At 38.1% G+C, this 123,256-nt stretch overlaps 3 protein-coding genes across 6 annotated transcripts; all 3 read right to left on the bottom strand.

Moving 5' to 3' along the window:
• Positions 1–14,489: 14,489 nt before the first annotated feature.
• On the bottom strand, positions 14,490–35,620 carry GK5 (glycerol kinase 5). Its single transcript, XM_062499139.1, has 16 exons — positions 35,489–35,620; positions 34,335–34,428; positions 31,305–31,380; positions 30,793–30,886; positions 29,718–29,849; positions 28,616–28,691; positions 27,941–28,002; positions 27,779–27,852; positions 27,400–27,460; positions 26,158–26,284; positions 23,480–23,584; positions 21,141–21,226; positions 19,798–19,901; positions 18,422–18,481; positions 16,015–16,148; positions 14,490–15,480 (listed from the first exon to the last, which is right to left on the bottom strand). Exons 1-16 carry the CDS (start codon positions 35,618–35,620, stop codon positions 15,344–15,346), a joined length of 1,554 nt encoding a protein of 517 aa, XP_062355123.1. The 3' UTR covers positions 14,490–15,343.
• A 5,375-nt stretch (positions 35,621–40,995) lies between these two features.
• On the bottom strand, positions 40,996–75,779 carry XRN1 (5'-3' exoribonuclease 1). 3 transcript variants are annotated; one of them, XM_062499572.1, is made up of 43 exons: positions 75,681–75,779; positions 72,888–73,120; positions 71,545–71,642; positions 71,089–71,198; positions 70,884–70,994; positions 70,568–70,650; positions 68,256–68,343; positions 67,964–68,132; positions 67,679–67,746; positions 66,421–66,555; positions 65,434–65,497; positions 64,586–64,691; positions 63,836–63,925; positions 63,531–63,687; positions 63,072–63,191; positions 62,207–62,376; positions 61,291–61,411; positions 61,097–61,195; positions 59,902–60,005; positions 59,262–59,393; positions 57,815–57,977; positions 57,556–57,669; positions 56,983–57,081; positions 56,706–56,821; positions 55,706–55,852; positions 55,302–55,391; positions 54,218–54,353; positions 53,447–53,503; positions 52,644–52,776; positions 51,572–51,641; positions 50,316–50,541; positions 49,552–49,653; positions 48,844–48,939; positions 48,515–48,629; positions 47,951–48,015; positions 47,455–47,565; positions 46,992–47,117; positions 46,520–46,676; positions 45,958–46,133; positions 45,633–45,746; positions 45,439–45,550; positions 44,302–44,453; positions 40,996–44,103 (listed from the first exon to the last, which is right to left on the bottom strand). In XM_062499572.1, the coding sequence occupies exons 1-43, from the start codon at positions 75,753–75,755 to the stop codon at positions 43,813–43,815; spliced, it is 5,301 nt and encodes a 1,766-aa protein (XP_062355556.1). In that variant the 5' UTR covers positions 75,756–75,779; the 3' UTR covers positions 40,996–43,812. The 3 variants fall into 3 exon arrangements, with proteins under 3 accessions (XP_062355556.1, XP_062355558.1, XP_062355559.1); XM_062499574.1 differs by having other exon boundaries at positions 46,992–47,114; XM_062499575.1 differs by lacking the exons at positions 47,455–47,565; positions 49,552–49,653 and having other exon boundaries at positions 66,415–66,555.
• A 1,645-nt stretch (positions 75,780–77,424) lies between these two features.
• On the bottom strand, positions 77,425–116,059 carry ATR (ATR serine/threonine kinase). 2 transcript variants are annotated; one of them, XM_062499046.1, is made up of 47 exons: positions 116,001–116,059; positions 115,216–115,307; positions 114,156–114,299; positions 112,711–113,600; positions 111,502–111,689; positions 110,125–110,299; positions 109,664–109,844; positions 108,705–108,854; positions 108,376–108,568; positions 107,525–107,784; positions 106,944–107,134; positions 106,737–106,837; positions 106,250–106,421; positions 105,432–105,599; positions 104,436–104,630; positions 103,907–104,092; positions 103,403–103,495; positions 102,005–102,135; positions 101,668–101,811; positions 100,733–100,826; positions 99,899–100,024; positions 98,431–98,637; positions 98,111–98,224; positions 97,090–97,205; positions 96,074–96,194; positions 95,086–95,223; positions 93,707–93,914; positions 93,039–93,217; positions 91,950–92,114; positions 91,497–91,588; positions 90,828–90,919; positions 90,275–90,452; positions 88,908–89,084; positions 88,425–88,584; positions 87,711–87,890; positions 86,290–86,432; positions 85,795–85,892; positions 84,490–84,722; positions 83,650–83,784; positions 82,827–83,027; positions 82,372–82,515; positions 81,466–81,616; positions 80,643–80,799; positions 80,362–80,515; positions 79,293–79,444; positions 78,919–79,024; positions 77,425–77,598 (listed from the first exon to the last, which is right to left on the bottom strand). In XM_062499046.1, exons 1-47 carry the CDS (start codon positions 116,057–116,059, stop codon positions 77,425–77,427), a joined length of 7,908 nt encoding a protein of 2,635 aa, XP_062355030.1. The 2 variants fall into 2 exon arrangements, with proteins under 2 accessions (XP_062355030.1, XP_062355031.1); XM_062499047.1 differs by lacking the exon at positions 110,125–110,299 and having other exon boundaries at positions 109,664–109,883; positions 111,513–111,689.
• Positions 116,060–123,256: the final 7,197 nt, after the last annotated feature.

Raw genomic sequence — 123,256 nt, 5'->3', positions numbered from 1 at the left:
TCTGAACTATTTGTCCCTTCATAAGCTAAGCCTTGGTTTATAACCCACTCCCACAAATTTGCCTTTTGGTCATACATTGTACAGTACAAGGAGCCAAACAAACTGTCTGACTTTGCAAACTCTGAGTTGTAGCTTCTTCTAAAATGTATTTTCTAATCACTTATACCACTGACATTAAAAAGCCAGTTTGAGCATTAAATTTACAAAAGCCCTAGTTACAGCAAATAAACCAAGCTCTAGTTACAGCAAAACAGTCCAGGAGTTTTATCTCTACCTATTCTCACTACAAGTTAAAAGCCAGATCAGTACAGAAGTTTTGGTGAATCTGAAGCTGAATCCCAGTGCAACAAACAGTGAAAAACAGAAAACAGTTATCTGCAGAATAACATTGCATTCCTTCTTATGTTTATTTTCTATTGTCCAAAGTTTCATTTTAAAATTACCCCTATAAGACAACATAACAGTCTGTTCTCTGCTTTTCCAAACTTACCTTGGTTTCTCTTCTAAGATTTTATCAGTACTTTAAGGTACCTCAAGTCACACCCTCGCCTAGACCAGCACCATGCAAAGATCCTCCTCAGTGCCAGAGGCCAGTTCACAACAGAAAATGATATTTATGTAATATGTCAGTACTAAACATCTACAAATGAAGACAACTATTGTACAATCATCTAAACTGTTAGGATGAAAAGTCTTTACAGAACATATTTTTTTAAAAAAAGAGATATTTTAGTATACCAGAATGACTTTTATCACCACCAAGGAACCCCTTTCTTCCTTTACTTGATAAACAGTTGCAAAGTGAAAATTATTCCAGGTAACTGAGTCAGCCAAGAGGAAAGTGTGATGAGTTTCAAGAAAGAAACCTGTATAACACCAGCCTTTCCACAAGAAAGTAATTTATATTCTTCATATCCCTCTTTATAGTACTAACTTTCAACAATTACAAGACTGATTTCAGAATACATCAGTAACAAAAAGACTCCTTATTAATCAGCACAGGCTCAGTTTTAAACAACTAATTTATGCACAGCATCTACATGGTTTAGACCACCTGTTACACATATGCTGCTTCAGTGTGTCTCAGTTTCCAGATCAGTAAAATTTCAGAATTATTAAGTGCTTATCAGAAATCCACCTGCTCCCAGAAAGTGTTTCTTCAGCGTGTTCCCAAAAAATATTTCAATATCTAACTCCTTTTTGAAAAAAAAACCAAAAAACAAAAAAATGAAATTAAAAAAACAAACAAGACAGGAATGCCATATAACATCCAGCTTGTCACTCAATGAAGATCTTAAAAAAAAGCCAACCAAGGTATTTATTCAACAAATCACATACACAGGATGGGAAGTAAGTCACCACTTTCAGCAGTCACACCGTAGTTTTTATATTGTAAATAATGTTAGAAAATAACTCTAAGGAAGCATTTGAAAGGAACTCCAACCATGATGTGTATGATAAAGGTCTGGCAGGTGTCACAACTTATTTTTCCAGCTTTTACTGTAAACAACTGTATGCCTTCTAAAAAGTCCAAATAGATAACAGACAAGCTGATTAGAGAAACTGAACAAAGGAAATTTATGTGACTTGATCACTGAATATTACAAGTTTTTAACAAAATAAAATAATTTAAGAGTATTCAGTGCAAAAGTGCCATTGTTTAATCACCTTTACTTGACTTAAAAGGCTGCAGCCTATGAATCCAAAGTGCAGAAGTTCTCCCAACTATATGACACAAAAAGGGAAATGAGGATTACTGCTTTAAACCAAGGTGCAAATGAAAGATAAAACTACCTGAACCTAATTTGAAAGTGAAGATTTCATCATGTAGTTAAGATCGAGCAAAATGCCAATGGATCATCAGAAAAAATTAACTGACACCTCCTGGCAACAGCAGTAATTATGACTCAAGTTTACACAGCACAAAACACCTGGGAAAACAGACAGGCATTTGTGCAAGTTCAATGAGTATAAACTGTAGCACTTCAGCTCCATGAGGGAGAACCACCAACCTGTGTGGTTTGCTAAAAGCAAATGTCCTGTCAAGGACTTTGTATAGCAAATACTGAGGCAACAAATGAATTGGATCCCATTCAGTACTCTCAGACTCGATCCCAAATGCTACATCCCAACTACTCCCACTGTTTGCTGTATTTAGTCACTATTGTACCTAGGACATTACTACCAATGTACATATTACATGACTGTAATGCACACATGACTAGAAAAAGCACTATTTGATGGAGGCTACTGAATATTCTGAATCCCAGGGATGAAGACAGGTCTGAGTGAGAAGAACACGTAACACAGGAAGAAAATCCAAAGCTGGATTCAAATTCTCTCCTAGCTGAAAGTACTCAAAGTCTCCATTCACTTAACCGCACTGCTGACCCTCAAGTTCTGCTGCTTGTCCAGTCCTGACAGTGCTGAGTGCCCAGTTCCAGCCTGGAACTGGATGCTCCTTCCCTCAAGGGACTTGGTTTCTTAGGCATATTCCTGGACAAGCTCAATGCCAGTACCTGCAGTAAACTACATGTCTAAGAACAGGGGCAGCACTCATGGCTTCTTTCAAAATCAGTGAGATGAAACATGTCCAGATAAGGAGAACTCTACATTTAACATGTGGAATAATTCCCAAGCACTTGAACCTTTGAAGGCTCTTTTAATTCCCCAAACCAGCTTTCTGTCATTCAAGACAGAGTACATAGGGCCTGACATCAGAACAGTGGGTAACATTCATGCAGCACTTAGAGCATCATCTAAAATGTCTTTCTGAGTTTTAAAGACAACTTTTATCACTACCAAGATAAATCTGGAATTAACAGAAATTCAGCTGCAGGGTTTTTTTAAGCTGGCAATCTATTCTATAAGCTCACTTTTTCTAGCTCATAGCTGACTACTGTACAGGCACAACATTTGGGAGTCTGCTGCTTCAGTGCTAAGAGGCAGGTACCAACTGCCTTTCAGAGTACACAGCACACTGTATTTTCACAAATACATTTTTGCCTTAAGAAATTTCATTTTCACAATGGATTGATATTTGAAAAATATTCAGTGATCTATGTGATGGCTGTAAAATACCTTGGTAAGATGGTCTTTGTGCACTGCCAAGAACACACTGGCTCCTTTTTCAATCAAGCTCAGCTGAAAACTGCATCTTTTTGACTACTGAGACTTCACACCAGCTTTTTGCTAACACCAGCTCACACACTGTATGATACATCAGAGAATGCCCTAGATATTAATCTGATTTTATAAGTTTGAATTTTGAGATTTATACATCTCCAGAATTATCAATGTATTGACAAATATATGGAAAAGTTTAACCACACTGTTGAGATAATACTTTTTGCTACATTTCACAGCTGGAAAGATCTTAACAAGCAATGAACTGAAGATAATTTTACATTTGCATTTAATTAAAGATCACCAAGTTATATGGCAACAAAAAACTTGATGATGAAGGCTTGGTAGCTATTTCTTCCATTTTCCATATAGTTTGCTAGAAGCTTTGCTCAAGCTTAAAGCCATTATTTAACTCTACTCTTGCATGGGTTGAAGATTATGACAGTATTCACCAAAGGCTAAAGGTTACCAAAAATTTTCATATCTCTCTAATTAGAATTTGGTACAAAGGCAAAAATTTTTCTGGTGATGCACAAGCTCACAAATACTGACTACAGCACACAAACTTACCTGAAGGGCACAGATCCATGAAATTATTGCACTGCTCTGAGATCCACCCCTGCTAGGATTGTTAAAAGGGATCTTCCACTTTTACCCATTTTTTCCACTTTCCACTTCTTCCCAATGCTGCACACTCCCATCCCTACCTTATCCCCTCAGTGAGCCAGCTCAGTTCTACTATAGTCAGAATTCCAACAGCGGGGCTGAAATGGGGTAGAAGAAAGTTTTCCATATGCTGTGACTCCTGACAGCTCCAAGGGCCACCCCAGCCTGAGCACAGGGCTAACCTTCAGATTTGACCACTGCCCAACCAGCTCAGTCTGGTTTTCAGAACCACACCATGATTCCATTTCTGAAAAAAAACATTCATGATCCTCAAAATTTACTTGGATTGAAATATGACAAAAGGTTGGATATAGTTTGTTCAGATGAAGACTACTGCTTGCTTTTGAAGGGTCCCCGGGGTGTGTGCACACTTCAAAAATCCTTTAGGAAGGGGGATATTTTTGTCTCCAGATCACAGCTTCCTCAATTTCTTATACACCAAAGAAGCAGGATGAATAATTTGCTTTTGATGGAGAGCAGAAGTCTGCTGTTATACCAAATCAATACACAGCTTGAAACTGTATCAGTTGTATGTATGAAATTGTTGATCTAAAAAGATGTTTGAATGTATCTCCAATTGTAAGATGAATTTTAAATAAACTGAAGTTGACAATAACCTGATTGCACCTTTAAGAGAACAGAAATGTATTTCTCACATTTCTCAAATCTCAAGGTCAAGTTTATAACAAAAGGAAGTTACCTAACTCCTTCCTTCCCAGAAATGGAGAGCCCATGCACACACAGGTTTCTTATTTCACTCTGAGGACATAAGATCACTTTCACTTGCAGTTTCTAATCTCATCCATAATTACTGGTCGTGTTACCATCATATATTCTTGGACAAGCATTACAGCTCACAAGTCACTTCTAGCTTTGGCATTCACAAGCCTTAATGAGCAACTACTGATATATACTGATAGATTGGCTTTAATTCCCACAAATACCATTATAATAGCTGCTACCAAGTTGAATAATTCCTCTATACAACTGAAAGTTCACAGCCTTAAAGACAGTGGGTACCTGTTGCAACCTGCTAATTTCTTTCTGACCTTATTTTTCCCTTTTTTTGCCCCCTGAAAGTTGCAGTAAGAAAACAGTGAATGAAAATGGTCTCTTATTCACACAGAACACATTTGCTTACATCACCCATGGGTGATGGATTATGAATTCCTATCAAATTAACTTTCCCATACACCCAGCCAGATGTTATATTCACCCAACAAGGTCAGTGAGGGACTCTGTTGAACAAAAGTACTAAAGAGTTTGTAAGCCACAACTGAATCATTTGCTATTCCCACCCAAACCAACACAAATCTGGCAGCAACAGGAACCTGATGGAACAGGTGAAACCTGCCTTACCAAACAGAGGAGCATACTCTAAGCTCCACAGGAAAAAATAAGTTAAGCTGCAAGACCAGAATTACACTCACAAATGGATTTTGTCTATAGAGGTTTACAAAAATTCCGTATTTTGGACATAGGCACTCACTCCATTCACTGTTAGCAAAGAACTGAGGAACAGAAGTAGAGTCTCAGCTACCATCACTGCTTTCTCTGACCACTGTTTGTGTAAAACCTGGTGGTCAGAGCACATCCCACTGACTGAAATAACACAAAATCAGTCAAAACAACATCACCTTTATAAAGTGGATTACTTCCACATGAAGGTTATGTTAACTAAGAGCAGGTTTAGAAGTTCTGTGAAAAACCTGGCTGTTCATGTCAGACTGTAAACCAGGAAGATCCCAGTGACAATTCTGCAGAATGCCTTCAAAGATACCTCTAAAGAAACCCCTTCTAGAATCTGTGCTTAAATGATTTGGGAAGTTTCCAAAAATCAAGTTATCTTCTCTTTTAAACATTATCAAGGCAGAAAGAATGAAACTGCCAACACCTGAATTGCTGCAGTTCACAACCAAGCACACTAACAAAATCAAACACTCATCTTTTCCCAGCTTGGTTCCAGGCTCCACAATGACAGCCAGCACTGGTTGTGAGCTGGTTAAAACATTATTTTTCACCGAGTCAGTGAAAAAAATCTGTACAAAAATCTAGAAGTTACTTCAGGTTTCACTAACGACAAATACCCTAAAAAATGACTTCACAGTAGGCTGTAGATTTTGCAAACCATGTTCTGAAAGGCAAAGAGTTTCTTCAACAGTACTAAGTGAATAAGCTGGACCTCAAATTATTTTCAAACATGATCCCTTTTCATTTAATTACTCTTCTGTATTTCACAAGAAGTATGATATTCTAAAAAGCTGTGCTTTTGTTACAGTTCCATTAATGTATATGACAATATATTAACATATATAATGGTGCTGCTAACTGAACTATATCGCAGGCCTGCAGTTTGATTTGCTTAGATTGACTTTTATGCTATATAGAAAAGCATGAAAGTAAAGTTGAACAGTCTGTAAAACCCTTCATTGGAAACTATCACTGCACACAGGACATCAGACCAAGGAGCAAAGGATTTATTTTAATGAAACTATGAAAGTAAGACCATTTACTACTGTCTCAGATTCTTGCAGAAGAGTCATAGTCTACAAATCAAATAACGGGAGGGAAAAAAATAATTTCATTCTATTACTGGATGTCACAAAACACCCATGAAGAATCAGTCCAGGAAGTTGCTACAAAACTGTCACTCCTTACCACACCTGCACCTTTTACAATATTTCCTTGCATATCCCTGTTTTCTCAAATCCTGCCACAGGTGTTTGTGCTCTCAGCTCCACCATTGGTATGTGCACTATTACCACACCAAGACATTGGGATTGTTTTTCACCTAATATCTAAAGTTTTGTGATAAACCCATCTGATTCCAGTGGTTTCTTGGCTTTATGCACAAAAAAAATCACAAGTGCATTTCCTTGCAGCAGACCAGACAGCTGATTTTCCTTATTTTAAGATTCACTGTTGGTTCATTAAGAGTCATGTATGGTGAATGTAAGTGGAAAGGTACTGGAGAAAGTCTAATACCATTACACTCAAAAAATAAAAAAGCAAATAATTTAAGAAATTATCACTTATTAGAGACAGCCCTGAGAACATTATTTTAACATAGCACACTAGAAGAAATGCAATTCCAGTAACTGAATTAGACTGGCTATAACTAGAAGTCATTCTGCTCCACATTAGGATGCAGAAATAAATATTTCTGTCTACGTATGATGGGCTGCAGCAGCTTCCCCCCCTACCATGCAAGTCACTACTCTTATATTGCATTTAGAGATTCACGATCAGCTTTCAAAGATACAGTGACAACGTCTGCACATCTAAACCAAGTAACATCACACACCTTGAAGAGGATGTAATACTGGAATTTTGGTCCCTGTTTCTTCACTAAACCTGTAACAATTTTAGCCAAAGCTACTGAAAGGTCTTCACTGGGAGGGTGCTCAAAACTGTTCAGGAAGTGTGTCCAGATGCACCAGAAGTCTCTACAGCACTGTGCAACACAGACAAGAGTAGACAGAGATAAGGAATTCCCTTGTAGTACTGACATCCCCTGCAAAACAGCACTGCCCAGCTGGGTTGCTTGGCCTCTGCCTCTTACACTGGAGAGCTGCTGCCAAGATGCTGTTTTGAAAACTGTACTTCCCTCACTTTGTAAAGTGAGGCCGCCAGTCAGAACCCTCAGCAGCAATTAAGAGCATTCCTCTCACTGGTGTGTTTTCTGTAAAATTATTTACATTAAGATGGTACAAGTCAAATGGTTTCTTTTTGCTATGCCGTAGTAGTGATTTTTTGTTGAAAGAGGAAGTGGTTAAAAAAAAAGCTAAATAATTTGACAGTAATATCAGTCTTAAATTCATCCATGAGACAATCTTATTAATAATTTTCATTTCTTCCCCTACTATAGATTTGCTTCACAGTAAGAAACTTCTCAAAGAACTTGATTTTTATTTTCTCTTTACCACCTCTCCCGCAAAGTCCTTTCTTTTCTATAATGAAAACTTCTCCTTAGTCCTCCATGTTTTTTTTCAAAGTGCTATATTTAACACCCTACATGTTACTTTGAACAGAAGTTCCTGAAATTCAATACTTCACTGCATAAAAAACACCGGTGAGTATACAGAGCATTGGCATAAGTACGGGCTGTGAAATACAGTTCTGCATTTGCCCTGTAACACTGGTCCTCTCAGTCTTTGCCCCATTTACACAGATCCCTTCTTGTGTATGACAGGACATAACAATCTAAAGAATGGAAGTTAATTTGGGAAGGGTAAAGGAATAGAGAACACTTATTTATTTTTTAACAGAATCCATTTTTACCAGCATAACATTATTTTTGAATCAAAGATTGTATCAAGTTGGAATTTGTTACAGCACCACACAACCTCCAACATTTTATCTTCTGTCAACATAATTAAGCTACACCAGTGACAGTAGTTGAAAAAAAAAAAGTCACTGAGCCATATTAATGGAAGAGTCAAAAACATAACTGAAGTGCTTTCAGAATTATGAAAGTCAACCAAGAAAAAATTTGTAAGACATTTTTACCCAGCATACTATATCACATCAATTAAAACTATTCATTTTCTCTGTCAAATCAGGAATTTACAGAGAAAATGAAACCCCAAGTCCTTTCTCCATAGGACAGCATAAGCTGTGATACACAGCTCGGCATCCCCCCTTCAACTCAATGAGGGAGCACGCTCTCATTTGCGGTTTTCTTCCACATTTCAAGGAAGTTTGCTTATTCCGTATTTTCCTCCTATTGTTTGTATTCTCAGCTCCAACAGACGGTGTTTACACTGGCTTCACCTCTGCCGCTGAGCCCTTTACAGTTGGAAGCCCGGGCAGGCCTGTAACTCCCAGGAAGAGGCAGGCAGGGAAGTTTTGTTGTTGTGCCGGGCTGACCCTCTCCCGGTAAGAGCCGCGGGTGAGAACCGCCCCGACACGAAGTTCACGCACCACTGAGCAGGGCCGGGAGCTCGGCGGGTGCCTTCCCGCGCCGGGGCCGGAGCCGGGGCCGGGCCGCCGCTCCCTCCACAGCCTGCACAGCCCCGGCGCGGCCCAGCCCCGCCGCGCCAGCGCTCCCCACAATGGAGGAGGCGCCCCGGCTGTCACCGCCGCCCGGGCCCGCCCGCAGGTGTCGGGCACCGGCTCCCACCCTCCCGGGGCACCGGGGGGAACGAGGTGGGGCGAGACCGCGCTGCCGGGCGGCACCGGGGAGGGGGCGGCAGGGCCGGCGGGACCGCGCTGCCCGGGGCACGGGGTGTGGGGGGGCGGCGGCCGCCGATCGCTTCAGAAAGGCGCTGCCCTTCCTCCCCCCAGCCCCTCACACCCGCCCCCCGCTCCCAGCTCACCCGCAGGCCCGGCCGGGGACGAAAGGTAAGGCGGGCGGCGGCGCGGGCTGGGCCCAGACAGCAGCGCTGAGGCGACGAGACGGCGACGGTCCCTCGGCAGCCGCCGCGGCAAGGAGCGATCCGGCCGCGTCGCGCCGACGACGCTTCTCGGCCGAGCCGACGCCGCGCACTCGCCGCTGGCGAGGAGGCCCCGGAGCCGGGACCCCCCGGCGGCCCCCGGTACGTGGCGGCAGCAGCGCCCCCGGCCCGGCCCCGCCGCCCCCCCGCGCCCGCCCCGCGCCGAGCGCTGCCCGGTCCTGCTCCCCCGCACAAGCTTGGCGGCGTCTGCCGGCCGGGAGCGCCCATTGGCCGCCGCGACGCGTGACGCCAGGCGCCCTCCCCGCGCCATTGGCCGGGGGCCGTGTGTGTACACACACCGCCCGCCAATCCGCGGGGCCGGGCCCGGGGGGGGCGGGGCGGAAGGGCGTGGCCTGGCGGGACCCGCGGCCGCCGCCTCTCCCTCGCGGCGCGCGCCGGCCGCTGTCAGGGCTCGGGGCCGCGGGTTCGATGCCCGCGACGGCTCCAGGCGGCCGCACCTGTCCCAGCGGCGCCCAGGTGCTGCGGGCGGTACGGAGTGTATAAATACACAAATGTATAAATACATAGAGGCCTGTATTTACACACGGCGCCGCGCTGGCTGCGGCCGCCCGTCGTGCTGCTTACCTGCGAGGCGCAGGCGGGGCCGCGTCCCGGGATGCAGAGTTCAGCCCCGCCGCGGGCCCGGCCCCGCGGGCGCTGCGGGAACGTCCGGCCCCGGCGCGGGGGCCGGCGGCAGAACGAGCCCAAGGCCGCCTCTGCACCGCGCCCGTGCCCGGGCCCAGCTCCGCGTTCCCCCTGCGAAGAACAAAGGCTCCCGGGCCAACAAAGCGGCGGCGGGGTCCCGGAGCAGCGGCCGCGCCCTCGCACCTCCGGCCCCGGCTGCGAGCCCCGGGACCCTCCCTCCCCGCGCCCGCAAAAAACACAGGCCCAGCTCGGCGCCTTAGAAAAGCGCGAAGAGGTGACTGATTTCAAGATTTCCTTACCGCTTTAAAAAACTGTTTCAACAAAGCAGGGTTACGTATTCTTACAGAGACTATATAAATAGAAAGCGCTCCTGGGAGCAAAAAAATAAATTCGGCACTAGTTCCATTCAAAGCAACGATGCAATATTTGTTAACTCGAGTGCAGCCAGGCGCACATCCAAGGCATGCAGTTATCCATTTTGCACATTTTTCTAACAAAATTCAGCTTAATGCCACTGAGCAAAACAAGTTTGATGGGGACACAAACACTATTTATGTGCTTTATATCTCTGCAGATCATCCATATACTAGATCAAACATGGTAAACTTTTGTTTTTCTTGCATTACAGACAATATTAAATGTTCCAGAAAGACATATTTTTGATCCTGTCCACTAAAAAGGGAAAGAACATCAAGAAAACAGGTGTTTAGCCTATAAAATCGAGTTCCTAAATGTCAGTGTAAGGAAATACTAGCAAACAAAACCTTTATTTACTTTAGTGAGGCAGTTTACAACTGAGAATCTTGCATGTGCCTAGGCATTTGCAGATTGTGGTTTTAGTTTCTTTTCATCTTTTATAAAACACTTCCATAACACGGAACAAGACCTTTTATCAATACTGCCTGTGTTAGGCAAGATACAGTCACATAAGGAGTAGAAATATGCAAAGAATTGTGTATTCTCTTGGAGCCCCCTCTAAGAGGTACAACCACAACCACGACACGCCCTGACAAGTGCAGAAGGCACACACTTACCTTAAGAAAGGAAGCAAACCAGAAGTGACCAGGTTGGCTGCTTTACTGCACTATTATTAGTTACCACAGCTAAATAAATACTTGAACTCAGCCTCAATAAAGACACTTGGGCTTCACAGATCTCTTTTTGGTTCATTGGTTTATTTACTTTTTTGTAAATAAAAAGTAAATTGGAACTGATTTATGAGCATGGAACTGATTATGAGCATGAAAAATAGCCATTTTAACCCCCCGAGGAGAGAAACAGAAAAAGGAAGGTCACTGCTGTAGTTTGCACTTGCTTTCAACAGCAGATTGCAGACTACATATACACATACATATATACACACGCTATTGGATTTGGAGGTGGTGAAACAATGTCCAATTTGCACCAGTGTAAGGCTACTGATGTAACATTCTAAACCAATACACAATCTTTCACAACTTTAACAAATCCCAACTTCTACCCCAGAATGAAGGCTGCATTGAAAAAACCTTAGAATTGGGTTTTTTAGACATGCTAAGGTGTGGGTTGAGCAGCTACGCCTGCCCTGCAGGAAGCTCTTGTGTGTCCCTCCAGAATCCCTCTGGTGCCCCAGCCTGGGAACACCACCTTGCTCCACCTGGACAGTCAGATCGAGTCAGATCCCTCCTAGATGCCCCCTTTTCCCCTTCACAATACATCACTTTTCAATATTTGCTAGTTTTACTGCTTTCCTGCCAGCCCACAGCCTTTGCTGTAATAACCTGCACAAACATTAACCCAAAACACCACCACCCCTTTTCTCCTGCTGAACCTGCCCTGACTCCCAATAAAGCCTTAAGCTAACACAGTGCCCAACTTCTGGGTCAGAGCACTGCCATATTCCCCGACTCACCTGCAGGACTTTCACACCTCTTTGTTTCAAGAGGAGCTCACACCTCTGTACTCTGGCTCAGACCAGTTACACAACCCCACTGACTGGCAGGAAACGGTTCTTACCTCTTTCCACAAGGCTTCTCTTCAACTGATGAGCCTCTTGTGCTGTGCCCTGATCCTGGAAATAGTGGGACTAGTTGAAGGATCTTGCTACAGAAATTATGCCAGTAGAAGGTAGCAGGCTTTAAGCAACTCAGTATTTTGCTTTTTTTTTTTTTTTACTTTCTGCTGACAGGAAAGCAAGTCTAAATGCTCTTGTTAAAAACAAATGAGAGCAACTGAATTCATTTTACATAAAATCAGCTGTTCAAATAGAGCAGAAAATACTGCTTAAAAGAAAACAGTACTCAAAAAGCTTGGTCAAGTTCATTACTGTAAGATTTTAAGCATAGCTGACTTGATCTTTTTTTTTTAGCTATGTAACAAAATTCATACAGCTGCTCAGTATTTTCAACTATCTGAAGACTCTTTCATCTGCCCTTTCTTTTGATATACAATAATTAATCAAATAGTAGCAAGATTTCTTCAACAATAAAGGGATTATTATGAGGCATTATTTTTCATGCCACACAGTCCCCGTATAGGGCTGTATGCTATGAATGATACAACTGCCAAACTGATATGATGTTATCTACTATCAGCACTGTGTGACCTGTGAAGGCAGAATGCCCAGAGATCATTAACACATCTCAACTGAATTGCCAGTTTGCACATGCCAATGAGCTGCATTAGTGTTCAATCCCAAGCAAAACATTAAATCTCAACCGAGTATCTTAAAACAACAAAGCTGCAAACTAGTTAACATTTGCAATTTTGTACTGTTACATTTACCATCAAACTCGGCTGATAGAAAATGTAAAATTGCATACACTTTCCAAACTGATGAAAACAACATGGAAACAAAAAAAAAATAAATACAAGTAAAAAAAGACAGCAGTAAAAGCTGTCATATTTTAAATAAAAGTTAGTATGAGTGAGGTTCTAAAATGGTTTTAATGCCCTTCTGTGTAGCAAAAATTAAGACAGCACACCACCTGTAAAAATGTATCTAAAGCTTGTAAAAATGTATCTAAAGCTTATTTCAAATCCATTTAAAATTAACAGGTACCACTTTTAGATATCATCACATTAAAGACTTCCTGGGAAAATAAAATCAGTTTTTCTTGTAAAAGACAAGCAAAAGAGGCTTTGGTCAGTAACCAAATTTCTTCAAAATGTCAGTCTGCTCAGTCCTTGGGCAACTTCATGGCACAAACTGTGACATGATCTCAAAAGGCTGCTCCATCCTGGGACACTTGCAGATGCCCCTCTTTGTTTGCACCCTACTTTGAACCTCTCCACAACAGAATTCACAACTCTGCAGGCCATTTGAAAGGTTCAGCTGGTAAATATACCAAGGCCTTTTCACATCCTTAATTTGTAGTGAAGTTTCTCTCCTGTAGATTTGAAGCTAGTGAAAGGAAAACAGCTTAAATTCCTGCTTCAAGTTGAACAGTGACAGTGGTAAAATGGTTATCCAGAGTGTGTCCTCTACAATACCCCTGGAGCAAGAGGACTATATAATGTCTTGGGTATCTTCTCTCTCTCTAGCTGTGCCATTGCCAGGGTGAAAACCACCACATAAAGGTGCAGTATCAGGCACACGGTGCAGAGTTGCCTTCAGCAGAGTGATTTGAACAAAAATGGGTTCAAATCCCATGAGGGCTCTGCTTGGGAGCACTGCAACACTGCCTGCTCAGCCCAGCAAAAAACCTCCAGGCTAGAAAGAGAATCTAAGTCAAGGAGCCTTAAACAAAAGGGCAAGAGGTGGACATTATATCCAGGCAGATGCTGATGAAATTAAACTCCCTCAGTGAGAACAAAGCATAGAATACCAGTGACTGAGGCACAGACTTCTGCCCAGAGTGACAGACTTAAAGCCCTTCTGCTTGGCCTTGGAGAGAGAACCCTCTTGCTAATGAGCATTTTCTTTAGCAGTGACCTTGTGATGACAGAGGAAAATCCCAAGCTGAATACAGGTGTTCAAGCAAAGCAATTGTTTCACATATCCTGTAACTGCAGAATCTTACCTTGCAGCAGAAGGAGTGGCAGGAATCTCATTGAGGAGCTTTATATTGGAGTCTTGGCACTACAGCCTGGCTTGTTACTAGAGATCAGCAGCCACACTTGCTTCTGCACTTCATTTAAGGATTCACATTAAAGAAGGTTAAGGAGAATTGGAAAGATACCCAGAGAAATGAAAATTGCCAAGATGTAGCACAGGTTGAAGGGCAGAATTTAATAGAACAAGAAAAATGGCATGTTAAGCTAGGGCTGACAAGTAAATGAGATGGAGTCTGAACACAGCTAGAGGAGATGCTCCAACTCAGGGTACATGATTGAAGGAAACTGAAGAAATGGTGTAAGATTTGACCTTCTGTGTAACAGCACAAGAAAATCAATTACAGTTCTTCAGCCCTCTTTCAATGATGTTAAATCTATAAACATTTCTTATCTCCAGGGCCTGTGGAATACAAATTACCCACAGCTTGAACTTGATGATAATACAAAATTCAAATGTTTAATCATTTTGCATTTTGGAAGCTGATTTACACATAATCCTGAGAAATTACAATAATTTATTATTAGAAATAAGCAAATATATAAGAACAATTAACTACACATTTCTTTAATTATATTTTATTTGTTTAAAAATACAAAAGTAATTTATAGCTTCAAAAATAGACTTTTTACTCCCTTTTAGCTAATAATAAGAGGATTTAAAAATAGCCTTGAAGATACTAACAGTACAGATTTTTACAAGTTAGATAGCATACCTGGAACTAGTTTTAATGCATCTGTGCTGGCCATCCCAGGTAAGATTGCTTTTAGTCTTTACAAAATTTTAAAAAATTGAGCTACAAGCTAGCTATAAAGTATCAGCTACAAAAATCCTGGAATTTTTTAATGGAGTGTTGAAAGCCTTTGCTTTTGTATTTCATTTTACATTTCATCTCGATCTAGCGTACAAATAACGTGATCACAGTGCCTAGTGTCAGCCAAAAGGTGGTAACAGGCTACCACCAAAACAACATCTTTGTATGCAACTGAATTCCTCACAAGCCAGCCCCAACAATCATTTTGTTTCTTAGCAATGCCTAGGGGAGTAAATGTGCCTTTTACCCTTCCTTGATGATTAACATCCCCAAGATTTTAAAGAGCCGAAGGGAGGCGAGTTGCTCAGGAGAAAACCCACCACAGTGAAAACAGCCCATGTGCAGTACATGGTTGGACTTGAGCAGCTGGGCCACCCAAAGGAGGTCACTGAAGGGACACAAATGCTGCAGCTGGACCACAGCTGCCACAGGGATGATGGGAAGGCTCATTACAGTATGGTAAGTAATCCAGCAGCAGGATGAGAACTGAAATACCACACAAGTTATAATACACCATCACAAATTTCAGTTACGGTTTTTTACTGTCCTGTTAATGTCAAGATGTTATAAAATAGGAATTAAACCGTCTTAATTCTTCTGAAATTAAAATTAAAATGCCAATTTCTACCAGTGTGGTGAGTGTTTCATTGCTTGCAGCCATGCATCCATAGCAGGTCTGTATTCCTCTGAATCCTTTTGGGGCTCAAACACTGCTTCTACTCGCCTTAGCTTCTTTAGTTGTTTCCTGTCTGTCCAAAATCCTAGAAACAGAGAATTCATTCTCCAGCTCAATTGCAAATACATTACTTTTCAGTTGTTTTAAGATATTTCCAAGAGATCCAAAGCAGAAATACAGTAAGACATAAGGAAAGCTTTTCTGTACTCTACCAACAACTCTCTCAGAGGGAAGCATATTTTTAATATTGTGAAAATCCTTTCCAATAGGATCCACTTGTTTGGAATCCTGACAACAGCGCATCTGCTTAACTGGGACAGTTTCCAGGGAACAGCTCTGGTACACTGAGGTCCCTTAGGTTTCATCCACAAAGTGCTTTTGGTTGCAGGTCCTTCTCAACAAAGAAGGGCCACAGAAACCAAGACTTAGCTGCTGTCCTAGTGTCTTATAAATTTGTATAAATGGCAAGAAACAGCTGGTGTTACAGATTCCTATTAATTTATGTTATTAACTCATTCTTGTCTGTCAAGGGTCTCAGCTTTCTTGTACTTTTCTCTTTTCTATTGTATTTACAACATGCATTATAAAGGGGAAAAAAGCCTTTTTAATGTCTACGTACCTGAAGCAAGGCCTGCTAGAAAAGCTGCACCAAGACTAGACATGTCCACATTTGCAGGTTTTTCTATTTTCTTATTAATTAAATCTGATGTCATCTGCATGACAAAACTATTATTACTGACACCTCCATCAGCTCTACAGGGAGAAGGGAAGAAGTAGTTAAAAAAATATGTGTTAAGTGCTTATTGCCAGCATTTCAGAAAACAACGTTTGGTAGTTCACACATGCATAAATCTTCCTGTCACTCATGCACAAATGCATTTTCACTTAATGGGTAAATTTAGAGGACAGAACAAGGTGCCAAGAAAAAAAAAAAGAAGGAAAAAAGAGTTTATAAACTCTGAGAGGAATGGTAGACAGGGACACAGGACACTATCAAAAGCTCTGAAAGTCCTATCTTTTAAAACTATACATCATCTTGGCTGAAACGTTAGGGGATATAATAGAACCTTTACATAGTTACCACCACAGTATGACAACAGTTAAAACCATTGCACCAAAGAAACCTTTTCATGTGTTCTCAGATGTGGAAAAGTACCTTTTTCCTTACTACCAAATCTTTGTATTAGCTAGCTAAAATGCTTTCACAGTTGCTTCTTTTTAAGAGGAAGTTCAGAATGATGCTTCCATCTCTTTTCTTAATTTGAGACCAATTTAATGGAGAAAACTATAACTTATGAGTGCTGATCTTTAATCATCTGAGATTTTAAAGTAATTACTCTTGCAAACAAAATAACTATAACAAAAAGCAATCTTTGAAATGTTCTAGATAGGTTCATTATGCTTGTGTACTCCAATACCAGCCACGTGTGGAGCTGTTGCTCTCTCAAATGCGGTGCAGAGAAGACATCTAGTGTTTATTGCTATAGAAAGTGTTGGGTAATAAAACTTATTAATTATAGGACATGTGGGCTAAAGCTGAGGGCTCTTTCTCTGTGCTTTCCTTGATGGTGCTGAGACAAGTAAAGAGAAGTAATAGGAATCTCTAGAAGACTAATGAAAATAATGCCCAAAGAGCAGGAAGGAACAAGGAATACAGGACAACAGCTAAAGAAGGAATTAATGAATTTATGGGATAAAAACAACAAAAAATCAAAGGTAACTGACAGATGCAAAAGCTGTGTGGACGTAAGGATGGTAGAGCAGTTTGTAACCTTACTGAGAACCCCACTGAGTTTGTCTCATGTTAATTCACAAGCTGAATTATCAACATTTAATTCAACTAAACAAAAATTAACAAAAATCAACATTTAATTCACAAGCTGAATGGCTATTGCTTTTAGTTACGTAACACAAACACTAGACAACACTTCAATTTTATATCCATGAAAATAACATAATCACACAATTTAAAGTTTACATTGCAATGTAAATGGAATCAGAATTCTAATGCTCCCTAGCCTGTATTTCCACACTTCCCATATTTTAAGAGATTTTAAGAGTTTGCACTTTTAACATGACTTTTCAAATTTTGGATGCAACTTTCTATGTTAAAAAGCTTCCTAAATAATCAAAGTTCTGGTACTTCTCATCTTTTAATTAAACCCCTAACCCTGGCTGTTTCCTTCACCTTTGACTGCTCTCTCCCAATATATGATGGAAAGGACAAACTTCTACCTCCTACCACTACTGTACTCTCTTTTTTCCCATGGAGTCTGATTCCTGTCTAGCCTGCCAGTCCATTCTTCCTTTACAGAGGCACAGGAGGGATGAAACGCTGGCCTTTGCTCCTGACTGCAGAGCCATGCTGACCCCTGGCTGCCTGAGGGAGCAATTTTGTTGCAGAGCTTTCTGAGCCTTAGAGTGCTGGAACTTCTGACAATTGGTGTGCTCAAAGGAAGTCCCTACCAAAATGTGATGTTGTCTTCCAGCAATGTTTAATTCAGCTAAATGCTGTGCAAGCATATTCTAGGGATTACAGTCACCTTACCAGATCTGATATGGTTCTTCAAAGATTAAAGCAAAACCAGTGTCTTAACAATTGAATTGTAAAACTAATCTCCCTCTTTCCCTCACAAATAGAACCAGTTTTAACTGAATTCAAAAAATGGTTTGTGAAAGACCCAGCACAGAAAATGGCAGTATGAAAGAATGATGACAAAGGACAGAATGACCTTTGTAGTAGTCATTGCTATACATGCTCTAGTGCTACCTGAAAACATGCATATGCCTTCTTTTTAATTTTTGTTTAATAATTAGAGCAGTTCATTACTCCCCTATTAACAATCACCAACGCCAATAGCTGTGGGTAGAGTCTACTGCTGCTTAAGTTACATGAACATTTGACTTGGAAATCATCTACTTCTAAACAGAAGAATTTTTACAGTAAGATAAAATGCATAAGAAAGCTCAAACCTGTTTAAAATCAACCTCTCGTATATCAAATTTTAAAGTTACAGGGAACTTACCGAATAGTTTGAAGAGGAATGTGCACCTTCTTCACAATGATATCATAAAGCAATTTGTTTCTTTAAAAGAAATTAGTAGAATTAAGCATTATATATTCCATAAAGCGTTTTCAGTATCTACATAGTCAGAAAATAAATGCAAGGCAAGAAAAGCCTCAGTTTTCTTAGAACTGCTGCCACAGCTGAAAAGTTTCTAGAATGCGTAAATGAAAAACCCAGACCCACTGAAACTGGTGTTTGGTCTTTGTCACTGTTGCAAAGGCATAGTATGGCTAAATCATGGTCCATTCTATAGCAAGTCACTGTAGCAGGTTCATTTTTCCCACTATCCTACTGATACGTTTCTAGAGATGCAACTGTTGATGTAACAAGTGGCTTAGAGTGAGGAAAGTAGGCTAACACTGCTAATTGGAGTTTATCCAGTTATTCTGCAACGGGAATATCTGAAGCCTTCAAGTTTGACTTTTTCCTGAAACCATTTCACTTAATGGGAGAAAATCTCAACACAAAGGATCTCTACTTTTTTCTAGTTATTTGTATGCAGTATTTGAATGAGATTGATGAATTCTTAACATCCTCTTCAAGACACCCATATGTCAGTTCAGAAATTACTGCATCTCATGTTCAGGCTCACAGTGCATTACAGAAACCATTATTAGAATGTATTATAAATTAGTTGCAGCAATTCAGGATGCTGCCCTCCTCCAGACATCTTTTCTGAACTCTTTGCAGGCGATTTTGATGCCCAAAGCAAAGCTGTTGGCTACATGGAAGGAATCACATCAGTGCTCCCTAACTGGCCACAGTGCAGTGTGAGCCAGGCTCAATCCATACTTGGCTCCAGTCTGAGGCATGTTGGGGGGTGGCAAAGCAGTGAAATACTGATGTATCAGCAGTGACATCTTAGCCTTCACAGATCTGAAAGCTGCTGTCCATTCACATCTCTTAAGATGTTTAAGAGGCCTGTTACTTGTTTATATAAAACACCAAAATTTCAAACAAAAGCTAATATAAAGCTTCCAGGCTCAGAGATACTTTAGACACAGCTGGAGAGGAGTACAGCTTCTGAGAAAACTGTCAGGAGAGGAAGGACAAAACTTAAACAGAAAATACTTCTAAAAAATGCAGAAAACAACATTCTTTAAGAATCTTTATATGGTTACTTAATGACAAAAACTCTGAACTAACAAATATTTACAAATTTATTTGTCAAGTGTTAAAAAAGGGAAGCAGCTAAAACTCCTGTCCAGTGTAAAAGTAGTGTATTGTACAAACTGCGAAAGTCCATGTATCCATTTAATACTGCTGATCTAAATAAAAGCAAACGTAAGAAAATATAAGCCAGATAATTTGACTTGCAATTTAGCAAGCAGTACCTGAAAGCTACAGATTCCAATATAGCTCGAACAAGATGGTTTCTGTTAGTGGAAGGTTTCAGCCCCATGAAAGAGGCACATAAATATGGGTCATCCCCAGAAACCTGCAGAAAAGATGTCACCATGAGTTCAGTGAATTGTATTTGTAGGCTTTTGTGAAAGAAGTTTAAGAGTAAGAAAAAATAACTTACGACAATTACAGGCAGCATAGTGAAAGAAGAAAATTGAAAACAATATGTAAGAGGTTTATAATGCTATTTTCAGCTTACTCAGTGAACAGTTTAAATTGCTTCTTTCAACAGCAAAATGTTTAAGTGACTTCTTCCAAATTACACAAACTAAAAAAGACTAATCCACATAACTTCCCTTTAAAATACATTTAAAGTTGCCTAGGACAGGGCACACTCATATTACTGATATTGCTACTCTCTAACAATATTTGACACATGCCCCCTCCTGAACTCCTGAAAAGATGATGAATTGACTTTCAAAAGTAATAGTGAAGAAGACAATAACACTTTTTATTGATATACTACAGCCTGTTATCAGTGACACTGAAGGAAGCTGGGAGAAGAAATTAAATTCTTCTTGGCTTTGTTCCATTAGCATACAGAACTTAAAGAAAGGTAAGGTAAAGATGTTAAGTTTCTTCATAAAAAAACCCACTAGTCCTGGGAATGATCAAACTGAGTATGGTTAACTCAAACTTTTAGCAACACACCAGAAAATTAACTCATATCACTGAAGCCAAACAACTACTAAGAATTCTGAGAGAAGTCTATTATACTGAGTTTGATCATTCCCAGGAGAAATGCTTAAGTATTATCTTTGTATTTCATAACACCAGGACTTGAAATCTTGCTCATATTTAGCTACTTTTAAATATTCTGATGAATTACACCCTGCACCTTGAAAAATAGCAAAATGAAATTAATTATTTTAGAATGGTGATTAGAAGTATTGTCTCAAGGAAATTAATTATTTTAGAATGGTGATTAGAAGTATTGTCTCAATGAAAGCTCTGCACTTCATAACAGAAAAGCTGCAACACTGCTTTGTGTCTCTGCAGGCATTGCCTGTGTTACTGGGGGCAAATAATTTAGTTTATCTGCCCATCACTAATTTTCCTATTTGGCAGGCTTTATCTCAAGGGGAGGAGTGGCATTTAACCATTCTGATATGACAATGGCCTTCATGTAACGTGATGAGCAACAGACAATAAGAACCTCAACAGTACAGAATAAGTATGTGACAAGATGCAAATTATTACCTTTAAAAAGTAAAAATTAATTTTTAATTTGGTTATTGACTTATATTCTTGTTTGCATTATTAATAGTTTTACCTGTAAACCTGGAATGAAACAAACACCTTGAGAATCAGAAACACTCTGTGCCATTTCTGCTGTTTCATCTACATTGGTGAAAAGTTCTGTAAAGATACATAGGTTGTATGATGTTATTTCTTTCAATTTCTTCACTTTGTCTCACTAAGAGAAAAAAAATCTAGAGTCAGACTACTCCTTTTGTAAAATTTTCAAGTTACATGTTCTAAGGGAAACAATCTCTTCTCCTCTATCTCATGTCCATCAGTCACATTAATAATCCCAAACTATTCAGATGAAGGCTAAACTCAAAAGGATCTGTGCTGTAGCCTTTTAATCTTCAATACATAATGGGAATTAAGAATGCTAATGGCACCCTAACAGTGCTAAAACCTTAGATTCATAGAACATATTTTCCCCCTCATGTTGTTACTGTCAGTGCAACCACCTAACAACTACAGGGAAGTCCCTAATACCCATATTTTATCAGCACCTTAGTGTCTTTACAAGTGACACATAAGGCAACAGATCACCTCTTATCACAATAATGCTTCTTGGATAGACACTGCTTTATTCTCTGTCCAGACAGATGATTCCTTTCATAATTCTACAGACATTGCTCTTTAGCTTGTTCTTCATCCACATGCAACTCTTGTGCTAACATCCCTCTTCCACAGTTTTAACTAAAGATGTCCTCATGTGGCCACATAAAATGATTCTACAGAAGACTAGAGATCTCCTGTACATGAGAGCTATTGCTTTTTCTTGTGTGAAAAAGTGAAATTTCCTATTAAAGGTAAATTAGTTTAATCTATCTTGACTTACCTTTGAAATGCCCATCTTGGTGACTTATCAAGAGCTTCAACCTTTGTAACCTTTATGAATTTGTGGGAGAACTATGGATTCTACTGTGTTCAGACACAAAAACCTAAATGACATTTTTTCCTTCTTGTTGTCTTTGCTATTACTAAATATACATATAGCACCTCTATGCCAGGACAAAAAAATCAAAAATCAAGTAAGATTGACCTCATGCTGAAATTCCATTCCACTTCTTTAAAATTCTTAGAAGCTACATGATTCCACTAAAAGAAGTCCACTAAACTAAGTTTGCCTTGCTGCAGAAATTTCCAAACCTTTACCACTACTGCGTCTCATCTTCACACATGTAGAGCCTCACCACTCTTACTGAGGCCATTACCTTACCTTGTGTTTTGGCCCAATTCCTTCTATAGAGCTAAAGTTTTTCCATTCTCTGAAGCTGACAAAAGTTTCTGAATTCTGCTTCTCTGCAACAATATTTTCAGAAAAAATAAGGTCTTACTTGTTACAGAGTTTTAGCAGCCTGTCTTTTATTTATCTCATCTCTAAAACATCCCCCCCTTTTCTTTTTCTATAGTAGCAACTGTAGGTCATGAACATTTTTCTACTGACCAGCTAAAAATCTTCTTATTTGCATATACCAAGGATATCCATTTTAAGTACAGATAAGTTCTATATGGATAATGACCCATTTTAATTATGGAATCTGAAGTAGCAAGCTTATACATGTAGCACTGACACTTGAGTCTGCAGCACTGAACTGTGTATTGAACTGAGTCACTTCCTCCAAAGTCTTGTGGCTGTTACTCTCTAGGCTTAGTCAAATGTGGGATGAAGATCTGAGGACCAATCTGAGTCACACTTAACCCTTAGGGGCACATACCAGAGCACATACATGTACACAGCTGGCAGCTTCAAGAAATGAAATTTCTTGAATGGAATTTCAAGAAATGGAATTTGTAGTGAGTTACACTTGAGGAAAACCCTTCCCAGACAGTCCAAAGTTTGAGACATGAATCACTTTTTTTCACATCCTAGTAAAAATATACTAAATTTCTAAGTAAGTCAAGTAAATTTTTTCTAATCATTCACTAATTGGAATGCAAAACCTTTCATTACAAAATAATAACATTAGCTAAAAGGCACATTACTTCCACGTGAAGCAACATATTGTTACCTGCAAAGTTCATGTTATTTTCATATAAATCAAACCTGTTACTAGTTATGAGACGTACAGCTCAAGACCTCTTGAAAGCAAGTGAGGAGTAAAATGTTTCAGGAAAATAAAAGCCTAGTTAGACAGGACAGTGTGAGGCAGAGACTGAAGAGGAAATGATTGTGCAAACCAAACTCCCTGCAGCAAACACCCTCAGTAGAGTATCTACTAAAAAGACTGTACATTTCTGCAGTCTAAAACATATAGACTACTTCCTTCAATTATGAATAATAACATCAAATCCAGTAACATAACTATGAACCCATAAAACAGCTTCTTAAGCAGTTATATATTTCATCCTCTATAAAATGAAAGAGCTTACCCATATCCAGAGCCCATTTTATGGCAGTGCCAATGTCTGATATAGAGCCTTCAGTTAAGTAAACAACTTCTTCCCCAATCTTCCAACCGATCAGGGGATAAAGACCTTAATTATTTTCCATGAAACAAAACACTCAGTTAAATTAATATTTCCAGAAAAACATACACATTCCTCACAATAAACCCACCTAAAAAATATAAATTCCTTTGTAGAATTCAAGCTGAAGAAGTCATTGATAAAGGTTAAATCTGTTGTTTAAAACTTTAGTGATGGGATTACGAAAGAACTGAGCAACAGGTTGTCAGACCAAAGTTGACCTAAAAAATTGCTATCAAATTACAAAAAAAACACCTTTACACTGAAGATCTATCTGTGCCTACTTTTATTTTTATAAAAGAGATTGCACATACCTAAAAAATTATCAATGTTTTTCTATTTAAGTCCAACTTTCCCCAAGGGTTTCTAAAAAGCAAGAGTGTTTTTCCCCAAAACATAAAGCATGAAAACTTGGCTTTTAGATGGGAAACACAAAACTGAAACAGACATATACATGCAAAAGAAGTGACACAAACTTAGAGCACAGATCTTACTCACAGAAAAGGATGAAAGTGATGTACTTTTTAATTCCCTGTTTAATATGCAATGCGTCTTCACAAAGAAAGCAAAAAAATAAAGCAAGTTTCACCTGCACTGCAGCTAGAGAAATGGTTTTTCAGGTCACTAGATGAGAACCCAAGTGGTCAGTGGTCACTGCAACAACTTCACCCAGTCAAGCACAGTAGCTACTGGCGTGAAGAAAGCACCCAGACTTTATGGAGCCCTGCTGAGGACTCAGAGATATGGGTAATGGAACAAAGGTAAATGAGCCCCAGTGTACTCTTACAAGGACCAGAAAAAACAACAGAAGTATCTAGGCGTTCTCTCTGCTTTCTCAAAGTGACTTTGCTGATGTATATGTTCCTCATAGAATCATCACCAGTTTGCTTGCCTGTGTCCAAATGTGTTATGTGGGAGTACCAGTGCAATTGCAGAAACTTTTTTTAGTGCTGGAGGTGCTCTGGTGCTCACAGTATAAAGCCATCAGCAGCAATGATTAAAGTCTGTATTTGTCTCATATATAAAAATCCAGATCATCCGTGCAGGCGTCCCTTGAAATCTTTGGTTTTTACCGAAGATAAAGCCACAAAATAAAAAGCCCAAAAGATTAACAGAGTCACAGATCCCAAAGAAGAGCAGCTAATGAGGGACAGAGACATCATCACATGGCCTCCCTAAAGAGGCTCACATCAGAGTCTCCAGCAGTATAATATAATGCTCCCTCCAGGGAAGGGATCCCCACGACACTTGGCATGACCAGAGGTATTAAGAACCTCAGACTACCAGAGGTAGCTTTGAAATCTATACAACATAATTCCATCACTGAATTGTGAGGCAGGGTTTTCCTGAAGGAACTACTTATTTTATTTTTTTTCAAACTGTTATATGCAGGAGCTAAATGTAGACCAGAAAGTGGAACAGCAGCTAATGAATAGCTTGCACAAGGATGCTGCAGGGATTCATCTTGCAGTCTTAAATACATATGTGAGCTTTAAAGATTGAACCCATTACATTTCATGCCCGGGCACTGAGAAAACCAAGCACTTAACTTGTCCACCTAAACATACCACACAACAGCCAAAGAACAAAGGGAAAATAATTTTAACATAAATAACAGCCTAAAGCAGTAAAAGTTTCACAGCACCATCTTTGAAGATTTAAACTCCTATCACAATACAACAGCTAAACTGAAAAACTGTACAGCATGTTTTCTGCTATTACATTTTAACAGACTATATATGTATTATTTCCTAAGTAAAAATATCACAATAATGACATAATTAATTAGCATAAAAAGCATTTGCATTCATAGGGAAGTCAATGTCTATGTATTCAGTTCTAACACATCTCATGTATTTGCCAAGGTCCTTCAAGACTTGAGCTGGTAAAATTCTCTTAAGCACACTGCTGTCCTCCTTCCCAACCCTGCCCCATTTTAAGCAGTAGACATCCTGAAATTAGTAACGCTTTAAAAATACAACAGACAGAAAGAGACTGTGTAGGGAAATTTACTTCAGTATCATCTCCAGTGTTGCTCTCTTGACAAATTAACAAGCTTGACAGACCACAGATGTTCAGAATGATAACATTTTTAATACTAGAAACACACTGGGGAGCCCATTTTACAAGAAAAGTAATAACTTCTAACCCTGCATTATCTCCCTGCAGGTGCTTCAATGCATAAGGGCTCAAGGGGAGGAACTTGCAATGATTCACTTCAACATTTTGATGTGAGAAGCCAGAGGATCAATCCCTTTTTTCTCCAATCCTGTACAATACTGCTCTGAAGAACACGTGAAGGAAAAAGCAACAGGAGGGATGCAGGTAGCACATATAATTAGTAGTGATGCTACTTAACTTCTCTCCCTGAGAAGCTTACTTTAGGATAATCAAAATTTGCATTTCTAATTAAAATTTTCCAGTCTTTCCTTCTGAAAGGACTCCCAAGCTGTTTTTCTACACCTACAGACAGAAGGCAAAGCACAGCCCTGTTTTATTCTTTCATGCAGTCCCAGCATTAACAGCTATAAAAAACAGCTGAAAGAATAAAATCCCCTAAAACCAGAACTTGACTGTCTTACTTCCTCGTGATGCAAAGAGATGCTCTCCAGTATTCACATTCCAGAAACCACCTGTTCCCATTGTCAGTTTAACATCTCCTGGGTGAAAGCAGCATTCTCCAAACATAGCTGACTGCTGATCAGCTACCTGTCAATCCAACAAAAACAATGGGACAAGTTAGCTACCAATTAGCAACCTGCAATGTTGGGTTTGAAAATATCTCTGTAAACACTCTGGAGCCCTGAATACAAGTAACCACTCAGGAACTGAGCATTCAGAGGGGATTCATTTACAATTTCCTAAGTATTTTCAGGCCATAACAACAGTCAGACTTAGCACTGGTATCTAATTACACCATGTTTGGACACAATATGAATGTCTGTAGTACTGCTTGCAGCACTGAAAAACATTATGGAAACAAAAGAAGTATTTTGTGGTTTAATATTTAACAAGGATAAACAGGGCATTTACAATCCCAGGGAGAGGACAGAGTAGCTTGGCCTGAATTCCTTTTCTCCAAATAGAAAGTTGAAGTTTTGAGGTCTTGCCTTTCTTTTTCCTTGATACCCCTCCTGTGCCAAGTTATTGCATGCTCCATTTTTCAACAATGATGATGATGCCTAAATGTATTCACTTATGCACTTATGTTTTTGCCTTGGTGAAACAGTAAGTTTACAGTTCAATTTATTCCACAGTTCTTTAAAATGAGACAAAAGTCATGTTAACTAGGGGACAGTTTTTTCATTAGCTCAATTCAAGCAGATTTTGCTCCAAATCATTACTTTAGGTTTTCTTATCTAATTCTAACTACTGAGGAAAGAACATGTTGTTTGCCACTTATTTTCAGTGAGAAATAAAAAAGGGATAAAAGATACCACAAGTGGATCTATTAACAAATACTCTTACAGTTGTTCTGTCTTACTGAAGTCAAGCCAGAATGGACTCTTGCATAACTTTACACTGAACAATTGATTTTAAGCCAGACACACACATTACCAGAGCTTAGAGTCCTACATTCAGTACTTAATCATTTGGTCACACAACCTTAATGGACCTCAGCCTCTAGAAATCCCTTCTCGATCCTTTCTCCTCCTTCCCCCTAAGGTTGTAGACTGGTTTTTGAAGAAAAATTCAACAATCAGTTCTACTGTAGCTAAGTCACAGAGAATTAATAGAGAATATTAATGAAAGAAGCAAGTTTTAAATCAAAGCCAAATAAACAGAGCATAAATAGACAGATGTAAGAAAGTATTTTTACTTACCACTGCCATTATTGGAATAGGTACCCCAAATATTTCAGAGGCAGTTGACCCAAAGTTGAAGCTTAAAACAAACCACATTAAAATGACTTTTTTGTTAAAATGAAATCGAGGTACATACAGCCTTGGTCTGGATCACACATAAAAAGTAATGCTACTGATTTATTTTAAAGAAAACATTAAAACTATCACGTTAAGAAACACAGTAAAAAAAATCTTTGGACTTCATGTACTTTTATGTAAGGTATAACTACATATAAAAATTTTTGTGCACCTGTGTATTATTTGGCCTGTACAGAATATTTCATATTTATTAATAATAACTAATTTAGCAATTAATTTAACAGTTATAATATTCTTTTAATAATGCCTTCATAGTTACCTTGTGTCTTTCACTGGTGGATAAATAGACATTGGAATAGAAAGTAGATTACACAAAGTGGGATTCCAACATTTCTGAAATTAAATGGAAAAAGTAAAAACATTAGCAACCCTCTGAGAAGCACAATAAATAGCAACAACATTCTTTGGGAACTGCACATACCGTAAAGGGTTCAAAAATGCCTGTAGAACTGGCATTTGAGTAATCTGTAGCATACACAGAACCTAGCATGAAAAGAAACAGAACAAAGTAAGATTTTTAGATATCCCAATATTTACCAGTTTTCTTTAAACATCTCTCTGGCTCCCATGAAATATGAATCAAGTGTGTACGAGCAAAATCGCAATGATACAATGAGCATGGAGATTTTAGCTGCTGCTCAGTATAATGTGCACACATTAATTACCTTATTGCCTCTGATGAACCTGTCTAGAACAGCCAACTGCATCACAACTATAATCTGACACCTCAGGCATTAGTCCTCAGGATAGAAACTTGTAGTTCTTCCACATTTGTAACAATTCTTTGTTCTTTTGCTTTCACAGGTACTTTTCTTCAATCAACACCAATTAGTTCTTTTAGTCCTCTTTAAATCTTATACTCTTAGAGGCTGATTACACTGAATAAATATTTCCATTCCAGGCAGGTCGAACGAATAATTAATTCAGAAGTTCTTTTTGTAACAGTAAATATATTACAATTTTTATCAAATATGCAAAAGTACAAACTGCAAAAAAGTATCTGAATTCTAGGATACATAAATGACAAGTAATGAACATAATTTCCTAGATTCCAGTGTGTTTTACTGATAAATTTAAGAAGAACTGCAATATTCACCTTTAGTCAATCTATACAGTAACCATGTGTCAACCGTTCCAAAGCAGCAGTTGTTTTTTTTGGCAGCTTCTTGAGCCTGGGGAAAAAAAATATGTGACAAAGAAAAGTATTTACAACTGGGTAATAAGAGAATCATATTTATTGATTTTTTTATTTATTTTTTTCATGATTAATCAGAATATCCTCAGAAAATGTCTCTGATTGTAAACTTTTCTTCTTAATAGGCTGAGTTGGCTATTTAACTAATACTATCTTACAAGGTCATGCTCCTAACAGAAAATAAGAACACTTTCTTACAGCTGGTGCTAAGGAAAGAAAAGCAATTAATCTTCTACTGAAGGGGCATGATAGACTTATGAAAAGAAATTGTGACTTACACTTACAATTATAACAGTGGTGAAGGAGGGGTAAATAAAGAAAACAAGGCTCTGCATGGTGAGTATTAGAACAATGAATAGAGCAACACATAGCTCAGGGCTCATTAGTGCACTAGATTAATCCAGCACAATTTATTCCACATGCATTTTCCAATTCCCAAAAATGCAAAGTGAATCATGCTGTAAGGTATTATTTGTGAAACTGCAGAACACTGAAACACTGGAGGTGTTGCAGAGTGGAAAGGTAAGAGGTCCCATTGAAAATAAAATAATCATGCAAAATAATGTGCAAACAGCTTTAAAACAAAGTACAACCACTAATTGTGTAAATGTATCAAGTGAAATAAGATTATTTTATTATGTTGCTTATGTATGAAGAAAGCTTTTTACTACTACATATTTCCAGAATGAGAGGAAAAATTTGTATGAATGTAAGTCACTATTTAGGTAGACAGGCTTTGAACATGAACACAGAAAAAAGATCTTTCTGATTCTTTTGAGAAGAATGAGCAAGACAAAACTGAAGCAATTACAGCCAACAGTCACAAAGTCATGGAGTGGCCTGGACAGGACTTTAAAGAGTCCCAAGTCCACAGCCATGAGCAGGGACACCTTCTGCTAAACCAGGTCACTCAAAGCCCCATCCAGCCTGGCCCTGAACATGTCCAAGGCACAAGCCATCATTGTGATCTAAGATACCTATTGTTTTTCCCTTTCCAGCTTACCTCGTGAATGTTTTTAAAAACCCATGACAACTTCATAGAAGTCTGATGTGTTGAAAATGTAAGAAAACTGGGTGCCAAATAGCGATCATTCCCAGTCAAGAAATGAAGCACTGTAAAAATAACATGGATTACCTGTTTCAAAAGAAAACAGTTACTTAATTTTTAATCTTGCCCTTTAAAAGTTAATCAATTACCTTTAAAGGATGACAACACACGTGAAAGCTGCTGACATGAGATTAGATTCAGGAAGCTAAATCTCCTTTAGAGATTCTGTAGGATTATGTAAGGATCTTCATATCAACAGACAGCCTTCCTGCAACACACACCACAGGAAAGAGCAGCTGCTCTAAGCAAGGCTGCTTTAGCACCTTCTGCTGGAGCACTGACAGCCACTGCTCTGCATTGCCAACACTGGTCACCTCTGAGCACAATGCATGATGTGACTGACAGCATTACTTACTGTTATTCCAGTGGAAGTTCTCTTACAATTGACAGGTTCAATCATGACTTAACACATTTACTAAAATCTAATAATTAATTGAATTTTCACAAAGGAAGTAACTGGCAAACCTAAGAAATTAATTTCTTATTGTGACTGTGCTGGTTAGTTTTCACTTTGAGGAAAAGTAACTTGTTTTTGCACTTAAAGAAAATCTTTCTCTTCTAAAGAGAAAGACACAAACAACATAAAATGAATATCCTATAGATAACCTGAGCAAAGGGGACATGAAAAAAGCAAGCCAAGAAACCAAAAGCCCAAACCACTTCCAATGCAGACCTACCTACATGCAAAATCTAAGCTGTAATGTTGTTAACATGCACTGTTTTAAAATAACAGACTAAAAAATAACAAACTGAGCCTTAGACCTACAGGTATCTTTTTCCATAATAATTACTTTAGGCTACCAGTACTGAACTTTTTTTTCTTGGAACTATCTTTCATGCTAATATTGTTCAGTTAAATGATTTTAGGCCACAGCACATCACTAAGTGAACAGGACACTTGCAGTATTCTATATACTGCCCTTACTTGTCATAAAACTTAAATGGCTTTAATATATCCAAGCAGTTTTACCTTCAGCAGAAGGGATTTATTCCAGGAATTCACAAGGTCAGCACTTCTTAGGTCTTGCCAACTTATGAAATTATGAAAGGGCTTCCCTGTCCTCCTGAAAAACAGTATTTGAACATTTAAAGCTAGAGAACACAAATTGCCCAAAACATCCAACATTACTCACTATTTCCATTCAGGAAAATAAACACTAGGTCAGATCCTATAATAACTGCATATCCTTCTGGTGGATTTGAGGAATTACTAAATCAGCACATAGACATTTGGAGTGTCAGACTCGTCACCAGAATTACAAATACGTGGGTATTCATCTCTTCCAATGTACAAAGAACAAATATGCCACACTCTCACAGTCTGTTCTGAACTGCTCTAAGGTGTGGCTGTGCAAGCACAAGAGAACATGAGTCACTTGACAGTTTTTACTTTTGAGTTCAAGACTTCTACAGCCTGCTTCCATCCAGTCTATGAAGACAAATTAATACAAATTCATTTTAAAGAACACTCAACATACATACTTGTGCCATGTAATAAAAGTTCCTCTCTGGGTGGAGATGCCAAGACCAGCAATTTGCCTCATGTGAAGTCCTGCAGCTAAAAACCAAAAAGAAATGACAATCACAAAAAATGCATTTATTTGGAGAAGGAAACAAAAACATAACTTCTTCAATGTAACTATGAAATCTATAGAATACTTAGGAAAATAATAGTTTATAAGAATATAAATCTCTGCACATTGTCCAGCTTAGTGTTTAGAGCAGTGAAATATTAGAGAGCTCTGAGTCAGACAATTGATTTCAAAGCAGATAAACAAACCTCTGAAAGGCCTGCTGATACTTAATATGAATGAACCCAGAGGCAGGCAGGTAGACTTCATATGCCCACATAATCCATTAAAATGTGTATTTCACATGGATGAATGTGAATGAAAGCACCAACTAAAGTAGCTCTAGATTCTTAGGGTAAGAATTTCTATAAAGAAATAAAACTAGATTGATCCTGCAGGCCGGAAATAAATAAATAAATGTGAATATGCCATGAGTTTCTGCACCACTCTGATAATGACATGTCTCACTTTAAGTATTTCTTAAGCAATGTTTCAAAATTCCTAAGAATGAATTTGCTTAAACCAGGTACCACTGAATGCAACAAAGTATACTTTTAAGTCAGAAGCACAATAATTTACATTTGGATATACACCAATTTTGCTGTTAAACCTTACCTTCAAATAACTGTTACAGAGTATTTTTTCTACTGTAAGTGTAAATAATTAAACATATCCACAGCTATCTTCAAAACAACTCTGGTCAGCTTTCTAATTACCTCCAGCCATATTTACAGAAGAAAAATTACACATTAAAAGAACACACATTAAGAAAATACACATTAAAAATTTTCCACTTAAATGACAGACTACCCACCCTGTCCTAAGTACTGTGACTGAAGGGTTCTCAATGCAGCTCCTTGCACAGGAGGAGGTTAAGTAATCACAGGTTAAGTAAATCTTGCTCATACACGTTCTCATGTTAATTTCCATGTGCAAAGTTGCTCATTTGTGTGAGCATGTCCTGCAGACTCCAGACTCTCTCAGTAACAATTACAGAAGGGGTTTCACAGAGAAAGGGCACATCCTGTGCTGCCCAACCCTATGTGTGCTTCTGCACTTCCCCTTACACTGGGTCCTTGCATTCCTGCCAGCAGTGCTATCAATTCCTCAATCAGCTGAAAATTAAACCAGTGCTTTCGCAAGGCAACCTGCTCCACCTGCCTGCACAAGTGCTGCTGGTAGCAGGAGTGTACAGGAGGAGGACCTGGGAATGGCTGGCCTGACAACATCACTATTTCTTTTTCAGGCAAAGTCATACAAGCACTTCCACAGCTCACTAAGGACTACTGGCATGTGTTACTTCTTCCCATCTCCACAATCTGCAGGGTCCCACCACTTTCCCTGCATCATTTCCAGCTATCATGCTCTCCAGACACCCACAAAGTGGAGCTAACTTCCACTACAGACAAAAGCAAACCTAAAGTCAAACATGGGTATTTTTCAGCTAAGCTGTCCTTTGGATGGAGTGCCACAGTTAGAGACAGAGTTGGGACTGTGCAGCCAGAAGTTTCCACCTTTAAGTAGTATTCAACTACAGCAGCTCATCCACACGTGCATGGAATCACATGTTTAGTCCTGCAAACCCAAGTGTCACTGTGCTCCTCCTGCTTCCAGAGAGTCATTCCTGCCCCTGCTACCACACCCTCTCTTTCGTCAGCACAAACATTGGTGAAGCTCAGCTGACATAAACAATCGGACAGTGATTCCACTCAGGAAGCTGCTCTAGACTAGGAACAACTCTGTAAAAAGGGGGTGGCACTGCTTCTTTTGACAGCACTGTGAGTTATGCTGACTTACACACCCACTTAAAAATTACTTGCCAACAATGTGTGCAGCTTGGCCACAAGGAAATCTTCCTTTTTTAAAACTAGCTGAATCTTGCTTCCTGATTTGTCCTACAGAATAGAAATGAAGGAAGGTCTTCGGGGGTTGAGGTGGCACTGCTGTTCTTATGACCAAATGGTTGTGGCTGCTGACAAAACAAGAGCCCAAAATAATCAGCTTCAGCTTACACCTGGTGATATTTACTTTCCCTGTTCCTTAGGCAGCCTTCCAAAGGAAGGGACAGGCAGTTCTGCCATGAGCCATGTCCAAAGGCAGAGCAACACTGGAGACCAAGCAAGAGGGGCTGAACAGGAGGAGCTGAATTAATTGAATGAAAGAGTGCAATGTACATACATAGGCCAAGGAGGCTGGGGCATTGTGGGAAGGCAAGCTGGGGTTCAGTTGACACCAGCATGGCATAGAAGGTGATCCAGGATGGATGGCAGAACACTGGAGATTGATTAATATGAAAGCTGGGTGAGTTGTAGAGAGTAAGAGCTAGGTTAGAGCAGCATCCAGAAGAGCAGGAAGTAAAAAAACCCACCAGAGGTTTGTCAGAAAAGGCAGCTGTATGTATTTAGTGTGTGGAGCACTAGGGATTTTTAGGCTAAAGTAGAAATAGAAAAGAACAGTAATTCAGGAATAGGACAGGAAGAACCAGTTAAAGTTTGAATGGGAAAAGCAGGAATATCAAGTTGCAGTCGAGTGAGCACAGCTCTGCAGCATCCTGCACTCATTCCCTCACACACGCACATACAGATTGGCCATAGAACAATGGGGCACTGGAAGGGGAACAAGCCTGCTCTCTGTTCCTGCACAGAGGCATCTGGAGGAACAGACACTGGGGAAGGATGCATATACAAAAAGCTGGAGCAACAAAGTGTTGGCACTGATGTGTAAATCAAGTATTCACATTACTTCTGCTTGTAATCTGGCCCCAGTGAAAGGAAAAAGGTAATTTAAGTGCTCTATTTTACACAGTGATTGAATAGGCCTTAAAGCATGTTGTAGACCTGTGCCCAGTGATGATTTTCAGTACTAGCTAAAAATAGTTTTATTATCCAAGTAACTTACTAATTTTGGTAAATAAATAATTTCTCAAAGTTTAAGTCCTTACCTTGTACAGCCTCTTTTATTACACCAATAAATTGATTCCATAGCATTTCAGGATCTAATTCAACCCATCCAGGACGAGGATAAAGTGATTCTACCTGTTTGGGAAACACAAATAGCATTATTATGATCCCTAGTTCACAGAAACCAGCAAATACATTTGGGTTGTTCTGTTCTGTTCTTCATTTTGTGAACTTCCTGTAAGAGTAGAAACAACAGTGTTAACTTTTAAAACGTTGTTCAACGCGGGTGTGTGATCTCTAGACCTCCTCTATTCATGAGGAACAAAGAAGCTGAAACCTCTTGATATAAATAAGTCCAAACCTCTTGGAATAAAGGAACCTGTAAAACCCTTTTCAGAGCTGCAAACAGGAAAGCAGGCATCTCAGAAAGCCGTTTCTGCAGCACTGCTTAACTCAGACGTCGATGCCTCCGAGCTTCTCAGTGGCAAACGCAGCAGACCAGGGACCACCTGTCACATGAGATCCCAGCGACAAGGCAGGGTCAGCTCCACCGAGAGCAGCCCCTTCCATCTCCAAAATCCATCAGATTTCTTACACTTCTCCTCGGTTCAAGCTTTTTATTGCCGTAGATAACAGTAAAAAAAAAGTTAATTCTGGAGATTGCCTTGATCCTAAAAATCACAAGCTGTGCGAACCAATTCATGGCTGAAATTCAATGTTCTAAAGTTGACACTTTTTCACACGGCGCTGTTACACGATGGGACGCGTGTAAACGCAAGTGGTACGCAAGTCTGAGCCATGCCTTACTAAAAAAAAGCGGTTTTGTTCAGACAGAGATTAGTCCATAAGCGACCGAAGGTAAGGTAACCGGGAAAGGAGGGAGGGAGTGAGCGCTACGGCGGTCCCGCGGGGGTCGGGGGCTGAGGGTTTTTCCTTGCACGCCTCGGGAGGGGGAGCCGCTCCTGTCCGCCCCGCTCAGGGGATGCCCGCGCACCGGGACCAGCCGAGCTGGGCGAGCTCCTGCGAACGCCGAGCCCCGACGGGCAAGCCCCGCAGCCTCTCGGGGGCCCGCCGGTCGGAACCGCTCGGGGCAGAGCGAGCACGTTCGGTCCCGCCCCGCTCCCGAGACAGGCGCTGCCCCCGGCTGCTCTCGCCGCTCGGCCCGGCAGCGCGCCCCACACCCGCCCGCACTCACCTTCCTGTAGCTGGAGCCCCTGACGGCGGCCGCCCGGTCGTAGACGTGGCACTTCACCACCGTGCTGCCCACGTCCACCCCCAGGACGTACCGCGCCGGGGCGGCCCCGCCGTCGGGCTGCCCGCACGGCATCTCCCGGCGCGGCCCGGCGCGGAGCGCGGAGTGAGGGCGGCCGAGCGGCCGCGCCCGCCACAGCCCGCCGGGGGCGGGCGCTCCTGCGGCCTACGGGCGCGGACGGCGAGCGGGGCCGCCGCGCGGGCAGGTGGCGCCCGCCGGGGGCGGCCGGGCCAGGCCGCGGCCCGGGAGCAGCGCGGGCGGTGCGGCCCCGCCCGCCGCGCCCTCACGGCGGAGGTGGGGCCGGGCCCTCGGCCCCGGCATCCCGGGGACACCGCAAGAACACGAGAGCCTCGCGTTTCGTCTGTGCGGACTATACGTAAATTTACCGCGTGCACGCGAAAAAGGGCTTTTAGTTAAACACCAAATGTTGAGGGCTTTTCTAAAAGGCTGAATTCAGCGAGCGCCTCCGGGAGAGATGCCCACGGTGCGAGGCTGACCCCCCGTGATCAGAGTGCCGGAGCCCGACTTGTCCTTACAGTAATCTCCTTACAGTATGTCTGCTCCTGGGATTCGAAGGCAGTGAGTATCAATGAACAAATTGCACATAGTTACACAACGTCAGGAGCTGTAGCAATTCTCTGGTGCCATCAGTTTGCTTTACAGAGGGGACAGCATCTAAAATTACTGTTGAAACAGAGTGACAGAAATGTTCCCGTATTGCCCTTAGATGGGGTGCTAATTTTGAAACGGAAACAACCAGAAATATTCACGGTAAACCAATAAAATTCAGCATGCTCAATCCCAAACTAGTACCAGCAGAACTTAGTTTTAACCCAAATGTAATCAGAAGAGTTATTAAATTAAAGAGTTATTAAAGAGTTTAACTAATTTAAAGCAGAAAAAGTAAAAACAAAAAACACATTAAAAATATTTCCCCCTTTCTGGTTTGGCCCCTCTTAGAAAAAAACCTGCACAATGAACAACAAAACAGTATTTCGTACATTAAGTCTGACATTACTGGATTTTTAAACCAGGATACTCCTGACAGTGAAAGTCTTACTAAGGAGAGGCTTCTCACCTCACATGGGCAGTCGCAGAGGTCACTAGGACAAAGGTACAGATCACGGGGAAGTGAAGGCACATGAAAGAGAAAGCCAAGAAACGATTGCTTTATCTCTCCTCCCTAAGGAACAACACATTAAAAAGTCACAATCTGTTTGACTGTCTCCTGACAAACAGCTAACAGATGTATATCAGAGAGGTACCAAGTACTTCAGTATCTGATGAAGAGTACTTTCCTTCAAATTAATTTATCAAAACTAACAGCATAATAATTACTTAAAACTTTTGATGAAAGCTCCCTCAATAAGATTCAACATGTGTAACTGGTATAAAAGGTGAAAACCTCTCCAAACCTTCAAAAATTAAGAAGCCTTAAGAAAAAAAGGCATCTTGATATTCTTTGTGATTTTACAGTATGAATACAAGCAGGGCCTGCCTTACTGCAAGATTAAGCAAAACTTCAAAAAGAAAATGGATGCAGATTTTTTCCTTTCTCCTAATGTAACAAATACATACCCTTTTGATTGCATGGAAGTGACCATGTAAAGTCAATTTCTTCTTGCAGATCTTAAACTGTGTTTAATATGTTAACAAATAACTGAGATGTGTGGAAAGATAACCTGAACCAACTTGTAAAGTGTCAATGCATACATAATCTTAGTTACAGAAAGCATATATTAAAATTGCTTAATTTATGAGAGGCTTATGAAATACAATTTTTTTATTATTGTTCTGTTTGTAATGTCATAAAAGTAATGCAGTAAAAGAGCCAAATTTGTTTTGATATGTGCAGAGCATATCCATGTATGACTTAATCTGGCATTAGTTTATATTGTTCTGTCATAAATAATACCATTCCCACAGAGGCACTCCTTATCTATCCAAAACCTCTGTCACCCTCAGAGAAAAATCTTATTGTCAATATGCACAAAAGCCTCAAGTTCATCTTAGCACAGGCAAGAAACATTCAGTTTGAAGTGAAAATGTATGGAGCCTTTCCTGGTAACAAGCCTGCACAACCCATAGCAGCCCCCTGAGCCCTGTTTGGTGAGAGCATGTGGGTGCCTGCTCAGAGAGGGAGCTGGCACACCTGGGGTCACATACCAAGTACCTCAGCAGCCATGTCCTTACTTCTGCATCTTCTCTGCTGAAATTCTCAGTTTCTTTGCTCTCTGGAAAGTGTGGCTGGTCTTATTTTTTTACTGGGTTATCAAACCAAATGAAGGAGTGGAGGCACTCCAGAGACCTGTACAATGCTATAGCAAAGGAAAGAGTTATTAAGTAAAACCAGTCAAATGGCAGAACATCAGGTTCAAGAAGATCCTACACTGCTAGCAGGGACAGCACAACCCTTACCATGAGTAATTCATATTAACTATTTCTAAGCAATGTCATCACACTCAGCATGTTTCAGGAAGCAAGAAATATACTTTATAGGATTATGCCAAGCAAGAGACCTTGAGAGATGGAACTGCTACAGACCCAGCAGACCTAATTCCCAGAAAGAAAACATGATCTTGACACTGCATTGATGTTTTCTAGGACCAGATTATTAAATAAAATTTGCAAATTAACTGCATTTTGAATAGTGAACTTGCTTTTTTAAAAAACAAAGTACTCTCAGGTGCATTTGTTGTGTGACTGATACATTGGAGCATCTTCATTCACCCAAGCTTTCCATTATGAATCAACTGGCACTGCTAACAGGATTCCAGACACTGACACCTTGTAGAGCAGGACCCAAAATTTGTAATGCACGGGGGTTTTATCATCTCTTCCACAGCTGTTTTTTTTTGGTCAAGGTGCATCTATCCTCCTACTACCTCCTCCAACTGTGAGTTACCATTTTACCCACTTAATTAGCTCTACCTTTTTAACAAGTTTTAACATTTTGAAAGCATTGACCTGGGGCCCTTTGTCAGTTTGCACATAAACAAGAAAAAGCCCACTAATTTCTTTTGCTCCATTGGCTGGTGCAGCCCACATCCATCATTCATTAAGACTCACCTGAAAACAGACACACCAAAATGAAAATGATTTTTATGCAAATGTTGCTGCAATAATTTACCATATGACCCTTTCTCATCAGTTCCTCCTGTACTCCTGCCAGAAGTTACCACTCTCCTCGAAGTCAACAGACAGAACTACATGCAATGACATTACTTGATGAATCACATTAGATTTGTGAGTAATTTGAGCTTTAGGCAGCCATAGGATGTTTCTTAAACAGTTCCATTCTTACTAAATTATCCCACCCTCAAATTACAAACTGTACCAACCCAGCTGTTCTTGGGGCTCCATGATGAACTATTACGAAAAATAACACAGGGGAGACTGCCAATCAGATTAATGCCTTGTTAAGGTTCATAATGTGGCAACACAGTTTGGCACGACCCAAAGGGAGGAAGTAATAAGAGACTGGTTAATCCAGGATTATCATTAGAGAATTGCACATCAACTCTGTGCCCACATGCATGAGGTTTTGCACTGTGCCTGAGGCACAAGCAGTCCCTCCTTTCTGCCAGCTCTGCATGACAAGTAAACTTTGACAAGAAATGAGGTGGACTTCAGGACAATCAAGTTGCAAGCCAAGAACTTATCTGCCAAAGCAAGTGAAGTGAAAACTGGTGTACTTACTCTGTTAATGTTTCATTATTTGCCCATTATTTTTATTTGGGCTAAGGGATATCTGCATTTGGAGAAGAGCAGTGTGCATTAACAAGACCGTGTTCATCATCCTCTGGATGTCTCTTTAAGGAATTATTGGGTGGACTGAAAATGACATAACTATGAATAATTTTAAGAAAATGAGTGATTGAGTTTCTGTATATACATATATGTGTGTGTGGGTACATATATACAATGGTCACATGTATGTAGAAAATTCAGGGCTGAATAGTTCTTTAAAAGAACATTTATTTCAAGTCTAGAAATTAACAAAGAATATTAGAAAGTCAGAAAAATGGCCATCAATGAGGCTTAATTAGAACAAGAGTGGATATACTAGAAGCTAAAGGGATGAAAAAGCACTTAAGAATTATTGTTTCAATAAGACCTAGCTGTTAAAAATAACTGCAGTTACACAAAATGCAGGACTAACTGTGATTATCAACTTTCATAAAGCACTGCCAGTCCACTGATGTTTTACCAGAAAAAAAAGGTTTTAATGAAAAATGCTTTTTCTGTCATTTCAAATAATAGGAATCACATTTACTATATGCACTTGATGGCATTGTGACCATTCCTTTGATGTGTATTGTGTTTCAAAGCAGAAATGAAACAGGAATTTTGTAAATTATAGAAAAATAAGAGTAAACACCCACTCAAAAATTGACAGCAATAAGGAACTGTTGTTGGAACCAAGGATTCTTTTAATAAAGAACAGCCACTTACCTCATTATATCAGATTCTTCGAAACATTTATCAGTTACAGTCTCAATATTCAAGGGTCCTCATGCACCTGAATTTGAATTCTTCTGGCCAAGAATGTGTATTCAGACTGCCCTTATGCCCTTGATGTTACTTTGTCCCCTTTCCAGATACAGAAAGACAAGAACATAACTGTCTCTCAGTAGTAAGGAAGGCTGATTATGGAATACATAAGGAGATCACATAGCAAATAGAATTAAAAAACATCCTTACTGTAAGTAAAATTACTTTTTTGAGATTCCTCACCCTCAGGGGTCATCTATATAATAACAGTTCAGATCAACTCAAATTGAACAAAAGTCCCATAATTTTTGAATAGGAGCATCCATGCAAGATTTAATCTGCAATAACTGATATATTTTCAAGTTATCCCTTAATCTAATTTGCTTGAATTTTCTTTAGTGCTATATATTGAGATGGCAGAACTCACCATGCAGGGTAACAGCAGTTAAGGGTTCATCGACTAATCATTTGAAGAGAGTTTATGAAATGCAAGATTTTATCTTGGTGTCTTTAAGTTGAGCAACATGACCTGAGTGTTTACACCAATCAGACTTTTCTATACAGAAACACCAAGTTGCATACACAGTTACACAAGGTTGCAGTGGCTGGTCATGCTAATAGTCTACTCCATTCCTTATACTGGTTGCTTTAAACAAGCTAACTTAAACACACTAAAATATGTAAGAAAGACATTAACATTCTGCTTCTCAGCCAGCAGCTGGTTCTCCAACTTGTTAACAATCACTAGGACTGAGCTTACTGGAAAATATGGGGTTGGGTTTTTTAAATCTAATTGGTGACAAGGCCAACAAATTTGTGGAAGGTCAGTATCATGTTAAATGCTTTTAACTACAAGGTGACCAACAGCCTTTTGAAAAAAACTTTGTCTTTTGATCTCAGTCACAGCTGAAAGCCATCAAGAAACAGTCAGGAGGGCAGGTCCAGGTTCTGAGAATCATAGAAACTGAGTTTAATGAGATTTAATTAATACAGTAAACTTCTGGGCTGGAGCATACACAAGTTCCCATGTAGTATTTGGAAATAAAACAGTGAAAATAGGCAATGTTTCTTGTTTCAATATTTAATCCAAGCAGACACAGACACAGTTTATAAAATTACTCTATTGCATTAGAGTTCTATATAGCAATTAAGTTTTATGAATGTTTTTCCTTCAGTGTAGCATATATTCATATTCCAAAATATCTTTGCACAGTCTTTGTGCAACTACACGCTAAAAATCTGCAAATGCACACTTAACACTAAACGGCACAAAAAATACATTCTGTATCCATTTATATGCAAATTTAAAACATTTCACTTGGCAGATAAACAATGAAAAGTTATTTTAAAAAAATCAGAAACTACAAAAATGCGCACATAAAAGTCTTCCCTTTTGGATTTTTAGTAAAATACTGCTCTGTATAAGATCTAATGAAAAACTCCAGTGCTTAGAAAATACTTTATATCTATGAGAAAAAGAAATGCTTAAATTTGTATTTATATGAGTTAAACATAATGACCTTGTTAAAATATAAAAATGAAATTAAAGGGGACATGTCAAAGATCAATGCAGATGTCACATCTACCAGGACATGTAAAACTGTAATTAACTGGGCACCAGGCAGTCGCTTTCATAGAACAGAAAAACTAAGAGTCAGGGACTAATACAATATGCAGCAGCTACAGGATAAAGGGTTTAACCACCTAAATATACTACACATAGCAATCCCACTTGAATAGGGAGCAGAAATCTTAGTCTGAAGTAGAATTATTAACAAAAATTGCTGTGTTCACTGTCACGTATAGCATCCTCCATAACTTTGCTTCTCAGAAATCTGCATAAATTGGCTGTACAGACACATCAAAATTCTGTAATGCAAGAGTCTACCACAGCCACATCTCTGTCGTAGCAATTTTCAAATAGGTTTTTTTCTCTTATGATCAGATCATTCAGATAGATACAGTGGACTAACTAAAGGTCACATAACCACTTCTAAAATATTGGCATAGCAGCATCGTACCGGTCTCATGTTGCTGATAAAAACGAGAATAAAACCCAAAAAATACAACTTTCCCACCACAGAATATGGCTTTGAACCTCTTGCGACTAAATGACAATAAAGAGAACAACAAAATCAATATAATTTAGGACTATATGTAGATTATTCCACAAGTTTTGTGATACTAAGTAAAATAAAGTAAAATTTCTTAATCTTGTTTTTACCTCTGTGATCTTTTTTATAGGGTTTGCTGCTATTCTACAAATAAACAACTGTTTTGGAGGAATGAAAATTTAAAAAACACTATAACACAGTAATAATGTGAAACTTCATACTACACCAAGAAATGGAGGCAAAAAACCAAATCTACGGACTTGCAGTCCCAGAATAAAACCTATTTAAAAGCAACAAAATTAATCACTCAAGTTCGCTTGATTTCTGGTTCCTGAGCCTTAGAGGAAAAATACTTCTTTTTCTAGAACAGATGAAAAATTAAATTTAATTAATGCTAGTAAGCAGCACCAACAGAGGCTTCAAATTTTTTCTTAAACTGCAGATTTTATATTAATAAACGTAAGAATGGTACATACGAGTTAAAAATAGTATAAGGACCTTTGAGCCTTCCTTTTTTCCTATATGAACAAAGAATCCCATAATTCTGTCCAAAAATTCAAGTCAGCTTTTTGTCTGAATATTCTTTTGGAATCAATAGCAACACTTCTTGATAATTTAATTTTTCAACACAGAAATTCTCTCACAAAACTAAAAAAAAAAATATTAAAAGTCACTAGTAACAAAAAGTAACCTACTACAGAGAAGGTTTCAGGGCACAGACTATTAGAGGAAGAAATGGACTCTAAGTAAACATAACTTTGACAGCCATCCAGCAAAATAGGGCATCTTTAAACTCTGGCTATTTTTATAGTTTAGAAAAAAATCAGGATACCACAAGCATTTAGGAGGCTATGCACATCTGTAGTTGATAACTTTGCTATTTTATCATCAGAAAACAATTAAATTGGCAGATTAAAAGAAGTTAAATGTACTTTGCCAAAGGGGTCTCTACTTTGCAAATATAATTTTTTTTTATTATTATTCAACACATTCTATAAATCAATCTCCTGGAACAAAACAGCAACCAGTTTTTGCCACTCCAATACCAGACACACAATAACACCTATGTTCTGACGCTGTAAAGCTGTTGCCCTCTAGTACAAAACCCAGCAGTTTGTACCCAAGAGTGGACTTGGCAGTTTCTTTGTAGTCAGCTTTTAGTTGCACTGATTCAACTCAGAAGGACCTGGAGTGCCAATATACAAGCTGCATTTAAATAATTTTTACTGTCTTACTACACTATTTAAAATCAAGCTGGAGTACAAAATGTCATGCTAAATGCTGTTAGATGCCCAACTTATTACTGTTCCACATCCCTCCCAAAAAGCACATCCAACCTGAGTTAAGGCTGCCACTGTTATTGCTGCTTACCCAATATTGTCTGCAAGCCACTGTTTAGAAACCTAGGCACAAGGGATGGCATGGCAACCCTAACTCAGTATTTCCTGGCTTTTGGTAATTTAAGTGAAAATAAAATAAAGTTTTAACATCATTTTTATGGTTTTAATGACAACTTCAAAATCACAGCAAATAAAATGTATTTCCTTCTATATTATACTTGAAGTGGCTGGTCTTTTAATAGAGATTTCTGATTTTTTTAAATGATAGAACATAACAGTGGGGAAAGAGTTAAAGATAAAATACACCTAGCTACCAGATTTATTCTGAAGATTTTGGTGCGCCAAAATTGACAGCCAGTTTTCTTGGCTTTCGTTTGCTGGAAGTGTTTGGTGTTGATTTGTTATGAGGAACACTTGGAGAAGCCACATTGTCTTGAAATGAAACAGTGGATTGAGCAGCTTGAGGAGATTTTAAAGGAGCTGAAGAACTATCTTGCTGAATGTGGTCAGAAGACACTGGCTGTTCATTCTTTAGTGGTGCAGCTTGAGGGGAACTCTGAAACTCCTTGAGTTCAAAGTTTTTCTTGCTAGCAGCCCTTTTTTTAGTTACCTTTAAATTAAATAAATATTATTTAACAGAAAGCATTCTCAAAAAAACTGCAAATATTCCACTTTCAGAAAACATGCATACTTAACAATAGTTTTCTAATACTAAATAGTACTTCACAATAGGGGTGTTGTATTAATCTTGTAGTCACATTTTTTACAAAAAATACAATATTAATTAAGACAAACATGTTGCTTTTACCTGCAGAGGTATAAACTGGTTGTGAGAACCAACTGGTATAGTTCCTCCAAGAGACACATTTCCTGGATAGGAGCCAGGGTAATAATGCTTAGGCACAGGAGTTCCCCAGGACACTGGACCAAACATGTGGGATGATGGAGGCATCATATTAGCTATGAAAATAAGAAACTTTTAGCTCTCTTTCCTCAAAAAAAAGAAGATACAAACTCCCCAAAAGCCCAGGACTTCTTCAGCTACATCTGTCTGCATGTTGTTTATCTTTCCAGCAAAGCCTCACAGACTTCATATTTACTTCAAAATAGCCAAGCATTTATTTATCATCAAAAGCCCCCAAACAAACAGAACTACACTAGATAACAACACAATTAAGAGCACTAAAGTCATGGCATCTGCATTCCAGAGTGTACATAATATGGGATCTCCATATCCTCAGCTGAGCCAACTGTAATAGCAGAAAGCTGCAAGTTTAGGCCATCACTTTGGAACACAGCAACAGAGAAACCCCATGGAAAAGAGATGTAGCAGCTGTATGAGTTTCTAGGATGCTACAACAGTCCTGACTCATGAATTCCTAGCTGTGGTATGGGAACTTCAGTAGACTACAAAACAACTGGGAGCCAAAAATGGTGCCAGGACTTTAAGCAATTTTTGGGGGGGGTTACTTACAATGCTCATGTTTGGCAGTGTACAAGAGGATTGTGATGTAGCACTTCAGTGAAAGTTGGTTATTGACAAAAACAATATTGCATGGAGAAGCACTAACTATATAGGATGGGGGAAAATCCAGGTAAAAAATCAAGGAAGATGTTTCTTACAAATTCTGGACAGGGACTACCTGTTTTCAAATAATCACTGTTGTTTTGAAGGAAAAAACATGGAAAAAGCACCTAAGACTGAATGGATAAATACATTCCTGAGGAAAAGAAATAATTAATAGAGTTGATTCTTTATACTAAATTAATCTGCACATTGGCAAGGATGGTCATGAACTGTTTGCAAAACTGTTCAGACATACACGTACACACATGAAGACCAAAAAATGGAGCTTTCTGGAAAGCATTATTTTTCCTATAAAGAACCACCACAATTAGAGGGTATCATGATATTATCTGAAATGTGTACTAGTCAAACACCTACCAGGGGGCTGTGCAAATACTGGAGGAATCGATCCAGGTGGTACAGGAACTCCTAGGGGTTGGTAATTTGGAAACACTGGCGGAGGTGAAGCAAAGTTTACTCCTACAGAACCCTATGAAGAAGGAAAGTGAGGTTTACCAACAGATGCAGTGCACAGAGACAAAGATTTGAAGAGATTATTTTTACATCCTCACCAAGCGCTGTAAAGCAAAAAGCGCAGCTTTCTCCTTTGCTTCAGCTTCAGAATGACACTGCGGTCCGTGAACCAATAAACCATTTGACAGCTTTATGTGGCAAACTGTCATGGTCTAGAAAAAAAGAGAAAAGATTTTTGAGGGAATTTGTATTGATAACAAACTGTGAGACAGAAACAGAGATTTGTTGGTTTGTTTTAAAGAACGGCAACAAAGGGAGCTAAGGTTTACTTTCAGAGAGATTTCAGTGGTCAGTCCAAATATTTAATACACAGCAGTTGATAGAAAGTTGAGAAGCTGTACTTTTGTAGAAAAATCATTTTACCTGTGGCGTTTTTAGGAAAGAGAAATCTGGTTGCGACATCCCAAGAAGAGAACAAATACGAGAAAGCTCAGAAACAGTAGACAGTGCAGGCTGTGGACAAGCGAAAGGGTGACCTCCAGTTTCTATCACTGGTGTGTTCTGGGGGCCTCCAGGGCTATGCTTGTTCATATAAGCAGCTAACAAAAGGGGAAAAAAAGAGAGCTATATAACCATTATTTCCTTCACTAAAAGGATGGCAACTTAGTTATTATTAAAAAAAAAACCAGCCCAAAAATACCCCCCAAAAAACAAAAACAACAACAACCACCAAAAAAAAACCCACCAAAAAAGCCCAACAACAACACTCAAACTGATTTTTTTTCCTGGTATTTTCACATCGTTAAAAAAACCCAAGAGACTATATCTGAAGAGAGTTTTAGATCCAAATATAGAAGTAGAACTAAAAAAAGATGGAAATTCTATTACTATATTTTGATAAACAGTGTTTATCACTGCTGAAACTGTGTTCTAAAATGTCACTACAAGGTGAAGCTCTGAATTATGAGCTGATGGTTAAACATACCCATTTTTTTTGTTGGTCTGTATTGCACAGCAGCTCCATGGCAATCCTGTCTACCAGAGGGAGCAGGAACATCATTAACTTGTGATTTCACTTCATTCCTTGTTTGTAGATCTGAGCCATCTATCTTCAAAATCTCTTTGAGCATCTGTGTTCCTTTCTTTAAAAATAAAATAAACCACTCAGGAACATGCTGGCATTCAGATAACATGACCCTCTTAACACTGATTATCATAACTGGCAACAGAATCCGACTTTTCATTTTCCAATCACTTAAAGTTTACCAAAGAAAAGGTAACAGCTTCTTATCATAAACAAAGGAGTTTGCTAATTTTCTTTGAGACTAGCTAATTAAAAAATCATTACTACATTCTAAAATGCAGTATGAGGTTTCATGGAGATTCTTTAAATAGAAGCATTGATGCTAAGATAGCAGATGCTAAACTGCAAGTAAAGATTCCTGCAGTATACAGACCATAGCAAATGACTGTGGTGACAGATGTTCCTCGCTTGTAGCTCTTGCTTCTTTGGAATAAGTCTGAACTTCATTTTCTTTGGAAATTTTCAAAGAAGCTAGAAGGCTTTCCAATTCATTGTCCTTCTTAAATAAAAGAAGAAAAAAGGTACATCAACAAGCAGATGCAAGAGGAAGGGTGTATGAATCTGAGGTTTATTTTATTCTTATTCAGATTTTTCTTCTCTTAGCTTAGGCAGGTCACAGTCATGTCTGTTCAGAATGTGAACGGATATCCGGAGACTGCATCAAGTTCTGCATGTTAAAATATGCAAGTATTGACCATGAGAGAACTGATTTAAAGAACAATGAGAGTTACACAGGTTTGTTGTATTTTTTAAACATGAATTTGCACACAAGTAGTCAGGAACAGCTGGAACAAGTTGCTCAAAGAGCACAAGACAGTCAACTCCTTAAATCCTACCTTTCCACCTGTGCAGGGACCATCAACTGCAGCCTTCTGAATTACAGGCATGTTGGGACTTCCATTCCTCTTCAAAAGCTTAACATTGTACTTATTCACACCTGCAAAATTCTGAAATAAATTGCAGCAATTATTAATGAATACTCTATTACTCATTATAACACAATCATATTAGAAATGCATCTGCAAAGAGCTTTCACAAGCTAATATTCTTAGAGGATTTCAGCTTATTGAACACCTTGCATTTGTGTTTTCCCTTTACAGTGTAGCTTTTACAGTCTAAGAGGAACAGGAAAGTTGTTTGGTAGCATCATACATTTTAAACACACTCTCTTATATTCTGTCTATAAACCTCTAATGAAAAAAAAAATCTCCAAAATAAATTTACCAACTAAAAGAATCAACTAAGATGCCAGTTAAAGACAAATCTTTAAAATGATAAATCACATCAGAGTAAAATGAAAATAATAAATTTACTCAGTACAGACAAAATTACCTGCTGGTTTGACATTTTATTATGTGGTTGACTTTCACCTCTTGTAATTTTGGAATCTTCTTTAACTACAAAAGAATGCATTCTTTTGAAATGCTCTTAAAAACTGTAACATTCAAGACTCAAAACAATTCGTAACTCTATACAAATACACAGAGTTTCATTAATTTGAATGGTTTTATCAAATGTTTAATTCTTACTTCATGGGTCATTTAGTATAAAGTGAAGTCTATTCAATAATATATCTAATTTTTTATTCTACAAATATGATCACAAGCAGATTTTCAAAGACAAGTGTGGGGTTTTTTTGGTTTTTATATTAGATGGGTAGCAAGTCAACAGAATACAGAACAACTCGCCTAGAAGGTTCAGGATTAAGTGTGGAACAATCTAATATGCACACCAGGGACATTATTTGACAGTAAGTGCAATGTAGTGCTTATAAAACTGTAACAAACTATTTACTGTCAATAACCATGAAAAGCCAAAAAGCTCATCAGACATTTCAATGAAGGTCAGATAAAGCAAGTACTTCCCCTATACAAAGTTTCTAATTATAGTACTTACATTTTTTATAAGGCTCCTGTTTTCTTTGCTGACATTTAAAGCTGCTGTCATTGAAGCCTGGCTTATAAAGCTGATGGCCAGCTCCCAGCTTGATTTCCTGAGGTAGAACTGCACCCTAGGGTTTCAAACATCAAAGCTTAACCAGAAAACTGGGTATCTATTATTTACATAGCAGAACCCTATGATAACCCCTTTCCAGAGCTATGCATACTCTTTCATCCAGAGGATTTATTTGTAACATGAAGTTTTCTGATACAATGAACTGACGAATGAAATTAAGTACCTTCATATTTTGAATGCAGAGATCTGTTTAAAGTTTCTATACAAACCTTCTCATGCATGTTTTGTTGAATGTGATGAGACTTCCCAGAACTCTGCAATGACTGCCATATGCTGCAGAATTCATCATCTTGCTTACTCTGTGCCTGACAAAATAAAAAAAACAAGACCCCTAACAAACTCAAATTTTCAACAGCTAAGTATATACCAAGACATTCCAGAAATCATAAGGTTCAAGTTTATCAGTCCTCAGATGACAGATATTTTCATACTGACACAAGTTAGAGGTAGTTAATTATGAAGCAAGCTGTTGTAGAGGACTGCAGTTTCATTTTTTACAAAGAATCACTACTAAACTGAAATAAGCTTAGTTTGATGATTAAGTATAATGAAACTCAGATAGCAGTTCAGAATGATTTGAAAAGCATGCTTTCATATTGGGAGCATTCTTAGATTTTATTAATGATTTATTTGTAAGGCCTTGCCAACAAGGCTCAATTACTTCATTACATTACAGGTATGTTACTGCAGAATTGAAGCTCAGCTAGACAAAAAACACTTAGAAAAATCTAATATCTGAACAAGGATAACACAGGGTACTATATTAATTCAATATCTGAGAGCAGTTCTGCTCCAGTCTGTATCTGAACTAAAACGTCTGATGTACTACAACAAAGCAATTTATTAATCATGAGAATATGACACCCATCCAAAACAGAGACATTTGAGTCCGATACTAAATGAATCCCAACACTCACTTTATTTTTCTGATTGCCACTCAGAAATGATCCTTTCTGGGGTGAGTTAGAGTTGCCCTGATTTTCAGCCCTGAGATTGTAATGCTGTCTTCCATTCAGTTGCTAAATCATTGAGAGAGAAAAAAAGACATCAACAGTGTTTCACTGTCATACATTCTCTTTTGCAAAATACTTTTTCTTGTATAGACTTGAAAAAATGAGACGACTGTTTTCAAACACACTTATAGCAACATGAAGTTACTAATTAAGGTAAGTTTCTTTAAAGAAATCTCTTGTTAAAACAATAGTGTTATTAAACCACCAAGAAACTCAATTCACTTGTAATTTGTCCTCCTTTATTGTACTGTCAAAGTAAATTATAACTAAGAAGCAAAACTCAGGGATAGGGAAATCATGTCTTTCCTTTCTAAGCAAGGACAAACAGCCTATAAAGGAAGCAGTAACTAGATTCAAGCTTTAAGGAAATAATTGCATCTCTGTCCAAACACACTATTTGTTGACACCAAATACGGTGTCACTGCTCTGAACTAAGTATCTGTCTCTCAGAAAAGCAACTGGAGTTACTCAGAGCAAAACCACTGTCAATAAGGAAATTTTAGTCCTTTTCCATTACCAGATGAATTAATTTCTCCAGCATAAGAATGATTCTACTTCTAATATATTGATATAAAAACTAAATTTTATTTGGACCAATGAAGATAACCATGTCAGTATTTCAGACTTTAGAGAGAAACATTTTTGTACAAATGTGAGAAAAGTCTTACTTGAGTAGGAACAAAAAGGGAGCGAGGAGAATGGTTGAGGCCTCCCAGATGCACTTTTTGTGAGCATACAGATGACAGATCAGATGCATATGAGTTGTAGTTATTCACTGCTGGCTGAGGTTTAACTATGGCCATCAGCTTTTGATTTCCCATTTCTGACCGACTACCATGAGACAGGTTAATTAAGGCACTTGAGGGCAGGCGATAACCTCTGGCAGGCGAGCACCTTGAGAAAAGTGAATTCCACAGTTGTTTCATGCAGTTTAATTGTTGCCAAAAGACAATGACTCCAGTTTGAACAGAGGCTGAAAACTATGCAATATTGAAATCTAGCAGCATTGCAGACAACCTGAAACCCCCAGCTCCCCTTTGCCCTCTGGCTGTCAAACAGTAATTAGCACTACTCTCAGTTTATATTGTACCTTTCAGTGCCGAGCTTAAAGAAATTTTTAAGATGAGTGAATTGTTATAGCACAGTTCTGTAGTAAATATTTCTGTAAAAGAACCAGAAAACAATATTCTTTTATTTTTCAGAAATGAAAACTAAGTTTCAGGTTCAGTAGCAGAATTACAATTTGAAGTTAAGCAGCATTTCTGAACACTGAGTATTATCTGTGTTACAGGACATGCAAGGGCTGTGATCGCTGAATGCAGGTAGTAGGGAAGAATCTCTTTCAAATTCCATCATTAAAACCTTATTGTAGGTAAAAACAGTGAAATGAAGCCTGCTGGGTATATCTGAGCACTTAGAAGTTTAGGTGTTTACTTCAATACAGAAGAGTTACCACACTTCTAAAAACAAAAGCACCTCCATCTCCTGAAGAACAGTTCAGGTTTTTAATGGTAGAATTTAGTGTTTAAGTATCAACTATTGAGTTCAGAATCCCTTCTCCTGAGGAACTTCTAGTTGGATTTTAATCCACATGTTGAATACATACAGATAAGGACCTATTTTCTACATAATTATTTAGAAAGATATTTGGATCTAGTGCTTTATTCTGCTGGTTCATACTTGCTTTCTTCAAGTCACAAGTTTCTACACTAAAAAAGCCTAAAGAGCATTTCCACAACATAACATGCTTCACAAAAATTATCACTACTCAAAGAGAGCCAAGAGACACACAAGAAATAAAAACTGACCAACATTACCAAGAAACAAAGTTTTGAGAAGAAGCATTAAAAATACTCAACCAAACCAAACGTAACGATTTCGTGCCTTCTATACCAATAGCACCTCTGAACTCCCCCACACAAACCTTATAGTGAGGCCTCCAAGGAATTCTTCATCAAACAAAACTTCAAAGAGCACATCTGTTTCTCTAGTAGCTATAGAAAATAAAGTAAAACATCATCCTATACAGTTACTTCTATCTATATTATGTAAATATCTATCTATAGTAGTTATACAATAAATAATGAAAAGACCAAAAATGAACAACAGATTCCTCCCCCCCCCCCTCCCCAATAATTTCTGAGTAATTTCTGGCAGTAATAATTTCTGCCAGAAACTGGCAGAAAAGAGAGGCAAACCACTTCTACATTTGGGAAGTCAGAAACCAACAGCTTTAATAACTAACTTTAATACTAACTAAGAAGTTAATACGAACTTCTTGCATAATAATAGACTAATGCACCTTTAAAATTAGAGTAGTATCTAAGAACTATGGAGAAAATAATATTGTTTTAAAAAGCTGCACCCAAATCTAATCTATTTGAGATTCTGCTAGATGCAAAGTGAATGAGAAAGCAACTACTGAAATGGCAGGTAAGAAAACTATTTGTAGTACTCAACCTCAAACTGCTACACTCTGTGGGGCTCAATAAATCCTTCTTAAAATAGACTTACTGGTTATCTTCTTGTCAAACAAGGTACAAATCCATGCCAATTAATGGAAATGGAATATCACAGAATAAAAATACAACTTCTAAGTAAAACTATTTAAGATATCATACTTGATGAAGTTTTATGTTCAATATAAATATTAAGGCTAATACTTGGTTTTATGTCTACTTCACTTAACTTTGCCCATATTTTGTTTCTTTTCTGATCTGCCTTCTTCATAATAAGAAACTAAGAGTAATTTCTAATTCATATCGGAACAAACATAGGGTAAGTAATTTCTTATTCAAGTAACAGCTATGTAACACATGAAATTAAAATAGAAGACTTGCAGGTTTGATTCAAAACAGTAAATCTGTCATCAATGACTTCAAGTTGCATATACTTCACAGTGAGAAATATGTCATTACACAAAATACTATCCTGAATCCTACATTCATATTATTAGCTGAACTGTTATAGAGCTATAACCATGAAGAAAATATTACCTCCTTTAATTCCAATAATGGTGCCTCGTAGACCAACAGGAACAGAGAAGTTCTCTCTGACATTGACAACACGGTCAAACAGCCTGTACTCTGCATCTCTGTCTGGAACAACCCCCTTCTGCTGCTCTAATGGCTGACAGTAACCAAAAGACTGTGTTAATGTGTGCAAAACAATAAAGAGTACAATAAAAATGCATTTATAACAGCATCTGAGACACACTATAAAGTAAGCTTTCTGGGGAAGAAAAAAAACATAGAAACCAGCCCCCTAAAAAATAAAAACCTTCCCTCTCCAGATTCAAAGCAAATGTTCTTTTTTCACCCTTGCAACTCTCTCACTGACTGCTTCTGACTGAAAATGTGCTGTACACTAGTTGATCAAGAGGATCAATTCAGACAGAACCAAAACATGAGTAACCTGCCTATATCAGTAACATAGGCAAGATGAGCATTTGGTCCTCAGTGAAGAACTAAATAAAAAGTAAAACATGGGAAAAGAGACAGCAGAAAGCAAATTCTGTTTTGCCTTCATTATAGAGCCAGTAAGAAGCATAAAGGACAGAAGGTAGAAAAAACCCACAAAGTCAGTGCCTGACATGACAAAGTTAGTAGTTAGAATAAATTCTCTCTTCTTGTAGAAACAGACTACTGTTTTCAAAATTATTTTCTAGAAGGCATAACAAAATATTTCCTTTCATAAATACTGTCATGAAATTCCATTCTCCTAAAGGTGGTAAGCTTATGTAAAATAAATATGATCTGGACAACTTAACCCTCCCCCCCAACCCATTCACATCACTTACTCTGTACAGCAAATGGGGTTTCACAGTTACTCGCACCTTCTTGTTGCTCTTCCTCTGCTAAAGGAAAGGAACAGAAAGTCTTTACAAACCAGTGTAGGAACAAGCACTGGAATAGGTAAAACAAAACTCCTGAAAAGATCATGTAGAATTCTTTAGTTTCTTTTAGATAATGGTATAGAGCTTTAATGAAGACTTTAGAATAAGCCTAGTATTTAAAACATGTTGGATTTCATACCTAACCATTAGTTGTCTAATTCCAGATTTCACACCAATTTTTTTAAGATGTCCTTGCAAGTCAGTTTAAAAAAAAAAAAAATCAGCCCATTATTTCATTCGGTTTTGTCGTTAGCTTTTACTTCCACTTTTTCATCTGTAGCCTTCAGAAAATAACCTTTTCATTTTCTGCAGACCAAAGAGAAACTGCAAGGGGAGAACAGCTGGGATTGCACGTAAAAAGAACGCATTAGTATTTTTCAATATATACTGATACCTGTTCCTTTAAAAAACCACCAAAAGGCACAGCTCAGAGTATGTCCCACTGCTGATAAATCACCCCTGAAAGAGTGAATCTCTTAAAAAGATTAATAATGAGCTCTTCTGAATTTCTGGGATAATCCATATTACAAATCCAGATTTTACATTATATTCTGTGTTCCTCTTCTTTGGAATGGCAAGTAATCTTCAATTGTCTTATTTAAACTTCAGAACTTCAAAAATAATGAGCACTGCTTTTTGGTTTACCCCTGCTCACAATGACACCAAGCTCTGTACCTTGCATTTCTCTATTTCTTCTTCAATTTTCTCAACAATGGCTGCATCCAAAATTTGCAAGTCACAAGATGAGCGGGACAAAGCAGACACAGGATGTGCTTTTAACCAGGCAACAATTTCTTGCACTTTCTCAGCTCTGAATAAAAAATGGCATAAATGAAAGCTTTTAACTGCATAAACCAGGCATTTTACCATGTTCCCTAATCTAATCAGTCAAGTATTATCATACAGGCATACCAATTATATATATATATTCATAAATAACAGAATCTAAAGGTTCTGTATGGTTTAAGAAAAGTTAGAATTATACAGTACTGTTTCAAAACCATAACCTAAAGTTTTGTTTCAAGAAAAAAAAATTATTAAATGGATTCATATTCAGCAAATGAAGTTTGCATCCAACGAAACTGTGTCCAGATGTCATTACTGGTTCTGTGACCAGCTGTTTCTCTCAACACAGGAAGGAAGAACTTCACAGGGCAAGACTCTGGTAAAGTGGAGAAATAATCTGAGACTCTTCTGTGAGAGGAATCCCACGCTGGTGTATCACTAGGTAGGAGTCCTGCAGATTTACTGACTGAAACCCATGGATTTGGTTTATTGTCTAATAACTAAAGCTGTTTCAAGCAATCATACTGTGTCTGGAACCAAGGTTGCTATTTTTCTCCCATGTAAATTCATACTAAAAACGTGCAAAATATTTCCAAATCTGTAGGACTTATTTTTCAAATTCCAAGTGATTTTAGACAATTACCACAATTACTGGGGTTTTTTTTATTATTTATTTATGACTAGTCATAGCTATGCTTACAGAAGGCTATTTTAAAAGCAAGAATTACAAAATAGCACTGAAAATGGTATTTCTCATTTACTGGACTTAAGGTTAAGTCTGGCAGAAACTTGGACTCCACAACTGAAAAGTCCAGCATTCAAATAATGTTTTCAGCTATCACTGAACAATCAGGCTGCTGCAGGAACAGCAAGGCTTCACTTACACAGCAGCCACTGTGCACTCATTACCAATTTCACAATTGTCAGTCTCTATTCTCCTAATTGCAGAAAAGAGATAAGGACCGTGGCTTACCCATTCTCATCCTCTCCAGGCCAAATGTCATCTTCGTAGCAGATATCTTCCTGGCTGTTCTTGGCTACATAATTAAATAGTTCAGGCACCCTAAAACCCCCCAAATACATGGAAAATAACTTTAGTTTCAGATCAGCATACAGCACAAAAAAGCTCCTTCAAAATGAAGTCTGGTGGGCTTCAAAAGTTGTGAAGCCCAGATGGGTTATTTTTTACTTAATTTAGTTTCACACTGATAATTTTGCAAAGGCAAGCTGCTAACAAAATTACTCTATCCCAAAACAGAACAGTGGAATAAAAGAAACAAACTCATCATTCTCAGAAGATCTGTGACCAGAGGACAAATTCCAACAACTGACACAAAATATGGGTAATTTAGATGAAGCTTCTATCCAATAATTTACCTTTCTAAATATTCAGCAAGCAGTTGTTCTACTGCAGAAGAATACATCCATTCATTTCCAACTTTCTTAGTATAGCCAGGAACTTCTTCATTTTTCTTGTTGAACTTCAGGTTTAGCCCCACATTTGCTTTGTGATCACCATGAGGACTGGGAATAAGAAAAATTTATTAACTTGCAATAATATGTGTGTGTGTTCACATACATTAAAAAAAAACCCCTCAAAGATACATTCTTGGCCTTAAACCACAGAAAAATTAAATTAGTTGTATTGTTTATTTGTTAACATTGTGTCAGCTATAAATGTCACAGGCCAAAAGCTGTGCTATGGTAGCTTTCCACTTGTGTATCTCTAATTCATTGCAAAGGAGGGTAGGAAATATTTTACATTACTTCCTTAATTGAGATCTAATCAACTGCAGTCAACCCCTGGCATTGACCAAGGTGCAGAAGGATGTCCTTGAACAATCCATCAACAACGAATTAGATCACAAGAATACAGTAAGGCATCAACCATATCTCTAGAGAGGAACTACAATTTTAACATTCAAAGGACTACATGGATTGCCTCCCTTATGTATTTTGTGCAGGCTTAACTAGTCCTGAAAAGAAGCTACAGGTACAGTTAATCTCCCTTTCTAGCAGCAGTAATAAGTACAATGAAATTAGATCCTGATTCCACTTTTTTATTCTCGGTATGGCAAAGTCAGTTTAAACTTCTAATTCAATTTTTCAAACAGCTAACCAGGAAAGTCAATTTTATGTCTGTCTACAATATGAAAGCATACAGAACTGTCCAGTAAACAAAGATGTAAAACATGCTTCTGACAGAAAAAAAGCACTGCCTATCAACTTAGTTTACAGCAAATATACTTCAAAGAAAGCTTCAAAACACAAAAGAGTGCACACTTAATAAAAACAGCAGTTAAAACCAGCAAAATTTCTATAGTTATAGCAGAATTTAGAAGTTTCTCTATGGTCAAAATTCACAAAGAGAACTTACTTCTTCTTTGATCCTCTTCCAATAAAGATACTCCCTGTAAATCTGGAGACAAGATATCCACTTACTCCAAGACGGCTGGCCAAAATATATGCAGGATTGTATTTCACAGAATATTTCTTTAAAACAAACAAACAAAACATATTGGCAATGCCTAAAGGATAAGGATTTTTATACAAAGGGCTAATGAATTACATGGAAACATCCCTTAAAGACATTTACCACTGAAAAAAATCTATTTGATACATTAAGTTTTTACTAGAAAAGCAGAAGCACTCACATGCTGGTTCTGGATTAAAGTATCAAGCTGGGGTTCACATGGAATATTAAAAACTACCCGGATTCTACCTTCTGAGATCACATCATGTGAATCCTGAACCTTGGAGAGAAACACAACTGGTTAAAAGTGCTATAAAAGTGCTATTTAAAAACAGCAGTCTTTGGATAACAGACCTCATGCTCTACTTTATCAACAATTTTGCTGTAGTATGCACAGAAATGCTTTGGGATTCATCACCTTGCCTTGACCCGTACCTTGCTTCCTCACAGAGCCAATCAGTCAGCATTAAATCAAAGGAATTTGTGACTGAAAATAACACAAAAGGGAACTCTATGTATTACCCCAAAGAGCTAATAAAAATAATCCTGCATTCAAGTTTTGCTTTTTCCTCTTACACAAGCAACAAGGGAAAACAGAAGATCCCTCTCTTTCTCAGACTAAACCACCAGGGAATCCTAGATTAAAAATTTTAGTTAGCAAATGGCCACTACTGTCACACAACATCTTAGATTATTTTAGGTTTTCAAAAAGAAAAAATCTGCAGGGAAAAATTATGAAATTACTGGAACTAACTTCTCCCATGCAGCCGTAGTACGGAGATCCCAGCATGAAGGCTGTACTTCCAGGAGGAAACAAATCATCCAAAGTTTTGATGTTTGAAAAACGAGAGTCAAAGGCTTTGATATCCTACATGAAAAAGACAATAGTGACAATCTTAAATAACATTCAGTTCCAGCAAAATAATTTTAAAAATAGTCTAAACAGACACTTAGTTTAAAATATAGTCAGAGTCTGAAATAATTCAGAAAAGGTACTGAACTTGTATATTTACCTTGACAACTGTTTGGTAAACAAAAGGAAGAACTTGTTTAGACCACTGCTTCTCCAAATAAACTTCTCCACTTTGGTTTAGTTGATATCTGTTACCAGTGAGTAACTGAGCATATACAACTACTGATGTTTCATGAATAATTATTCCTTTCCTTCTCTGGTACCTGAACACAAAGCAGAACATTTAGCTTGCTTACAATAAACAGAACCGAACCAAGAGGGTAGAATTAATTTATTGAAGTACAAGTAAATAAAATAAAAAACCCTCTTTAAAAAAGGATTCTAATAGTTTTCTTGTTATTTTACAAAAAATACCCAGAATAAACGGCTAAACCAATTGCTTACCCACTGTTGCACAGCCATCACTACAGAGCTCAGAGCATTAACTTAAGCACATTTAATCCTTACAGTGGAAGGGTTAGGGGTAATTAAATCAGTTAGCTCAAATGACAGATAATAAAATGCCAAATTAGTGCCAAACTAATTTTTGCCCTTTTGCTTTTATATATTCTCTATATTCCCTACATATACATTTGTAGCTCTGTAGCCTATCACAGTATTCGTAGCTAGCATTTTACCTACTTTGTTAGGCAGAAAGACAAAATAAATTCCCCAGCAGCCCCAAGCTGGAGGTCCAAGGTTAGGCTCTCTGGGAAGCCAAGGTTGAAACCAGCTCTCCAAGACACATTTTCATAAACAAAGTTTAGCTCCTGTCTATGGGGACGTGGTGGGGGGGAGGCAGATTCAGAAAGGGTAGAAAGGGTTGAACTGAGGGGGAATGACCACATCACCTATGTCTCTAACTGGGGCTTCTGGTCAGTTATGCTAATTGGCTAAACACATAAAAATTGTGTGTGCTTTATGTTACAGGTGCATCTTCAGGCACTTCCCATCTAGCATGCTAAGCATGCTAAGGATTTCCATCATGCACCTAAGGATCCTTAGAAAGGTGACTCCTTTTCATTGCATAACTGTGTCTGGCCCATGATTTTAGGAACAGCAAAATGGCATCAAAACTACTGTAACTCATTTATAGTCTACTGAGCACCCACACTCTAGAAAAACAAGAGCTGTATTCAATTTAACAAAGCTAAGCTATTTGAGTTGCAAGGAAATTCTACATTACTTTATTCTACATACTTCCTACAACTGAAGATTGCTAACACCAGAACAGAAAATTGAGAGGGAGAATAAATACTGAAACTCATTCATTTGAGAGTTCTTTTATAACAGGTTCTAACTTTAGTTACCTCAAAATTAACTCCATATATTCTGAAATTTCAACATAAGCTCTTTTATGTTGTTGCTTTAAATTTCAGCACACTTGATTAACCTTTATCATCAAGTATGCAGCAGTTCTTCTGTGCTACTTAGGTCTGTAATACAGGAACAAAACATAGCCAAGACATAAAATGCAAAGCTACACTTTAATTTTTGAAGTTACTTACTGCTCTGAAATGCCTTGAACTTCTTTTACCCACATGCTTTGTTCCTTATCTCCAACATAAGCCACTTTAGTTGGGGGTACTGCATTTCCCATGTAAAGCTTCTGTGTGCCATGTGGTTCTTCCAAATAAAACCTTGAGAATGACAGGTAGGAAATTTAGCCAAATAAGACTAACCTAGACATAACCAATTGTGAGCAAAACTCAAAATAGTTAGAAATTACTTGTTAAGGACGTTGAAGACTTGCAGCATTATTTTCTCTATCCCTTCCACAATGGGCCACACAGCATGATTTTAATAAAAAATACCAGTACACGTGCTATTTATAAAGGAGGATTTTATAGAAATGTTCACTGTGTGGATTTCTCTGCATGCATTTTTCCCCTCAAAAGGAGGTGGTCTCCCAGGCTTCAACATCTGTAGCAAAACAGTAGAAAGACTGGACTGCTACAGAGGCAACAAAACCTCAGAACAATGTTAAACATTGTTCACCAAGCAGTCTTTGTTACAACTTGACTATTTTGATTTTTGTTTTACAGTAAAGTCAAAATTTCCATGCACCCCTAGGAAATTGAAATTTTCAAAATGAATTTGAAGAAAAAGGCAAAAGGATAACAAAGAACTGTATCAGGTAACTCTTACTTGGTTTCTCCATCTGACACAGCAACAACTCTGGCTTCTTCAAGGTGGGGCCAGTTAACAAAAACTCGCTTTCCGAGTATCGAACTGGCAACGTTTTCTACCATCTGAAAAGGATCCAGAAGTTTTATTACCAATTGTTTAACATATTAAAAGATTTTTTTACAGTATTTTCAAGCTGGTTTTGCAATAAAAGCTACAGTAGTTAAATAACAGATTTTCTTGCAGAATAAAAAACTCACTTTATTTTAATAAAATATATTTGATACAGACTACATAATCCCTATTTAAAAATATGGCTCTTAACATGTTGTATGTGGTGCTTGAAGACCTGGGATAATTTCTATGTCTCATGTAGATTCGCTAAGAACTTCTTTTGTTAAATAACTCAGAATGATTTGTGTCTCTGGGACACAATAAACAAAATGACAATTTGAGATTACCGAAGTACTTTTCATGATATATTTTATTTATTTATCACACTGAAAAAAAGGGACAACATTTATGCTCACAACTTGCTAGCATCTGTGAATTCAATCTCACTTTATGTTCTTTTTTCCCAACTAGTCTCTACTATTTTTTAACATATTAATTGGGCTTATTTGATTTTTCTTGCCATGTATCTTGAATATGTACTCTCCCTATCTCTCTGCTGTAAAATCATACAATAAATTATTGTTTTCCTCCTGTCTCCCTTATTTATTTCTGAATTTTTTTTCTTTTCTGCACTTGTCATTTGCTACTTTGACTCTTCCCTCTAATTTCTCTATCCACTCTGTAGAGTGGAAGGCATTAAGTCTGCTTTGTTGATTAAAAGGAAACACTTTTTCTTCAGTTACTCAAAAGACAAGTAACACTGGTCTGGAGACTGTTCCCTTGCATTTGTACCATTCATTAGCCACCAGCTCCTTACCCGAGAACATCTAAATGCTACCACAGAGAAAGGCCAGAAACTCAGCGAAGGAGAGTGATATTTCATATTGTGAAGTTGGGAAAAATTTAAACCTTTTAGCAGATACCCAAAATTCTAGTATGTTTCCCACACAAATTTAGCATTTTAACACCTCAAATCTGACTATTTAACAAATTGAGACTTATTAACAAGTCTTTTGTCCAGCTGTGGGTTGGTTTTTTTTGGTTTTTTTTTTTTTTTTTCCTTTGTTAGGTTTTGGTCTTTGGTTAGGAGCTGAATACTTACCTGGTCTTTTGAGTTCTCATCAACTATGATTTCTAACATCATGTTCTCTCCATGGCTGCTTTGCTGAAACACTTGCACACCACTTTTTTTAAGATAGAACTGGGCAAAAACAAAACAGCACATAAAAGTTGAGCTCTTATGTACTTATCTATTAAATACAATTGAAATGTTGGAAGAGGAAAAAAATCTTTTACCTTATGCTTAATGTGCTTTAAAGTAGGAAATCCACAAAAATACAATGCATTCTTGTTGATTTTAGTTATCTTATTGTGGGTTATTTCTACATGCCAAGCATCCAAAGGTATTGTTTTATACCTAAAAAAGAAGTTGCACATTTCCTCATGCAGGCTGACCTTCAGCTCTAAAAAAAGTCATTATTCATTCACTCATTAACTGACAAACCCTTTGCTTTCCAGCCATTAATTTATGTCACTTGGAATACATTGAAAGGACTATAAAAAACCCACGCTATTGCTGCAAAGAGACTGCTCATTAGGAAAAAGACAAAACTGCAGAATATATGCCGAACTCACTATTTTAAATAATTTTAACTACCAAATTCTAACTAGCAATGGTTCCATAGGGTCTCATTCATCTTCACAACTGTCCATTCTTTACCAACTGCAATCCAGCAACAGGCCTTCCTCCTCTACTCTGCTTTAAGTTTGACTCCTCTTAAGCTTATGTTTCCATTTCATCTTCAGTCTGCGTGAAACAAAGCTGGCTACTTTCAGTGAGAAGGTGAAAAATAAATTTGTGTTTTAATTCTCTGCTCTGGATCCAAATGCTTACAATAAAAAAAAAAACAACTCTGGAATTAGCCTGCCAGTAAATGATCACTATTGATCAGATATTTGTACCAGTCTTTCATCCTCTGTCATACAAAGTTTAGTAATTCTCCAGACTGTTCTTAACATTGGTTTATCTGTTTTGCAAAGTAACATCTGAAGGGACAAATACTTTTAGTGTGCCATCCAAAGCAGGCAACATCTAATTCAGTATTTTTCATTTCTCAGTTTACATATTGGCATATGCAAGGTTAGATTAAAATGTTAGTAAAAGTCCTCCAACTACTTTTAGCTTGCTCTAAAATAGTTACTCCAGCACTACCTCGTGTGACATTGTTCTATTGCAGGGAATTTCTCTGGCCATGGTGACAGGTACTGGAACTCAGCATCCTTGTCATACCAGTACATTAAGCAAGCACTGTGAGTGTTCCTTCGTTTCTCCTCTTCTTTTAGGCCTTTATTACAGGATTCCATGGCCTGCAGCAGTCGTTTCTAAATTTTAGAGGAATTAGCACATGTGAAACTGGAAACAAAAATTAGCATAGAAAAAACTACACTGGGAAAGCAACCTGAGAAATCCAGATACCCAATGTGCTCATTGCCCAGTTGCAGCCTCACCCTTTCTCATGTCCCTGCTCTCTGAACAATTACCATGAAATGGCTTTGGAGAAGAATCACCTTTCTGCAAGCCTGTTTCCAAAGGGTAGCCTTGTCCAGCACTGTTATCCTATATGCAAAAGTAAAGTACTATTTTACTGCTCTCCATTAATGCTTCCCTATTACTGGTGTTTATGCGAAGAAATTTCTTGCAAAAATAGTTTTTTTCAAGTGTTAATTTTATTTTACCTATTCTCTATTTTTATTTTACCTATTCTCTGTTTTTATATGGACATAGGAACAGAATATTTTTCTCAAAGAAAATGAACCAAAATATTTGAATAGTTGATTAAAACATTAACAATACCAAGTCCACAGCCCTCAGGACTTCTGCCACCTGAAACTAACTTTGCTTGTGCTAACTTAATCTAGACTTACTCCTTAAGCAGCAAACATTTATATTTTTCTGTGGTCTTATCCAGTGTTAATTAAAACTTCCACTTAATTGCATGTCTAACTGTTGATTAATTAAGAAATTTAGCAGTGCTGTTTTGCAGCTTATATGGACAGCAGATGATGAAAGAACTTACCTCATCAATAAACGGGATTAATACTACAGCTTCCCATTCCTGCTGTTTACCATTTAGGTCAGTTTTAAAATCAGGTGGATAATATTCTATAATAGGAGAGTCTTGACTCGTCATCAAGTGCTAGGAAAATACAATAGAGATGATACAAAAGGCAATTTAGCACTAATTGTAGGAAGGGACAAAGGAAGACTGGTAGTAAAACCAATTCAGTACTGTACAGGAATGAAACACTTAACTGTCCTAGCTGGAAATTGCTTAGCAAATGTAAAATTTTGTATTTAGTACTAACTTCACAATGGACTACATATAGTAAAAAGTAGAATATTTAACCATACAACTAAAATGTAGATGGAATATAATTAACAAGACATGCAAAAACACCAAGAATCAAGTAAAATAAAATAAAGCAGACAACAAGTAAGAAGTAGATAGATAATGCCATTTAATTCTGTATCTTACCTGGTAACATTTAGGTAGCAGATCTTTGCTGGCTGCTGGAAGTACAGCAAGAAGCTGTTCAAATGGCATGAAAGGTTTTCCAAGTTCAAATTTGATTTTGAGTTCACTGATGTTGTGAATATCTGACAGGTAAGGTGCATAATGGTAAGGGTAATACCTGCAGGTTAAAAATATCCCTATGTTATTTGACTTAGAGCACAGCAGTGTTCACAGATCAGGAACAAACCAAACTACATTAAATGTTCTCAGCATACAAGCTGAGATATCACTATCTTTCAGCAGTTTCTCTTGATATTTTTTCTTACCAGCTCCATGATTGAACTCCATGGTAATAATAATGCAAAATCCATTGTATTGCCTGGACATAACATTCAGCTTGATCAGCCAAGAAGGCACTTAAAAAAAAAAAAAAAAGGAAAGATACTTATTAGTTTTCTCATTTTCACTGGTATATAGAAAGTACTTAGCACCTTGTACATAGGGGTGCAGATAGAACATTTTTGGAACCTAATAATAACAACATGATTTTCTAGATTCATTTCCTCTCTGGTCCTGAAATACTTATTACAGAAAACTTGATTTGTAGCTCTTGTTGCATTACGCAAAATCATCACCACTGCAGTACTCTGCCATGTGCTCTCTGCTTTTGACATGGGATGAATATTCTGTCTTTTATTAGAATCAGAAAATGTTGGGAGTTGGAAGGGACCTTATAGATCATCTGGTTCCAACCCCCTGCCACAGACAGGGACACCCTTGCATAGACCAGACTACTCTAAGCCCCATCCAACACCTGAACACTTTCAGGGATGGGACATCCACATTTCCCCTGGGCAACCTGCTCCAGTGCCTCACCACCCTCACAGTAAAGAATTTCTTCCTTATTATCTAACATAAACCTAATCCCTTCCAATTTGAAGCCATTATGCCTTGTCCTGTCAATACACACTCTTGTAAATACTCTCTAATACATGTTTACAAATGTATGTCTCTAATACTCATCTACAAAGACTTGTCTTCAGCATTTAGGACTAGAAAAAGGAGTAGATACTTACTCAGACACTACTTCTACACCCATTTTAGTCATGTAGTAAGTTCTTTTGTATTGCCTAAACTCAGTTTCAAACAGATCATCATCTTCTGGCTCATCTTCCAATGTGGCTGGAAAACCAGTCGTGAAAAAAAAGGATTAACATTCACTTCTCTACTACAGTGAGGTTTGAAAATGTTCACTTCTGACATAATGCCTTAACTTTACTCCCCAACTCAAAGCTATAGGTGCTCACACCTTCCTTGCACTGAAAATAACATGGAACAATCAAACAAAATCTTTACCCAGAGAGATTCTGGAATTTTTAAGACAGGCAACCCATTTTTACCCCAATTACAAGAACAGAGAAGATAATACAAGCCATCAGAAAAAAAACCTGAGAAAACATAAAAATGAATTTTAAAATTTAATTATGTTCAGCAACATCATCTAATGTCATATAGTAATATTCATACATTTTTGACAATTAACTTCAAAACATGAGCAAAAACCATTTCCTACAAGTAGAATGAGTTAATAAACAACAATTAAAAATCCTAAAGCCATACAAAAATCTGTTCCCCTGTCCCCCATCAAAGAAAATACCTATGCATACAAGTACCAAAAACATAATATTGTTTAAGGTTTGTTCATTAATTCCTTTAATTCATCATGTAAATACAGGGCAGGGAAGAAGAACCTCTAAAACTTTAGCCCCACTCTCTCTCACCAGTGTAGTTCCACTTCCCAGCAGCTGACTACACAAGTCTTGCATTCAGATTAAACTCATCTCTGACACGCAATTCTTACAGTACTTTGAAATCTATACACACATTTTTGTTATATGTGTATAGAGAAATTAGTTGCACTTACTTTTAGGGGTCACTTCACCTTCATTTTTTTCTAAAGCAGCCAAAGACATAGAATTTTCCTGAGCCTAATAAGATTTGGGATAATATAAAAATACAGGTTAATATGCACGAATCCCATTCAAAACTTGCAACTCAAAATGCTACAATCAAACTGTATAAATATTATTTATTATAAACCTCATTTCCTTCTCTTACAATTGCTTCAAGAAAATTATTTAAGCAGACAAGAAGGACAGATCAAAGTCTCAAAACATTAACTACTTCTAAAAAAATACCTGAATAGCTGTGTTCCAAAATGATACTCTTTCCAAAACTGCTCTGTACATAAAGAAAAGGATAACAATATACAGAGATATTAACTGCAAATTCTCCTGCTACTTTACACCCTGCTGAAGCATACAGTGAAGGGCAGTCAGTGGAAGTGGTGGTGGGGAACTTGATACTGGGCCAAAGACAAGATATTGTTATGCAGTACCACACACAAATATACAAGGTGCTGCTCCTTATTAATTGGTTATATCTAGAACTGCAAGTTTAATACTAATTGGAGATAGCTCACCAATGAAATTGCTGTTTCCCTATTTGCTGTCCAGCAGTTAGTGAACACCAAGACATACATGAATGTTCTATCAGTGTAGCTGCAATACATGGAACTTCCAGCAGACTACGCATTAAAAAATAAGATTACAAAGTGCAGCAAGTTTGATCATAACTCACACACAAGTTAAGTTCTGCTGAAGAACATCAAAGCATTAAATACAGGTTTGCAAGACTTTAGAAACTATGAGCACCTGCCTCTGACTGAACCAACTCATCACTCACAACAAGCAATGCATATAGGCAGAAGGCAAACTGTTACATTTTACTACCTTTTCTGGTTTGAAAAAAAAATCTAAAAACAGAGGTTTATACCACTTAATTTGTCTAAGATCAAATTACTGATTTGCAAAAAGTAACATTTCGGAAATTGTGTATATAAAACACTGACCTTTTGTTTCTTGTGTTTATTTTTTCTGGCTTCCTCTGCTGCAATCCCAGCTGCCTCGTTGAGGTATTTATTGCCCACTTTACTTTCAAACCATTTTAGGTCAACAAAGACTTCACTGAAGTGTTCACGATCAAACTGTGAGATTAAAGTAATTTTTCAATTATTTGAGGGATGTAAAATTTAGAATGCCAGATTAACAATGTCTTCTTAGTACATGCATTAGATTATACCTAGAGTCATCTGTACATAAACATTTTGCCCTAGATGTACAACTAAATAGATACTAAAAATCCTGTTTCTCAGCAATATGTAACATACAGCCAAGCCATGTTTCTTTTCTTTCAGTGAGGCAGCAAGCTGAAACAAAAAAGAATTAAATAACTTCTACACTTCACTATCAACTCTAGAAGCAGTACACATACAGGGTCTGGTTAATGCAGCCTTGGGCCAGATTGAACACATTCACAGCTCTGTCCAAGAACTGGAAAACAAGGCTGAAGAAGGGACAACGGATGAGCTTCCTCTTTCCAAGTTCAGCAGAAGGTTTAATCCTTTCCATTTCTATATGGCCTATACCTTACCTCATCTCTAGAACGGATTGATTACTGCACTGGCACTTAACAGGATTACCTCCTGTACACCAGCTAGCTCATGAACAAAACTGGTGCCTGCCTCTCAGAGATGCTCCTTGATCTTTACTAGTGATCTTCATAAAAAACTTGCAAACAATTGTCCCCTCCAAGACCTTCAGACATAGCTTACCCCACAGGAAACTACCAGCAGGGAAACAAAGAACATAGCTGCATGCTGCAAGCTTTAAGAATATATGGAAATCACAGACAATTCTGAGCTGGAAGAGACCCACAAGGATCACTGAGTCCAACTGTTACATGAATGGCCCTAGAGGGACTGAACCCACATCCCTGCCAGTACTGGCACCTGCTCTAACAAGCTCTGCCCAATACTGCCACACACCAACTGAAGTGAGGACCATGATTCTACTGGTGAATCCTCATTTGACTTGCACTATTAAAAGCACTGTGCTGGCTAAAGCACGGATCAAATGATTCAATCTTTTGCCTCTTATGTTGTAAGATCAGACATCAACTGACATTTAGGATCTGTTCAATGCTAAAACAGCTGATTAAACCACCTGTAAAACATAGTCATTTAAAAGTTCATTAAAACGAAAGTATGGTGTATTTTAGAGTACAATATGAATTTAAATTCAACACTTATAAATTTCAAAATTACTTACATCTGACAATCTTGTGAGATATTTCTCAAAACGTTCTAAATTCAGATGCCCATTTTCATTGATGTAGCCTGTTGAGAAAATTAAGTATACTTTTGAACTAACTATTTAATAATTTTAAAATTTGCATTTAAATGCCCCACAGATAATAAAATGCAATCTTGCTGCCTCTCTAAGGAAAGTGTAGTAAATGCTAAGCATTCTAATGTGGCTAGAAAGGTTAATACATATAAATACACCAATGTTAATAATGCTTCTACTTTCCACAGATGAACTTAGTTTTCTCACCTCCCAGTTCTGGCAAGATAGCCATGTATGTTCTATAAAGTAGTGGCAGTGCATCATGATTAATGTGTAAATGAGGTAGATGAGGAATAAAATCATTTCCTACAAGGAAACCCATTAAGATCCAATCATCTATTATCCTTTCAATATCGTATTCAAAAGAAATCTTGTCCTGGAGGAAAAAGAAAAAGGAAAAAAGAAAAACACACAGGAGTATAATTTTTTGTTATCATTTTTTCTTAAAGACTTCACACATTCACACATTTTTTTCCAACTCAGCTCCATTAGAACTTACTTTTACTGGGGAAAATTCATAATCAATATATTCTCTCATCAGTGATAAGTGCAGTAAATGAAACGTGGTTTCCTCTGGTGCACATACTCTGTAAATTATTCAAACCACAAAGTTAATTATTTATAAACACACTTTCAACATTAATATTAATAAGTCCAAGGTTAGCTACACCCAAGAAATTTTACTAGGATTGTATCTTTGCAGAAAAAAATAATGTATAAACATTTCCTTGAATCTATTTTAGGATTAATCTGGTTTGGTCTATAAAATTTTGCAGTAGAATCTTCTAAACACCAGATGTGATTGTATGGAGAAGAGCTTTGTGGAGTTCCATGCTGTAGTTACTATTTCCTAAATCCCTATCCCATTGCTCAAAAGAGACAAATTAGCTCAACTTGGCACTAAGCCTCACAATTTTAAGGTATTTTCTAACTAGTCTGAATAAGAACAGAGTACACCGATTCACACATAAACCAACTGGGTTACACTTGTAGTCATTTGAAATGTTTCTTGTAAGAGATGAATAGACTCAACTTGAAAACATGTCTCTATTTATTATTTTGTGGCTTCAATGCATCACTAAAAGAATAACAAACCTACTGTTTGTTTATGGCATAGTCAACATATATTCTGCTTTCCTTTTTCCTCTTCACTAAAACTACTCATTAAAACCCTAAGCAAACATCAGCCCCAAATCAGTTAATACTTACACCAAACGATTAATGAGCTAAATTATGCATTTTAAATTAGGAAAGGACTATTTCACCTTAGTGAAATCACCTCTAGTCTATACTGTAACTAGCTGACACCACCTCCAATGACAAACCAGCATAAATACTTGTGTCTTCACACATAAATAGGAAATTGTAGAAATAATCCTATAAGGAAGATGTGTGTGATAGCAGCCTTGAGAAAAACTCATGTAAGATGAACTCTGAGCTACACTGGGCTTCAGAACCAATAGTGGCACTTTCAAAATACAATTTTCATATTGGTATTAAAGAACTTTGGCCAGTCCAGGTTGATGCTGTAAGACTCTAAAGACAATCTGCCCTTACTCTTCATTGCACTGGACCTCAAAATCCTGATAAAACAAGCAATTTCTCTCAATGAAAAAAATTGCGAAGCAGTATTAATTTGTATGTATTTTTAGGAGTTCCAAATTTCCAATTTTAAGTATCCATAAAAGTGATAATATTGACAAAAGGCAATTCCTGTAATTTACAGCAGTAAATTCTTGTAATGAGCAAAATTATTCAGATATTACAATATGGAACAATGCTAGGGAGGGAGGGGAACAAATAACACTTTGCCTTTTGATTTCATACTTTCACTAACTAATCTTTCAAAAAGTCATCACACTCTTATTTCACATTATTTTGTTTTTTAGAAAGGTAAAACCAAGGTTTCATTTTGATTAGCTGTAAGGTCTTTAAAAAATATTGCAGTGCTGCATGCCAACACTACCCATGTGTACTAGTGACACATTGACTGCAAAGACTGAAAAGAAAGCTTCTTTCTGATGTTCATCATATTATCCTTGGTAATAAAATATTCCTTTATTAGCAAAAACTATGCATTTATCTAAATATGTATAACTTATCCAGTGTTACCCAAAATCCTTTCAGTGTCAGCAATGTTTATTTCTGTTTCTCCCATCTTCTCCCTACAAATAATACATGCTTAAGGTCCTTCAAGGAAGGAACCCAGCCACAGTAACAGTTATAAATTAATTCCTGTATTACTTCAGAACAGCTTCAGGTATATGCACAGGTCTGGAACAAGTCACCATCTGACTGTTTATAGAGTTATTTCAATTGGGCAAACCCTGAATAAGAGAATCTACCTAGCCATTATAAGAGAGTTGATTTTAGTAATTTTTCTAGTAATTTACTTACATGCACAAAACCTCAGAGATATATATGTGTATATATATATACACACACACACACTGTAGAAAGTTAGTATCTTCATAACACAATTATGGAAACAATGTCAATACAGCCCTGGTTGCTCCATTATAACATGAAGAAAAAACTAAAACACACCAAAGCTTCAGGATTTTTTATCAGCTGTTATGACAGCATACATTTTTTTCATGTAAACCAATTTAAGGCACAATTCAGCACACTGAGTTCCCTAATTTAATGACTTTTCCAACACGAAGAATAAAGTAAGACTTAATTAAATTACTATGCAATCAATTTAAAAGAAAACCCAAACTGCCAAACACACATCTGTTTTAGTCACCCAGTGCATTTTGGATTTAATTTAATCATAAACAGAATAAGAGTAAAGTTAAATCCATTCACCTTTGAGCCTTTTTACCACCAAATCTGACTTCTTCTCTTAGGAGCGCGAAGTGTGCCTCATGACTTGTTAATCCCAGCATTATCTATTACAAAGAGATATCAGAAAGATCTTAATTCTAAATGTGGTTTTTTTAAACTTGTCAAGCAGTATAAAGAAATTTTGATGTTTGGTTTCATTACAAATTCAAAAGTTTGCAGGAACACAAAATCACATGCTTGTTTTAAACCATTTTAGAACCCTATGAGCTTAGGAAGATATCAAAAATGTACACACTTGACAAATCCCTGTTGTTTGTATTATTTTAGTTGCACATACCAAGTCAGCATCTAAGCCATAGAGACAGTGTCTTGTGTTTGGATCATGATGGGGCTTTGCTTTTTCTGATCTGATGAACTCCATAATTTTGTGCTCACCTTCCCCTGGAGTCTGGACACAAACAAACAAACAAAATATCAGCAGTAAGTATTATTCTGTTAAAAAAAAAAAAAAATAAAATAAGATAGTAGAGAAATATTATGACCTCATGGCCTGATAAGTAGACTGTTATTCCTTGCCAGGATTTGTCTGTGGAAATCTTCATATTTACAAAATATTTAAGATGCTCATTCAATCTGGCCATGAATTCAGTTCCTGAAAATAGAAACCCAAGTTAAAGTTTTTCACTATTTTGCATTTACATATCAGAAGTATTTTTAAAAATACCAACAAATAAAACTTCTGCCAGAGATGAAGGGAATGACTGGTTTCTTTCCCAAGTAATTTCACTTTTTCCATAGTAATCTAAAAAATTGTTAGAATGAGACAGTATTCCAACCGTACAGAATGTTACTAAAACTTTTGTCACAAACATACTTAAGCCTTTCTTGATTCTGGCTTCTATTTTTTAAAAAACATACATTAGGAGAGCAAAACAGTACCAAAATACAGAAGACAAACCATAAACAGTTAAATTTAAATAACTGACAAATTATCTTACCTGGTGTAATACAGTTGGAGTCAAATCTGGCTTCTGTAGGGAGAGTTTCTCCTTTTTCCAATGCCTTTTTTATTTTTTCCTCTGCCTCTTTTGCTGATCTAAAACAAAACAGCATTGGAGAGAGAGTAGAGAACAAATCATCTTATTCAAATGTTAATACCCTAAGTACAGCTTTTTGACAAAATAAATATAGTTGATTTTTTAGAGTGCTTAACAAATAAAAAAGGAGAGAAATTAAATTCCTGAACAGAGTTTGAACTTATTTCTGATACAACTAAGGTGGCTTAAAATAGCATTTTCACAGAAATGTGACAAATCTGTCACTATTGAGATGCAGTTAGTATTTAGATTACCAAGGTGATCATACAATGGTTGATCACAATGAATAGCTATTAACACTGAAACAACAGGAATATCTATAATCTAAAATCTGAAAATGCTACCCCAGAACAATAACTGTAGCATAGTTAAAGCAGCAGGTGTGGAATTCCAAGGGAGTCACCAGCAAACTAACAACTCAATCATGTCCAGTAACAGAGAAAACTAACAAACATCATGCCAAAGTTTTTTGGCCGAGAATTTCCTAAGCACTTCTGAACCAGAAACAGAGAGACCACCAAAGTCTTAGGTTTTTGTCTGGCTCTAATTTCTGCTACAAATTTCTATTTAGAACTCTTAATCTCTTCTTCCCCCCAACCTCCTTTATTCCTTAAAGAAAAACTTACATCAAAAACCAAACCACAAAAAAAAAATCCAGTTGCCTGAAAATGTTTTCTCTTGTTCCTTTCCAGCAGCTTGCTCATGTTGCGTTTCACTCACCATCCCTGTACTGCCTAACCACTGGCTTTTCTTCCTTACAGCATCTCCCAAAGCATTACTGTAATTCTTAATGTACTTGTAGGTCTGTATCTGAGCTAACTTGGTAACTGGTATCAACTGGAAATCAGTTTCATTAGAAACTTGACTTCTTCTATGACTTCCACTACAGCTACCAAGTAGACATATCTAGAACAAGCATTCACAAATATGAAAGACTCTCACAGATTATAAAGCAATTTGAAACATCTGCAAGAACTCCACTGCAGAGCTGTTTCACAGAAAATTTCATAAGAAAAAGCTCCCCTTGTCACCAAGTGCCACATACACAGAGAAAAATTGTATGTAACAAGCAAACTTTCCTTTTGGAATTCTGATTTTAATATTTTACAGGTAGTTACCTAATAAAACTACTGTCAAAGGCACAACCACTCACAGTCTCTTACTTTTCATGGCATATATTTCAGTAAGTGGGTTCTTTAAAGTGTTTACTATCTTCAAAACAGAGTCAGAGCTGATCTTCTTACCTAAAACGTCTCCCACGCTGCTGATTCATTTTTGCTCTTGGAGCTACTCCATCAACCGCCATGAAGAAAATCTTTCTTGGTTTAATAATGCGAAATAATACTTCCAAATAATGAAAAATATTGGCAAAAATCTTATCTTCTGAGATTCTGAAGTGGACATCGTCATCATTTGGATGTGAGCACTGATGTATAATGCCATTCATGTCCAGGTACAAGTTGTCAAATTCTGGAATCTACAAATGCCACAGTTAGTATCACTTGGTGAATGCAGCCACTGCCCAAGGCACACCTGAGAGCACTCTGGAAATGAGCTGAGATGTGAAGACCTCTGTGGAACCTCCTGCACACCAACAGCAGAGTAAGAATATCTGGACTGGGTATGAGTTTGCCTGCATGTGCAATCTGTTACTGTGATTTTACTCAGTGAGCCAAGTCAGCTGAACAGACTCCTACTTTATCCTGGCTGTTTCTGGAACCTCAGGACTTTTGTCCCTGTGCTCAGAGTATCTTCTGAATTGTAAAATGGAAAAGCAAACCAAAATCACTGTTTTCAGGAAGACTTTTTCGTTTTTTCTTTTTTGTAAGCCTGCACATTTAATCAATTCAACCTTTCGTATCTGCACTACAAATAATAAAAACTACAAAACTGAGTATGCAATTTCCAACAATATTTCCAAGCAAAGCTGGCTTAAGAAGTTTTAGAGTTCTCCCCCTGTTCAGCAGGTCCTACCCCAACCACTGCGTGCTGTCTCTTCAGCTATGTTTGTGAGCACCTTGGAGTTTAGAGAGGGGCAACTAGCACCAAAATCAGAGTTGGCAAAAATAACATCAATTTCTAACACAGACTTTCCAAACAGACTTTCTTTTTTCTTCTAGTTCTCTGCTCTTCTACTAGCCTTATCTGTAGCAGTCCCACTTTCTTTTAAATGAAGAAGAAACCCTTCCTAAATGTACACAAACTACATATAGAGAACGAACACTGGTAAGCGTATGACACAAAGGAGCCAGTTACTACCTCTGTGTTAGCAAAATGCACCACAAGAACAACTGGCATTAAACAAATCTATTCCTTAATCCCCCAGTAAGACTGTTCACAAAAATTCCCCTATCATCACGCCTAGGGAGAGGCACTGCAAACTTGTTACAATTTTCTACAGCACTGCTGCTGACACGTTTAAAGGCACCTTGTTGGGCTTGCATTTATTCTCCAAATGCAAGAGAAATGTAACTGTTTTAGAAAGAGGAAATGGTGAAGAGAAGAAATTAGAGGCAGGATCAAAAATGATCCCCACTCAACTGCTGCACCTAGTCTTTTGATGCACATCATGATCTTTCGTATGGTTAAACTCAGCAATCAAACTGCTGTCAATGCTTTCAGATAAGCAAGCAGGGCAGTGCACAGGCAGCATTCCAAAGAGACAAAACCCAAAGCTTTTATATGGAAGCAATGTACACAAAAGGTCCTATGTTTTCTTCAAGAAGCACAGCTCTAATAGGATTTAACAACAATGCTGTTTTACATAAATAAGCCTTTTAATTTGGGTTTTTGTTGTTGTTGTTTTTTATTCTCTTAGCATATACTCTAAATGCCAATATGTGTCAGTCTGTATATTCAAGTGATCGGAAGGGTTAAGTCTGTTTATTGTTTATCTTATCTTAGCTCTAACTGCCTCTATCAGAAGGCACAAAGGGTAGCACCCCCTGCTGCCAGCCCCCTGGTTAGAGCAGACACTGCTGCCTCCTCAGCTTGCCACAGTTCTTCAGCACAAGTTCAAAGATGTGTGAGCAGCCCAGGCATCCAAGAAAACAGCAGAAAAGGCAGCATAAACTGCTCCTGCCTTGCTACACAGATAGCATTAGACACTTCAGAGAAGCACAACAAATCATAAGCAAAGACCCAAGCTTTGAAAACTGCTTTGAAACTAGCAGGAAAGGCCAAACATCCACGCTGGGCATCTCAGTTACACTGACACATCAGCTCTTTAATCTTAAAAATCACAGGTGTTTAGGGAAAACGTATTAATATTCAAATACACTCTCAATTATCACCTATCTCAGAACATCCTCATTCAATCTATAAAATTACATCTGTGACACCAGTTAAAAACAATAATTAGAAGAGCTTGTATCCAAAAGGTACCAAACATGACATCTCTGAAAAGATGACGTCTTCGTCCAACTGTTACAAGTATCATTTACGGCTTTCGTTTTCCAGGCTTTGAACATACTTCCCGGTTCAGCTGCTAACACAAACTGTCCGACGCAGGCGACAAGAAGGAAAAGCAGCAGAGCTGTAAAACCTGTCCCTCGTCATTACCGCGCCATTGGCCGTCACCAGCTGTAACTTTTCTGAGTCCAACAAGAAGCAAACTTGGACCTCGGTCTCCCCGCGGTGCGAGGCCGCCGGGTGCTGAGGCAGGACAGGGAAGCTGCCGGGGGGACCCAGAGCGAGGGGAGCGAGCCGGGCACGGCCACGGGCCGGGAGCCGGCAGCTCCTCGGGGGAACAGCGCGCCCTGGGTCCGGGACTGCTGAAACCATCGCCGGCCGCGGGCTCCGGGCACTGCTGCCCGCCAGCGATCGCCCACCGCCGTATCACTACTTTCGGCCGCTCCGAACGGCGGTCCCGCTGAGCCGGAGCCGGCCCGCAGAGCCGCCCCGGCTGGGACTCGGTCCCGCAGAGCCGCCCAGGGACGAGGCCCGCGCGCTCGTCCCCCTCTCTCGCCCGCCGAGGGGCCGGTCAGGACCCCCCGGGCGGGCCCGCGTCAGGCAGCGGCGCTCCGCCTCCAGCTCACCTGATGCTCCTTCAGCACCTGGCTGAGGCAGGGGTACCGCTCCGAGATCCACCGGTAGAACTTGGGGACCCCCATGGCCACAGCTCCCCGCCGCCCTCACAGCCCCGCCGGAACCAAACACCGCGGGCCGCGCTCCGCCCTCCTTCCGGCGCGCCGCGCTGACAGCGGCCGAGCGCCCGCACCACCGAGAGCGAGCGGGCACAGAGCGGCGCCGGAGCGGGGCGGGCCCGGCCGGGAGCGGGGCGGGAGCGGGGCGGGAGCGGGGCGGGCCCGGCCGGGAGCGGGGCGGGAGCGGGGCGGGCCCGGCCGGGAGCGGGGCGGGAGCGGGGCGGGAGCGGGCCGGCCCCGCCCCTGGCCGCCTCACCACCGCCCGCGGCACGCAGGGCCTGGGAGCGCCCTGAGCACCGGGGAGCGTCTTGCGCCCTCCCCTACCCCGGGCTCCCGTTCACCCCGCGATGGCAAGGCCGGGTGCAACAGCTCAGGCGGTTCTCTGCGCTCCGATAAACTGATAAAGCCTGGGAAAAACAGCAGAACGTCAGCACTCAAACACAACACCGGAAAAGACCGTAGTATGTTCCAAATATTTTACTAGGAAAACTCGTCACGTTTATCGGACAGTGACAACACTTCTAGACGGAGAAACAAACGCCCTAGAAGCAGTTGCAGACCCGTTATTTTACTTTCCCAAGCATCTGATTTCAACTGAACGGAACAAACACTCGCGCGTCACACCACAGTGTGAGCCTGAGATCAAAACCTACCAGTGTTATCTCTCCGAATAGCAGAAACAAACCCACTGTACAAAAATTCTAATGATAGCCTACTGCAGGTTAAAAGGGTATAATTTTTCCCTATTTCTCCCCACCCCTCATTTCCCTGTAATTTGGATGCCTAGAAAGCAACCATTACTATAAGTTAGAATTTGCTTTTCAACCACATTTTAGTCTACTCTCCTCTGTGTTAAAACATCTTTTCTGAAATGGGGCCTGAAAAACACTCCCTAGAGCCATGCTTTTTCCAGGGAAGGAAGAGGGGCTGTGCAAGGCTCTCAGGAGCCTACACGGATGTAACAGTCACAACTACAACCACCTGCCTGCTGCCCTGGCGTTATTCCCACTGCCAGGGTCCTCCAACTCCCAGCTTTGTGCCATGTCCTCCAGGAGGGATTTTCAGAGCACTGCACTCAAGGGCTAAGGAAACAGGTTCAGAACATGGTACCACTTTGATACCAGGCTACATGGAAGAAGGTTGAAGAAAAGTCTATGGCTGGAAAAAAAATACTAGTAATTTTTAGAAAGCCCTTCTGAATAGGTGTACAAAAGTTGAAATAACCACTTTACATCCTATCAGTATTAAACTTCATTTTTGTATTTTCTAATCTAAGCCAAATGAGAAACATGTTTACAAAAATATACAGTACTTTATAGATTGCATCTGTGATCATGAAAATTTTTCATATAGTCAGACACTTGCAGAGCCTTGCATAGTCTAATTTTTAAGCTGTTCTTAAGAACTGCCTTCTACATGTGTACAAAAGGTAAGTCCTAACACCTTACACATCTGCATTCATAGCATCCTTGCAAGGGCACTGTACATTTTACACAGATTTTCGAAGACCATAAGCTTGTTCTTCTGCTTGCAGCCAAAAATCAACAGAAGTAACCAGGTACCACTGACTGATTCTTTCCCAACAATATCATAGCTACAGCACTTGTGGATGGTATCATTCCAAAGGGAACAAATTTCACATATATGGAGCCCAGCCCATATACATCTGGCAGAGCAGGTTGTCATCACTTGCTTCTTGAATGAGGTAATGAACATGCCCTTCAATAGATAAAGGTAATCCTTTGATTCTGTTTCTAGTCTTAATGACACCTTGCAGCCGTTGTTCTATATCAAGGACATGGGTTTTGGCCTGGAAAGAAGAAAAAAAAATTGGTACTATTAATGAATTTCCACTTCTCAAAATACAAACAGTGTTTCTTAGGATGTGCTTTAATACATATTATAATTTAATACAAAATCCAGATGCCTATACCAGCTACACTGAAAACAAAGGCTACTCACTTGAAAAAATAAATCTCTAGAATGGATATATTATTGGTCAAGCTATAACTTGCCTTACATTTTTACAGTTGAAAGCTACCAGAGAAGACTGACAGAGCTATATATTTGAGAATTTTTAGAAAGCTTTATTTCACAAAATTACTTTCAAAAAATGCAACATTTTTCTAGCCTTGTTCCCGGAATTCTGGATAAAATTTAAGTCTGAAAAATGTAAGTCAAAATTATGAGCAACTGGAAATGAAGAAGTCAAATTAAAGAGGTTGTGCTGAGCATCTCAAAATGAGCTCTTCCAAGGCCCACTGGAGTTGCTAGTTCATACCAATTACACTCACACCTTTTCTTTTAAAGCTCAAGTATAACACTGGCACCTCTCCAGAAAAAGCAGCTAACATGTACAACTATGTGGGTGGTATTGTAAAAGAAAATTATGTAGACACAGCCTGGTTAGTAACTGAAGGCCAGGAGATTTTCTGTGCTGAAATAGCTCAGGTAAGTTCTTTGTTGTGATACAGTTTCAGTGATGTAGTTTTTCCTTATCTTAGCTGGTGTGCTTGTCAGTGCTCCCTAAGTATTATCTGCTATTACACATTTATTTTCATTAAATAGTCCTTAAATAAATAGAAAGGGATGAATTGGAAATTTTGCACAGACTGAAGATAATAAAAAATAAGCTATAGTTTGAATAAATAATACAGTCTTCAGCAGCAGCTAATAAAGAAACAGTACGAAATCTTAATTTTAATCATGTAATTCTTGATATGTACCAAGGCACATATTTATTCAATAATAAACATCCACTCAGGAAAAGCACAAAAATACACATGGAAAGGACTCCAGATGTTACCATCACTGTAAATCTGGAGGACAGTGCAAGTGAGGGTTAACAAGATCCTTTGCTTCTGCTGATGTTGTCCTTGATTTAGTAACACTAACAAGAGAATTACAGGCTTTTTTTGTTTGATTCTTTAATAGATAAATTATTTTTTTATCAGTATAAAAAAATCTCTTTATAGATCACAATTATGAACAGAGAACAACCAGAATAAAGAATAATCAGAGAAATCTTTTAATGGAAGGAAAAAAAAAGTTTCGATCAGAAAATATGTAATTCACAACAATATGATATCTGACATTTGAATATTTTAGGTTGTGTTTGTTTTAAACTCACCTTTTCATTGACAACTTCTCCAGTTTCATTCACCTGGGCTTTTGTATTCCCTTTAACAGGTTTACTCCATTCCACAAGAGGATCATGGAGAAAAGTCTTTAAGACACTAAATAAATTAAAAATTTAGAAAAAGATACGATACGTAAAATACATTTAATTTTCAAAACACAAACACTGACAGGAGCCCGCAGTTAGTGCTGAATATTTATACTGCTTTATATTTATCTCCATGCCATGGTGAGAGCGATCTGCAGCATAGGCATATGCTGGAACTGGCATGTTCTCCAACAGTTACCGTTTCCCAGGTTTAGACTACAGACAGCTGTGAGGCATGTGTAGCTTTTCAGGAGTTTGTAGCAAAAGCAGCTCCCTACCTCATCAGAGGCTCCCTCTGGTCACGCATCAGCCTCAGGGTGACTTCACAGGCTCTCCGGAAGAGACCTTCTGTTCCCATGGGACCCATCCCATTAACCATGTTGTGAGTGAGGCGGAAAGGAACGATTTCCGGAACTTCAAAAGTTTCTCCCTTTACATCGAGAAAAAAAGTCATGCCCCGAGTGTTTTAAGCATTACTGAAGAGTAACATTTGCATTGGCTGCAGGTTTTCCCCTCCATCTTTGTCAGTGGCAGTTTCCTAGCTGGCAAGAGATGTTTGCTCAGCTCACAGTCCTACTCAGATATGGTGAAATTAACAGTGAGTAAAAGATAACATTGTCCAAATAACCTCTTTTTCCCTGCTGAAACACACTAATACATATACAATGTATAAAATTTTGTTCTTAAATATATATTTATGCTCTGTAGTCTCATTGCAAAATGATAATTTTTCTTTTATAATATGCAAGTTAGCGTAAAAAAATTAATTGTTATATAGGACAATTTATACTTACTAAAAAGAATCCAGAAGAAATAACCTAACAATATTTCTACCTCACTTATCTGAATTAAAAATGCCACATGTCCCACACCAAAAGCATCTTTCAACTTAAACACCAAAACTCCAAATTCCAATCGGGCCAGAATTTCTGCTGTTTATTTTACAGAACCATTGGTATTTTTGTGCTGAATTTGTGTGAGGGAGAACAAGAAGTTCACAGCACTGAATTCTGAATGTAGCAATTACAATTTTGTTTGGAGGGTGATAGTGGAGAGAGGAGCGTCACAAAATATAAATGGTCTAAAATATGGGCTGTTTCAGTGTATCCACATCAGGTCATCTGATATAGGTTAAATCAAGAAGTTGGTTTTCCTCGAATGCAACACATAGAACAATCATATTCTCTTTATCTATCCCAGGCTTTTTTGGGGTATAAATACAAGACAAAGTGATGCAAAGAACACAATGGATATGTTAAAGTAAAAACTTGGAAAAAACCCCAAGACGGTAGAAATGTATAACTTATATTTCTACACAGAGCACATTGAGCAAGTGGTGTTTCTCACCTTATTGAAAAGGCAGTTGAAATCCACATGCACACACTCCCCAGTGAAAGAATCAAACAAGATGTTCTCCCCGTGGCGGTCTCCCAGCCCCAGGATGTAGCCCACCATGGACATGACGGCAACGGAGCGGCAGTAGGCAGACCTGCTGTTGTACCTGTGGGCGTACAGCACGCAGCTCTGAGGCACGCTCGGCTTAGCTGTCCTCATCCCGGAGTCCCATTCATTCTTAGGGAAATCCACAGAGCACATGCTCTCGAGCTGACCCGATCCCAGCCACTCACCATGAAGTGGGGTCAGGAAACGTTCTAAGAAACCATTCATGAAAGAGAGGAGGGTGACGAGGCAGAAGGACCTCTTTGAACATTTTCAGCTTTTCAGCCAAAGGTGCCGACTTTGGAAGCATGTGCTGCCGCAGTTCTTTCCCAGTCATATAGATACCTGCAACACACTTCCTCAGTTAGGCAGAAGAAATCCCCAGACACAAAGCCTAAGATGTGCTATTACAATATGGTAATTTAATGAAAATAAATGTCTCCATAAAACTGAAAGAAATGATCAAATGAAAATGTTGGTTGTGGGGTACAGGAAAGTTTTCCCCCCAACTTTTATTACATTTATCAGAAATATGCTTTGTTAACAAGAAATTCAAAAGAAATCTGATCTTTTCTCTGGAAAGCTGCTGTATTCTTAACTTTGATTCAACTGTTTATTATCTTAATTATCTCACTTAAATGTAACAGAAATGAAAAATAACAGATCAAATCTAAAGAAAAAGTTCACAGTATTTTTTATTATTTTCAGTGCTGCACATACATCCCCATGTTGCTGAAACAATTTACATCACTGTATGCAGGGAAGTATTAAGATGGCTGTGGTATCAGTTCTTGTAAGGAATTTGCTCATTCCAAGCACTGACCCTCTGCCATTTTAGAGCAAAAGTCTACCATACATATGAATAATAATACATTACAGATAGATAAAAACACATATGACTGCATTGTCCTAGAATGTCTGAATCTTGCCATTTGTTTCATTTACTTAATAATATACAAGCCCTTTAAAAATATCTAAAAACTCTTACTATAGTCAAATCCATTTCTTTACCTTTCTCCTTATAAAGTTTTATCAGGATATTTCTTAGACCAGCAGTGTTATTCACCCACTCAATTATGCCACATTCATCATTTAATGGAATCACTGCGTAGGTGCGGATATGGAGCTCTCGCCTACGGGACTCTGCATCTTTTCTTAAGCACTATTCACAAAAGGAAAATGAGATTAACGTGTAACACAGATAGAATCATAATGGATCTATAGCATCTACATTCCATCTGTAACTACTTTCCAATCATACAATCTAGGATTTACAAATCTAAGCTTCATAGTCTGCAGCAGCAGAAATCAAAGCAAAACGTGCATCTGCTCTCCAAAGTAAATTTAAAAAAGAGGATTTTGCAATAAAACAGTCAAACTGTATAACTTGTACATGGCTTAAATCCCTTAAAAGCAATATTTGAAATAAATGTTTTAGTGTTTCAGAGATGCTGTCATTTGCTTTAACCTCACGACGAAGACATGGTACCTTAACCTTAAGCATATTGCTGAAATGCAAAGTAGAACTAAAATAAGAGGTATGGCAACACCTTAGTATGAAAATATTAATTTACCTATGTTTTATAAAATATATTAAAAATTACTAAATAAGAAATATTAAGCATGACAGCAGAAAGTCTGCAGGTATTTATTTATTGTAAATAACCTGTCCTATTTATTTTTGCTGGAATAAGCAATTGTTTTGGCAGAATGTTGTAATTTGTTATTATTTTCCTAAGTCTGTAGGAAGTCATACAGTACCAATTGCTACTGGTTGCTGAAATAAGTTATTTTGAACCAGTTTACTTTTCTGCCAGTGAGCTTTATCTTGAGCTAAATTGGCTTTCTTTCTTAGATAGCTCGGTGTTCTGTCCTGGTCAATAAGTATAGTGCACCTGATTGTCTCATTTATCAAACCTTATTAATAAGGGAGTTGAATTCCATGAGCCGACAGTCTTTTCTTAGATCATCTTTTGGCTTGCACATCATAATGTAAGATTTCCCATCTGAACCTTTCAAGGTGATCTTTTTTGGCTTTTGAAGTGAGGCAAGAATTTCCACCTAAAGAAAAACGAAGTTCCTTACTAGCATCTGTATCAGATTATCCAAAATGAAGTAATTGTAACAAACCAGTGCAACCAACTGTGTCAGCACTTCCAAGGTGCTGCAGCACAGGAACCTCGGACCAAAACTTGATCTGAGTGCCAAGGGGCCACACCTGCCCCAGGCTGCTGTGACAGAAGCCACTCAGTTTCCACAGAAGTAATTATGAAATTTCCTACTCCTTCCTCCCATTTCTAGAGAACAGAGATGTATTTGCAGCTAGGTTTGTTTAACCCAAGTGAAAAAGCAGGTGCCAACGAGAGCCTTACCGCATCATCAAAGCCTGCAATGTAGGCCCAGCAGCCAGGAAAAGGGTCATGGTTAGCATGGGTACCAGGAATTGAAGGAAGAGTTGGTATCATTACAGATTGCAAGGGAATGAGAATTTCACTGAATGTGTGTTCTTCTACTAATCTTTTCAGTGCTCTGAAATGAATATTCATGCTTAATGTTGAGCTGTTTCCATCAACCTTAAAAAAAATTATCAAAGTTAGAAACAACATTTAAAGTTAACAAACACTTAAAATAATACTGGCCTTTCACATTAACTAATAAATAGACTAGAATAGTAAATGCTGATTATAATAGAGCAGCAAGCTACATTTTAAATGAAACAATCAAGAAGTAAATATATCTGGCTGTTATGACAGATTTATTTTTCACTTTGAATATAAATACAGAATAATGAAAGAATTAATTTAGTTCTGCCTTTATTATCAAGTTAATTTGTTTATACAAGCACAACCATCCTATTTTTACAGTAAAACTCTGAAAACTAATGATACATGAAAGTACAAAACAATGTAAAGCCCATGCACTATTAAACAAGCCATTATGTACTGAAATATTTTACAGTGTGCTTGATTTAGATCTATTTTAAATCTTTTACAATTTGGTGCAGTTTCTGCTCAACTGCAGTTATTAATAATTGGTAATAATTAATATTGACATATAATAATTATGAATACAATAAAGTATTAGTAATAAAATTGATATTATGAATTGGCTAATGAAAACAACCTGAAGCAGCTTTGACAGGACATTCTTGACTAATCCTACAACATGCATTCATTTGTGTATTTTTGTAAGTACCGGTTTGTTGCAGAGTTCCAACAGCTTGTCTGTAAGGCGTGTGGCATCTCCAATAAATTTTCCTAAAGATTCCTTCATGTGAATAGCTCTGTTTAGAATTTCCTTACATCTGTTGACACGCATAGGGTAAGAGGACTGGAAAAAAAGGAAAGTTAAAGTTTATTAAACAAAGAGTTGAAGAATCACCCCCAGTAATTAGTATTTTTACCTCTATTTATTACTTATATGAAATATCTGGAGAAGGATGTGCTTCAATTGAAAAGCTGAAATGGTTCTGTTGGTGAGTGTGTGGGGGTTACTTCTGGAACCATTCTTGGGAGTCCCACAGCATAAAGGCCAATATTCAAGAATATGTCAGTGTATCCTGAATGTTATTTCACCAGCCTAAAGATACAATATGCAGCACACTTCCCAGTCTGCTTTGGAATGACTTTACTGCCAAGTAACTAATTGTGCATCTGTCTACTAAGTTGATTCTTTGATTACAGGACTGTAAGTACTATAACACAATTAAATATAACATGCAACAAAATTTGTTGCCCATAACTAGACAATTCATCAGCTATTTGTTATTCAAATTTCCTTTCCTAATGCACCATACAAATTTAGATGCATATTAGCATTCCAGTTTGGAACATTTAAACTGTAATATCCAAATTAAGACTGCAATAAAATAATTTGCAGTGATGACACTGATATCTTCTTCTGCAACACTGTATCATAACACATGAAACTCTCAAGTCATTCTTATCAGCTTAGACTAAAACAGGTGATATCTACATTTCTGAGAAAAACAGTTTTGTAAACTAAATAAAGGTGTAGCTATACATATGGAGGTACCTTGGACACAGCAGTCATCATCCACATTGCTTGCTGTGGATAGGCTAAAAACACTTTAGCAACAATCACCATCAGAACTGCAAAGACTTCATCATGAGAATGGCAGATTCGGGAGATGAGCTGAGAAAAGGCTGTCAGAAACTGGTAAGGTGCCAGGTGATTTGTGTGCTCTGTAATCACCTTGTTTATTTTAGCCAGATCATTTTTCATTTGAACACGTTCTGAACGACCTGCTGAAAAATGGAAAGAAAAGACCATGTTCCTGGTTCTCCCTACTGGAAATGGAAAGTCATTTAAATCAAGGCTATAGAATCATATTTTGTTGGCAATTTCACAAGCCAAAAAAAAAAACCTGAGGGCAACAAAACAGCTCCTACTGTACAGTTCTTTTTAACATAGCATACAGTGACTAAATACATACACTACTTAACTAAACGTAATATCAGGAAATAAAATCTCCTTAGACTCTTAAAATTACTTCTCTAAAATGATACAATGGAATAGAACAGACTAAAAACACTCCATGTATTTGCCTGATAAAAAGATTCCAGTGTTCTTTAGTGGAGAGGAAATGAAGAAAGTCTTTCCATGGGATGAAATTAGCACATCTGCTCCTATCTCCACCCCTGCCCCTGAGGACCCAGCTTGAGTTTCACATCAGCACCTCAGAGTGCAGGATGTGATGTGCCTGCAGCCAAACACAGTTGACTTAAGTGTGTACAATGAGGACAAGATCAAGGAGTACAAATGTCTGCTTCACTCCAGACCTGCAAGCAGTGTTTGCAATTTTCATTTGCATCAAAGTCTCCCACCCAAAGTGCATCTGTGGTGTTATTTTCACATGCCTACAAGATTTTTTTCCCCCTACATTTCAGTAAAATGAGGAGGAAAATTTCAGTCAAATTCGTTAAAGGACTGGAACCAAAACAAATTGAAAAAAAAGCCTCAAAGTCTAACACTTTGCTGTAGCAAGTGAATACAAAACTACTACTTGTCATTCATGAGGCACCTTAAAAGTGATCAGGGGCATGCAAATATTTTCCCTGTATCTAATGACTTCAGTTATCTAAGGAACAATGCTGTCACATTATATACTTGAAAAAATTCTGGAGGATTAATTAAAAAAATTAATACTCTCTTGCATATTAACATCCTGTATTTTACAAGAATAGTAGTATTGTCTTGTTTCCATATAACCTCAGGCAATGAATCTAAACAAAGAACTGTAAATCTACTTCACTACTCTTTCAATCATCTATTCAAAAGAATGACTTAGGAACTATGTACTGGGAATAAATGTTCTACCTTTATCACATTCATATGCTTTTGCTCCGAAGTCCAGCCATAAAGACAGCATTCTTGGCATTGACTGATAGATGAATTGGTTTCCATACTGTAGAGACCTGTGGTTACATGTTTAAATCAAAGTATGTTAATGATGTACATTAGAAGTAATACAAATTTTACATTCTCATTTGTTTAATATTCCATTCTAACTTTTGAAATTTATGTCAGCATTTTAATGCATCTGCAACAACCAAAAAATATACAAAATTTTTTTTGTTTTACTCAAAGCCACAGATTAAATAGTTAACTATCTGACAAAAGACACAATTTCTCAGTCAGAAGTAAAATTAATTATGTATGAAAACAAAAGGGAAGCATGTAGTATTTTGTTTTACAACAGTGCATAAAAATTTGAGTCAGAATTGGTGAAAGACAATATATTCCTACAGAAATGTTTTCTTCCCAGAATAATTGTCACCCTGTTACAGAAAGTAAGCCAAGTTTCCCTCTAACCTCCCAAAGTGATGAACTATGTATCTAATCAGATCTCCTTGTTTTTCCATCTTGTTGTCAGTTACCATTGGCATTAATTTATCATAGTACTTGGCAAGATAAAAATGTCCATCTTCCCATTCCGGCAAGAAAACTGTGACATCCTGCAACAAAATCAAATGAGATAATTACTTCCGAGAGAATGCTAACTTAAATAAAAAAAATTAAAAAATATTCTCAAGAAACAGGAATCTAGTATTAGTTATGTAGCGCCAAGTACACACAAAAAATTGTTAATTGTTAATCCTGTAACTCCAAAAATTTTAATTTTGCCTCAAGATAATTGCCTCTACAAACTAGAAGTCTGCTTTTAAAATACCTTTTGGTTTTGGAGACAGACGATTCAAGACAGAATGATATGGGATTCCTGAACCTGGTTCATTAAAATCAGGTTCCTGATCCTAATAGCTCAGTACTGAGTTTCTTAGAGCTTTTTGAAAAGTGAAACAGCATGATCTTAACAGTTAGACTCAATGATCTTTCTGTCCTTAATGAATCTATGATTCCATATTTTTCACATTTCTGTTTTCTGTCTAAATCATCATGTTTGAAAGAAGAACAAAAAATTATGTGACATGTATTAGAAAATAAATAATTGGTGAGAGGCACATCCCTTCTCTAATAACACTAGTGTCCTTCCTGTACCAATACTTAGCAGAGAGTACTGAGTGTTAGTGTTTTCATAGAATTTACTGAAATTTCATTTGTTTACATTATTTCTACCTTCATCTAATTTGATACATTTACATTTTTCCCTAAATTACTTTTACAGAAGTATGTTATTTAGTAAGACAGCAGTAACTATTAACTGTATCAAATGCCAAAACTTGGACAGGAAACATGCTGCTTTTAAGGAAGCAGAAACATCTGCATCTCCTACTATTTTAGGAGGCAATATTAATCAATGCCAAAAAAAAGTATTTCACAGGCATCACAAGAAGAAGCATGAAATGCTGTGTTGTTTAAGATCATACCATTTATTCCTTGTCCTAATTCTTCAGAGACTGTAAGCACATTTAAATCACAGTTACAGGTCACTACCAGAGAGAGAAATAACACTGAAGAGTAGTGCAATGGATCACCAAGTCAGCTCTGTGTAATAGGAGTAGTCCACATTTTAGTGAGGAATTCTAATCTGTGCAAGCATGAGAACAAAGCCATGCTTCTGTAACTCATTTATTTAGAAAGAATTATATGAACTGTAGTCTTCCCTGTACAGATGTTTTACAAGAAAAACTGCTTCCTTCCTACACATCGATGCACTATTTAATCTCATTTATGTTATACTTGGTTGACATCACCAGGAGCAGAACAACAGCTTACTTAAGGAATACATAATTATTCAAAGCTCCTGCCTTGTTAACAGTAGTAGTCCAGATTACCTTATACTTTTTCATGACTGCATTGCTTTCAAAGTTAGCAGTTTCTTCCATAAATCTGCCCACTAGCAGCATTGCCCGACCATGGATGAGCTGATTTTTGCTATTGCAGGGTGCTTTATTTTCAGGGAAGCATAACTCAACCCCCTTCTGGAGAACAATTAGTGCTTCATGAACTTCACCCTGAGGGAAAGACAGAAAACATTTTATATACTTTAAATAAGAGAGATGCAAAACTTCCCTCTTAAGTTGTTTTTAAGGCAAAGCTGTCTCCCAATGTGTTCTAGGCCATTCTGGCTGTGTTAAGTGAATATTGCTGACTGCAAATGCTTCTTGTATTCCCTCGTTATCCCAGCACTGTTGTGCCTTTAGGTGTACCACAAAAATTTCTCTCATGTTTGCTGCCTACTGCTATTAGTTAAAAGGAAACAAATTAAGAAGAGGTCTACTATTAAGATTAAGATAATTTAAATTTGCCTGGGCTGCACTGACAGAGGCAGGTAATCCACCAGTTTTATACAAAGGTGCCAGGAAGGTCAGTGGATACAGAACAGGGCTGACCAGCACCTGGAGGACCAGCTTCAATGTGCTGATAGTCCCAGCTGACATATCTTGCTTTACGTATGCTGACTGTGTGCCTTTTTTTTTTCTTGAAGAAAACTAAAAATATTATTTTCTTGCACGTAGGAAATTAAATTCCATTTTTGTTTTCCTTACCTTGGACCAGAGCCACTTTGCTCTTTCTACATAAAGCTCTGAGAGCGTTGATTCCCCAGCGTTCAGCAGAGCATTATAGGCAGTCTGGTGATGCCCAGCTTTCCTTGCAACTCTGGCACTCTGGAGCCAACATTGACCAACAAGCTCACTGTAATCCTGGCTGCAGGGACATTTTTTCAGAAAATGAAACATTTCTATTTTGAATGTTAGAAGTCATATACTACATAATGATAATTTAAAACTACCTTAATACATTTGTTTCAACTTTTTTTCCATTTAGAACTAGAAGAAAATACACTTTCTCCCTGTTTCCTTTAGACACCACTTCATAATTTGAAGGCACATATTATTGGAGGACTACTTCTGTCTAAAACAAATTCCCAGAGTTTTATCTTCTCTCTTTTAATACATGGAAACCCAGAGTATTATTGAGAATACAACACAGAAAAAGAAACTCACTGAAAAGGTGAGTCATGTCCTCACCTTTTATTGAGACTAAGCAAAGCCCTTCTCAGTGCTAAAATGGGTTCTTTTGCTCTGTAAGAGTTTTGAGTCATTTCAATACGAGCACACCAATTCAGGGAATCTCTACGGTGGTCACCATCTGGTTGCTGAAACATTGGCCCAATACTGTGTTCCAACTCACACAGCATATGCAACCTGTGTTAGCAAAATAAAGGCAAAAAAATGGTGAGAATTGATTGCTGCTTGAGATACATGCAAATTTTACAAAGTTTTTGCAATTTTCTTTTTAAAAGTTGGCCCTGTAAATAATGTCACACAGTAGGATTTATTCTGAAAGGTAAAAATGCAGCAAAACCAACCACACAAAATCAAGAATTTATAAACTGAGTAGTTTTATCATCAATATTCCTTTGCAAGTGTGCTGAACAGAAAGACAGCGTAGATCACTCAGAGAGGAAGTCAATCTTTAGAAAGAGTATTTCTATCCATTACTTTCAGCAACAATTCTTCAGAAAGTCTGACATTCTCAACAAATCCCATTTTAAAAGCAATATACTTTTACTTAAAGTGAAATTATTCAATTTATTTAAAAATACCATTACTGTTACTATCTGTCACTGTAAAGATGGAAAGCTGAGTGGTTGTAATTGCCCCAGTTCCCACTGGCAGAGAGGAGTGGGTACAAATACAGTGTGTACATATCTGACAGTGAAAAACTGATCCTTGAAAGGCTTCCAAGTGGCCTGGATCAGTGCCTAAAGGAAACTACTTTGAAACACCTCTTTTTCAATACCCAAACTTAATTTCTCAAACAACACTGCAGAAATTACCTGCAGAAAATAGAATGAAGAAGTAACTGAAACACACACTTCAGCTGGCTTCAGCCAATATCTTGCCATAAGGATGCATTTCAGTGCAGAACAAGTATTAAGTTTTTTTATTCAAAAAGGCTACTCACTTTTTAGTCTACTGCAGTCAAATTAAAAGTTTGTTAATAAAGAAAAGGAATGGGGTCTAATTCTTGCATGATAAAAAAGGGAGTGCTTTTCAGCCTCCATACAGATGAAAAGCAATGCTCTTAATGGAGTTACTGGCCTATTTGTACTATGTCAAGCATGGAATTAAATTGCTGGTTTTTATTACCTGATGTTTACATTTGCTTGCTAGCTGATTTGGAAAGACCATACCACATAGTTTTATTGTGAATGTATTCCATGGAGGATAAATATAAATTCCTAATTAATCAAAGGCCTTCAGTTGGATGAATATAAAAAAAAAAGCGACAAAAAAAGGTACCATTTACTACAGAAATGCAAAATTCTTGCTGCTGCATACTTGAATACATGATTTCTGAATTTAGAAATAGTGACATGAAAATGAGAAACCTGATAATGTGTTCATATCCTCGCTGATAGGATCCTCTTTCAAAGCTTGCTGCAGAAAGGGGAACAATCTGTTCTGCTCGAACAACCTTGAGCGTGTCGTAAAAAGCTGCTTCATTTTTCTTCTTGGCTGATAATAATAAATGTCCCAGTCTGACACTCCAAGTAGTTGACTTTGCATCTTTGGGGAGAAAAAGAAGACTCTGCTTCTTTAAGCAGCTTAACCTGAACATGCTAATTTGTCTTAACATACTACTGGAAAAATAACTTTTTCTCAGAACTGAGTAATTGTATGTTAGTAACACTGTATAATTCAACTCCACAACCCATCCAGCCAAACAGACTCAAAAGATACATGCACTGGAAACTTCTGCACAAAGACTGTACAATCAAATACAGTTACAAAATCCAGAACACAGTCAGAACCAACCTTCCTACCAGTAAAATCCAAAACAAATTACAATAGTTGCCCCTTGGTTCAAGATGATTAAACTAAAACATACAATTATTCAGAAATGCAATGAAGTATTAATACTTTTATGTAATGATAATTTACCTGAAGCCAAATAATTTTCCAGTAAATCCCATTGTGACAGTTTCCAGGCTGCTTCCACTCTGTAAGTGTTCAATTCAGAAATCCATTCAGACCTATTAAAAGAAAACAAAGGCAATACAATTTTGTGCTGCCTCCTCTCAGTATGTTAATCCTACATTATATTAGCAAGTCTGCTTGACATAAAACCTCTCTTACTTGAAAAGAGGCAAGTTAAGCTTGCCTCTAAAGAAAGTCAGTAAAACTAAAGGACATGCACTGATAACAAGTAAGAGCTTAAAACATGATCCAACAAACACAACCTCCAAAGAGTGCATTTAACTTCTGTGGTACACATCAAAAACTACCAGCTTTTAATCCATCTACCTATTAGACTACAGAAGACCCATGAAATCAGTGACATGAGTAACAATGCAAAAATTCTGTCTAAGACATTAAAGCACATACCAACACTGCTCACAGTTCAGACAAGAGCTAGGAAAATTTCTGGACTTCTTGAAATAAATAAATTATAGATAAAGCACTCAAAGTTTTCTAGCTTCACATTGCTAATTCAGTTTTGTTTAATAAGCCTCAAATGTTTGATAATGAGTGGAAATGGCTACTGATACTGAGATTTATACCAGAGCTTCATATTATTCAAATTAACTGTGTATTAGGTGCTTACAGTACCTGTTTGCAAGCACTCCATTGACCTGAGTTATTACAGCAGATAACTGACCAAGGCCTAACATGGACTTCACTGCACCATGATAGTGAATAATCTAGAAAGAGGAAAAAAAAACCAAATGAAAACCCCATATACACATAAATGAAATTCATGGCAATATGAAGAAAGAAATATGTCCATTTGTGTGCTTTTTAGAATACAAAAAAGGCATAACTAATTGCACCATAAGATAAATGATAATTCAAAAAACCCAGTAAGAGAATTGTTTATATTGCCGTTTATAACTGAACAGCAGTAATTATTTAGCAACCGGCACAAAAAACACTTAGATTCCTATTTTATTTAAATATTCTGAAGAAGTTCTTTTTTTTTTTTTTTTGCCTTAGTCATCTGTGACCTAAGATTAAAAATAATAATAATTATTTTAAAAGAAGAAAAAAAAGGTTTTTATTTACCTGATCAGGTTCCAGCTGGATAGCCCTATCATAGCAGGCTGTTGCATCTCTTAACAAGCCAATACTTTCATGTTCAAGGATTTGTTCTTTGAGAGATGGCTCTGCCTTCCGGATGGCACTCACCCCAGCCACTCCATCTGGCTCGTGCATAGCAGCATACAGTTTCTATATTCAAACAGAATTGGACATGGCCATTAGAAACAAGCAGTTCTTTTATAGATAACCTGCAGAATCACAGAACTTCATGAACGTGGAGCACACACTACTCTGTAGGGCTCATTGGCAATAAATTTTCATGGAAGATGTCAGTTTTGCCAGGCTCCTTCCAAAGTTGAGCCCTACTTCTGCTTAGTATACAGTAATATTTATGATCTCATATTATTGACAGAGTACAATAAGTTACCTGAAACCATCTGTATAAAGAGCAAAATAAATATCCTATTATTACATGATAGCTTAAAGATGATTATTTTTGGTGAAGAAGCAACGTACAAAGTTTTTTCAAATTTGAAATGTCACTGAGGACAATAAACCATAGGGAACCACAAACAGGATCATCCCACAGGTTAAAATAATTCTTGAAAATAATTTCTATAATTTCCAACACCTTTAGCATTGGCACTTTTTCTACTTTAGAATAAGCCACTTAGAATTTCTTCAAATGTACTCTGGCTTTGTTTTTTTTTTTTTTTTTTGTTTTTGTTTTTTTTTTGGTTGGTTTTTTTTTATTATTATTTTTTGTGTTTGTTTTTTTCTTTTTGTTATTATAGCTGGCTGTATTTTCTGGCAAAAGGCACACAGCCAACTTCAAAGCAATAAATACTATACTACCAACATTTAATTATTTTCAGGAATTTACAATCTTTTATTATACAACAGAAAGCTATTCATTCCTTTTCATATAAAACACATGCCAAGCAAGAGAAAGTACTAAATATTGCTGAAGGACAGATGACTAAACGCTTGTATTCAACAAGTGCCCAAATAAATCTTTTCTTCTTCCCGTCACAAAGAATTTGACCAAGCTTTATTCATCAGACGCATTTTCATCTTAAAATAAAGAACAAAAACCAAAAAGAACTTCAGAACCTGAAGAAATCCAAGATGCTCCTGAATATTTTGTTTCTTCTCTGTTATAAATGATTCAAAGTGCATCACGGCCCTCGTGTAAGCCTTGGAACGAAAGGAGGCTACAGCCAGTGTATCTTGGGGAATGAGGTCTAGAAAACGTGTCACATTTTGATATTCTCCATAGTCCTCACTTGATGCTGTTGAAAAAAGACATATTAAAAAGTTTTGAGGTTTCATTTATAAGAATACCTTATGCATCAGAATTCAATTAACTCATTTAACAATTTAGTGAGATAATTGTTCTAATTAAAGAACGTGGTTTTCTCTTCTGTCAACAATAATTCATTTAAAACAATTCTGCAAGACAGCCCAGAATACTATGTATTATATATAATACTATACATGTAATACAATATTATATTCAGTAAAACAGAATGTTTAGAAAGCTATCAGAAAATTAACATTTCTTTGTTCAAATTTTGTATCTGTATTTCTTGCAACAGGCATTCAGAACAATCCATTTGGGGTTGAGGGGGTAGAAATCACAATATTTAAAAATCATAAAAGAGATTACATATTATATTAATACAACATTTGTAAATGGTCATAATGTGAAGCTGCAAACACAAAAAGACAGCTCTTGGAATAATGTAAGTGCCATTTTGAATAAAATAAGCATCCCTCACTTTTTAGATCACTTCTGTCTTTGCTAGACTTGCCAGCATTTTTCTCAGCAATGAGTGTTTGAAACTTATGTCTCGCCCACTGAGTGAGATGATCCAGCATGGAGAACACTGTCTGTGTGCTCAGCTGGCTCAGATCAGATGCACTGTCCTCAAGTCTCCTGCTCGACTGGTCATCGTGTTTCAGAACAGCCATGATCTCCATGTAAACCTACACAAAGGTAAAAGACATGAGTGTCATACCTGCAGCAAAATAGTAGGAAACAGCAATTAACACAAAAGTCAAACTGAAATACTAGATATTTAAAGTGCATATTTTAATAATTTGGAGATTCTTTTCATGATCTTCTTGTCCCACAACCTCAAAAGGAAGAAATGGCAAACCAAGCAGCAGCTGTTGTCAAGGGATTCACTACAGGGAGAGAGTCTTGAGGTTTCAAGACACAACAAATGCTACTGCACCTCTTCTACAAATACAATTATTTCAAGATTTTGTATGAATACAGTTATCTACTGGTTATGAGATTACAGATCTACTTTCTTGCTTCTGTTGAAATACATGCCATGACAAAATATTTGATTTTGTTTGTTTTAGTCCGAAAAATATGAGTTAACATAAATAACAGATGCTTACTGTGGATGTACTTGCTCACAGAAGAAAAATCATCACACGCCTCTACACACTCACAATATTTAAAAACAGATATTTTAGCTGTGAAATTTCAAATTAATAGAATGTAAGTTATTCTTTCAGTATCTTCTAACTCCTTTGTTTCACCCAGGACGTGCTTACAAAGAGTCCTTGCAAACTTGCATCTCTCTGATCATGCATGTGCTGCTCCCAGTTAAGAGTGGCAGCACTTGGGCACATGCACTGGCAACTCAAGCAAATGGAAGGAAAGCAGGATGACTTCTCCCCCACCTCTGCTTTCCTACAACACATCTACAAATCCCTCTCCACATGAATCTGGCAGCTGAATAGTTTATCCACTGAAACTGTAATTGTATGCAAAGGAGAGGAAAAAATTATGAGTCCAAATTCTTGGAATTACACGAGTTCAATTTACTGGCTGTTTTTGTTGCACACTTCCTCTTTGTACTACTCCAGATGTTGATGTTACTGCATTCATAATTAACTACATAATATCTCATCCTAGGCCCAACTGATGGAAATCTACAGAAAAGCCATCCCAACACAAACTCATATTAACATGCTCAAAACCCTGTCGGAAAATTTATATTACCATTTATATTACTAATACACAATAAGGAGTTTAACACCTGAACAATTTATTCATGTAGGCCTACAGAGCTGAGCAGCTCTCATGAAGAACAGCTCCTGACCATTCCTGTGATAAACACTACTATCTTATACATCTCACCTCTTGTTGATCCTCTTGACTGCATCCCAACAAAACATAGACAAGGATGTGTGGGAGCAAATAAATTGTCACTTTATAGTCATTTTTCATCATTATACTGCAGCAATCAAAAACTTTTCTGGCAAGATCATGTCGCACCTATAGAACATTATTTCCAGGAAAAGCATCGTTACAAAAGTGCAAATACATGAACAATCAAAAGATTTCCTTTTGCTGATGAACACAAATTCTAGTCCATCAAATAATTTTAAGATACCTCCCTCCTGCAGAATGTTCATCAGACTTAAATCTGCAACAGGGATACCAGATGGCAGCTGCTATTACATGTAGCTGACAGCACAAAAAGCACACATTTCCACTTCTCCATGTGTTTTACATCACTTTGAACTTGCACTGGTCATAGAAAAAACGTTAAGGCTGAGAGTCTACCACTACACTCAGCCTCTCTTCTGCCTTTAAAAGCCTGCAGAAAGGTAGACATTCAACTCTTCTCTGTCTGAAAGAGGACAGTGTAGTTGCTGAGCTACTGTAAGTCAATTCACTTCTTACAATGGCTGATTTGGAAGTGATATTTTTGGTGGGTGACTTAAATATTGGAAAGGGAAAAGAAAAAGAAAATACAAGTACTTTTTATGTGCTGGGACTGGGGAGCTACAGGGAAATCCTTCCAAAACTAAGAATTTAAACCCAGAAGCATTTCAGACACACTTCACAAGCATTTGTCAGTGCCCTCAGTTTCACAGAGAGTGTCAGAACAAAGGCAAGTTTCCTTGATTTTTAGCTTTGACACTGCCTATGAAGCCTCACCAGGAGCCAGTGCTGGGGAAGGGGAGTGCAGTACCCTGCTGAAGAAGCAGGAAAGTCCTGTAAGAGGCCTGTAGCCAGGAGACATGTTCTCCCATCCATCTCTGACCTGCAGAAACTGAAATGAGGTTCAAAGAGCCTTGCTATCTTGCAAAGAGCATTACAGAAAGATTTATTTTCTTACCTTTGTTATAAGATAACCTGCCCACGTTGCTGACCATTCTGCAAAATTATCCCCTAATTTACTTAAGTAAATTGGCTTCTTCACCTTAGACCAGTTTACAGCCTTCTGATAACTCTTGTACCTGTAATTTTGAAATACCCATTTAATAAAACTAACTTTTTATTTAATACAGTAAACAACAGCATAATGTTAGTTATGAAATTTCCTCACTGGTACAATATTAAGTTCTGTCTTCTGAACCTTTAAAAATAGAATTAAAGCCCCCACTTTCAGCAGTCAACATCTTTTATGCTAGAGCTTCTTAAAATGAAATAAGAAATAAAAATTCTCATAACTCTTTAGGTTGTTTTAAAGTATATTTTAAAGTACATTTTATTTTTTAAAGTATATTTTAAAGTGCTATTTGTAATCAGTTTTAAGAAACAAAGTTTGATAAATACTTGACAGGAAAAATGCAGAGCATACATGACAGATGAGAAAGGCAAAAAAGTTTGTTTCCTAGAAAGGTAAAGCTTATCACAGGTGAGCATGACTGTCTTCATGAGGTAATAGCAGGGAAACACTGATTATTTCAAGTTGAGACACCAGCATAATTTAAAGTTTCATTTTGTTGAATTAATGATAAAAAAATGTGAGAAAAAAGTAAAATTAAAATTCAGTGAGTTCCTCCTACTTCTATAGAAGATAGGAGTAATAGGATGCTAATAGATTTCACTAGAGGGGACGAAAACAAACAAAAGCTTTAAACATCATATAAGTCACATAGGGACAAACAGGCAGACCTGGGCAAAGTATGAGCTCCAATTTTCGTGTATTTGATTTAGAGAGAATTACGTTCAAGTAAATGCTAATTCAGCTTTTAGTAGAAAGACCTTATTTCAATTTTGTATATATACATATCACTCTTCCCAGAAGAGTGACAGTCACAAAACCATATGAGATTAATACCAGCCTGGAGAAAAAAAACCCAAAAACCAGATCTGTTATGAAAAGCTGTTCCTTAAGCTATCATATACCGTGTGTTTAAGTGAGGTTCCAAGATCTCCTGCACATGCTCAGGAAACCTCCTCCAAAGCCTGGAGCCAGGGCAGTCAGTGTTTGTCTCTTTACAGTCATAGATGGACAGTAACTCCTGAAAAGGCATGGTTTACATCACCAAGTTAGCACTGAGAATTTTCATGAGCACAGTACAAAACCCTGTGCATATGATATGACCTTTCCAACCTGAATGATTCTATGACAAGTAATGAGAGAGAAGTTATGGAATGCTTAATTCAGAAATCATAACTGCAAAACTGTCATCCAACACTGTTAATCCTCTGTTACTAGGCAGTTTTAATTTGAACTACTGATTCCCCAGATTCTCCAGTTGGTGCTTGGACCACATTACCTTGTATTCTTCACATCTGCCAATAAACCAGGACTAGAATTTAGTCTGCTTCCTCCTTGTGCAGGAAGTGCACAATCTTGGGCATATGCTAATAAAATTCCTGTCCTGCTGACTACATAGGGCCACCTATTTTCTTGTGGACTAAAGAACTGTCCTGAAGTTTTCACAAAGATATTAAACATCAAAAAACAGCAAGAACTAAAAAGAAACCAAAAATGCACCAGCTAAATAAAACCAGCATAAAAGACTAGAGCCTGAAAATAAGGGTAGGCTCCCTTTCAGTTGCTTCTTAAGAGTGTAAGCAGAAACCATTTTAGGAATACTGCTTTTCATTTCTGCCTGTGCAACCTGAACTAATCCTAAAGCACTTTCAGGATTACTCCTTAATCCCTATGTATGGACTGCCAGTTACCTCTAAAACGTCAGATATCTCCTAAAATACTGTGACAGAAAAGCAAACAGATTCATCTTATTTGAGAACTAGCCAGAATACTAAATGTACTTTATAATTTAAACCTGTTACAGGACGAAGTTTCAAGTACTTAAACATATACTTCAAAATGAAAATCTGTATTGCATAGTTTTTAAGTTCAGTGTTACAGAAAATAATCTGTGAAATAAAAGTAGGATCTAACCACGTATCTTACCTGAATCGCATACGCTGCAGAATCCTGAGCATGAACATTGTCAGCATAAGCAAGGAAAGCCCTGGTCAGTTCCATTAACAATCCATAGGCAAAATTTGGATCTTCCACTCCAGCCTTAATCACAAACAGAATGCCAGTTTTACTAAAACAGAGTAATAGCTGTATCTTTAAATAATCACTTGGAAGTGTAACTCTAAAATGTTTTAGGTGAGACAGCAAATCCAGGTTTCCAAAGGGTCTGGAGATAAGAGGTTCCCTCCACCCAAGGACTTTTAGAAGACCCCTAATGCAAAACAAAACACTACTGCAATGCTTCTCACCACAAATGTGAAGCGTTTTCCTTGAGTTTCACTTGTTGAAAAATCGAGCCTGCCAGGATCTATGGCTCCCAGTTCACCTAAACATTCTCCACAGAGCAGTCGAGCTTGGGAATTTGCATCCTGGCAGCCAATGAGAAGCACTGTTACCAGCTGGGAGATGACTGGCTCCACGGTTTCACTGTCTGTGACATACTTGATCAATTCTTCCTAGGAAGATGAATAGTAAAGATGAGTTATTCTACAACCATATTTGTAAATAATCTCAGAAATCTTCGACCTATAACTCATTTCATTTAGCAATAACTTCATGTTGGAATTACAGTCCAATAGCACTAACCTGCTTCTTAACCTAGGAAGGACTAAACAAATATATGATGGATTTGGGCCTCAGTTAATAATGCTGTCATGGCAAATATTGTATCTCATGCACTTCTCTACTAACTTCATTTTCTTTATTTGTCTTGCCAAGTACCTCTTTTCTTTTCTACTTTATCTTTTCCACTTATTTATCCCTCTTCTTATGTGTTCCAATACTTCCTCCCAGTTTCTCTCATGCAACTGTTGTAATACCTTCTGGGTTTGCTGCCATTTCTATTCTTATTATTTGCCATTTCTTGGACATTTCTTCATTCTCAAGTCTTACAAAGGCCAGGGTTTCAATTCCTTTGACTAATGCCCATCATTTTAATTGGGTGTCCTTTCTGTTTTTGTTTTGGCCCAGCTTTTATTCCTCAGTTTCACATTTAGTCCAAATACAGAAAAAAATTAAGATGTTGTCATTGTTATGCTTAATGAAAACTGAAACCACAGCCAACACAACAGAGCAAATAGTTCCACAAGCTGTGGAACTAATTAAGTTTGATTTGCCTCAATTATTTTACTAGACCTTAAACTCAGCAAGGCAGGATTTTGCTGATCTGAGCTGTAAGAATTACTGGTTGGCCAGGAGCACACACAGTGACTGTTTGTTCATTTAGCTGGGCTTTGTTTTAAAATTTCTGGCTACAGATTGTCCCACAATCTTATAACTACTAAGTGTACAGAGGTATTACTTTTTCTAATGGGTTACACACACCCTTTGGGCTAATAACCACACATGAGTGCAAAGCAGTGTCTTCAGCTTGTACATGGCTATAAAATTTATTTGAATATGATCAATGGATTCAAAATTTTGAGGGTTAAAGATGAAGGAAGAGGAAAAAAAAGGTGTGAGGTGGTCAAACATCTTAATTCCTTCATATAAAAAAAATGCACACTAGCCTTGCTGAATCAGCATTATAACAATTGAAGGATATGGAGGTATCATGAAAAAGAATCCATTTTCCCCATTATATGAAGAAACAGCTAAGTGAACTGAGGAGAATAACCCAGTTCAAGTGAACACCCTGTAACAATAAGAAGTTTTAGACTTCTGGTCCAGATGCTAGTTTGATTTATTTCTAGTTCTACTGAAGGAGGTTTTCTATACCTGGTTTCTATACAACGTTTCTTTCAGGCTGGTAAGTGCATGAATCCGCACATCCACGTTCTCGTGCTGAATAGCTCTCATGGACAGCTGCAGGGCTGTCTGCAAGTCTGTGCTTTTGGAGGATTCCTGAACAGGACATAAGAAGTTCAAGTTAAGTATAACAGGAATATGTCTGAACAGCATCTCAGAGAACACAAGTAAGAAGACATGGAAACAACTGCCTTTTTGCCTACATTCTCATTTATATCCATATACCATTGTTTTCATGCCTATTTTTAAAAATGTTTTATTCAAAAAGGTGCTATATTTTACTTGTGGGTAAATATAATGACAGTGTAAATAAAAATTATAAAAGCAGAAAAAAATGCTTCGCTTAAAGTCTGTCTAAAATCAAATTAATTTCTACTTTTGATGCATCACTTCCACAAAATAATTCCCATCTACTTCCCATCTATTATCTAATCATTATGAGGGCAAGCAAATGAAATGGACCATAGAGTACTCTTAAAAAGAGACAAACTTAGCTCCCTGTAAAGAGGATATGCTGATAGCTGAAACTGTTGAGTTCTCATCTTATAATCTGTCACAAAAGAGATGAAAAGTCAGGGTTCAGGAGATGCTACAGAAACAATAATGTTGAACATGTGTGTATTTCATTCCTAAACAAGAATGAGAGGGTGCTTCAAACTATGCCTGTGATACACAAAACTAATTCTGTGGTGGAGGCAGAGATAAATAGACTTCCACTTAACAATACACTTTACATGTTTTCCTTAGTTGTCATAAATTTATTTGATGCAATAAATCCAAGCAAATAAATAAAAGAAGCTGTACCTTTCTGTATTCCTGAAGGACAACCTGAACTTCTTTTAGTTCAGGAAGGTCAGGCAGAAAATATATTTCATGTAGGAAGTCTCGTACTACATCCCTAATAGTTATCAAATAAAAGATTGTAAAGAGTATGGCAAACATTAGTTGAATCAGAAAAATCTTAAAACAATTCAATGAAGAATTCTCTTTCAATATTGCTGTGACAGCCTTCTACAAAAGCCTTTTTATTCCTATTACTGCCTTTTATTGTGAAGTGTTGGTATGATACAATGAAAGAAAAATGAAAACCCAACAAAAGTAATCAAGATATTAAGTACTGACATTCCTAATAAAACCCTTTTAAGATACAAAATATGAGAAATAATTATGACTCAACCTTATCTTCAAAAAGGCTGTCATGAAAATTAAAGTATATTTTATTAAACTTTGATTTTGTTTTCTGTTGGTGTGACCATTTGAAGGGAATATATGAAACCTTACTAAACATAATAATCTGTGCACTTCATAATTATGCCTCGAATTATTGAGGAAAACAAAGAACTAATTTCCTCCCCACTTCCAATTTAGTACACTTCTCTTAAGCTTAAAGCAAATGTTGGCAATCATTATTCTGTAGAGGGAAGTAATTTTCCAAATCAGCACAATAAACACACTGAGGAAAACCTGGCAGAGTTCAGTGTCTGAATAGGTAGTAACTCAGACACAGCATTATATGTATTTAAAAGGACAATATAAAAACCCCTTTTCAAATGAGGCTATCACTTGTTACATTTCAAGATCTCAACACAATTTAGAGAAGGGGCAATTTTATAGAACAACAACTATTTAGCAGAAAAAGTTGTTTTCCCATCTCATTGCAGGATGACTTGAATTTAGGGTTATCCCCATTCCTGTCACAGGATTTCAACCATATAACTGAAAAAAATTTTGTGCAATACCTGTTCTCCACGATGAGGAAGTGGAATATTGCTGTGGTTTCCTTGGGTTGGATATGTATCAGGGGCAGTAACACTACTATCACATGGCTGAGCAAGGAGCCAAGGTAGGAATGGTCCAGACTTCGAACAAAGCAATCCCAGGCTCTAAACAAGAAAAGGCAACAAAACAATACAATCAACGATTCTTCTCTGCAGGAAACATTTCAGGTGAGTCATGAGAAGCACTTTAAGCTATTTCAGCACTGTGGTTTAGATTACTGTCCAGACAACAACCGAACAGTACATGAAAGAACAGAAATAGCAGAGATGTCCCTGTTTGGGTACACCATCAGTTCACCTGCAACACAGTTCTGGGAAGTCATCCTTGTATCTCAGAGCTGTTCTCAGCGTGGTCATCATCTTCACTCTGACCGAACTGACGTGTTTGGGGCCCATGAGTGTCATTAAAGACCTCAGGCTGTTTAAAGCCTAGACAGATGAAAGTCATTTTAGTGTATTAGATACTCAAAAAAAAAACAAGCAGGAGTCATATTTTCATTTTTTTGCCTATTAAAATCAAGCTACTCTTGCTTAAGAAATCACACTCTAAGACATCAAAATTAGTTTGACGTTTTAATAAAGAATTTGGGCTTAGAAAAAAAAAAGGTGAAAGGGAATCTCTAATGACAAGATTGTAACAAAACCCTAGATTATTTAAGCTGTTGACAGATTGATGAGGGAAGAACTGTGGACACCAAAGGAGTTAATGATAATAGATGTCTATTATAAGACATGATTAACTATACATCCCAAACTGAAAAGAGAAGCCTCAGGAAATACAGAGGAAATAAACAAGCTTGCATTTAAAAGAAAAACCAAACCAAGAAATCCCCAACAGAGTAGATCTACAACTGCTCAGAGAAGTGAGTGGCAAGCATCAGGGAACAGGCAATAGCTCAATTTTCAATGAAAGACATAAGAGAAATACTGAGATGCAGGAGATATTTCAGTCACAGTAACATTACACCAAACAAGGCAGCAAAATGTCCAGCATGACAGATCAGTAACACAGGAATAAACCTGAGCTTGAGAAAAGGTCATGCAAGGGGAAACTCACCAAGAACAAAAAACAGAAGGAAAGACAGAAACAATAGCAGGTGCAGCTAAAGAAATGCTACACAAATTAAGAAATTCAGAAAGCAGGGGGAAAAAAAGCCTATGAAAACAAGAATATTTTAACATGAGTATCTGGAAAACAAGAAAACACAAAACAAAACACATCTATCAACACAAAGGTTATGTACATTCTAGCATTGAAAACTTCCTGCAGAAATCATCTATACTCCCTCTGTGAGGAGGCTAAAAGATCAGTCTTGTGGTTAGAAACACTGCCTCAGCAGAATTTTCACTGTCTCAAGCAGTGAGCGCGAATTTCTGCAAATGCTCTCTACTGGAAAGCTTTAAGGAGCTGTTCTGTGAGAACCAAAACTAATGAAGTCCAGTTTCTCTTGGATTTCTGTATTTCTATTTTACCTTTACCCTTTGGTGTCCTTATACAACCCCATGCAGTAATTCTCCCATATTCCCTCATCCTCCTACTGGTGTCTGTTTCACACATTACATATCATACACTTGGGTTTCTCCCCCATAATTCCTGGGTGACTGAGTTCTTGCATACACTGTGTCTGACTGAAATATGTAATACACTATCTGACCATTTATTTTTCTTTTGATATTCAAAATTAAGTTTACACACCATTTTTTTATCCTCAATTCCAACACTGGAACTCAGTAACTGCATATTAAAAAAAGCCAAGATACCAAGCAATTTAGGTTGCAGATAATCAGCCTGTGGAGAGGAAAAAAAAAAGTTAAACCCCAAAATAATCTTACAATTAACACATTCCAAAGCCTAAGAAATTTAAAAGCAGGTATGAAATGCTGATTCTGAAATACATATGAGAAGAATCCCAAATACATAGCTACTACTATTAGGCTGTGGGTTTTGCTGTTTTGTAGGATGTTAGGATTTACACGTGTGCTGTTGGTTTGTTCAGGCACTTTTTGTTTTGATTTGGTTTTATGCATTCTTGGTATGGATCTCTCTGTTACAGAAACACTTAATAGGAAATGTCAGCCTTTCTTCCACTTTTTGCCTGAAAAAAAGTGATGTTCAGATAATGGCAAATGGCCTTCACTCTCACAATGGCCAAAAATAAATTATTGAAAAAACAGAGCGTGAGTATTTTGATGTCCTTACCATTTGTTCTGGTGAGGTTATTTCCCTAGGCCCCTGATAGGGATCATCCTGAGAGGAAAATGAAGCCAATATGGACAAACCATTGAAGACTTGCTGGTAGTGCTCCCCGATCCGCAGCAATAATTCATTATGCAAGCCCTGGTAGTCCTGTCTCAGCAAGCTGCCCAGCTCTATCTCAGTCTCATTCTACAGTCAAACACAAAGTCTTCATTTAATCACAATGTAATTAGCACACTGAGAGACAGGAGGCATTGGGCTCTGGTTGGTTTGTTATAGAAATCAAAGAAAAAGTTTTCAAACAACTCTATGTTAGACAAACCAAGCTTTTAGAATTTGCTAAGTTTATAAAATATCTTAGAAACATTCCTCAGAGCCAATGGAAGTGATTATAAATAATAAGAACAAAACTTCTGCATATGCCATTTCCCAACCCCTGCTTTGCAATTTAAATAAATTCAAGGCAGAAAGCTCACTATCCATTAACTGTTGCTCCTAATCTGCAAGTATAACAGAGCAAACACCAATTTACCTTGAGGTAATGCAGTGCTCGCTCAAGTTCATCCTTGGTGCAGGAACAGACCAAATGAGAGAAGATGTATTTGAAGTTATTGATTAAAATCTCCCTTCGGTTCACATTCAACTGCTTTGCTATAGTTCTGATAAGTGTGGAGGCTGCAGGACTGGCCTTGGCTGCAAGGTCAGGAAGCAAAACTTGCAGGGTCCGCTGGTAAATTAAGAACTACAGTCAATGGAAAAAACAAACAAACCAACCCTCCAAAACCCCAGGATTAGGCTAAGTTCCAATTGTGTCAGTACCACAACACCTGTGTCTGGTCATAACTATGGCCATAGGTATGAACAGAGAAAAACTTTAATAAGATGAAAATACTAGTAAAAATGCAGATAAAACTAATTACTTCAGGAGCTGCTTCGTCTAATCCATACTAAGAAACATGGAAATAAAATGTGAGCTAGCATTTTTTGTGTCAATCCAGATTCTCCACAAAAGGAAATCTTAAAAAATCCCCAAAAGAAACCAAAAAGTCAACATGCCCACACACAACACTCACCCAGCCTATGAATAAGCTAGAACACTGCCTACTTAAGAGTTGGGCACTTCCCATCTACCAATAAGCAAAACACAAGTATAATTCTGAAGCCAGTTAGGATTCCAGTAAAACAGATACCTAATCAGATCAAAAAGATCTGTACCCACAGAATGGTAGCTTTCTTCTTTTGAAGTAAGAAAGCTGACACCATGCAAAAATCACACCTTACAAAGGATGTCTCCAAGTGGACTAAATCCTTAATACAGATATACTTAATGAGCATTCTAAACTTCAGCTCCTTATCCATCATACCTGAATTGGCTACTACTTGGCACTGTAGCCATTCCTCTAACTCCTTGATAAAACTGTTCCTCTGCACTTCCACTCTCAGTTGCAGCATTCCCAAGTGAAAGTGTGGATTAAAATTGAAATTCACAAGCATAAACACAAAATATCAAAAGGACTGACCAACTTACTGAGAGAAAGCGATTTAGATCTGGAAAATCAAATACACTGGCAATCTCAGATAAGGTGTCCAGGGCCATTTCTCTCTGGTGAGCAGCTGTTTCTTTCTGCAGCTCATTGCCCTGGCACGGAGCACTCAACACCACCATCTGGCTGGAGTGCAGGGATTCCACTAGAAACTAAGCATGAAGAAATAGGTATTTAGTATTATTTTCCCCTTGCTTACTCCCTAAAACTAAACACAAAAGTTTCACTGCTCTTTATATGCATCTGTTTTTCTCTCTCATTTATTGCATATAGATCTATGATTATTACTTTGCAACTGAACTGGATTATCATCTACTTAGTAATTACATTCAGTTTTGCAACTCTGGATTCAAATATTGCATCATGGAAAAAAATTTTCAAAATTAGAAAAGTCTACTTTTGACAATTTTCTTTTAAAGAGAACTTTTTGTCACTAGGTAATGGATATAAGAAAAAAACCTAAATCAATCATGGCAGCCTGTGAAATGCTGACTTTTAACTCCAATTTTAAACCATAGTGCCTTGCAGTAATACTACTACAGAATGCAAGAGCCTCTCTTTCAGAATGAAGCATCTAGGGAATAAAACAGAGAAGCAACACTATTGAGGGGAGATCACAACAAAGCAAAGATTTCTCATTCCTTCCTGAATGTTTGTAGGGCTTTTTCCTTAAAACAATTTCTTTCTTCCTTATGAGATTTCACCTTGAGCAATACTGCAATTTTTGACCTTGAATTCCATTTTCAAAATACACACAAAGAACCCAAACACATGCATATTCTAAACCACACACTCTTTTTACCTGACAGATTGGCTTCTTGTACTGACTGAAAAAAGCCTGCAGTTTTACAGCCTTGGCTGCTGCCAGGGCCCGGATTTCAGTGTAGGCTGCTCCAGCCACTGAAGGTGACTTGGACAACAAACAGTGCAACAAATGCAAGAGGGCAAATGGAACCAAATCTCCTTTGGATGCCCTTACAAAGTAAGCAGAAGAAAAAGGATTAAAAAGGAAAACTGAATTGTTGCATTAATAACATGACTTAAGAACATGCAATTGCCATCATGTTAAATGAGTCATGGTTGCATTTACATGGCTTATCTGTACTTTCTATGACAGGGAAGAAGAAAACCTGGAATGTTCCACAGGAATCAACAGCTCTGTACAGTGGCAAAGGACTTGGGGAAAGGATGACTTGAAACTAAGTAATTTAATCTTACACTTGAAGAAAGAGCACTTTGTATCACAAACTGACACAACTTGGCAATTTTCAAGATACTATCAAAAATACCTTCCAATGTCTCCTGTTGTGAGAATCAAGGTATCTTTTAGCTCATTATTTCTTGATATTTTGGCATTTGTGTAGGCCTCTTTCATCCTTGAAACAAACAGCTGATACACAGGAACACAAAAATAAATGAATGTTAGTGTTTGACACTAGTGAAACAAAAAAGCATAGTAAGTTAGGAAGAAAACCCAAAAATAAACATGAATTCACCTCTTTTATGCATCCTTCTTCGGAGTCTAAGGATTCTAGTATGTTCTTTATGCAGTTACTGAAAGCCACTCGTACAGCTTTGTCTGGATCTTCCATTAGATTTAATAAAGACGCAACAAGAGTCTTCACACTGGACTCATCAGTATTAAAATCCAGGTGTTTGCAAAGATGAGGTATATTTTTTATAAATGCTGGGTGGCATTGTTGGAGGAGGAAAGGAAAACATGTTTTTAATATTTTTTCAAAGTTCCCAAAAGAGTGATGCAAACAAACCATAAAGCACACTTTACTTCTTTAATCAGAAGAATAAATATTGTGAAATCAGAGAATATATTTAAAATTCAGATTTTATCAAGTATTATGGTTTTAGATATAGCCATTGACCAAATTTAAGACAAGGTAGTTTAAAAAAAATATCACTGACAACATTAAATATCAGCAGTGATATCAACTGAAACACAACACTTCAAACATCAGTAGAAGTATTAAAAACCCAAGACAGAATAAAAGGAATGGGGAAAGGTACAGAAATTGTACCTCAGATGGAAGTGTAAAATATTACTAAAGGTAAAACCACATACCTAGCTTTACTGAACTGGGTGCTTTGCTCTCAAGGAGAATGAGAAAGGGCTTGAGAACACAGGCTTGCACAGAAGAGGTTTTGCTATGAGCAGAAGTCACTGTAAGGCTGCTACACAAAATGTCATAAGTAACATCCTTAACAGCAGAGTCTGCTAAGGAAGGTCGTACATGGAATGGACCGGAAAGACAACAACATAACTTCCCTACTATAGCAGCACAAGCCTCCTTGACTAGTTCAGACTCATCTTTGATTTGATTTCTGAAATGGAAACAAAAATAAAATCGTTTTAATAGATAATTTACCCAGAAATTTGTTTGACTGCACTGTCTGAGTTCTCTAACTGTATTGACAGTACTATCAGGACAGCTTAAGGATCTGTCTCACTAAATCATCTTTGTCCTTTTCAGATCATCCTCATGTTCTGTTAAATATTTGAAGTAGCACTGGGCATGGTGATGCTGGCCTGCTCTAAAGAAGAAACTGAAGACTAACACAAAAGGACAGAAGACACCAAGACATACAAAGAAGGCAGAGGGGCCACAAAGATTTTAAGAGACATATGGACAAATACAACATGGATTTCACTGACAAAGATATTTCCTTTCCCCTCCCTAATTTTAACTGGGGCCTTCAGCTAGCAAAGGAACTTGTATACTGACATAGTAAGTGAACACTATTCTGCCACAGACATCAGCATGTATACCTATCCTGTTGATAGCTGGTGATTTCTGAAATGAAGATCTAGCAAATTTCATATGAAATAAACATTTATTTTTGTGCTTATATTCCATTTATTATTTTCCCATTTTTCTTCTTGCACAAAGACAGAAAAGATTCCTTAATACATACAAAATAGCTCTGGGAATCATGCCGCCAGACTGCACAGGATGAAGCAGGAGAGAGAATCCTTTAACACAAGTAGCCCGAATTATTTCATGGTCACTTTGTAATGCCCAATGATAAACTGATTTTCTCCAATCCAGCTGAATATTTCTTGGGAAGAGAGACAGAAGGAACACACAGTGTGACTGAGTCTGGGGTGCTAAAGACAAAAAACAAAGCAAATAATTACTTGATTTAAACTTTTAATACCAGCAAAAGAAGGCAAATAAAATAATTTTACTTTAGAACAATCATTCCAAAGTGGAACTAGGCTTTATATACTTTAACATACTTACAGAAACTCTGTGCAGTTTTTTGACTCAAAACTAGAGGACCAAACCCCCAAACTGATGGCTTAAAAGAATCATCAGGATGGCTATAAATCCAGGGCAGAGACAGCAATCCACATAAGTCATTAAGAATCTGATCACTCAGTGTAATTTTCACTAGGGGGAAAAAACAGCAAAACAACAACAAAAATATAGTTTCTCAGCTCTATAGAGTTTATAAAACATTTTAGGTTCTTAATTTGCTGCAAAATATTACTTTTTCTATCAAAGATTAGTAAGTATCATTATCCCCACATGTTGATCCTACCTTTTAGGCATGTAATAATAAATCATGTAGTGCTAAATCAGAATAACCTAAAAATCTCATTAAACAGATGACAGAATGTAAGTCATGAACAGCACAATGAATATAATTTTGGTATCTCTGGATCTGTGCAAAGACTTTCAGGTGTCTGTCCAGGACTTTAGAGTATCTGGTAAATTGAACTCATAATAACACCTTAGTCTTGATCACTGAGTCTGTCCTCCATCTTAGAAGTCACTTTTCAAAAAACTATGGAAGTACTCAATATTGTTGGTACCACGCATGCCATGTTTGCTGAAGCTGGTCACAAGCTTTGAAATCATTGAGCGGAACAAAGACAGTAAAGTACACTGCCTCTGTGTCTTTAAATGAAAACTGCTAAAGTTTTTAATGCATTTTCACTATCCCCATGTATTCTCTTGATCAGATAAAAATCAACAGAAGTACAGACAAAAAGAAGTAAATTCTGTTCAAAAAGGAATGCAAATGAAGGTCTCTTAAATAGAAAATAATGCTTTTTCTTTAATTTAGCCTTTTTTCATAAAATAGTTGGAAAACTAGCACAAGATTCATAATTTCAGTACCTCTACCAAAACAAACTTAATACAGCCAGATGAATTCCTAATTTACAAAGTACAAGACATGTTAAAGGGTTTCTTACCTTGTGCATATAGCAAAGCATCAAAGATTTTTACTATTCTGTCAATCACTTGTTCTAGATTAACAATCTGCATAGCAGCCTCTAACAGGTTTCTGCAGACTTTCACTATTCTTGTGGTAAAATCAGAGGAAATCCACTTGAACTGTATATTCACCATTGAATCTGAGGAGCATGGAGTATTCTTACACGCATCAGAGTGACAGGGATGAGACACCCCACGCTCCTTACTGTTAAAACAGAAATCACATCAATGCAACAAATGCAACAACAACATCTAATACTAACTGCTTGTAAGCCAAGCTAGTATGAAAATATAACTTCTTCAAAACGTACAGGACCCAACCAATATTGATCCTGGTACACAAAAAAGCATTAAAGTAATTACACAAATAGTAACAAAAGTTAGAAGAAACTCTTGGTCCCACAGTTTCCCCTTTGTACCCTTACCTGGTGGAATCTGCTGGGGGAGAACAATGAACTATGCACAGAGCAGCCAGTCGCAGAATTGCAGCAATCCCTTCCACAGTCTGAAGAACATCTCCTGGCAGAACTTCTTCCTCAAGTACAGATACTAAGGATGCAGCTTTCTTAGTGATGGCATTCCACAGAGCACTCTTCAGTTTCATGTTTACAGGGCTAGGTCTGTAATTTTACCATACTAATTATTTTCCAATACATACTTTATTTCAGAAAAGATAAATAATTACAGCAAAACTGGAGCCAATCTCTATTTGATATAGGATTAGGAAAATAGCAAATGAAGCTTTAGCTTAAATGTGTGCTTTGGAAGGAAAAGATCCTAACTCTGAATTTTAGTATGGCTCATATCAGACTTATCTGAAAGGCTATAAACATATAACTCTGCTTGGAAGGTCTTGGTAACCTGGTAATAAAAATGCAAATATTACACCCATCTTTGAGAAAGGCAAAAAAAAAGAGAATCCAAGGAACTATAGGCTTATCAGCCTAATCTCACTCCCTAGGAAGATTATGGAGAAAGTCTTCCTTGAACTCATTTCTACCTGCATGAGGGACAAGAAGGTGACTGCAAACAGCCAGCATGTATTTACAACATGCAAATCATGCACTCGATTCCTTTCTACAATGAGACAGGCAGCTCTGTGGAGAAAAGTGGGCTACTTTTCAAAAGACTTCAGATTTCTACAAAATTAGGTTGATAAGAACAACATGAAGGTGTATGACAATTCCTGCAACTGGCAAAAAAAAGCCCCTGATGCAATAGAACAGACTGAGAAGTGACTATTTAACAAGCAGCTTTGGAGAAAATGACCTGGCAGGCTTGTGGAAAAGTGTGACCTTGTTTCAAAGATGGTCAACTACATCCTGGGCTGTACTCAAAGAGTGAAGGCTGATCACAAGCCCACACCTGGAGTACAGCATGTCTGAGCCAATTTTGAGTGCTCAAAGGCAAGAAAGAGATTCTGGCACAAGTCCAAGATAATCAGGGAGCACAGCACAAGCAGAGGCTGAGAGAACTGGTTTTGTTCATCTGAACAGAACTTGACTTGACTAGATCTGCTTTAAGTTAATCCAGTGTAACAGCACAGCCACACAAAATTCTGTCACACTATGGATGCTCTCAGCTTTGTTTTCAGTATGAAAAAATGAAAATAATTGTCATTGACCACATTCAGAACAGTCCCTTTAATAAAGTTTGGCTTAAAAATCACCAGTAGATTTTGATCCCTCAAAATATAATTTAGATTTTTCCCCCAGAAGCTCTTTCAATCTATTTAGAAGCAACTGCCTCAAGAAGTTGTCATTCATTATTCAATAGCCAAATTACTATAAAAGTAGTTATAAAGTAAGTGTCATACATCAAAGGTGCAGGTGGTTTCTTTGGATGTTTTGTAGGTAGGCTCAGTCGTTGTCTTTTCTCTGGAACTTCATCACTGCTGCTGCTCCACCCATCAGTATCTGAGCTCTCCAGCTGGTACTGCTGAAGCTCCTCAAAGATTTCTTCTGTTTGTGTTTTTAATGCTGTATAAAGTGGACTCACCAGATACTGGGATGGACAAACAACAGAGGTACCATGATGTATGCTCTGCCTTACTTAAAGATGTGGTATTATTGCTTCTGACTTAAAATATTAAATTACAAGGTATCATGGTAAAAAAGTTCATAAAAATTAAGATTTAAAGTTTTCTGTTCAAAAAGATGAAAGTTCTTATGAGCAATGAAGTTTCCTGTGCTGCTACCAGAGAGAATGCAGCTTGTTCAGCTGTTTCCCACTTCCTGCCATGATACCTTGCTACCAAAGCCATCACACAGACACACTAAGTTTAGCAAACAGGTAGGATACACACAAATGTATGGAATAGAGGCACTCAGCATATCATCAATTCATTATCAATGCCTTTATGTTGTTTTTTTTAACCTTAGTTATGGTTTTCAACTAAATCAGGCTTTATATAGGTTGAGTATCAGGAAGAAATTTTTTATTAGGAGGGTGGTGACACACTGGCACATGCTGCCCAGAGAGGTGGTAGATGCCCCATTCCTGGAAATGCTCAAGGTCAGGCTGGGTGGGGCTCTGAACCCTGATCTAGTTGAAGCTGTGCCTGCTCATTGCAGGGAGCTGGACTAGATGGCATTTAAAAGTCCCTGCCAACCTAAACCATTGACTCTATTTTAAACTTTGCTGTCTAGCTGTCCCTAGCAAACATGACTGAGAGCATATGGATGGAAAGTCAAAGTATCTCAAACTACTGCACACTGCTTGCAAAGCTACCCTCGTATGAGTGCACTCTGGGCCTTACTCCAATCCTATATTATGATTATGGACAGACAGTTGTGCCTGCACAGCTGGACAGTTTAATGCATCTGAAAAACATAGGAGTCCAGCTACATCCAACAGATTTAACAACCCTGACCTGTACAAACATATGAAGCAGTTGAGAAAAAAGGAGTATCAACCTCAACACAAAACTAAAAATAGCATTTGCTAGATTTTCTTCTTTGCATAGGTATAGGTTTTTGTATATGATCTATTCACACAATAAATTCAGTTTTTAAAATAAACCTACCTCTTGTTCTTCCTGAGTTCCAAGCATACTCACAAAAATTCTACATATGGTACTGATATGGGCTTTTCTTATTTGTAAGGCAGATTCGTAGCCAGTTGGAACAAACTCCAGAAAATACTGCAGTACATGGCAAAAAGCAGTTTTCAGCTTTTCAGACTGAAGACATGTAAACACATCCCCTTCAAACAACGAGCAGAGCTTCTCTAGCAGCATATTCAGGTAGACAGGTTCAATATTTTTGTAAGAACCTGCTTCAAAAGGCAGCAATGTCCTCACCAACAGTAAGAGTGGTTCTCCAAAGAGTTCTGATTCCTCAGCATCCATTTCAAGTGCTGACTGTAGAATTTCAAAAAAGACTGTGAAGAAAACACTAGCCAGCTGGTCTGGAGGTCCTCCTAAATGAATTAACTTCACCACAAAATTCATTGCCAAAGTTTTAACTTTTGGACTGCCATATTCTAACAGGGAGCAGCCTATTCCCCAGAGAATAATATCTTGTCTGACAAAAAACATATCTGCAACAATATTTGTCAGAATAGACACCAATACAACTTCCAAATATTCTATATTTGACATACCCATCAGCTGTAATGGTGCCAATCTTAAATATCCCACTCTGTCACTTAGATTGCTGGAAAATCTCTTTACAGTCACTGGCCAGAGCAGTCCATCTCCCCAGAGATGCTTCTGCACATCTCTTTCATGCAGGATGATTAAGTCTTGAAAAAGCTGTAGCAAGTCTTTAGTTAGTGCTTCAAAAATGGAGCCACTCCTCATTTTAAACAGAAAAAGTAAAGAGCAGATGACATCACAAACGTTCTTGTGTAATGTGTTGCAATTTGGAGCTGCAGCAATACGAAGAAGCCTTGTTATGATCCAGTTACTAAATTCTAGGATAATAAAAGAGAATCTTTATTATTAAGATAAAAACTAAAATCTCCAATTGAGCACCTCCCTAAGAGCAGATTGCTCATCACTAAAACTAAACTCCTTGAGAGAAATGCATGCAGGCTCAGTAAATAGTCTTCACTGGGACGTTTATTCAGCAGATCCCACAGAAAAAGAGGAAAAGAAGGAGCAGAACATGGGGGTTGGGAATGGAAGATGCACATTTTACACTGGTATTTACAGACATTTTCCTCTGTCAAAAAACCACCCTCAGGCAATGAGTATATATACAGCACATCACATCAACACTATATAATAATAGATCTATGCAGTGGTAACAAATAATGTCAAAATCTGTCCTGAGAAATTTCCATTATCACAAGTGCTACTTCATTCACAATGTTCAAAGTCTATCATCATATTCACTTGTAAATTTATAATTATGAACTTACATATCTGCCTTTTCCCCCTTTGTGTTTGTTTGGATGATCCCACTGTCTGCAAATTTAAATCCTGAAAACACAAAGCTTCAACATAAACATTTTCAACAAACTCACCAATGCAACTGCATTCAGTTTCCTCCTGATTTCCATCCACATTTACAAACATAAGTGGGGAAGATTTCATGATATGTTGAATAAAATCAAGCAACATCACAGAACTTGGCTGTGAATCTGTCTTCTTAATCAGTTCCAAGGCAACTTAAAAAAAAGGGAAAACAATATTTAAATCAGCATTGCAATAAACCACTTCAAAATGTTTGTTTTGAGAAACAAAATGAGATGAGAAAGATTTCTCCTTATAAGAAAGATTTTAAAAAAATATATAAAATACGATGATACGGTATTAAACCTTCCAAATTGTTTATTGGGAGCATATTTTTTTAATCCTTGCAGATAATTTAATGCATATTGTAAACCCCCCTATGTGACCCCAAACTGTATGAAGAAAAGTATGAATTACTCAGTAAATATTATTAACCCCAAATGCATTAACATTCACTTAAAATTCTATCCGTGTGTTGAGTGAAGAAGAACAAATATTTAACATTTCCCCAGGTTTAAAGTCTTGCTACAGAAACAATGCTGAAAATTGATTCAAACCTCCAGAATATAAAAGGTTATAAATGATAAATTCAGCTTACTGAAGCAGAAACATATCTAATGCTGCTCCATTGAAACAGGTATCTGGATCATATCAGATTTATCCAGACCCCCCAGGGAACCTACCCAGTGTTAGTACAAGAAGGAAGCTATCTGAGATTCAGACAATATTTCAGTTCTGAAAGACACATGTGAATATTAAGAATTGCAAGCTATGTTACTCATGAACAGTGAGAATACATGACACTCCTACTTTTCAATGTTGTGAGCATTTGTATTCATACAACCCTGCACTGCATTCATTCCCTCCTTTGTGTGTGTATGTGTATGGTTTATTTGCATAGGGAACTTCACATCCTAGCAGAAAATACTTCATCATGGACTTTATTAAAAAAATGAATCATAAAAGTATTCAACTAGAACTTTCTTAAAATGAGTTTTAACTTCTATTTTTGGCAGAAATTACTTGAAGTATGAAGCAGAAAATTTTAGATGATAGGAATGTAATGCTTACCAACATCTACATCTGTAAGAATTCTGTCAATGAACTGGCAGAGTATTTGTCTTGGTTTCTGCACAACTGTATTGTATTCCTCTGGACTAGCACTAAAATTAAAAGAATGATATTGTGATGTTACCAATTTTAAAGTACAAAATAATTATTTGAAGTCTATCGCAACAACAAATGCTGAACACGGATCTTTTCCTCTAGAAGTCTCAAAAAATAAATACAAACTCTTTTCCTGGTGTTGTGTAGAGGTTGGGGGGGGGGAGGGAGTTTGGGTTGGTTGGGTTTTTATTAAATTTTCTTGTTTTAGTGACCGGCCTGTCCCACCGCAGTCAAGTCTCGCACGGTCACATCTTCAGTATAATTGTACATGGAGTATACCTCCGTATCAGCTCACTGCCTACTGGAAAACAAAGCTACAGTGCCCGTGCTGCCATTAAAACTCCAGAGCCCGGCACGCTCCAGCTCGTGCGGCTCTCGGTGAGCGCTCACAGCACACACAGAGCGGCAGCCCCGGGCCGCACGGTGCTCTGAGGCCACCAGGCCGCTCACGTCAGGATCTGCCAGCGCCACCCGGGAGGGAGAGAGGGACAGACCCCGGCAGGTGGCAGGAAAAGGGACCGGCCGAGGTGAAGGCGCGGGCCCGGCCGCAGGACACCTCGCTCCCTCTCCCTTTGCCCGCCACACGTGCCGGCCGCGCTTCCCCCAGCGGAGCGTAGCGTAGCGTGGCGTAGCGGAGCGCAGCCCCGGCACACACACGGCCTGCACGGCGGCCGCCGGGCCCGTCCTACCCGGCGAGCTCCCGCAGCGCGGGGATCATGGAGGCCATGCCCAGGCCCTGCTCCGCCATGGTTCCGCTTTGAATCGGGCGGCGCGGCGCGGGGCGGGCACGGCGGGACGGCGGCCGGCAGGGCCCAAACCTCCTCCCCCGGCGCTGCTCGGCTTTAACTGTTTCGTCCCTGCGCACGGAGCGCCCGCGGCGGCTCCGGGTCGGTCCCTGATGGCTCCCGCGGGCTCCTCGCCGCCCCAGCGGGGCTCTGCTGCGCGGAGCGCTGCACGGACAGGTAACACCCAGCGGGGGCCGAGCGTACCCCGCCGAGCATCAGCCGCTCCGGCAGCAGCACTGAGGGACAGCTCGGCCCCGGCTGGCACCTGGCCGAGTACGGGCGGGAGTTCCAGGGGATGGAAGAAAGAAGCGCTACAATATTCAGAGCTTAAGGGAGGAGGGAGCGCCCGCTCTGCGAGGAGCGGCAAGGAGGAAACTTCGGTGCCAAGGGAGCGCTCGGTACAGCTCCCTCCCCGGCCGGCCGTGGCAGCGCTCCCCACGCAGGCGGGGCGCACCTGGGTGTCAGGTGCGGGACAGCCCCGCCGGCCGCCGACACCGGCCCCGAGCGCCCGCGGGCCGCCCCCGCCATCGCCCCGCCCGCCCGGGCCGGCCCCGCGGCCGCAGGTGGCGGCGGGACCCGGCGAGGCGCTGGCACTGCGGGACGCGGCCGCGGGGCAGGTGGGCGGCGAGCGGGGGCTCTCGGGAGCGGCCGTGCGCCGGGGCCGGCGGGAGGGAGCGTTCGGCCGGTGAGCGGGCTCGGTGCTCCTCCACACAGGTAGCGGTGAGCAGCGTGTGTAAGACGCAAGTTTTATTTTTTTGTTATTGTTATTACTTTCTGAGCGCATACTGGTTTCTATCACATATCTTTTGCGAAGCGTTTACATGTGTGGAGTACGGAAGGTGTCGATGTGAGCCCCGAAGGGACGCGAGGCGGGCGCTGCGCGGTCCCGGGCGGTGCCGGTGCCGAGCGGGAGCGTGTGGCCCCGCCTGGGCAGCCGGTCCCGAACGTTCAGGAGAAATAAGGATAAAACAAGGGATTATGGGCAGATGTGAACCGCAGAGAGAGTAAGCGAGGGGACACTGAACTCTGAGCTTCGTTTCTGTCATTAGGAGCTCTTTCTGCATTTGTTTATGAACTTTGCTTAGCGCTATTTCTGGGTTGAAAAAAATCCCTCTCAGAGGATAATTCTATTTATTGCCTCTTTCCACTGTATTAGGGCTGTGTCGCTTGCATGTCAAACAGCCCACGTTGTGTTTCAATTACGTGAACCATTTCAGATGGATGCTTTCTTATTGCTAATATTTCATTCAGAGATGGTTATTTTTGTCCTGCAAAATACATGTTTGCAATTTCAATAAAATTCTGCTGGCCTACTAAAGGCTGGTAGTTTGGCAAGGACCTAAAATACTTCAGGAAACTTTACAAAATATAACTGGGTTTTATCTCCGTTTGTTTTTCAGCATGTATTGCAATGTTTTCTACCAGCTGACTTGATAAAATTAGTCTTTTTAGAGCCATTTCTAGAGAGAAAGCATGGACCATGTAGCTATATATGGTTTGTTAAGTGGAACTTTAATGGTTCAGGAAGACCAAGTACAACTGGGTTTTTTTATCAGTGTTATTTTGAGCACAAAATTTTCTAGACCATTTAAGTTTAAAGTATCTATTATTGTGAAAACAATATTCTGATTGTAAATTTCCAAGACTGAAATGACAGTCACAGTAAGGAAGTTGTAAACTGTGCTGCTTGTCAATTTGATGTAGAGTTCAAAGTCCTGTGTCATTCCTGATGAATTTAAGAGAGAGCTGGATACTGTTGATATATTAGGAAGTTCAGGAAGACTATTATCCTGAGAAATAAGCTAATTGACTGGATCATAGGGTGGTTGTTTTTGCTGGTAAAGCATACAGGTGGCACATAAAGTGCTTAATTATTAAAGGTGCTTTTGTGTGGAAGTCTCTGGAGTCAACAGTGAGATTATATTAATATAGGTATTGTAGAAATGCTTTCATTTGACACAGGTAGAACACTACATTAATTTGTGGTGCAGTTTCTGTGAGCATTTACTGAGCATTTAATTCAGGCCTCTTGCTTATTTAGAATAAGCACTTCTAACAGTTCAGTAGAGAGAGCTCCTGCTCCCCATTCTTTACAGGGAATTTTTCTTCCCAGTTGCAAAGCCCCATCTACTGACTTTTCACTGTACCATCAAATTTCCCCATCTACCATGGTGTTAGAAGCTCCATATGAGAGTGTCCATAACAATTTCATTGGGCTGTGAGGATGTAAGAAGTCTCACTCACACAACCTAATGTTTTATAAACCCTCCAGGGAAACAGCACCTGAAATACCTGGTTTCATTTCTTGCTTTTCTTAAGCACAGGATAAGCATCTCCTTGTTTCTTTCTCATCTTATTATGTTGCACTTTTATGTCTCTTGGCCCCCAGGAGGAGAAGCAGGCGTGTTATCATGTATTTGAGGAGAGTGACTATCTTGCTAATGAAGATAAGTGTGTGTGCCTGGAGACCTTTCTCTGTTTTTTCTTCCAGTGCAGTTGTTTTGTATTGGTGACAGGAATCTTAGATGATCAGAGCCCAGGTTGCAGAAATTGGGACAGGGGAAGAAATTCATGCAGAGAGGTGCAACCAAGTGTCCGATTCAGCGTATACAGCACTACCAAGATTTCTGCCAAAGCAGCTGACACTTTTAAAATTTTTTTTTTCTGCTCTCTTCCCGACTTGAGCAGTCCTCTCCCTCATGTATAGTTACATGATTGTTCCACACTCAGGCCTCTCTCTTTCTTGGCTTTACCACATGCCTCTGTAGGTCATTGCACTTATTTTAAGACACTGAGGGACTTTGCATCGGACCAGCAGGTCTGAGAGCACAAGAGCATGTTAATGGTACTTTTATTCCCTCTGTTGTTTAATTCTGAGGCAAAATTACTGTTCTTGGGGCTCATGCGCTGTGTGTGTGTCCGTGAGCTGTTCTCCCAGGAGGTTGCCATGACTGCAGTTCAATCTCAGCTGTCCTGCAGGCGGACAAAAGGAGTGCATGTACGTGCTCGGGTGTGTTCCTTGGTGCCTCCGGGAACTGGGAGCTGTGACCTTACAGGCTGATAGCGGGGATGAAGGGAAATGCAGCTGGGATGGTGCACGGGGGTCCCGTGAGCTGGACTAAGTAGTTTGGCTCAGTATCAGGATGTACTTGTGGCTCCTCATCTGCAGGGCTGCTGTAGTACCAGCCGAGAGGCTGTGAGTGCTCCAGATGCACACGCATTTCCCCGTGCAGCCATGCAAGTGCTTGTCAGAGCAGGTGCCTGACCTTTGGACACAGGGCACTGCTCCCATGTGCTGCAAGAACATGGATTTCAGCACTCGTGGTTTATATCTCTGCCTCTGGTGCTTAGTCAGCTGGGCTGCAATGAAGTGGCACAGATTAAAATTACGTGTCATCCTGAATATTAGTCTGATGATTAAATAAAAAAGTAAAAAAATGGAAACAGTAAATGGTGGTAAGAACAACAGGCAAGCCAGAAACCTGAAAGCAGATTATGTACATCCAGATAAGCAAAAACTAACAGGTACAAGAGGGGGAAAAAGTGGGAAAAGAAAACATATAACACTCAAATATCTTTGACTTCTAAATATAATCTTGGTAGGAAAAGGGTAATCAGCCCACTTTCAGGGCTCTCTTGGCAGATGTTTCTTCAATAATAATAGTCACTAGGGGGGGAAAAAAGTTGGATCCAATATTTCCCACTTTCATTCAATTAGTGTATTCATCCTTTCATCTTGTTAATAATCTCTGCTATAACAGACTGATTAAAAACATTGGTGTGTAGAAAAGCCGAAATATTAAGTTGTACATTATCAGCAAGATTATATTTATTTGAATGCCATTTCAAGAGTTTGTTTCTGTAGAAGATTCAGGACCTAGCTGTTTCTTTCAACCAGATGTTCTCTGATAGGTTTTCTTTTGCAAAATTTTTGTAGTTTGGAGTGTTTTTGTCTTGCTGATTTATCAAGCTCTTCCTGTAACTCCACATCTCCCCTTCTCCCGTTGTGTTTGCACATGTCCTATTGCTTCTCTTTGCACTAATTTATAACCTTATGATAAAGGGAAATGAAATTCTTTCTTTCACAGATTAAAGGTAAAGCAATGCAAAGTAGTATGAAGTTATATCTTTCCATTGAGCTGATTATTTTACTTCTGCATTGTTTCTAGTCCTTCCAGGCTTGATTTATAGAGTCAACATATGTTTAATTTAAACTAGTGAGGATTTTCTCCTCACTTTCCAGGTAATATGATGATGTATTCAATGTGAAATAACTGAATATAAAGATATATTTCATTTTACTTATCAGCCCCTTAATTGTGGCTGAGTATTTAATTGTATGATGCAGAGTATTTTTCACATCCCAGATTACAAAATATGACAGCACATAAATTCAGATTTTATCTTTTTTTTATAAGAAGAGAGTTAGTTATCATTTAAATCAGATCAATAATTCCCTCTTTTTTAAGAGTTAGTTGTCATTTGCTTGGAATTGCATATAGAGGTAACTACTTCGCTAGTGCAAAGCCAGTTGGACAAATTCTTCTAAAAATCTTGTTCATCTTAATCATTGACACTTATATATCTTTGATTTCTCAAATGGGATTTCATTATTCTACTATTACCAGAGATTAAAAAAATAATTAAAACTAATGTATGTACTCCTTAAAATTTCCAGAATCTTTGACCATTCTGCTTGAAACTTGAACCTCCCAACTGGCCTCTCCCACCTACCCTCAACATGGGTAAGGTGGTTTGGTCACCTCCTACCAAAGCTGCTCTCAAGAGAAGCTTGGCAGCAACATAAGATTTGTTTTTTGTCATGCCAGAGCAAATCCCTACTTCTGGCACTCTTGTTGTGTTTGTTTTCATAAGGTGGTTTGCACACTGAAATGGCAGCCCTTGTGCTGCATGAAAGACAGCTCCTGGGTTAGGCACGCTGGGCTTTTTAATGAACTTCTGTCTGATAGACTGACTGCCTTGGGGAAAGTAGAAATTATGAAATTATCTATAATAATAGAAGCACATATTTTGGTTGAATTCCAAAATTTCTTCGTGCTTTCCCTCCTGAATTTTTTTGGTGTGGTAAATCTATGGGACAGGCTCTTCTGCCATATAATTTATTCTTTAAGCTGCCATTTTGGTTTTTACTAAGTAAATTAAGATCTAGGCATTTAAACTCAATAGGATTAATCCATATCAGCCCTCCCCAACGAAAGAAGCATATGTTGGATGAGTGACTGACTCGAGTCTATGTGCTAACTAAGAAATGCTTCAATGAGATGTCACTTCAGTTGTGCTGCTTCCCACTGGACTCCTCACCCAGCAGGAGACAGACCAGCAATAGTGGGAAAGCTTGGGAAGGTAAGCATAGTACTGACTTGCTGAGTGACAGTAACAGCACAATAAATGTTTCTGTGTCATGTTTAGAAAATCTTAAAAACAGGGGTTTAAATATAGGGTATTGTTTAATGGTCAAGAGCATTAATTTTGGAGACCTAGAAATATGAGGTTTTGTCATTAATTGTCACCATGTAAACAGTGTGACAGTAAACAGTGTGACAGAGTTTCTGAGTTTTTGTGAAGGTCAGTAGGAGTGTAGACTTGTCGCTGACTTAAAATCCAAACCATATCAGTTAAGTATTACGTGAAATAAAATACTCATTTTATATCATCTTCTCCTTTTGTCATTGTGAAAGAGCTGATTTACCAACAAACTAATTTATCTGTTGATCACAGTTGATCATCTTATCATCAAAGAGTCACGTTTTGGCTATGTGTTTCATTTGCCAAATATGTGAAAATCTGCTCTCAAAGTCTGAACAAATGTTAGGATTTAGGAGTGATGTAAGAAATATTAGCATTTTCCTTTGAAAGTGCCACAGTTTGGAAAGGCTTTGGACTGTAATGGGGCAGCTTTGGAATGCTGTAGCACCTACTGCAGGCTGTGAAAGCAAACAATTGTCACTTTATCGTGGGACATCTTAAAATGGCTAACACGAAAGAAATGTAAATAGATTACATTTAAGAATACTCTGTTTCAACAGAGGCTCATTACAAAGGTGATCCAGCTTACATTATTTGCTGTGTTGTAAGTATTGTTCCTTATAGTTAGTACATGCTAGATAACTGTATAATTTTATCTTTCTCACCTTAGGGGACTTTAGGTAATTAATTCTAAAGCAATAAATATTTTTTTTAACTACATTTTTTTTTTTGTTTTGTTAAGGTTTTACTAACCTAACATTATTTTCTAAGATGATTTTTTTCATTATATTTATAAAAAGAAAACAAAAATTCTAATTAACAAAAATCATGAACACTTTTATGCATTGTTTTCCAGCAGATGAATGAAATGTTAGATTTTCATTGTTTTAGTAGAAATTCCTGGATATATCTTTTGTTTCGACTTTTTAAAAAAAACTCTCGACTTTGTTGCATAATTGCAGTGTATGGTTTAAATGTTTTGGGATGTCTGCTCATATTGCGAGCTCAAACTGTCAAAAAAGATAACCCAAGATTTGTTTTAACCCAAGATTTTGATAGGTTTAATTTTTTAAATTTTGATTTCTGATGTTTGCAAAACAGATGGCGAAGTTTTCACCAAAGCATCAGAAATATTTTCCATTAAAGAATATAAAGTTATCTCCTAATCTAGGAATCCTAAGGCTGAGATTTTTTAATAACTTAGTTACAAAAATTTTGCTCAGGAGTTTTGTTCCTTTTCATCTACAAAATATGATTTAAAATGACAGCTGGCAACAACAACTGTAGATGTTTTCTTCTGGCCTAATTATTAAGAACTACAGCACCAGCAAATGAGCTTCCTGTTTGCCCCAGATAGTATTCTAGTTTAGAAGGTACAAACAAAGCTCTATTTAGCTTTAGTTACGCAGATTTGCTAATGTGCTCCTTTTATCCTCAGCACTTGGGCAAACACAGCTCCTTAAAGCTGTGAGCTGGCACACAGGTAGCACTTGGGCATCTGTGGGCTCTGCAGAGACTGGCTTTGAAATGCTGCCAGTTGCTTTTGTCATATATTGTGATGGACCCTCCTTTTCCCCTCTAACTGGACCAATGAAAAAAGAAATCCAAAAATAACCCATGAATTTTCCATGACAGAAAATCCTGGCTTGCTTGCAGTATAGTAGCTGATCAGT

This window comes from Cinclus cinclus, chromosome 10 (assembly GCF_963662255.1).
Source record: "Cinclus cinclus chromosome 10, bCinCin1.1, whole genome shotgun sequence".
In the NCBI taxonomy this organism is placed as follows: Eukaryota; Metazoa; Chordata; class Aves; order Passeriformes; family Cinclidae; genus Cinclus; species Cinclus cinclus.
Note: the sequence above shows the minus strand (reverse complement) of the source record. Positions and strands in the feature narration are given on the sequence as shown.

Coding starts and splice junctions, on each gene's coding strand:
- GK5 (XM_062499139.1), bottom strand. CDS start 35,620: ATGCCGTGCGGGCAGCCCGACGGCGGGGCCGCCCCGGCGCGGTACGTC. Junction 29,850..30,792: donor ATAAATCCCTTCTGCTGAAG/GTAAAACTGCTT, acceptor CTTTTGAAACAG/GTAATCCATGTTATTTTTAC. Junction 15,481..16,014: donor TCTAGCAGGCCTTGCTTCAG/GTACGTAGACAT, acceptor CTCTGTTTCTAG/GATTTTGGACAGACAGGAAA.
- XRN1 (XM_062499572.1), bottom strand. CDS start 75,755: ATGGGGGTCCCCAAGTTCTACCGGTGGATCTCGGAGCGGTACCCCTGC. Junction 56,822..56,982: donor CTTTAATCCAGAACCAGCAT/GTGAGTGCTTCT, acceptor TTTGTTTTAAAG/AAATATTCTGTGAAATACAA. Junction 45,747..45,957: donor CTTTCCTAAAAACGCCACAG/GTAAAATGATTT, acceptor CTTTTTTTCTAG/ACCATGACAGTTTGCCACAT.
- ATR (XM_062499046.1), bottom strand. CDS start 116,059: ATGGCGGAGCAGGGCCTGGGCATGGCCTCCATGATCCCCGCGCTGCGG. Junction 111,690..112,710: donor GAACTCAGGAAGAACAAGAG/GTAGGTTTATTT, acceptor TGTCCATCCCAG/TATCTGGTGAGTCCACTTTA. Junction 87,891..88,424: donor CAAAGTGGCTCTGGTCCAAG/GTAAGGAAAACA, acceptor TCTTTCCCTCAG/GGTGAAGTTCATGAAGCACT.